Raw genomic sequence first — 144,179 nt, 5'->3', positions numbered from 1 at the left:
GAATGCATAGATAGAAGGCAAATAAGCGTTCTATGGCTTTATTTCGCTTAGTTGCTTACTCTTGAGTAGAAATGCATCTGCTCTCCAGAAATAAGCACCTTTGTAAAATGAGCCAAATTGAAGCAGAACACATTGTTGGAGTGTCAGAATGCATAGATAGAAGGCGAATATGCGTTCTATGGCTTTATTTCGCTTCGTTGCTTACTCTTGAGTAGAACTGCATGTTCACTCCAGAAATAATCACCTTTGTAAAATGAGCCAAATTGAAGCAGAACACATTGTTGGAGTGTCAGAATGCATAGAGAGAAGGCAAATATGCGTTCTATGACTTTATTTCGCTTAGTTGCTTACTCTTGAGTAGAACTGCATATTCACACCAGCAAATAAGCACCTTTGTAAAATGAGCCAAATTGAAGCAGAACACATTGTTGGAGTGTCAGAATGCATAGATAGAAGGCGAATATGCGTTCTATGGCTTTATTTCGCTTCGTTGCTTACTCTTGAGTAGAACTGCATGTTCACTCCAGAAATAATCACCTTTGTAAAATGAGCCAAATTGAAGCAGAACACATTGTTGGAGTGTCAGAATGCATAGATAGAAGGCAAATAAGCGTTCTATGGCTTTATTTCGCTTAGTTCCTTACTCTTGAGTAGAACTGCATATTCACTCCAGCAAATAAGCACCTTTGTAAAATGAGCCAAATTGAAGCAGAACACATTGTTGGAGTGTCAGAATGCATAGATGGAAGGCAAATAAACGTTCTATGGCTTTATTTCGATTAGTTGCTTACTCTTGAGTAGAAATGCATCTGCTCTCCAGAAATGCGCACCTTTGTAAAATGAGCCAAATTGAAGCAGAACACATTGTTGGCGTGTCAGAATGCATAGATAGAAGGCAAATAAGCATTCTATGGCTTTATTTCGCTGAGTTTCGTACTCTTGAGTAGAACTGCATATTCACTCCAGCAAAAAGCACCTTTGTAAAATGAGCCAAATTGAAGCAGAACACATTGTTGGAGTGTCAGAATGCATAGATAGAAGGCGAATATGCGTTCTATGGCTTTATTTCGTTTCGTCGCTTACTCTTGAGTAGAAATGCATGTTCACTCCTGCAATGAGCACCTTTGTAAAATGAGCCAAATTGAAGCAGAACACATTGTTGGAGTGTCAGAATGCATAGATAGAAGGCAAATAAGCGTTCTATGGCTTTATTTCGCTTAGTTGCTTACTCTTGAGTAGAAATGCATCTGCACTCCAGGAATAATCACCTTTGTAAAATGAGCCAAATTGAAGCAGAACACATTGTTGGAGTGTCAGAATGCATGGATAGAAGGCAAATAAGCGTTCTCTGGCTTTATTTCGCTTAGTTGCTTACTCTTGAGTAGAACTGCATATTCACTCCACCAATAAGCACCTTTGTAAAATGAGCCAAATTGAAGCAGAACACATTGTTGGAGTGTCAGAATGCATAGATAGAAGGCAAATAAGCGTTCTCTGGCTTTATTTCGCTTAGTTGCTTACTCTTGAGTAGAACTGCATATTCACTCCACCAATAAGCACCTTTGTAAAATGAGCCAAATTGAAGCAGAACACATTGTTGGAGTGTCAGAATGCATAGATAGAAGGCAAATAAGCGTTCTCTGGCTTTATTTCGCTTAGTTGCTTCCTCTTGAGTAGAAATGCATATTCACTCCAGAAATAATCACCTTTGTAAAATGAGCCAAATTGAAGCAGAACACATTGTTGGAGTGTCAGAATGCATAGATAGAAGGCGAATATGCGTTCTATGGCTTTATTTCGCTTCGTTGCTTACTCTTGAGTAGAACTGCATGTTCACTCCAGAAATAATCACCTTTGTAAAATGAGCCAAATTGAAGCAGAACACATTGTTGGAGTGTCAGAATGCAAAGAGAGAAGGCAAATATGCGTTCTATGACTTTATTTCGCTTAGTTGCTTACTCTTGAGTAGAACTGCATATTCACACCAGCAAATAAGCACCTTTGTAAAATGAGCCAAATTGAAGCAGAACACATTGTTGGAGTGTCAGAATGCATAGATAGAAGGCGAATATGCGTTCTATGGCTTTATTTCGCTTAGTTGCTTACTCTTGAGTAGAAATGCATCTGCACTCCAGGAATAATCACCTTTGTAAAATGAGCCAAATTGAAGCAGAACACATTATAGGAGTGTCAGAATGCATGGATAGAAGGCAAATAAGCGTTCTCTGGCTTTATTTCGCTTAGTTGCTTACTCTTGAGTAGAACTGCATATTCACTCCACCAATAAGCACCTTTGTAAAATGAGCCAAATTGAAGCAGAACACATTGTTGGAGTGTCAGAGTGCATAGATAGAAGGCAAATAAGCGTTCTCTGGCTTTATTTCGCTTAGTTGCTTACTCTTGAGTAGAACTGCATATTCACTCCACCAATAAGCACCTTTGTAAAATGAGCCAAATTGAAGCAGAACACATTGTTGGAGTGTCAGAATGCATAGATAGAAGGCAAATAAGCGTTCTCTGGCTTTATTTCGCTTAGTTGCTTCCTCTTGAGTAGAAATGCATATTCACTCCAGAAATAATCACCTTTGTAAAATGAGCCAAATTGAAGCAGAACACATTGTTGGAGTGTCAGAATGCATAGATAGAAGGCGAATATGCGTTCTATGGCTTTATTTCGCTTCGTTGCTTACTCTTGAGTAGAACTGCATGTTCACTCCAGAAATAATCACCTTTGTAAAATGAGCCAAATTGAAGCAGAACACATTGTTGGAGTGTCAGAATGCAAAGAGAGAAGGCAAATATGCGTTCTATGACTTTATTTCGCTTAGTTGCTTACTCTTGAGTAGAACTGCATATTCACACCAGCAAATAAGCACCTTTGTAAAATGAGCCAAATTGAAGCAGAACACATTGTTGGAGTGTCAGAATGCATAGATAGAAGGCGAATATGCGTTCTATGGCTTTATTTCGCTTCGTTGCTTACTCTTGAGTAGAACTGCATGTTCACTCCAGAAATAATCACCTTTGTAAAATGAGCCAAATTGAAGCAGAACACATTGTTGGAGTGTCAGAATGCATAGATAGAAGGCAAATAAGCGTTCTATGGCTTTATTTCGCTTAGTTCCTTACTCTTGAGTAGAACTGCATATTCACTCCAGCAAATAAGCACCTTTGTAAAATGAGCCAAATTGAAGCAGAACACATTGTTGGAGTGTCAGAATGCATAGATGGAAGGCAAATAAACGTTCTATGGCTTTATTTCGATTAGTTGCTTACTCTTGAGTAGAAATGCATCTGCTCTCCAGAAATGCGCACCTTTGTAAAATGAGCCAAATTGAAGCAGAACACATTGTTGGCGTGTCAGAATGCATAGATAGAAGGCAAATAAGCATTCTATGGCTTTATTTCGCTGAGTTTCTTACTCTTGAGTAGAACTGCATATTCACTCCAGCAAAAAGCACCTTTGTAAAATGAGCCAAATTGAAGCAGAACACATTGTTGGAGTGTCAGAATGCATAGATAGAAGGCGAATATGCGTTCTATGGCTTTATTTCGTTTCGTCGCTTACTCTTGAGTAGAAATGCATGTTCACTCCAGCAATAAGCACCTTTGTAAAATGAGCCAAATTGAAGCAGAACACATTGTTGGAGTGTCAGAATGCATAGATAGAAGGCAAATAAGCGTTCTATGGCTTTATTTCGCTTAGTTGCTTACTCTTGAGTAGAAATGCATATTCACTCCTGCAATGAGCACCTTTGTAAAATGAGCCAAATTGAAGCAGAACACATTGTTGGAGTGTCAGAATGCATAGATAGAAGGCAAATAAGCGTTCTATGGCTTTATTTCGCTTAGTTGCTTACTCTTTAGTAGAAATGCATCTGCACTCCAGGAATAATCACCTTTGTAAAATGAGCCAAATTGAAGCAGAACACATTGTTGGAGTGTCAGAATGCATGGATAGAAGGCAAATAAGCGTTCTCTGGCTTTATTTCGCTTAGTTGCTTACTCTTGAGTAGAACTGCATATTCACTCCACCAATAAGCACCTTTGTAAAATGAGCCAAATTGAAGCAGAACACATTGTTGGAGTGTCAGAATGCATAGATAGAAGGCAAATAAGCGTTCTCTGGCTTTATTTCGCTTAGTTGCTTACTCTTGAGTAGAACTGCATATTCACTCCACCAATAAGCACCTTTGTAAAATGAGCCAAATTGAAGCAGAACACATTGTTGGAGTGTCAGAATGCATAGATAGAAGGCAAATAAGCGTTCTCTGGCTTTATTTCGCTTAGTTGCTTCCTCTTGAGTAGAAATGCATATTCACTCCAGCAAATAAGCACCTTTGTAAAATGAGCCAAATTGAAGCAGAACACATTGTTGGAGTGTCAGAATGCATAGATGGAAGGCAAATAAGCGTTCTATGGCTTTATTTCGCTTAGTTGCTTACTCTTTAGTAGAAATGCATCTGCACTCCAGGAATAAGCACCTTTGTAAAATGAGCCAAATTGAAGCAGAACACATTGTTGGAGTGTCAGAATGCATAGATAGAAGGCAAATAAGCGTTCTATGGCTTTATTTCGCTGAGTTGCTTACTCTTGAGTAGAAATGCATATTCAATCCAGCAATGAGCACCTTTGTAAAATGAGCCAAATTGAAGCAGAACACATTGTTGGAGTGTCAGAATGCATAGATAGAAGGCAAATAAGCGTTCTATGGCTTTATTTCGCTGAGTTGCTTACTCTTGAGTAGAACTGCATATTCACTCCAGCAAAAAGCACCTTTGTAAAATGAGCCAAATTGAAGCAGAACACATTGTTGGAGTGTCAGAATGCATAGATAGAAGGCAAATAAGCGTTCTATGGCTTTATTTCGCTTAGTTGCTTACTCTTGAGTAGAAATGCATCTGCTCTCCAGAAATAAGCACCTTTGTAAAATGAGCCAAATTGAAGCAGAACACATTGTTGGAGTGTCAGAATGCATAGATAGAAGGCGAATATGCGTTCTATGGCTTTATTTCGCTTCGTTGCTTACTCTTGAGTAGAACTGCATATTCACTCCAGCAAATAAGCACCTTTGTAAAATGAGCCAAATTGAAGCAGAACACATTGTTGGAGTGTCAGAATGCATAGATAGAAGGCAAATAAGCGTTCTATGGCTTTATTTCGCTGACTTGCTTACTCTTGAGTAGAACTGCATATTCACTCCAGCAAAAAGCACCTTTGTAAAATGAGCCAAATTGAAGCAGAACACATTGTTGGAGTGTCAGAATGCATAGATAGAAGGCAAATAAGCGTTCTATGGCTTTATTTCGCTTAGTTGCTTACTCTTGAGTAGAAATGCATCTGCTCTCCAGAAATAAGCACCTTTGTAAAATGAGCCAAACTGAAGCAGAACACATTGTTGGAGTGTCAGAATGCATAGATAGAAGGCGAATATGCGTTCTATGGCTTTATTTCGCTTCGTTGCTTACTCTTGAGTAGAACTGCATGTTCACTCCAGAAATAATCACCTTTGTAAAATGAGCCAAATTGAAGCAGAACACATTGTTGGAGTGTCAGAATGCATAGAGAGAAGGCAAATATGCGTTCTATGACTTTATTTCGCTTAGTTGCTTACTCTTGAGTAGAAATGCATATTCACTCCAGCAATAAGCACCTTTGTAAAATGAGCCAATTTGAAGCAGAACACATTGTTGGAGTGTCAGAATGCATAGATAGAAGGCAAATAAGCGTTCTATGGCTTTATTTCGCTTAGTTGCTTACTCTTGAGTAGAAATGCATATTCAATCCAGCAATGAGAACCTTTGTAAAATGAGCCAAATTGAAGCAGAACACATTGTTGGAGTGTCAGAATGCATAGATAGAAGGCAAATAAGCGTTCTATGGCTTTATTTCGCTTAGTTGCTTACTCTTTAGTAGAAATGCATCTGCACTTCAGGAATAATCAGCTTTGTAAAATGAGCCAAATTGAAGCAGAACACATTGTTGGAGTGTCAGAATGCATGGATAGATGGCAAATAAGCGTTCTATGGCTTTATTTCGCTTAGTTGCTTACTCTTTAGTAGAAATGCATCTGCACTCCAGGAATAATCACCTTTGTAAAATGAGCCAAATTGAAGCAGAACACATTGTTGGAGTGTCAGAATGCATAGATAGAAGGCAAATAAGCGTTCTATGGCTTTATTTCGCTGACTTGCTTACTCTTGAGTAGAACTGCATATTCACTCCAGCAAAAAGCACCTTTGTAAAATGAGCCAAATTGAAGCAGAACACATTGTTGGAGTGTCAGAATGCATAGATAGAAGGCAAATAAGCGTTCTATGGCTTTATTTCGCTTAGTTGCTTACTCTTGAGTAGAAATGCATATTCAATCCAGCAATGAGAACCTTTGTAAAATGAGCCAAATTGAAGCAGAACACATTGTTGGAGTGTCAGAATGCATAGATAGAAGGCAAATAAGCGTTCTATGGCTTTATTTCGCTTAGTTGCTTACTCTTGAGTAGAACTGCATATTCACTCCAGCAAATAATCACCTTTGTAAAATGAGCCAAATTGAAGCAGAACACATTGTTGGAGTGTCAGAATGCATAGATAGAAGGCAAATAAGCGTTCTATGGCTTTATTTCGCTTAGTTGCTTACTCTTGAGTAGAAATGCATCTGCTCTCCAGAAATAAGCACCTTTGTAAAATGAGCCAAATTGAAGCAGAACACATTGTTGGAGTGTCAGAATGCATAGATAGAAGGCGAATATGCGTTCTATGGCTTTATTTCGCTTCGTTGCTTACTCTTGAGTAGAACTTCATGTTCACTCCAGAAATAATCACCTTTGTAAAATGAGCCAAATTGAAGCAGAACACATTGTTGGAGTGTCAGGATGCATAGAGAGAAGGCAAATATGCGTTCTATGACTTTATTTCGCTTAGTTGCTTACTCTTGAGTAGAAATGCATATTCACTCCAGCAAATAAGCACCTTTGTAAAATGAGCCAAATTGAAGCAGAACACATTGTTGGAGTGTCAGAATGCATAGAGAGAAGGCAAATATGCGTTCTATGACTTTATTTCGCTTAGTTGCTTACTCTTGAGTAGAAATGCATATTCACTCCAGCAATAAGCACCTTTGTAAAATGAGCCAATTTGAAGCAGAACACATTGTTGGAGTGTCAGAATGCATAGATAGAAGGCAAATAAGCGTTTTATGGCTTTATTTCGCTTAGTTGCTTACTCTTGAGTAGAAATGCATATTCAATCCAGCAATGAGAACCTTTGTAAAATGAGCCAAATTGATGCAGAACACATTGTTGGAGTGTCAGAATGCATAGATAGAAGGCAAATAAGCGTTCTATGGCTTTATTTCGCTTAGTTGCTTACTCTTGAGTAGAAATGCATCTGCTCTCCAGAAATACGCACCTTTGTAAAATGAGCCAAATTGAAGCAGAACACATTGTTGGAGTGTCAGAATGCATGGATAGAAGGCAAATAAGCGTTCTATGGCTTTATTTCGCTTAGTTGCTTACTCTTTAGTAGAAATGCATCTGCACTCCAGGAATAATCACCTTTGTAAAATGAGCCAAATTGAAGCAGAACACATTGTTGGAGTGTCAGAATGCATAGATAGAAGGCAAATAAGCGTTCTATGGCTTTATTTCGCTGACTTGCTTACTCTTGAGTAGAACTGCATATTCACTCCAGCAAAAAGCACCTTTGTAAAATGAGCCAAATTGAAGCAGAACACATTGTTGGAGTGTCAGAATGCATAGATAGAAGGCAAATAAGCGTTCTATGGCTTTATTTCGCTTAGTTGCTTACTCTTGAGTAGAAATGCATCTGCTCTCCAGAAATAAGCACCTTTGTAAAATGAGCCAAATTGAAGCAGAACACATTGTTGGAGTGTCAGAATGCATAGATAGAAGGCGAATATGCGTTCTATGGCTTTATTTCGCTTCGTTGCTTACTCTTGAGTAGAACTTCATGTTCACTCCAGAAATAATCACCTTTGTAAAATGAGCCAAATTGAAGCAGAACACATTGTTGGAGTGTCAGAATGCATAGAGAGAAGGCAAATATGCGTTCTATGACTTTATTTCGCTTAGTTGCTTACTCTTGAGTAGAAATGCATATTCACTCCAGCAAATAAGCACCTTTGTAAAATGAGCCAAATTGAAGCAGAACACATTGTTGGAGTGTCAGAATGCATAGAGAGAAGGCAAATATGCGTTCTATGACTTTATTTCGCTTAGTTGCTTACTCTTGAGTAGAAGTGCATATTCACTCCAGCAATAAGCACCTTTGTAAAATGAGCCAATTTGAAGCAGAACACATTGTTGGAGTGTCAGAATGCATAGATAGAAGGCAAATAAGCGTTCTATGGCTTTATTTCGCTTAGTTGCTTACTCTTGAGTAGAAATGCATATTCAATCCAGCAATGAGAACCTTTGTAAAATGAGCCAAATTGAAGCAGAACACATTGTTGGAGTGTCAGAATGCATAGATAGAAGGCAAATAAGCGTTCTATGGCTTTATTTCGCTTAGTTGCTTACTCTTTAGTAGAAATGCATCTGCACTTCAGGAATAATCACCTTTGTAAAATGAGCCAAATTGAAGCAGAACACATTGTTGGAGTGTCAGAATGCATGGATAGAAGGCAAATAAGCGTTCTATGGCTTTATTTCGCTTAGTTGCTTACTCTTTAGTAGAAATGCATCTGCACTCCAGGAATAATCACCTTTGTAAAATGAGCCAAATTGAAGGAGAACACATTGTTGGAGTGTCAGAATGCATAGATAGAAGGTAAATAAGCGTTCTATGGCTTTATTTCGCTGACTTGCTTACTCTTGAGTAGAACTGCATATTCACTCCAGCAAAAAGCACCTTTGTAAAATGAGCCAAATTGAAGCAGAACACATTGTTGGAGTGTCAGAATGCATAGATAGAAGGCAAATAAGCGTTCTATGGCTTTATTTCGCTTAGTTGCTTACTCTTGAGTAGAACTGCATTTTCACTCCAGCAATAAGCACCTTTTTTGAATGAACCAAATTGAAGCAGAACACATTGTTGGAGTGTCAGAATGCATAGATAGAAGGCAAATAAGTGTTCTATGGCTTTATTTCGCTGAGTTGCTTACTCTTGAGTAGAACTGCATATTCACTCCACCAATAAGCACCTTTGTAAAATGAGCCAAATTGAAGCATAACACATTGTTGGAGTGTCAGAATGCAAAGAGAGAAGGCAAATATGCGTTCTATGACTTTATTTCGCTTAGTTGCTTACTCTTGAGTAGAACTGCATATTCACTCCAGCAAATAAGCACCTTTGTAAAATGAGCCAAATTGAAGCAGAACACATTGTTGGAGTGTCAGAATGCATAGATAGAAGGCGAATATGCGTTCTATGGCTTTATTTCGCTTCGTTGCTTACTCTTGAGTAGAACTGCATGTTCACTCCAGAAATAATCACCTTTGTAAAATGAGCCAAATTGAAGCAGAACAAATTGTTGGAGTGTCAGAATGCATAGAGTGAAGGCAAATATGCGTTCTATGACTTTATTTCGCTTAGTTGCTTACTCTTGAGTAGAACTGCATATTCACTCCAGCAAATAATCACCTTTGTAAAATGAGCCAAATTGAAGCAGAACACATTGTTGGAGTGTCAGAATGCATAGATGGAAGGCAAATAAGCGTTCTATGGCTTTATTTCGATTAGTTGCTTACTCTTGAGTAGAAATGCATCTGCTCTCCAGAAATACGCACCTTTGTAAAATGAGCCAAATTGAAGCAGAACACATTGTTGGAGTGTCAGAATGCATAGATAGAAGGCAAATAAGCGTTCTATGGCTTTATTTCGCTGAGTTGCTTACTCTTGAGTAGAACTGCATATTCACTCCAGCAAAAAGCACCTTTGTAAAATGAGCCAAATTGAAGCAGAACACATTGTTGGAGTGTCAGAATGCATAGATAGAAGGCGAATATGCGTTCTATGGCTTTATTTCATTTCGTCGCTTACTCTTGAGTAGAAATGCATGTTCACTCCAGCAATAAGCACCTTTGTAAAATGAGCCAAATTGAAGCAGAACACATTGTTGGAGTGTCAGAATGCATAGATAGAAGGCAAATAAGCGTTCTATGGCTTTATTTCGCTTAGTTGCTTACTCTTGAGTAGAAATGCATATTCACTCCAGCAATGAGCACCTTTGTAAAATGAGCCAAATTGAAGCAGAACACATTGTTGGAGTGTCAGAATGCATAGATAGAAGGCAAATAAGCGTTCTATGGCTTTATTTCGCTTAGTTGCTTACTCTTTAGTAGAAATGCATCTGCACTCCAGGAATAATCACCTTTGTAAAATGAGCCAAATTGAAGCAGAACACATTGTTGGAGTGTCAGAATGCATAGATAGAAGGCAAATAAGCGTTCTATGGCTTTATTTCGCTGACTTGCTTACTCTTGAGTAGAACTGCAAATTCACTCCAGCAATGAGCACCTTTGTAAAATGAGCCAAATTGAAGCAGAACACATTGTTGGAGTGTCAGAATGCATAGATGGAAGGCAAATAAGCGTTCTATGACTTTATTTCGCTTAGTTGCTTACTCTTGAGTAGAACTGCATAATCACTCAAGCAAATAAGCACCTTTGTAAAATGAGCCAAATTGAAGCAGAACACATTGTTTGAGTGTCAGAATGCATAGATAGAAGGTAAATAAGCGTTCTATGGCTTTATTTCGCTGAGTTGCTTACACTTGAGTAGAACTGCATATTCACTCCAGCAATAAGCACCTTTGTAAAATGAGCCGAATTGAAGCAGAACACATTGTTGGAGTGACAGAATGCATAGATGGAAGGCAAATAAGCGTTCTATGGCTTTATTTCGATTAGTTGCTTACTCTTGAGTAGAAATGCATCTGCTCTCCAGCAATACGCACCTTTGTAAAATGAGCCAAATTGAAGCAGAACACATTGTTGGAGTGTCAGAATGCATAGATAGAAGGCAAATAAGCGTTCTATGGCTGTATTTTGCTGAGTTGCTTACTCTTGAGTAGAACTGCATATTCACTCCAGCAAAAAGCACCTTTGTAAAATGAGCCAAATTGAAGCAGAACACATTGTTGGAGTTTCAGAATGCATAGATAGAAGGCGAATATGCGTTCTATGGCTTTATTCCGTTTCGTCGCTTACTCTTGAGTAGAAATGCATGTTCACTCCAGAAATAATCACCTTTGTAAAATGAGCCAAAGTGAAGCAGAACACATTGTTGGAGTGTCCGAATGCATAGAGAGAAGGCAAATATGCGTTCTATGACTTTATTTCGCTTAGTTGCTTACTCTTGAGTAGAAATGCATCTGCTCTCCAGAAATACGCACCTTTGTAAAATGAGCCAAATTGAAGCAGAACACATTGTTGGAGTGTCAGAATGCATAGATAGAAGGCAAATAAGCGTTCTATGGCTTTATTTCGCTAAGTTGCTTACTCTTGAGTAGAAATGCATCTGCTCTCCAGAAATAAGCACCTTTGTAAAATGAGCCAAATTGAAGCAGAACACATTGTTGGAGTGTCAGAATGCATAGATAGAAGGCAAATAAGCGTTCTATGGCTTTATTTCGCTTCGTTGCTTACTCTTGAGTAGAACTGCATGTTCACTCCAGAAATAATCACCTTTGTAAAATGAGCCAAATTGAAGCACAACACATTGTTGGAGTGTCAGAATGCATAGAGAGAAGGCAAATATGCGTTCTATGACTTTATTTCGCTTAGTTGCTTACTCTTGAGTAGAACTGCATATTCACTCCAGCAAATAAGCACCTTTGTAAAATGAGCCAAATTGAAGCAGAACACATTGTTGGAGTGTCAGAATGCATAGATAGAAGGCAAATAAGCGTTCTATGGCTTTATTTCGCTTAGTTGCTTACTCTTGAGTAGAACTGCATATTCACTCCAGCAATAAGCACCTTTGTAAAATGAGCCAAATTGAAGCAGAACACATTGTTGGAGTGTCGGAATGCATAGATAGAAGGCGAATATGCGTTCTGTGGCTTTATTTCGCTTCGTTGCTTACTCTTGAGTAGAACTGCATGCTCACACCAGAAGTAATCACCTTCGTAAAATGAGCCAAATTGAAGCAGAACACATTGTTGGAGTGTCAGAATGCATAGAGAGAAGGCAAATATGCGTTCTATGACTTTATTTCCCCTAGTTGCTTACTCTTGAGTAGAACTGCATATTCACTCCAGCAAATAAGCACCTTTGTAAAATGAGCCAAATTGAAGCAGAACACATTGTTGGAGTGTCAGAATGCATAGATAGAAGGTAAATAAGCGTTCTATGGCTTTATTTCGCTGAGTTGCTTACACTTGAGTAGAACTGCATATTCACTCCAGCAATAAGCACCTTTGTAAAATGAGCCGAATTGAAGCAGAACACATTGTTGGAGTGTCAGAATGCATAGATGGAAGGCAAATAAGCGTTCTATGGCTTTATTTCGATTAGTTGCTTACTCCTGAGTAGAAATGCATCTGCTCTCCAGAAATACGCACCTTTGTAAAATGAGCCAAATTGAAGCAGAACACATTGTTGGAGTGTCAGAATGCATAGATAGAAGGCAAATAAGCGTTCTATGGCTTTATTTTGCTGAGTTGCTTACTCTTGAGTAGAACTGCATATTCACTCCAGCAAAAAGCACCTTTGTAAAATGAGCCAAATTGAAGCAGAACACATTGTTGGAGTGTCAGAATGCATAGATAGAAGGCGAATATGCGTTCTATGGCTTTATTTCGTTTCGTCGCTTACTCTTGAGTAGAAATGCATGTTCACTCCAGAAATAATCACCTTTGTAAAATGAGCCAAAGTGAAGCAGAACACATTGTTGGAGTGTCCGAATGCATAGAGAGAAGGCAAATATGCGTTCTATGACTTTATTTCGCTTAGTTGCTTACTCTTGAGTAGAAATGCATCTGCTCTCCAGAAATAAGCACCTTTGTAAAATGAGCCAAATTGAAGCAGAACACATTGTTGGAGTGTCAGAATGCATAGATAGAAGGCAAATAAGCGTTCTATGGCTTTATTTCGCTTAGTTGCTTACTCTTGAGTAGAAATGCATCTGCTCTCCAGAAATAAGCACCTTTGTAAAATGAGCCAAATTGAAGCAGAACACATTGTTGGAGTGTCAGAATGCATAGATAGAAGGCGAATATGCGTTCTATGGCTTTATTTCGCTTCGTTGCTTACTCTTGAGTAGAACTGCATGTTCACTCCAGAAATAATCACCTTTGTAAAATGAGCCAAATTGAAGCAGAACACATTGTTGGAGTGTCAGAATGCATAGAGAGAAGGCAAATATGCGTTCTATGACTTTATTTCGCTTAGTTGCTTACTCTTGAGTAGAACTGCATATTCACTCCAGCAAATAAGCACCTTTGTAAAATGAGCCAAATTGAAGCAGAACACATTGTTGGAGTGTCAGAATGCATAGATAGAAGGCGAATATGCGTTCTATGGCTTTATTTCGCTTCGTTGCTTACTCTTGAGTAGAACTGCATGTTCACTCCAGAAATAATCACCTTTGTAAAATGAGCCAAATTGAAGCAGAACAAATTGTTGGAGTGTCAGAATGCATAGAGTGAAGGCAAATATGCGTTCTATGACTTTATTTCGCTTAGTTGCTTACTCTTGAGTAGAACTGCATATTCACTCCAGCAAATAAGCACCTTTGTAAAATGAGCCAAATTGAAGCAGAACACATTGTTGGAGTGTCAGAATGCATAGATGGAAGGCAAATAAGCTTTCTATGGCTTTATTTCGATTAGTTGCTTACTCTTGAGTAGAAATGCATCTGCTCTCCAGAAATACGCACTTTTGTAAAATGAGCCAAATTGAAGCAGAACACAGTGTTGGAGTGTCAGAATGCATAGATAGAAGGCAAATAAGCGTTCTATGGATTTATTTCGCTTAGTTGCTTACTCTTGAGTAGAACTGCATATTCACTCCACCAATAAGCACCTTTGTAAAATGAGCCAAATTGAAGCAGAACACATTGTTGGAGTGTCAGAATGCATAGATAGAAGGCAAATAAGCGTTCTCTGTCTTTATTTCGCTGAGTTGCTTACTCTTGAGTAGAACTGCACATTCACTCCAGCAATAAGCACCTTCGTAAAATGAGCCAAATTGAAGCAGAACACATTGTTGGAGTGTCAGAATGCATAGATAGAAGGCAAATAAGCGTTCTATGGCTTTATTTCGCTTAGTTGCTTACTCTTGAGTAGAAATGCATCTGCTCTACAGAAATACGCACCTTTGTAAAATGAGCCAAATTGAAGCAGAACAGATTGTTGGAGTGTCAGAATGCATAGATAGAAGGCAAATAAGCGTTCTATGGCTTTATTTCGCTGACTTGCTTACTCTTGAGTAGAACTGCATATTCACTCCAGCAAAAAGCACCTTTGTAAAATGAGCCAAATTGAAGCAGAACACATTGTTGGAGTGTCAGAATGTATAGATAGAAGGCAAATAAGCGTTCTATGGCTTCATTTCGCTGAGTTGCTTACTCTTGAGTAGAAATGCATCTGCTCTCCAGAAATACGCACCTTTGTAAAATGAGCCAAATTGAAGCAGAACACATTGTTGGAGTGTCAGAATGCATAGATAGAAGGCAAATAAGCGTTCTATGGCTTTATTTCGCTTACTTGCTTACTCTTGAGTAGAACTGCATATTCACTCCAGCAAAAAGCACCTTTGTAAAATGAGCCAAATTGAAGCAGAACACATTGTTGGAGTGTCAGAATGCATAGATAGAAGGCAAATAAGCGTTCTATGGCTTTATTTCGCTTCGTTGCTTGCTCTTGAGTAGAACTGCATGTTCACTCCAGAAATAATCACCTTTGTAAAATGAGCCAAATTGAAGCAGAACACATTGTTGGAGTGTCAGAATGCATAGAGAGAAGGCAAATATGCGTTCTATGACTTTATTTCGCTTAGTTGCTTACTCTTGAGTAGAACTGCATAATCACTCCAGCAAATAAGCACCTTTGTAAAATGAGCCAAATTGAAGCAGAACACATTGTTGGAGTGTCAGAATGCATAGATGGAAGGCAAATAAGCGTTCTATGGCTTTATTTCGATTAGTTGCTTACTCTTGAGTAGAAATGCATCTGCTCTCCAGAAATACGGACCTTTGTAAAATGAGCCAAATTGAAGCAGAACACATTGTTGGAGTGTCAGAATGCATAGATAGAAGGCAAATAAGCGTTCTATGGCTTTATTTCGCTGAGTTGCTTACTCTTGAGTAGAACTGCATATTCACTCCAGTAAAAAGCACCTTTGTAAAATGAGCCAAATTGAAGCAGAACACATTGTTGGAGTGTCAGAATGCATAGATAGAAGGCGAATATGCGTTCTATGGCTTTATTTCGTTTCGTCGCTTACTCTTGAGTAGAAATGCATGTTCACTCCAGAAATAATCACCTCTGTAAAATGAGCCAAATTGAAGCAGAACACATTGTTGGAGTGTCCGAATGCATAGAGAGAAGGCAAATATGCGTTCTATGACTTTATTTCGCTTAGTTGCTTACTCTTGAGTAGAAATGCATCTGCTCTCCAGAAATACGCACCTTTGCAAAATGAGCCTAATTGAAGCAGAACACAATGTTGGAGTGTCAGAATACATAGATAGAAGGCAAATAAGCGTTCTATGGCTTTATTTCGCTGAGTTGCTTACTCTTGAGTAGAACTGCATATTCACTCCAGCAAAAAGCACCTTTGTAAAATGAGCCAAATTGAAGCAGAACACATTGTTGGAGTGTCAGAATGCATAGATGGAAGGCAAATAAGCATCCTATGGCTTTATTTCGCTTAGTTGCTTACTCTTGAGTAGAAATGCATCTGCTCTCCAGCAATCAGCTCCTTTGTAAAATGAGCCAAATTGAAGCAGAACACAGTGTTGGAGTGTCAGAATGCATAGATAGAAGGCAAATAAGCGTTCTATGGATTTTTTTCGCTTAGTTGCTTACTCTTGAGTAGAACTGCATATTCACTCCAGCAATAAGCACCTTTGTAAAATGAGCCAAATTGAAGCAGAACACATTGTTGGAGTGTCAGAATGCATAGATAGAAGGCGAATAAGCGTACTATGGCTTTATTTCGATTAGTTGCTTACTCTTGAGTAGAAATGCATCTGCTCTCCAGAAATAAGCACCTTTGTAAAATGAGCCAAATTGAAGCAGAACACATTGTTGGAGTGTCAGAATGCATAGATAGAAGGCGAATATGCGTTCTATGGCTTTATTTCGCTTCGTTGCTTACTCTTGAGTAGAACTGCATGTTCACTCCAGAAATAATCACCTTTGTAAAATGAGCCAAATTGAAGCAGAACACATTGTTGGAGTGTCAGAATGAATAGAGAGAAGGCAAATATGCGTTCTATGACTTTATTTCGCTTAGTTGCTTACTCTTGAGTAGAACTGCATATTCACTCCAGCAAATAAGCACCTTTGTAAAATGAGCCAAATTGAAGCAGAACACATGGTTGGAGTGTCTGAATGCATAGAGAGAAGGCAAATATGCGTTCTATGACTTTATTTCGCTTAGTTGCTTACTCTTGAGTAGAAATGCATCTGCTCTCCAGAAATACGCACCTTTGTAAAATGAGCCAAATTGAAGCAGAACACAATGTTGGAGTGTCAGAATACATAGATAGAAGGCAAATAAGCGTTCTATGGCTTTATTTCGCTGAGTTGCTTACTCTTGAGTAGAACTGCATATTCACTCCAGCAAAAAGCACCTTTGTAAAATGAGCCAAATTGAAGCAGAACACATTGTTGGAGTGTCAGAATGCATAGATGGAAGGCAAATAAGCGTCCTATGGCTTTATTTCGCTTAGTTGCTTACTCTTGAGTAGAAATGCATCTGCTCTCCAGCAATCAGCTCCTTTGTAAAATGAGCCAAATTGAAGCAGAACACAGTGTTGGAGTGTCAGAATGCATAGATAGAAGGCAAATAAGCGTTCTATGGATTTTTTTCGCTTAGTTGCTTACTCTTGAGTAGAACTGCATATTCACTCCAGCAATAAGCACCTTTGTAAAATGAGCCAAATTGAAGCAGAACACATTGTTGGAGTGTCCGAATGCATAGATAGAAGGCGAATATGCGTTCTATGGCTTTATTCCGCTTCGTTGCTTACTCTTGAGTAGAACTGCATGTTCACTCCAGAAATAATCACCTTTGTAAAATGAGCCAAATTGAAGCAGAACACATTGTTGGAGTGTCAGAATGCATAGAGAGAAGGCAAATATGCGTTCTATGACTTTATTTCGCTTAGTTGCTTACTCTTGAGTAGAACTGCATATTCACTCCAGCAAATAAGCACCTTTGTAAAATGAGCCAAATTGAAGCAGATCACATTGTTGGAGTGTCAGAATGCATAGATAGAAGGCAAATAAGCGTTCTATGGCTTTATTTCGCTGAGTTGCTTACACTTGAGTAGAACTGCATATTCAATCCAGGAATAAGCACCTTTGTAAAATGAGCCAAATTGAAGCAGAACACATTGTTGGAGTGTCAGAATGCATAGATGGAAGGCAAATAAGCGTTCTATGGATTTATTTCGATTAGATGCTTACTCTTGAGTAGAAATGCATCTGCTCTCCAGAAATACGCAGCTTTGTAAAATGAGCCAAATTGAAGCAGAACACATTGTTGGAGTGTCAGAATGCATAGATAGAAGGCGAATATGCGTTCTATGGCTTTATTTCGTTTCGTCGCTTACTCTTGAGTAGAAATGCATGTTCACTCCAGAAATAATCACCTTTGTAAAATGAGCCAAAGTGAAGCAGAACACATTGTTGGAGTGTCCGAATGCATAGAGAGAAGGCAAATATGCGTTCTATGACTTTATTTCGCTTAGTTGCTTACTCTTGAGTAGAAATGCATCTGCTCTCCAGAAATACGCACCTTTGTAAAATGAGCCAAATTGAAGCAGAACACATTGTTGGAGTGTCAGAATGCATAGATAGAAGGCAAATAAGCGTTCTATGGCTTTATTTCGCTAAGTTGCTTACTCTTGAGTAGAAATGCATCTGCTCTCCAGAAATAAGCACCTTTGTGAAATGAGCCAAATTGAAGCAGAACACATTGTTGGAGTGTCAGAATGCATAGATAGAAGGCGAATATGCGTTCTATGGCTTTATTTCGCTTCGTTGCTTACTCTTGAGTAGAACTGCATGTTCACTCCAGAAATAATCACCTTTGTAAAATGAGCCAAATTGAAGCACAACACATTGTTGGAGTGTCAGAATGCATAGAGAGAAGGCAAATATGCGTTCTATGACTTTATTTCGCTTAGTTGCTTACTCTTGAGTAGAACTGCATATTCACTCCAGCAAATAAGCACCTTTGTAAAATGAGCCAAATTGAAGCAGAACACATTGTTGGAGTGTCAGAATGCATAGATAGAAGGCAAATAAGCGTTCTATGGCTTTATTTCGCTTAGTTGCTTACTCTTGAGTAGAACTGCATATTCACTCCAGCAATAAGCACCTTTGTAAAATGAGCCAAATTGAAGCAGAACACATTGTTGGAGTGTCGGAATGCATAGATAGAAGGCGAATATGCGTTCTATGGCTTTATTTCGCTTCGTTGCTTACTCTTGAGTAGAACTGCATGCTCACTCCAGAAGTAATCACCTTCGTAAAATGAGCCAAATTGAAGCAGAACACATTGTTGGAGTGTCAGAATGCATAGAGAGAAGGCAAATATGCGTTCTATGACTTTATTTCCCCTAGTTGCTTACTCTTGAGTAGAACTGCATATTCACTCCAGCAAATAAGCACCTTTGTAAAATGAGCCAAATTGAAGCAGAACACATTGTTGGAGTGTCAGAATGCATAGATAGAAGGTAAATAAGCGTTCTATGGCTTTATTTCGCTGAGTTGCTTACTCTTGAGTAGAACTGCATATTCACTCCAGCAAAAAGCACCTTTGTAAAATGAGCCAAATTGAAGCAGAACACATTGTTGGAGTGTCAGAATGCATAGATAGAAGGCGAATATGCGTTCTATGGCTTTATTTCGTTTCGTCGCTTACTCTTGAGTAGAAATGCATGTTCACTCCAGAAATAATCACCTTTGTAAAATGAGCCAAAGTGAAGCAGAACACATTGTTGGAGTGTCCGAATGCATAGAGAGAAGGCAAATATGCGTTCTATGACTTTATTTCGCTTAGTTGCTTACTCTTGAGTAGAAATGCATCTGCTCTCCAGAAATAAGCACCTTTGTAAAATGAGCCAAATTGAAGCAGAACACATTGTTGGAGTGTCAGAATGCATAGATAGAAGGCGAATATGCGTTCTATGGCTTTATTTCGCTTCGTTGCTTACTCTTGAGTAGAACTGCATGTTCACTCCAGAAATAATCACCTTTGTAAAATGAGCCAAATTGAAGCAGAACACATTGTTGGAGTGTCAGAATGCATAGATAGAAGGCAAATATGCGTTCTATGACTTTATTTCGCTTAGTTGCTTACTCTTGAGTAGAACTGCATATTCACTCCAGCAAATAAGCACCTTTGTAAAATGAGCCAAATTGAAGCAAAACACATTGTTGGAGTGTCAGAATGCATAGATAGAAGGCGAATATGCGTTCTATGGCTTTATTTCGCTTCGTTGCTTACTCTTGAGTAGAACTGCATGTTCACTCCAGAAATAATCACCTTTGTAAAATGAGCCAAATTGAAGCAGAACAAATTGTTGGAGTGTCAGAATGCATAGAGTGAAGGCAAATATGCGTTCTATGACTTTATTTCGCTTAGTTGCTTACTCTTGAGTAGAACTGCATATTCACTCCAGCAAATAAGCACCTTTGTAAAATGAGCCAAATTGAAGCAGAACACATTGTTGGAGTGTCAGAATGCATAGATGGAAGGCAAATAAGCTTTCTATGGCTTTATTTCGATTAGTTGCTTACTCTTGAGTAGAAATGCATCTGCTCTCCAGAAATAAGCACCTTTGTAAAATGAGCCAAATTGAAGCAGAACACATTGTTGGAGTGTCAGAATGCATAGATAGAAGGCAAATAAGCGTTCTATGGCTTTATTTCGCTGACTTGCTTACTCTTGAGTAGAACTGCATATTCACTCCAGCAAAAAGCACCTTTGTAAAATGAGCCAAATTGAAGCAGAACACATTGTTGGAGTGTCAGAATGTATAGATAGAAGGCAAATAAGCGTTCTATGGCTTCATTTCGCTGAGTTGCTTACTCTTGAGTAGAAATGCATCTGCTCTCCAGAAATACGCACCTTTGTAAAATGAGCCAAATTGAAGCAGAACACATTGTTGGAGTGTCAGAATGCATAGATAGAAGGCAAATAAGCGTTCTATGGCTTTATTTCGCTTACTTGCTTACTCTTGAGTAGAACTGCATATTCACTCCAGCAAAAAGCACCTTTGTAAAATGAGCCAAATTGAAGCAGAACACATTGTTGGAGTGTCAGAATGCATAGATAGAAGGCAAATAAGCGTTCTATGGCTTTATTACGCTTCGTTGCTTACTCTTGAGTAGAACTGCATGTTCACTCCAGAAATAATCACCTTTGTAAAATGAGCCAAATTGAAGCAGAACACATTGTTGGAGTGTCAGAATGCATAGAGAGAAGGCAAATATGCGTTCTATGACTTTATTTCGCTTAGTTGCTTACACTTGAGTAGAACTGCATATTCACTCCAGCAAATAAGCACCTTTGTAAAATGAGCCAAATTGAAGCAGAACACATTGTTGGAGTGTCAGAATGCATAGATAGAAGGCGAATATGCGTTCTATGGCTTTATTTCGCTTCGTTGCTTACTCTTGAGTAGAACTGCATGTTCACTCCAGAAATAATCACCTTTGTAAAATGAGCCAAATTGAAGCAGAACAAATTGTTGGAGTGTCAGAATGCATAGAGTGAAGGCAAATATGCGTTCTATGACTTTATTTCGCTTAGTTGCTTACTCTTGAGTAGAACTGCATAATCACTCCAGCAAATAAGCACCTTTGTAAAATGAGCCAAATTGAAGCAGAACACATTGTTGGAGTGTCAGAATGCATAGATGGAAGGCAAATAAGCGTTCTATGGCTTTATTTCGATTAGTTGCTTACTCTTGAGTAGAAATGCATCTGCTCTCCAGAAATACGCACCTTTGTAAAATGAGCCAAATTGAAGCAGAACACATTGTTGGAGTGTCAGAATGCATAGATAGAAGGCAAATAAGCGTTCTATGGCTTTATTTCGCTGAGTTGCTTACTCTTGAGTAGAACTGCATATTCACTCCAGTAAAATGCACCTTTGTAAAATGAGCCAAATTGAAGCAGAACACATTGTTGGAGTGTCAGAATGCATAGATAGAAGGCGAATATGCGTTCTATGGCTTTATTTCGTTTCGTCGCTTACTCTTGAGTAGAAATGCATGTTCACTCCAGAAATAATCACCTTTGTAAAATGAGCCAAATTGAAGCAGAACACATTGTTGGAGTGTCCGAATGCATAGAGAGAAGGCAAATATGCGTTCTATGACTTTATTTCGCTTAGTTGCTTACTCTTGAGTAGAAATGCATCTGCTCTCCAGAAATACGCACCTTTGTAAAATGAGCCTAATTGAAGCAGAACACAATGTTGGAGTGTCAGAATACATAGATAGAAGGCAAATAAGCGTTCTATGGCTTTATTTCGCTGAGTTGCTTACTCTTGAGTAGAACTGCATATTCACTCCAGCAAAAAGCACCTTTGTAAAATGAGCCAAATTGAAGCAGAACACATTGTTGGAGTGTCAGAATGCATAGATGGAAGGCAAATAAGCGTCCTATGGCTTTATTTCGCTTAGTTGCTTACTCTTGAGTAGAAATGCATCTGCTCTCCAGCAATCAGCTCCTTTGTAAAATGAGCCAAATTGAAGCAGAACACAGTGTTGGAGTGTCAGAATGCATAGATAGAAGGCAAATAAGCGTTCTATGGATTTTTTTCGCTTAGTTGCTTACTCTTGAGTAGAACTGCATATTCACTCCAGCAATAAGCACCTTTGTAAAATGAGCCAAATTGAAGCAGAACACATTGTTGGAGTGTCAGAATGCATAGATAGAAGTCGAATAAGCGTACTATGGCTTTATTTCGATTAGTTGCTTACTCTTGAGTAGAAATGCATCTGCTCTCCAGAAATAAGGACCTTTGTAAAATGAGCCAAATTGAAGCAGAACACATGGTTGGAGTGTCCGAATGCATAGAGAGAAGGCATATATGCGTTCTATGACTTTATTGCGCTTAGTTCCTTACTCTTGAGTAGAAATGCATCTGCTCTCCAGAAATACGCACCTTTGTAAAATGAGCCAAAATGAAGCAGAACACAATGTTGGAGTGTCAGAATACATAGATAGAAGGCAAATAAGCGTTCTATGGCTTTATTTCGCTGAGTTGCTTACTCTTGAGTAGAACTGCATATTCACTCCAGCAAAAAGCACCTTTGTAAAATGAGCCAAATTGAAGCAGAACACATTGTTGGAGTGTCAGAATGCATAGATGGAAGGCAAATAAGCGTCCTATGGCTTTATTTCGCTTAGTTGCTTACTCTTGAGTAGAAATGCATCTGCTCTCCAGCAATCAGCTCCTTTGTAAAATGAGCCAAATTGAAGCAGAACACAGTGTTGGAGTGTCAGAATGCATAGATAGAAGGCAAATAAGCGTTCTATGGATTTTTTTCGCTTAGTTGCTTACTCTTGAGTAGAACTGCATATTCACTCCAGCAATAAGCACCTTTGTAAAATGAGCCAAATTGAAGCAGAACACATTGTTGGAGTGTCCGAATGCATAGATAGAAGGCGAATATGCGTTCTATGGCTTTATTCCGCTTCGTTGCTTACTCTTGAGTAGAACTGCATATTCACTCCAGCAAATAAGCACCTTTGTAAAATGAGCCAAATTGAAGCAGATCACATTGTTGGAGTGTCAGAATGCATAGATAGAAGGCAAATAAGCGTTCTATGGCTTTATTTCGCTGAGTTGCTTACACTTGAGTAGAACTGCATATTCAATCCAGGAATAAGCACCTTTGTAAAATGAGCCAAATTGAAGCAGAACACATTGTTGGAGTGTCAGAATGCATAGATGGAAGGCAAATAAGCGTTCTATGGATTTATTTCGATTAGATGCTTACTCTTGAGTAGAAATGCATCTGCTCTCCAGAAATACGCAGCTTTGTAAAATGAGCCAAATTGAAGCAGAACACATTGTTGGAGTGTCAGAATGCATAGATAGAAGGCGAATATGCGTTCTATGGCTTTATTTCGTTTCGTCGCTTACTCTTGAGTAGAAATGCATGTTCACTCCAGAAATAATCACCTTTGTAAAATGAGCCAAATTGAAGCAGAACACATTGTTGGAGTGTCAGAATGCATAGAGAGAAGGCAAATATGCGTTCTATGACTTTATTTCGCTTAGTTGCTTACTCTTGAGTAGAAATGCATCTGCTCTCCAGAAATACGCACCTTTGTAAAATGAGCCAAATTGAAGCAGAACACAGTGTTGGAGTGTCAGAATGCATAGATAGAAGGCAAATAAGCGTTCTATGGCTTTATTTCGCTGAGTTGCTTACTCTTGAGTAGAACTGCATATTCACTCCAGCAAAAAGCACCTTTGTAAAATGAGCCAAATTGAAGCAGAACACATTGTTGGAGTGTCAGAATGCTTAGATGGAAGGCAAATAAGCGTCCTATGGCTTTATTTCGCTTAGTTGCTTACTCTTGAGTAGAAATGCATCTGCTCTCCAGCAATCAGCTCCTTTGTAAAATGAGCCAAATTGAAGCAGAACACAGTGTTGGAGTGTCAGAATGCATAGATAGAAGGCAAATAAGCGTTCTATGGATTTTTTTCGATTAGTTGCTTACTCTTGAGTAGAAATGCATATTCACTCCAGCAATAAGCACCTTTGTAAAATGAGCCAAATTGAAGCAGAACACATTGTTGGAGTGTCAGAATGCATAGATAGAAGGCGAATAAGCGTACTATGGCTTTATTTCGATTAGTTGCTTACTCTTGAGTAGAAATGCATCTGCTCTCCAGAAATAAGCACCTTTGTAAAATGAGCCAAATTGAAGCAGAACACATGGTTGGAGTGTCCGAATGCATAGAGAGAAGGCAAATATGCGTTCTATGACTTTATTTCGCTTAGTTGCTTACTCTTGAGTAGAAATGCATCTGCTCTCCAGAAATACGCACCTTTGTAAAATGAGCCAAATTGAAGCAGAACACAATGTTGGAGTGTCAGAATACATAGATAGAAGGCAAATAAGCGTTCTATGGCTTTATTTCGCTGAGTTGCTTACTCTTGAGTAGAACTGCATATTCACTCCAGCAAAAAGCACCTTTGTAAAATGAGCCAAATTCAAGCAGAACACATTGTTGGAGTGTCAGAATGCATAGATGGAAGGCAAATAAGCGTCCTATGGCTTTATTTCGCTTAGTTGCTTACTCTTGAGTAGAAATGCATGTGCTCTCCAGCAATCAGCTCCTTTGTAAAATGAGCCAAATTGAAGCAGAACACAGTGTTGGAGTGTCAGAATGCATAGATAGAAGGCGAATATGCGTTCTATGGCTTTATTCCGCTTCGTTGCTTACTCTTGAGTAGAACTGCATATTCACTCCAGCAAATAAGCACCTTTGTAAAATGAGCCAAATTGAAGCAGATCACATTGTTGGAGTGTCAGAATGCATAGATAGAAGGCAAATAAGCGTTCTATGGCTTTATTTCGCTGAGTTGCTTACACTTGAGTAGAACTGCATATTCAATCCAGGAATAAGCACCTTTGTAAAATGAGCCAAATTGAAGCAGAACACATTGTTGGAGTGTCAGAATGCATAGATGGAAGGCAAATAAGCGTTCTATGGATTTATTTCGATTAGATGCTTACTCTTGAGTAGAAATGCATCTGCTCTCCAGAAATACGCAGCTTTGTAAAATGAGCCAAATTGAAGCAGAACACATTGTTGGAGTGTCAGAATGCATAGATAGAAGGCGAATATGCGTTCTATGGCTTTATTTCGTTTCGTCGCTTACTCTTGAGTAGAAATGCATGTTCACTCCAGAAATAATCACCTTTGTAAAATGAGCCAAATTGAAGCAGAACACATTGTTGGAGTGTCAGAATGCATAGAGAGAAGGCAAATATGCGTTCTATGACTTTATTTCGCTTAGTTGCTTACTCTTGAGTAGAAATGCATCTGCTCTCCAGAAATACGCACCTTTGTAAAATGAGCCAAATTGAAGCAGAACACAGTGTTGGAGTGTCAGAATGCATAGATAGAAGGCAAATAAGCGTTCTATGGATTTATTTCGCTTAGTTGCTTACTCTTGAGTAGAACTGCATATTCACTCCAGCAATAAGCACCTTTGTAAAATGAGCCAAATTGAAGCAGAACACATTGTTGGAGTGTCAGAATGCATAGATGGAAGGCAAATAAGCGTTCTATGGATTTATTTCGATTAGATGCTTACTCTTGAGTAGAACTGCATATTCACTCCAGCAATAAGCACCTTTGTAAAATGAGCCAAATTGAAGCAGAACACATTGTTGGAGTGTCAGAATGCATAGATAGAAGGCGAATATGCGTTCTATGACTTTATTTCGCTTAGTTGCTTACTCTTGAGTAGAAATGCATCTGCTCTCCAGAAATACGCACCTTTGTAAAATGAGCCTAATTGAAGCAGAACACAATGTTGGAGTGTCAGAATACATAGATAGAAGGCAAATAAGCGTTCTATGGCTTTATTTCGCTGAGTTGCTTACTCTTGAGTAGAACTGCATATTCACTCCAGCAAAAAGCACCTTTGTAAAATGAGCCAAATTGAAGCAGAACACATTGTTGGAGTGTCAGAATGCATAGATGGAAGGCAAATAAGCGTCCTATGGCTTTATTTCGCTTAGTTGCTTACTCTTGAGTAGAAATGCATCTGCTCTCCAGCAATCAGCTCCTTTGTAAAATGAGCCAAATTGAAGCAGAACACAGTGTTGGAGTGTCAGAATGCATAGATAGAAGGCAAATAAGCGTTCTATGGATTTTTTTCGATTAGTTGCTTACTCTTGAGTAGAAATGCATATTCACTCCAGCAATAAGCACCTTTGTAAAATGAGCCAAATTGAAGCAGAACACATTGTTGGAGTGTCAGAATGCATAGATAGAAGGCGAATAAGCGTACTATGGCTTTATTTCGATTAGTTGCTTACTCTTGAGTAGAAATGCATCTGCTCTCCAGAAATAATCACCTTTGTAAAATGAGCCAAATTGAAGCAGAACAAATTGTTGGAGTGTCAGAATGCATAGAGTGAAGGCAAATATGCGTTCTATGACTTTATTTTGCTTAGTTGCTTACTCTTGAGTAGAACTGCATATTCACTCCAGCAAATAAGCACCTTTGTAAAATGAGCCAAATTGAAGCAGAACACATTGTTGGAGTGTCAGAATGCATAGATGGAAGGCAAATAAGCTTTCTATGGCTTTATTTCGATTAGTTGCTTACTCTTGAGTAGAAATGCATCTGCTCTCCAGAAATACGCACCTTTGTAAAATGAGCCAAATTGAAGCAGAACACAGTGTTGGAGTGTCAGAATGCATAGATAGAAGGCAAATAAGCGTTCTCTGGCTTTATTTCGCTGAGTTGCTTACTCTTGAGTAGAACTGCACATTCACTCCAGCAATAAGCACCTTTGTAAAATGAGCCAAATTGAAGCAGAACACATTGTTGGAGTGTCAGAATGCATAGATAGAAGGCAAATAAGCGTTCTATGGCTTTATTTCGCTTAGTTGCTTACTCTTGAGTAGAAATGCATCTGCTCTACAGAAATACGCACCTTTGTAAAATGAGCCAAATTGAAGCAGAACACATTGTTGGAGTGTCAGAATGCATAGATAGAAGGCAAATAATCGTTCTATGGCTTTATTTCGCTGACTTGCTTACTCTTGAGTAGAACTGCATATTCACTCCAGCAAAAAGCACCTTTGTAAAATGAGCCAAATTGAAGCAGAACACATTGTTGGAGTGTCAGAATGTATAGATAGAAGGCAAATAAGCGTTCTATGGCTTCATTTCGCTGAGTTGCTTACTCTTGAGTAGAAATGCATCTGCTCTCCAGAAATACGCACCTTTGTAAAATGAGCCAAATTGAAGCAGAACACATTGTTGGAGTGTCAGAATGCATAGATAGAAGGCAAATAAGCGTTCTATGGCTTTATTTCGCTTACTTGCTTACTCTTGAGTAGAACTGCATATTCACTCCAGCAAAAAGCACCTTTGTAAAATGAGCCAAATTGAAGCAGAACACATTGTTGGAGTGTCAGAATGCATAGATAGAAGGCAAATAAGCGTTCTATGGCTTTATTTCGCTTCGTTGCTTACTCTTGAGTAGAACTGCATGTTCACTCCAGAAATAATCACCTTTGTAAAATGAGCCAAATTGAAGCAGAACACATTGTTGGAGTGTCAGAATGCATAGAGAGAAGGCAAATATGCGTTCTATGACTTTATTTCGCTTAGTTGCTTACTCTTGAGTAGAACTGCATATTCACTCCAGCAAATAAGCACCTTTGTAAAATGAGCCAAATTGAAGCAGAACACATTGTTGGAGTGTCAGAATGCATAGATAGAAGGCGAATATGCGTTCTATGGCTTTATTTCGCTTCGTTGCTTACTCTTGAGTAGAACTGCATGTTCACTCCAGAAATAATCACCTTTGTAAAATGAGCCAAATTGAAGCAGAACAAATTGTTGGAGTGTCAGAATGCATAGAGTGAAGGCAAATATGCGTTCTATGACTTTATTTCGCTTAGTTGCTTACTCTTGAGTAGAACTGCATAATCACTCCAGCAAATAAGCACCTTTGTAAAATGAGCCAAATTGAAGCAGAACACATTGTTGGAGTGTCAGAATGCATAGATGGAAGGCAAATAAGCGTTCTATGGCTTTATTTCGATTAGTTGCTTACTCTTGAGTAGAAATGCATCTGCTCTCCAGAAATACGCACCTTTGTAAAATGAGCCAAATTGAAGCAGAACACATTGTTGGAGTGTCAGAATGCATAGATAGAAGGCAAATAAGCGTTCTATGGCTTTATTTCGCTGAGTTGCTTACTCTTGAGTAGAACTGCATATTCACTCCAGTAAAATGCACCTTTGTAAAATGAGCCAAATTGAAGCAGAACACATTGTTGGAGTGTCAGAATGCATAGATAGAAGGCGAATATGCGTTCTATGGCTTTATTTCGTTTCGTCGCTTACTCTTGAGTAGAAATGCATGTTCACTCCAGAAATAATCACCTTTGTAAAATGAGCCAAATTGAAGCAGAACACATTGTTGGAGTGTCCGAATGCATAGAGAGAAGGCAAATATGCGTTCTATGACTTTATTTCGCTTAGTTGCTTACTCTTGAGTAGAAATGCATCTGCTCTCCAGAAATACGCACCTTTGTAAAATGAGCCTAATTGAAGCAGAACACAATGTTGGAGTGTCAGAATACATAGATAGAAGGCAAATAAGCGTTCTATGGCTTTATTTCGCTGAGTTGCTTACTCTTGAGTAGAACTGCATATTCACTCCAGCAAAAAGCACCTTTGTAAAATGAGCCAAATTGAAGCAGAACACATTGTTGGAGTGTCAGAATGCATAGATGGAAGGCAAATAAGTGTCCTATGGCTTTATTTCGCTTAGTTGCTTACTCTTGAGTAGAAATGCATCTGCTCTCCAGCAATCAGCTCCTTTGTAAAATGAGCCAAATTGAAGCAGAACACAGTGTTGGAGTGTCAGAATGCATAGATAGAAGGCAAATAAGCGTTCTATGGATTTTTTTCGCTTAGTTGCTTACTCTTGAGTAGAACTGCATATTCACTCCAGCAATAAGCACCTTTGTAAAATGAGCCAAATTGAAGCAGAACACATTGTTGGAGTGTCAGAATGCATAGATAGAAGGCGAATAAGCGTACTATGGCTTTATTTCGATTAGTTGCTTACTCTTGAGTAAAAATGCATCTGCTCTCCAGAAATAAGCACCTTTGTAAAATGAGCCAAATTGAAGCAGAACACATGGTTGGAGTGTCCGAATGCATAGAGAGAAGGCAAATATGCGTTCTATGACTTTATTTCGCTTAGTTGCTTACTCTTGAGTAGAAATGCATCTGCTCTCCAGAAATACGCACCTTTGTAAAATGAGCCAAATTGAAGCAGAACACAATGTTGGAGTGTCAGAATACATAGATAGAAGGCAAATAAGCGTTCTATGGCTTTATTTCGCTGAGTTGCTTACTCTTGAGTAGAACTGCATATTCACTCCAGCAAAAAGCACCTTTGTAAAATGAGCCAAATTGAAGCAGAACACATTGTTGGAGTGTCACAATGCATAGATGGAAGGCAAATAAGCGTCCTATGGCTTTATTTCGCTTAGTTGCTTACTCTTGAGTAGAAATGCATGTGCTCTCCAGCAATCAGCTCCTTTGTAAAATGAGCCAAATTGAAGCAGAACACAGTGTTGGAGTGTCAGAATGCATAGATAGAAGCCAAATAAGCGTTCTATGGATTTTTTTCGCTTAGTTGCTTACTCTTGAGTAGAACTGCATATTCACTCCAGCAATAAGCACCTTTGTAAAATGAGCCAAATTGAAGCAGAACACATTGTTGGAGTGTCCGAATGCATAGATAGAAGGCGAATATGCGTTCTATGGCTTTATTCCGCTTCGTTGCTTACTCTTGAGTAGAACTGCATATTCACTCCAGCAAATAAGCACCTTTGTAAAATGAGCCAAATTGAAGCACATCACATTGTTGGAGTGTCAGAATGCATAGATAGAAGGCAAATAAGCGTTCTATGGCTTTATTTCGCTGAGTTGCTTACACTTGAGTAGAACTGCATATTCAATCCAGGAATAAGCACCTTTGTAAAATGAGCCAAATTGAAGCAGAACACATTGTTGGAGTGTCAGAATGCATAGATGGAAGGCAAATAAGCGTTCTATGGATTTATTTCGATTAGATGCTTACTCTTGAGTAGAAATGCATCTGCTCTCCAGAAATACGCAGCTTTGTAAAATGAGCCAAATTGAAGCAGAACACATTGTTGGAGTGTCAGAATGCATAGATAGAAGGCGAATATGCGTTCTATGGCTTTATTTCGTTTCGTCGCTTACTCTTGAGTAGAAATGCATGTTCACTCCAGAAATAATCACCTTTGTAAAATGAGCCAAATTGAAGCAGAACACATTGTTGGAGTGTCAGAATGCATAGAGAGAAGGCAAATATGCGTTCTATGACTTTATTTCGCTTAGTTGCTTACTCTTGAGTAGAAATGCATCTGCTCTCCAGAAATACGCACCTTTGTAAAATGAGCCAAATTGAAGCAGAACACAGTGTTGGAGTGTCAGAATGCATAGATAGAAGGCAAATAAGCGTTCTATGGATTTATTTCGCTTAGTTGCTTACTCTTGAGTAGAACTGCATATTCACTCCAGCAATAAGCACCTTTGTAAAATGAGCCAAATTGAAGCAGAACACATTGTTGGAGTGTCAGAATGCATAGATGGAAGGCAAATAAGCGTTCTATGGATTTATTTCGATTAGATGCTTACTCTTGAGTAGAACTGCATATTCATTCCAGCAATAAGCACCTTTGTAAAATGAGCCAAATTGAAGCAGAACACATTGTTGAAGTGTCAGAATGCATAGATAGAAGGCGAATATGCGTTCTATGACTTTATTTCGCTTAGTTGCTTACTCTTGAGTAGAAATGCATCTGCTCTCCAGAAATACGCACCTTTGTAAAATGAGCCTAATTGAAGCAGAACACAATGTTGGAGTGTCAGAATACATAGATAGAAGGCAAATAAGCGTTCTATGGCTTTATTTCGCTGAGTTGCTTACTCTTGAGTAGAACTGCATATTCACTCCAGCAAAAAGCACCTTTGTAAAATGAGCCAAATTGAAGCAGAACACATTGTTGGAGTGTCAGAATGCATAGATGGAAGGCAAATAAGCGTCCTATGGCTTTATTTCGCTTAGTTGCTTACTCTTGAGTAGAAATGCATCTGCTCTCCAGCAATCAGCTCCTTTGTAAAATGAGCCAAATTGAAGCAGAACACAGTGTTGGAGTGTCAGAATGCATAGATAGAAGGCAAATAAGCGTTCTATGGATTTTTTTCGCTTAGTTGCTTACTCTTGAGTAGAACTGCATATTCACTCCAGCAATAAGCACCTTTGTAAAATGAGCCAAATTGAAGCAGAACACATTGTTGGAGTGTCAGAATGCATAGATAGAAGGCGAATAAGGGTACTATGGCTTTATTTCGATTAGTTGCTTACTCTTGAGTAGAAATGCATCTGCTCTCCAGAAATAAGCACCTTTGTAAAATGAGCCAAATTGAAGCAGAACACAATGTTGGAGTGTCAGAATAGATAGATAGAAGGCAAATAAGCGTTCTATGGCTTTATTTCGCTGAGTTGCTTACTCTTGAGTAGAACTGCATATTCACTCCAGCAAATAGCACCTTTGTAAAATGAGCCAAATTGAAGCAGAACACATTGTTGGAGTGTCAGAATGCATAGATGGAAGGCAAATAAGCGTCCTATGGCTTTATTTCGCTTAGTTGCTTACTCTTGAGTAGAAATGCATCTGCTCTCCAGCAATCAGCTCCTTTGTAAAATGAGCCAAATTGAAGCAGAACACAGTGTTGGAGTGTCAGAATGCATAGATAGAAGGCAAATAAGCGTTCTATGGATTTTTTTCGCTTAGTTGCTTACTCTTGAGTAGAACTGCATATTCACTCCAGAAATAATCACCTTTGTAAAATGAGCCAAATTGAAGCAGAACACATTGTTGGAGTGTCAGAATGCATAGAGAGAAGGCAAATATGCGTTCTATGACTTTATTTCGCTTAGTTGCTTACTCTTGAGTAGAACTGCATATTCACTCCAGCAAATAAGCACCTTTGTAAAATGAGCCAAATTGAAGCAAAACACATTGTTGGAGTGTCAGAATGCATAGATAGAAGGTAAATAAGCGTTCTATGGCTTGATTTCGCTGAGTTGCTTACACTTGAGTAGAACTGCATATTCAATCCAGCAATAAGCACCTTTGTAAAATGAGCCAAATTGAAGCAGAACACATTGTTGGAGTGTCAGAATGCATAGATGGAAGGCGAATAAGCGTACTATGGCTTTATTTCGATTAGTTGCTTACTCTTGAGTAAAAATGCATCTGCTCTCCAGAAATAAGCACCTTTGTAAAATGAGCCAAATTGAAGCAGAACACATGGTTGGAGTGTCCGAATGCATAGAGAGAAGGCAAATATGCGTTCTATGACTTTATTTCGCTTAGTTGCTTACTCTTGAGTAGAAATGCATCTGCTCTCCAGAAATACGCACCTTTGTAAAATGAGCCAAATTGAAGCAGAACACAATGTTGGAGTGTCAGAATACATAGATAGAAGGCAAATAAGCGTTCTATGGCTTTATTTCGCTGAGTTGCTTACTCTTGAGTAGAACTGCATATTCACTCCAGCAAAAAGCACCTTTGTAAAATGAGCCAAATTGAAGCAGAACACATTGTTGGAGTGTCAGAATGCATAGATGGAAGGCAAATAAGCGTCCTATGGCTTTATTTCGCTTAGTTGCTTACTCTTGAGTAGAAATGCATGTGCTCTCCAGCAATCAGCTCCTTTGTAAAATGAGCCAAATTGAAGCAGAACACAGTGTTGGAGTGTCAGAATGCATAGATAGAAGGCAAATAAGCGTTCTATGGATTTTTTTCGCTTAGTTGCTTACTCTTGAGTAGAACTGCATATTCACTCCAGCAATAAGCACCTTTGTAAAATGAGCCAAATTGAAGCAGAACACATTTTTGGAGTGTCCGAATGCATAGATAGAAGGCGAATATGCGTTCTATGGCTTTATTCCGCTTCGTTGCTTACTCTTGAGTAGAACTGCATATTCACTCCAGCAAATAAGCACCTTTGTAAAATGAGCCAAATTGAAGCACATCACATTGTTGGAGTGTCAGAATGCATAGATAGAAGGCAAATAAGCGTTCTATGGCTTTATTTCGCTGAGTTGCTTACACTTGAGTAGAACTGCATATTCAATCCAGGAATAAGCACCTTTGTAAAATGAGCCAAATTGAAGCAGAACACATTGTTGGAGTGTCAGAATGCATAGATGGAAGGCAAATAAGCGTTCTATGGATTTATTTCGATTAGATGCTTACTCTTGAGTAGAAATGCATCTGCTCTCCAGAAATACGCAGCTTTGTAAAATGAGCCAAATTGAAGCAGAACACATTGTTGGAGTGTCAGAATGCATAGATAGAAGGCGAATATGCGTTCTATGGCTTTATTTCGTTTCGTCGCTTACTCTTGAGTAGAAATGCATGTTCACTCCAGAAATAATCACCTTTGTAAAATGAGCCAAATTGAAGCAGAACACATTGTTGGAGTGTCAGAATGCATAGAGAGAAGGCAAATATGCGTTCTATGACTTTATTTCGCTTAGTTGCTTACTCTTGAGTAGAAATGCATCTGCTCTCCAGAAATACGCACCTTTGTAAAATGAGCCAAATTGAAGCAGAACACAGTGTTGGAGTGTCAGAATGCATAGATAGAAGGCAAATAAGCGTTCTATGGATTTATTTCGCTTAGTTGCTTACTCTTGAGTAGAACTGCATATTCACTCCAGCAATAAGCACCTTTGTAAAATGAGCCAAATTGAAGCAGAACACATTGTTGGAGTGTCAGAATGCATAGATGGAAGGCAAATAAGCGTTCTATGGATTTATTTCGATTAGATGCTTACTCTTGAGTAGAACTGCATATTCATTCCAGCAATAAGCACCTTTGTAAAATGAGCCAAATTGAAGCAGAACACATTGTTGGAGTGTCAGAATGCATAGATAGAAGGCGAATATGCGTTCTATGACTTTATTTCGCTTAGTTGCTTACTCTTGAGTAGAAATGCATCTGCTCTCCAGAAATACGCACCTTTGTAAAATGAGCCTAATTGAAGCAGAACACAATGTTGGAGTGTCAGAATGCATAGATAGAAGGCAAATAAGCGTTCTATGGATTTTTTTCGCTTAGTTGCTTACTCTTGAGTAGAACTGCATATTCACTCCAGCAATAAGCACCTTTGTAAAATGAGCCAAATTGAAGCAGAACACATTGTTGGAGTGTCAGAATGCATAGATAGAAGGCGAATAAGCGTACTATGGCTTTATTTCGATTAGTTGCTTACTCTTGAGTAGAAATGCATCTGCTCTCCAGAAATAAGGACCTTTGTAAAATGAGCCAAATTGAAGCAGAACACAATGTTGGAGTGTCAGAATAGATAGATAGAAGGCAAATAAGCGTTCTATGGCTTTATTTCGCTGAGTTGCTTACTCTTGAGTAGAACTGCATATTCACTCCAGCAAATAGCACCTTTGTAAAATGAGCCAAATTGAAGCAGAACACATTGTTGGAGTGTCAGAATGCATAAATGGAAGGCAAATAAGCGTCCTATGGCTTTATTTCGCTTAGTTGCTTACTCTTGAGTAGAAATGCATCTGCTCTCCAGCAATCAGCTCCTTTGTAAAATGAGCCAAATTGAAGCAGAACACAGTGTTGGAGTGTCAGAATGCATAGATAGAAGGCAAATAAGCGTTCTATGGATTTTTTTCGCTTAGTTGCTTACTCTTGAGTAGAACTGCATATTCACTCCAGAAATAATCACCTTTGTAAAATGAGCCAAATTGAAGCAGAACACATTGTTGGAGTGTCAGAATGCATAGAGAGAAGGCAAATATGCGTTCTATGACTTTATTTCGCTTAGTTGCTTACTCTTGAGTAGAACTGCATATTCACTCCAGCAAATAAGCACCTTTGTAAAATGAGCCAAATTGAAGCAGATCACATTGTTGGAGTGTCAGAATGCATAGATAGAAGGCAAATAAGCGTTCTATGGCTTTATTTCGCTGAGTTGCTTACACTTGAGTAGAACTGCATATTCAATCCAGGAATAAGCACCTTTGTAAAATGAGCCAAATTGAAGCAGAACACATTGTTGGAGTGTCAGAATGCATAGATGGAAGGCAAATAAGCGTTCTATGGATTTATTTCGATTAGATGCTTACTCTTGAGTAGAAATGCATCTGCTCTCCAGAAATACGCACCTTTGTAAAATGAGCCAAATTGAAGCAGAACACATTGTTGGAGTGTCAGAATGCATAGATAGAAGGTGAATATGCGTTCTATGGCTTTATTTCGTTTCGTCGCTTACTCTTGAGTAGAAATGCATGTTCACTCCAGAAATAATCACCTTTGTAAAATGAGCCAAATTGAAGCAGAACACATTGTTGGAGTGTCAGAATGCATAGAGAGAAGGCAAATATGCGTTCTATGACTTTATTTCGCTTAGTTGCTTACTCTTGAGTAGAAATGCATCTGCTCTCCAGAAATACGCACCTTTGTAAAATGAGCCAAATTGAAGCAGAACACAGTGTTGGAGTGTCAGAATGCATAGATAGAAGGCAAATAAGCGTTCTATGGATTTATTTCGCTTAGTTGCTTACTCTTGAGTAGAACTGCATATTCACTCCAGCAATAAGCACCTTTGTAAAATGAGCCAAATTGAAGCAGAACACATTGTTGGAGTGTCAGAATGCATAGATGGAAGGCAAATAAGCGTTCTATGGATTTATTTCGATTAGATGCTTACTCTTGAGTAGAAATGCATCTGCTCTCCAGAAATACGCACCTTTGTAAAATGAGCCAAATTGAAGCAGAACACATTGTTGGAGTGTCAGAATGCATAGATAGAAGGCAAATAAGCGTTCTATGGCTTTATTTCGCTGAGTTGCTTACTCTTGAGTAGAACTGCATATTCACTCCAGCAAAAAGCACCTTTGTAAAATGAGCCAAATTGAAGCAGAACACATTGTTGGAGTGTCAGAATGCATAGATAGAAGGCAAATAAGCGTTCTATGGCTTTATTTCGCTTAATTGCTTACTCTTGAGTAGAAATGCATCTGCTCTCCAGAAATACGCACCTTTGTAAAATGAGCCAAATTGAAGCAGAACACATTGTTGGAGTGTCAGAATGCATAGATAGAAGGCAAATAAGCGTTCTATGGCTTTATTTCGCTTAGTTGCTTACTCTTGAGTAGAACTGCATATTCACTCCAGCAATAAGCACCTTTGTAAAATGAGCCAAATTGAAGCCGAACACATTGTTGGAGTGTCAGAATGCATAGATAGAAGGCAAATATGCGTTCTATGGCTTTATTTCGCTTCGTTGCTTACTCTTGAGTAGAACTGCATGTTCACTCCAGAAATAATCACCTTTGTAAAATGAGCCAAATTGAAGCAGGACACATTGTTGGAGTGTCAGAATGCATAGAGAGAAGGCAAATATGCGTTCTATGACTTTATTTCGCTTAGTTGCTTACTCTTGAGTAGAACTGCATATTCACTCCAGCAAATACGCACCTTTGTAAAATGAGCCAAATTGAAGCAGAACACATTGTTGGAGTGTCAGAATGCTTAGATAGAAGGTAAATAAGCGTTCTATGGCTTGATTTCGCTGAGTTGCTTACACTTGAGTAGAACTGCATATTCAATCCAGCAATAAGCACCTTTGTAAAATGAGCCAAATTGAAGCAGAACACATTGTTGGAGTGTCAGAATGCATAGATAGAAGGCAAATAAGCGTTCTATGGCTTTATTTCGCTTAGTTGCTTACTCTTGAGTAGAAATGCATCTGCTCTCCAGAAATACGCACCTTTGTAAAATGAGCCAAATTGAAGCAGAACACATTGTTGGAGTGTCAGAATGCATAGATAGAAGGCAAATAAGCGTTCTATGGCTTTATTTCGCTTAGTTGCTTACTCTTGAGTAGAACTGCATATTCACTCCAGCAATAAGCACCTTTGTAAAATGAGCCAAATTGAAGCCGAACACATTGTTGGAGTGTCAGAATGCATAGATAGAAGGCAAATATGCGTTCTATGGCTTTATTTCGCTTCGTTGCTTACTCTTGAGTAGAACTGCATGTTCACTCCAGAAATAATCACCTTTGTAAAATGAGCCAAATTGAAGCAGGACACATTGTTGGAGTGTCAGAATGCATAGAGAGAAGGCAAATATGCGTTCTATGACTTTATTTCGCTTAGTTGCTTACTCTTGAGTAGAACTGCATATTCACTCCAGCAAATAAGCACCTTTGTAAAATGAGCCAAATTGAAGCAAAACACATTGTTGGAGTGTCAGAATGCATAGATAGAAGGTAAATAAGCGTTCTATGGCTTGATTTCGCTGAGTTGCTTACACTTGAGTAGAACTGCATATTCAATCCAGCAATAAGCACCTTTGTAAAATGAGCCAAATTGAAGCAGAACACATTGTTGGAGTGTCAGAATGCATAGATAGAAGGCAAATAAGCGTTCTATGGCTTTATTTCGCTTAGTTGCTTACTCTTGAGTAGAAATGCATCTGCTCTCCAGAAATACGCACCTTTGTAAAATGAGCCAAATTGAAGCAGAACACATTGTTGGAGTGTCAGAATGCATAGATAGAAGGCAAATAAGCGTTCTATGGCTTTATTTCGCTAAGTTGCTTACTCTTGAGTAGAAATGCATCTGCTCTCCAGAAATAAGCACCTTTGTAAAATGAGCCAAATTGAAGCAGAACACATTGTTCGAGTGTCAGAATGCATAGATAGAAGGCGAATATGCGTTCTATGGCTTTATTTCGCTTAGTTGCTTACTCTTGAGTAGAACTGCATAATCACTCCAGCAAATAAGCACCTTTGTAAAATGAGCCAAATTGAAGCAGAACACATTGTTAGAGTGTCAGAATGCATAGATAGAAGGCAAATAAGCGTTCTATGGCTTTATTTCGCTTAGTTGCTTGCTCTTGAGTAGAACTGCATATTCACTCCAGCAATAAGCACCTTTGTAAAATGAGCCAAATTGAAGCAGAACACATTGTTGGAGTGTCGGAATGCATAGATAGAAGGCGAATATGCGTTCTTTGGCTTTATTTCGCTTCGTTGCTTACTCTTGAGTAGGACTGCATGCTCACTCCAGAAGTAATCACCTTCGTAAAATGAGCCAAATTGAAGCAGAACACATTGTTGGAGTGTCAAAATGCATAGAGAGAAGGCAAATATGCGTTCTATGACTTTATTTCGCTTAGTTGCTTACTCTTGAGTAGAACTGCATATTCACTCAAGCAAATAAGCACCTTTGTAAAATGAGCCAAATTGAAGCAGAACACTTTGTTGGAGTGTCAGAATGCATAGATAGAAGGTAAATAAGCGTTCTATGGCTTTATTTCGCTGAGTTGCTTACACTTGAGTAGAACTGCATATTCACTCCAGCAATAAGCACCTTTGTAAAATGAGCCGAATTGAAGCAGAACACATTGTTGGAGTGACAGAATGCATAGATGGAAGGCAAATAAGCGTTCTATGGCTTTATTTCGATTAGTTGCTTACTCTTGAGTAGAAATGCATCTGCTCTCCAGAAATACGCACCTTTGTAAAATGAGCCAAATTGAAGCAGAACACATTGTTGGAGTGTCAGAATGCATAGATAGAAGGCAAATAAGCGTTCTATGGCTGTATTTTGCTGAGTTGCTTACTCTTGAGTAGAACTGCATATTCACTCCAGCAAAAAGCACCTTTGTAAAATGAGCCAAATTGAAGCAGAACACATTGTTGGAGTGTCAGAATGCATAGATAGAAGGCGAATATGCGTTCTATGGCTTTATTTCGTTTCGTCGCTTACTCTTGAGTAGAAATGCATGTTCACTCCAGAAATAATCACCTTTGTAAAATGAGCCAAAGTGAAGCAGAACACATTGTTGGAGTGTCCGAATGCATAGAGAGAAGGCAAATATGCGTTCTATGACTTTATTTCGCTTAGTTGCTTACTCTTGAGTAGAAATGCATCTGCTCTCCAGAAATACGCACCTTTGTAAAATGAGCCAAATTGAAGCAGAACACATTGTTGGAGTGTCAGAATGCATAGATAGAAGGCAAATAAGCGTTCTATGGCTTTATTTCGCTTAGTTGCTTACTCTTGAGTAGAAATGCAACTGCTCTCCAGAAATAATCACCTTTGTAAAATGAGCCAAATTGAAGCAGAACACATTGTTGGAGTGTCAGAATGCATAGAGAGAAGGCAAATATGCGTTCTATGACTTTATTTCGCTTAGTTGCTTACTCTTGACTAGAAATGCATTTGCTCTCCAGAAATGAGCACCTTTGTAAAATGAGCCAAATTGAAGCAGAACACATTGTTGGAGTGTCAAAATGCATAGATAGAAGGCAAATAAGCGTTCTATGGCTTTATTTCGCTTAGTTGCTTACTCTTGAGTAGAACTGCATATTCACTCCAGCAAATAAGCACCTTTGTAAAATGAGCCAAATTGAAGCAGAACACATTGTTGGAGTGTCAGAATGCATAGATAGAAGGCAAATAAGAGTTCTATGGCTTTATTTCGCTTAGTTGCTTACTCTTGAGTAGAACTGCATATTCACTCCAGCAATAAGCACCTTTGTAAAATGAGCCGAATTGAAGCAGAACACATTGTTGGAGTGTCGGAATGCATAGATAGAAGGCGAATATGCGTTCTATGGCTTTATTTCGCTTCGTTGCTTACTCTTGAGTAGAACTGCATGTTCACTCCAGAAATAATCACCTTTGTAAAATGAGCCAAATTGAAGCAGAACACATTGTTGGAGTGTCAGAATGCATAGAGAGAAGGCTAATATGCGTTCTATGACTTTATTTCGCTTAGTTGCTTACTCTTGAGTAGAACTGCATATTCACTCCAGCAAATAAGCACCTTTGTAAAATGAGCCAAATTGAAGCAGAACACATTGTTGGAGTATAAAACAATGTTGGATTTTGTTGGATATAAAAGGATGTCATATAGAGGAGGGAGAAAGGTTGTTTTCTGCTGCTCCAGAGAAGCGGACACGGAGCAACGGATTCAAACTACAAGAAAGAAAATTCCACCTAAACCTTAGGAAGAACTTCCTGACAGTAAGAGCTGTTCGGCAGTGGAATTTGCTGCCAAGGAGTGTGGTGGAGTCTCCTTCTTTGGAGGTCTTTAAGCAGAGGCTTGACAGCCATCTGTCAGGAATGCTTTGATGGTGTTTCCTGCTTGGCAGGGGGTTGGACTGGATGGCCCTTGTGGTCTCTTCCAACTCTATGATTCTATGATTCTATGAGTGTCAGAATGCATAGATAGAAGGCAAATAAGCGTTCTATGGCTTTATTTCGCAGAGTTGCTTACACTTGAGTAGAACTGCATATTCACTCCAGCAATAAGCACCTTTGTAAAATGAGCCAAATTGAAGCAGAACACATTGTTGGAGTGTCAGAATGCATAGATGGAAGGCAAATAAGCGTTCTATGGCTTTATTTCGATTAGTTGCTTACTCTTGAGTAGAAATGCATCTGCTCTCCAGAAATACGCACCTTTGTAAAATGAGCCGAATTGAAGCAGAACACATTGTTGGAGTGTCAGAATGCATAGATGGAAGGCAAATAAGCGTTCTATGGCTTTATTTCGATTAGTTGCTTACTCTTGAGTAGAAATGCATCTGCTCTCCAGAAATACGCACCTTTGTAAAATGAGCCAAATTGAAGCAGAACACATTGTTGGAGTGTCAGAATGCATAGTTAGAAGGCAAATAAGCGTTCTATGGCTTTATTTTGCTGAGTTGCTTACTCTTGAGTAGAACTGCATATTCACTCCAGCAAAAAGCACCTTTGTAAAATGAGCCAAATTGAAGCAGAACACATTGTTGGAGTGTCAGAATGCATAGATAGAAGGCGAATATGCGTTCTATGGCTTTATTTCGTTTCGTCGCTTACTCTTGAGTAGAAATGCATGTTCACTCCAGAAATAATCACCTTTGTAAAATGAGCCAAATTGAAGCAGAACACATTGTTGGAGTGTCAGAATGCATAGATAGAAGGCGAATATGCGTTCTATGGCTTTATTTCGCTTCGTTGCTTACTCTTGAGTAGAACTGCATGTTCACTCCAGAAATAATCACCTTTGTAAAATGAGCCAAATTGAAGCAGAACACATTGTTGGAGTGTCAGAATGCATAGATAGAAGGCAAAGAAGCGTTCTATGGCTTTATTTCGCTGAGTTGCTTACTCTTGAGTAGAACTGCATATTCACTCCAGCAAAAAGCACCTTTGTAAAATGAGCCAAATTGAAGCAGTACACATTCTTGGAGTGTCAGAATGCATAGATAGAAGGCAGATAAGCGTTCTATGGCTTTATTCCGCTTCGTTGCTTACTCTTGAGTAGAACAGCATGTTCACTCCAGAAATAATCACCTTTGAAAAATGAGCCAAATTGAAGCAGAACACATTGTTGGAGTGTCAGAATGCATAGAGAGAAGGCAAATATGCGTTCTATGACTTTATTTCGCTTAGTTGCTTACTCTTGAGTAGAACTGCATATTCACTCCAGCAAATAAGCACCTTTGTAAAATGAGCCAAATTGAAGCAGATCACATTGTTGGAGTGTCAGAATGCATAGATAGAAGGCAAATAAGCGTTCTATGGCTTTATTTCGCTGAGTTGCTTACACTTGAGTAGAACTGCATATTCAATCCAGCAATAAGCACCTTTGTAAAATGAGCCAAATTGAAGCAGAACACATTGTTGGAGTGTCAGAATGCATAGATGGAAGGCAAATAAGCGTTCTATGGATTTATTTCGATTAGATGCTTACTCTTGAGTAGAAATGCATCTGCTCTCCAGAAATATGCACCTTTGTAAAATTAGCCAAATTGAAGCAGAACACATTGTTGGAGTGTCAGAATGCATAGATAGAAGGCAAATAAGCGTTCTATGGCTTTATTTCGCTGAGTTGCTTACTCTTGAGTAGAACTGCATATTCACTCCAGCAAAAAGCACCTTTGTAAAATGAGCCAAATTGAAGCAGAACACATTGTTGGAGTGTCCGAATGCATAGAGAGAAGGCAAATATGCGTTCTATGACTTTATTTCGCTTAGTTGCTTACTCTTGAGTAGAAATGCATCTGCTCTCCAGAAATACGCACCTTTGTAAAATGAGCCAAATTGAAGCAGAACACATTGTTGGAGTGTCAGAATTCATAGATAGAAGGCAAATAAGCGTACTATGGCTTTATTTCGCTTAGTTGCTTACTCTTGAGTAGAAATGCATCTGCTCTCCAGAAATAAGCACCTTTGTAAAATGAGCCAAATTGAAGCAGAACACATTGTTGGAGTGTCAGAATGCATAGATAGAAGGCTAATATGCGTTCTATGGCTTTATTTCGCTTCGTTGCTTACTCTTGAGTAGAAATGCATCTGCTCTACAGAAATAATCACCTTTGTAAAATGAGCCAAATTGAAGCAGAACACATTGTTGGAGTGTCAGAATGCATAGAGAGAAGGCAAATATGCGTTCTATGACTTTATTTCGCTTAGTTGCTTACTCTTGAGTAGAACTGCATATTCACTCCAGCAAATAAGCACCTTTGTAAAATGAGCCAAATTGAAGCAGAACACATTGTTGGAGTGTCAGAATGCATAGATGGAAGGCAAATAAGCGTTCTATGGCTTTATTTCGATTAGTTGCTTACTCTTGAGTAGAAATGCATCTGCTCTCCAGAAATACGCACCTTTGTAAAATGAGCCAAATTGAAGCAGAACACATTGTTGGAGTGTCAGAATGCATAGATAGAAGGCAAATAAGCTTTCTATGGCTTTATTTCGCTGAGTTGCTTACTCTTGAGTAGAACTGCATATTCACTCCAGCAAAAAGCACCTTTGTAAAATGAGCCAAATTGAAGCAGAACACATTGTTGGAGTGTCAGAATGCATAGATAGAAGGCGAATATGCGTTCTATGGCTTTATTTCGTTTCGTCGCTTACTCTTGAGTAGATATGCATGTTTCCTCCAGAAATAATCACCTTTGTAAAATGAGCCAAATTAAAGCAGAACACATTGTTGGAGTGTCCGAATGCATAGAGAGAAGGCAAATATGCGTTCTATGACTTTATTTCGCTTAGTTGCTTACTCTTGAGTAGAAATGCATCTGCTCTCCAGAAATACGCACCTTTGTAAAATGAGCCAAATTGAAGCAGAACACATTGTTGGAGTGTCAGAATGCATAGATAGAAGGCAAATAAGCATTCTATGGCTTTATTTCGCTTAGTTGCTTACTCTTGAGTAGAAATGCAACTGCTCTCCAGAAATAAGCACCTTTGTAAAATGAACCAAATTGAAGCAGAACACATTGTTGGAGTGTCAGAATGCATAGAGAGAAGGCAAATATGCGTTCTATGACTTTATTTCGCTTAGTTGCTTACTCTTGACTAGAAATGCATCTGCTCTCCAGAAATGAGCACCTTTGTAAAATGAGCCAAATTGAAGCAGAACACATTGTTGGAGTGTCAAAATGCATAGATAGAAGGCAAATAAGCGTTCTATGGCTTTATTTCGCTGAGTTGCTTACACTTGAGTAGAACTGCATATTCACTCCAGCAAATAAGCACCTTTGTAAAATGAGCCAAATTGAAGCAGAACACATTGTTGGAGTGTCAGAATGCATAGATGGAAGGCAAATAAGCGTTCTATGGCTTTATTTCGCTTAGTTGCTTACTCTTGAGTAGAAATGCATCTGCTCTCCAGAAATAAGCACCTTTGTAAAATGAGCCAAATTGAAGCAGAACACATTGTTGGAGTGTCAGAATGCATAGATAGAAGGCGAATATGCGTTCTATGGCTTTATTTCGTTTCGTCGCTTACTCTTGAGTAGAAATGCATGTTCACTCCAGAAATAATCACCTTTGTAAAATGAGCCAAATTGAAGCAGAACACATTGTTGGAGTGTCAGAATGCATAGATAGAAGGCGAATATGCGTTCTATGGCTTTATTTCGCTTCGTTGCTTACTCTTGAGTAGAACTGCATATTCACTCCAGCAAATAAGCACCTTTGTAAAATGAGCCAAATTGAAGCAGAACACATTGTTGGAGTGTCAGAATGCATAGATAGAAGGCAAATAAGCGTTCTATGGCTTTATTTCGCTTAGTTGCTTACTCTTGAGTAGAACTGCATATTCACTCCAGCAATAAGCACCTTTGTAAAATGAGCCAAATTGAAGCAGAACACATTGTTGGAGTGTCAGAATGCATAGATGGAAGGCAAATAAGCGTTCTATGGCTTTATTTCGATTAGTTGCTTACTCTTGAGTAGAAATGCATCTGCTCTCCAGAAATACGCACCTTTGTAAAATGAGCCAAATTGAAGCAGAACACATTGTTGGAGTGTCAGAATGCATAGATAGAAGGCAAATAAGCGTTCTATGGCTTTATTTCGCTGAGTTGCTTACTCTTGAGTAGAACTGCATATTCACTCCAGCAAAAAGCACCTTTGTAAAATGAGCCAAATTGAAGCAGAACACATTGTTGGAGTTTCAGAATGCATAGATAGAAGGCGAATATGCGTTCTATGGCTTTATTTCGCTTCGTTGCTTACTCTTGAGTAGAACTGCATATTCACTCCAGCAAATAAGCACCTTTGTAAAATGAGCCAAATTGAAGCAGAACACATTGTTGGAGTGTCAGAATGCATAGATAGAAGGCAAATAAGCGTTCTATGGCTTTATTTCGCTTAGTTGCTTACTCTTGAGTAGAACTGCATATTCACTCCAGCAATAAGCACCTTTGTAAAATGAGCCAAATTGAAGCAGAACACATTGTTGGAGTGTCAGAATGCATAGATGGAAGGCAAATAAGCGTTCTATGGCTTTATTTCGATTAGTTGCTTACTCTTGAGTAGAAATGCATCTGCTCTCCAGAAATACGCACCTTTGTAAAATGAGCCAAATTGAAGCAGAACACATTGTTGGAGTGTCAGAATGAATAGATAGAAGGCAAATAAGCGTTCTATGGCTTTATTTCGCTGAGTTGCTTACTCTTGAGTAGAACTGCATATTCACTCCAGCAAAAAGCACCTTTGTAAAATGAGCCAAATTGAAGCAGAACACATTGTTGGAGTTTCAGAATGCATAGATAGAAGGCAAATAAGCGTTCTATGGCTTTATTTCGCTTAGTTGCTTACTCTTGAGTAGAACTGCATATTCACTCCAGCAATAAGCACCTTTGTAAAATGAGCCAAATTGAAGCAGAACACATTGTTGGAGTGTCAGAATGCATAGATAGAAGGCAAATAAGCGTTCTATGGCTTTATTTCGCTGAGTTGCTTACACTTGAGTAGAACTGCATATTCACTCCAGCAATAAGCACCTTTGTAAAATGAGCCAAATTGAAGCAGAACACATTGTTGGAGTGTCAGAATGCATAGATGGAAGGCAAATAAGCGTTCTATGGCTTTATTTCGCTGAGTTGCTTACTCTTGAGTAGAAATGCATCTGCTCTGCAGAAATACGCACCTTTGTAAAATGAGCCAAATTGAAGCAGAACACATTGTTGGAGTGTCAGAATGCATAGATAGAAGGCAAATAAGCGTTCTATGGCTTTATTTCGCTGAGTTGCTTACTCTTGAGTAGAACTGCATATTCACTCCAGCAAAAGCACCTTTGTAAAATGAGCCAAATTGAAGCAGAACACATTGTTGGAGTGTCAGAATGCATAGATAGAAGGCGAATATGCGTTCTATGGCTTTATTTCGCTTAGTTGCTTACTCTTGAGTAGAAATGCATCTGCTCTCCAGAAATACGCACCTTTGAAAAATGAGCCAAATTGAAGCAGAACACATTGTTGGAGTGTCAGAATGCATAGATAGAAGGCAAATAAGCATTCTATGGCTTTATTTCGCTGAGTTGCTTACTCTTGAGTAGAACTGCATATTCACTCCAGCAAAAAGCACCTTTGTAAAATGAGCCAAATTGAAGCAGAACACATTGCTGTAGTGTCAGAATGCATAGATAGAAGGCAAATAAGCGTTCTATGGCTTTATTTCGCTTAGTTGCTTACTCTTGAGTAGAACTGCATATTCACTCCAGCAATAAGCACCTTTGTAAAATGAGCCAAATTGAAGCAGAACACATTGTTGGAGTGTCAGAATGCATAGATGGAAGGCAAATAAGCGTTCTATGGCTTTATTTCGATTAGTTGCTTACTCTTGAGTAGAAATGCATCTGCTCTCCAGAAATACGCACCTTTGTAAAATGAGCCAAATTGAAGCAGAACACATTGTTGGAGTAAAATAAAAAAATTCCTTCAGTAGCACCTTAAAGACCAACTAAGTTTTTATTTTGGTATGAGCTTTCGTGTGCATGCACACTTCTTCTTTGGTATCTGAAGAAGTGTGCATGCACACGAAAGCTCATACCAAAATAAAAACTTAGTTGGTCTTTAAGGTGCTACTGAAGGAATTTTTTTATTTTACTTCGATCCAGACCAACACGGCTACCTACCTGTAACCAGAACATTGTTGGAGTGTCAGAATGCATAGATAGAAGGCAAATAAGCGTTCTATGGCTTTATTTCGCTGAGTTGCTTACTCTTGAGTAGAACTGCATATTCACTCCAGCAAAAAGCACCTTTGTAAAATGAGCCAAATTGAAGCAGAACACATTGTTGGAGTGTCAGAATGCATAGATAGAAGGCGAATATGCGTTCTATGGCTTTATTTCGCTTTGTTGCTTACTCTTGAGTAGAAATGCATATTCACTCCAGCAAATAAGCACCTTTGTAAAATGAGCCAAATTGAAGCAGAACACATTGTTGGAGTGTCAGAATGCATAGATGGAAGGCAAATAAGCGTTCTATGGCTTTATTTCGCTTAGTTGCTTACTCTTGAGTAGAAATGCATCTGCTCTCCAGAAATAAGCACCTTTGTAAAATGAGCCAAATTGAAGCAGAACACATTGTTGGAGTGTCAGAATGCATAGAGAGAAGGCGAATATGCGTTCTATGACTTTATTTCGCTTAGTTGCTTACTCTTGAGTAGAACTGCATATTCACTCCAGCAAATAAGCACCTTTGTAAAATGAGCCAAATTGAAGCAGAACACATTGTTGGAGTGTCAGAATGCATAGATGGAAGGCAAATAAGCGTTCTATGGCTTTATTTCGCTTAGTTGCTTACTCTTGAGTAGAAATGCATCTGCTCTCCAGAAATAAGCACCTTTGTAAAATGAGCCAAATTGAAGCAGAACACATTGTTGGAGTGTCAGAATGCATAGATAGAAGGCGAATATGCGTTCTATGGCTTTATTTCGCTTTGTTGCTTACTCTTGAGTAGAAATGCACGTTCACTCCAGCAATAAGCACCTTTGTAAAATGAGCCAAATTGAAGCAGAACACATTGTTGGAGTGTCAGAATGCATAGATGGAAGGCAAATAAGCGTTCTATGGCTTTATTTCGATTAGTTGCTTACTCTTGAGTAGAAATGCATCTGCTCTACAGAAATACGCACCTTTGTAAAATGAGCCAAATTGAAGCAGAACACATTGTTGGAGTGTCAGAATGCATAGATAGAAGGCAAATAAGCGTTCTATGGCTTTATTTCGCTGAGTTGCTTACTCTTGAGTAGAACTGCATATTCACTCCAGCAAAAAGCACCTTTGTAAAATGAGCCAAATTGAAGCAGAACACATTGTTGGAGTGTCAGAATGCATAGATAGAAGGCGAATATGCGTTCTATGGCTTTATTTCGTTTCGTCGCTTACTCTTGAGTAGAAATGCATGTTCACTCCAGAAATAATCACCTTTGTAAAATGAGCCAAATTGAAGCAGAACACATTGTTGGAGTGTCCGAATGCATAGAGAGAAGGCAAATATGCGTTCTATGACTTTATTTCGCTTAGTTGCTTACTCTTGAGTAGAAATGCATCTGCTCTCCAGAAATACGCACCTTTGTAAAATGAGCCAAATTGAAGCAGAACACATTGTTGGAGTGTCAGAATGCATAGATAGAAGGCGAATATGCGTTCTATGGCTTTATTTCGCTTCGTTGCTTACTCTTGAGTAGAACTGCATGGTCACTCCAGAAATAATCACCTTTGTAATATGAGCCAAATTGAAGCAGAACACATTGTTGGAGTGTCAGAATGCATAGAGAGAACGCAAATATGCGTTCTATGACTTTATTTCGCTTAGTTGCTTACTCTTGAGTAGAACTGCATATTCACTCCAGCAAATAAGCAGCTTTGTAAAATGAGCCAAATTGAAGCAGAACACATTGTTGGAGTGTCAGAATACTCTTGAGTAGAAATGCATCTGCTCTACAGAAATACGCACCTTTGTAAAATGAGCCAAATTGAAGCAGAACACATTGTTGGAGTGTCAGAATGCATAGATAGAAGGCAAATAAGCGTTCTATGGCTTTATTTCGCTGAGTTGCTTACTCTTGAGTAGAACTGCATATTCACTCCAGCAAAAAGCACCTTTGTAAAATGAGCCAAATTGAAGCAGAACACATTGTTGGAGTGTCAGAATGCATAGATAGAAGGCGAATATGCGTTCTATGGCTTTATTTCGTTTCGTTGCTTACTCTTGAGTAGAACTGCATATTCACTCCAGCAAATAAGCACCTTTGTAAAATGAGCCAAATTGAAGCAGAACACATTGTTGGAGTGTCCGAATGCATAGATGGAAGGCAAATAAGCGTTCTATGGCTTTATTTCGCTTAGTTGCTTACTCTTGAGTAGAAATGCATCTGCTCTCCAGAAATAAGCACCTTTGTAAAATGAGCCAAATTGAAGCAGAACACATTGTTGGAGTGTCAGAATGCATAGATAGAAGGCGAATATGCGTTCTATGGCTTTATTTCGCTTTGTTGCTTACTCTTGAGTAGAAATGCACGTTCACTCCAGAAATAATCACCTTTGTAAAATGAGCCAAATTGAAGCAGAACACATTGTTGGAGTGTCAGAATGCATAGAGAGAAGGCAAATATGCGTTCTATGACTTTATTTCGCTTAGTTGCTTACTCTTGAGTAGAACTGCATATTCACTCCAGCAAATAAGCAGCTTTGTAAAATAAGCCAAATTGAAGCAGAACACATTGTTGGAGTGTCAGAATGCATAGATGGAAGGCAAATAAGCGTTCTATGGCTTTATTTCGATTAGTTGATTACTCTTGAGTAGAACTGCATATTCACTCCAGCAATAAGCACCTTTGTAAAATGAGCCAAATTGAAGCAGAACACATTGTTGGAGTGTCGGAATGCATAGAGAGAAGGCGAATATGCGTTCTATGACTTTATTTCACTTAGTTGCTTACTCTTGAGTAGAACTGCATATTCACTCCAGCAAATAAGCACCTTTGTAAAATGAGCCAAATTGAAGCAGAACACATTGTTGGAGTGTCAGAATGCATAGATAGAAGGCGAATATGCGTTCTATGGCTTTATTTCGTTTCGTCGCTTACTCTTGTGTAGAAATGCATGTTCACTCCAGAAATAATCAGCTTTGTAAAATGAGCCAAATTGAAGCAGAACACATTGTTGGAGTGTCAGAATGCATAGATAGAAGGCAAATAAGCGTTCTATGACTTTATTTCGCTTAGTTGCTTACTCTTGAGTAGAAATGCATCTGCTCTCCAGAAATACGCACCTTTGTAAAATGAGCCAAATTGAAGCAGAACATATTGTTGGAGTGTCAGAATGCATAGATAGAAGGCAAATAACCGTTCTATGGCTTTATTTCGATTAGTTGCTTACTCTTGAGTAGAAATGCATCTGCTCTCCAGAAATACGCACCTTTGTAAAATGAGCCAAATTGAAGCAGAACACATTGTTGGAGTGTCAGAATGCATAGATAGAAGGCGAATATGTGTTCTATGGCTTTATTTCGTTTCGTCGCTTACTCTTGAGTAGAAATGCATGTTCACTCCAGAAATAATCACCTTTGTAAAATGAGCCAAATTGAAGCAGAACACATTGTTGGAGTGTCCGAATGCATAGAGAGAAGGCAAATATGCGTTCTATGACTTTATTTCGCTTAGTTGCTTACTCTTGAGTAGAAATGCAACTGCTCTCCAGAAATAGGCACCTTTGTAAAATGAGCCAAATTGAAGCAGAACACATTGTTGGAGTGTCAGAATGCATAGAGAGAAGGTAAATATCCGTTCTATGACTTTTTTTCGCTTAGTTGCTTACTCTTGACTAGAAATGCATCTGCTCTCCAGAAATGAGCACCTTTGTAAAATGAGCCAAATTGAAGCAGAACACATTGTTGGAGTGTCAAAATGCATAGATAGAAGGCAAATAAGCGTTCTATGGCTTTATTTCGCTTAGTTGCTTACTCTTGAGTAGAACTGCATATTCACTCCAGCAAATAAGCACCTTTGTAAAATGAGCCAAATTGAAGCAGAACACATTGTTGGAGTGTCAGAATGCATAGATAGAAGGCAAATAAGAGTTCTATGGCTTTATTTCGCTTAGTTGCTTACTCTTGAGTAGAACTGCATATTCACTCCAGCAATAAGCACCTTTGTAAAATGAGCCAAATTGAAGCAGAACACATTGTTGGAGTGTCGGAATGCATAGATAGAAGGCAAATAAGCGTTCTATGGCTTTATTTCGCTGAGTTGCTTACTCTTGAGTAGAACTGCATATTCACTCCAGCAAATAAGCACCTTTGTAAAATGAGCCAAATTGAAGCAGAACACATTGTTGGAGTGTCAGAATGCATAGATAGAAGGCAAATAAGCGTTCTATGGCTTTATTTCGATTAGTTGCTTACTCTTGAGTAGAAATGCATCTGCTCTCCAGAAATACGCACCTTTGTAAAATGAGCCAAATTGAAGCAGAACACATTGTTGGAGTGTCAGAATGCATAGATAGAAGGCGAATATGCGTTCTATGGCTTTATTTCGTTTCGTCGCTTACTCTTGAGTAGAAATGCATGTTCACTCCAGAAATAATCACCTTTGTAAAATGAGCCAAATTGAAGCAGAACACATTGTTGGAGTGTCCGAATGCATAGAGAGAAGGCAAATATGCGTTCTATGACTTTATTTCGCTTAGTTGCTTACTCTTGAGTAGAAATGCAACTGCTCTCCAGAAATAGGCACCTTTGTAAAATGAGCCAAATTGAAGCAGAACACATTGTTGGAGTGTCAGAATGCATAGAGAGAAGGTAAATATGCGTTCTATGACTTTATTTCGCTTAGTTGCTTACTCGTGACTAGAAATGCATCTGCTCTCCAGAAATAATCACCTTTGTAAAATGAGCCAAATTGAAGCAGAACACTATGTTGGAGTGTCAAAATGAATAGATAGAAGGCAAATAAGCGTTCTATGGCTTTATTTCGCTTAGTTGCTTACTCTTGAGTAGAAATGCATCTGCTCTCCAGAAATAAGCACCTTTGTAAAATGAGCCAAATTGAAGCAGAACACATTGTTGGAGTGTCAGAATGCATAGATAGAAGGCGAATATGCGTTCTATGGCTTTATTTCGCTTCGTTGCTTACTCTTGAGTAGAACTTCATGTTCACTCCAGAAATAATCACCTTTGTAAAATGAGCCAAATTGAAGCAGAACACATTGTTGGAGTGTCAGGATGCATAGAGAGAAGGCAAATATGCGTTCTATGACTTTATTTCGCTTAGTTGCTTACTCTTGAGTAGAAATGCATATTCACTCCAGCAAATAAGCACCTTTGTAAAATGAGCCAAATTGAAGCAGAACACATTGTTGGAGTGTCAGAATGCATAGAGAGAAGGCAAATATGCGTTCTATGACTTTATTTCGCTTAGTTGCTTACTCTTGAGTAGAAATGCATATTCACTCCAGCAATAAGCACCTTTGTAAAATGAGCCAATTTGAAGCAGAACACATTGTTGGAGTGTCAGAATGCATAGATAGAAGGCAAATAAGCGTTTTATGGCTTTATTTCGCTTAGTTGCTTACTCTTGAGTAGAAATGCATATTCAATCCAGCAATGAGAACCTTTGTAAAATGAGCCAAATTGATGCAGAACACATTGTTGGAGTGTCAGAATGCATAGATAGAAGGCAAATAAGCGTTCTATGGCTTTATTTCGCTTAGTTGCTTACTCTTGAGTAGAAATGCAACTGCTCTCCAGAAATAGGCACCTTTGTAAAATGAGCCAAATTGAAGCAGAACACATTGTTGGAGTGTCAGAATGCATAGAGAGAAGGTAAATATGCGTTCTATGACTTTATTTCGCTTAGTTGCTTACTCTTGACTAGAAATGCATCTGCTCTCCAGAAATGAGCACCTTTGTAAAATGAGCCAAATTGAAGCAGAACACATTGTTGGAGTGTCAAAATGCATAGATAGAAGGCAAATAAGCGTTCTATGGCTTTATTTCGCTTAGTTTCTTACTCTTGAGTAGAACTGCATATTCACTCCAGCAAATAAGCACCTTTGTAAAATGAGCCAAATTGAAGCAGAACACATTGTTGGAGTGTCGGAATGCATAGATAGAAGGCAAATAAGCGTTCTATGGCTTTATTTCGCTGAGTTGCTTACTCTTGAGTAGAACTGCATATTCACTCCAGCAAATAAGCACCTTTGTAAAATGAGCCAAATTGAAGCAGAACACATTGTTGGAGTGTCAGAATGCATAGATAGAAGGCAAATAAGAGTTCTATGGCTTTATTTCGCTTAGTTGCTTACTCTTGAGTAGAACTGCATATTCACTCCAGCAATAAGCACCTTTGTAAAATGAGCCAAATTGAAGCAGAACACATTGTTGGAGTGTCGGAATGCATAGATAGAAGGCGAATATGCGTTCTATGGCTTTATTTCGCTTCGTTGCTTACTCTTGAGTAGAACTGCATGTTCACTCCAGAAATAATCACCTTTGTAAAATGAGCCAAATTGAAGCAGAACACATTGTTGGAGTGTCAGAATGCATAGATAGAAGGCGAATATGCGTTCTATGGCTTAATTTCGTTTCGTCGCTTACTCTTGTGTAGAAATGCATGTTCACTCCAGAAATAATCACCTTTGTAAAATGAGCCAAATTGAAGCAGAACACATTGTTGGAGTGTCAGAATGCATAGATAGAAGGCAAATAAGCTGTCACAGTGGCCGGAGTGGACTACTTCAGAGTAACGACGCTACGCAGCTCTGCATTTTATTCTTTTATTGGTGCTGCGTATTTACAGTGCTCAAGTCATTGCTATTTACACGGAGCGATGTTGTCAGTCGGTTTCAGAACCTCCTAATGGCTTTTGGCGCGTCTTTCTCCAACACAAAAGCTTTGGCAGACCCATCCTCTTGCCCCTCCTCTTCCTGCGTAATTCTGGAGTTGGAGGGATGGGTCTTCCCCCCTTGCTTGCCCCTTCCTGTCCCACCTGGGACCCTGGCTCCTCTACCTTGCCTGAGCCTCGGACACGACTTCCTGCTTCCCCACTGGAATCGGAACTCTCCCTGCTTTCCCCTTTGCTCGGGGACGGGCTTGAACTCAGGAGGGGAGGGACTTCGCGATATCCCCTGTCCCTCACATCCACCCCCCTCCCAAGCTCTCCTTCACCCCTCCCCAGGCCCCCCCCATGTGTCGGTGACGACTGGAAGCCTAAGAACTCAGTGCTCTCCGAGCCCGTTGGTGTGAATACCTCCCCCCAGTCCTGCGAGCCCCCCCCTTCCGCCTGGGCGGACGGGAATCCCAAAAAGTCCGTGGCGTCAGAGCTGGTGGGGGTAAAAACGTTCTGCCAATCTGCTCCTTCCTCTGACTGGGTGGATCTCGGTGACACCCATACCTCATCCTCTGGTTCCTCAAACTCCGCTTCCCAGCGCCATGGTGAGCTGCTCTCCCGTGCCTCCTCCTCCTCCCCCTCCCTTTCCATGTGCCAGGGCTTGGGTCTGTGGGGAAAGAGGGCGTGAAATTCTTCCACCAAGAATTCCTCCTGTATCTGAGTGGCTGGGACCCATTCATTCTGGGACGGTGGAGCATCCTCCCATGCCATGAGGTACTCCAGTCCCCCCACCCCCCACCTTGAATCCAGGATGGCCGTGGCCTCATTGAGTTGCTCCCTGCCTTCCCTCTCCCCCCCTCCCTCGGGGGTTTGTTCGCTGTCTCGGAGCCTGCTGCTTTCCCTGTACGGCGACAGCAGCGATCTATGAAACACTGGATGCACCCTCATGTCCTCTGGCAGTGCCAGCCTGTATGCCACCGGGTTTACCTGTTGCGTGACCGTGAAGGGGCCCAGCCTTTTGGGTGCCAGCTTTTTGCACCTCCCTCTGGTGGGAAGGCCCTCCGAGGACAACCACACCTTGTCCCCCACCCTGATGACCTCCCCTTGTCGCCTGTGGCGATCTGCCCCCTTTTTGTACGCTTCCTTGGCCCTCTCCAAGTGTTCTCTGAGCTGCTGGTGCACCGTCTCCAGTTCCTCTGCCCAATCCTCAGCCTGTGGGCCCTCCTCCTCCTCCTCCTCCCTCTCCCTCTCTGGGAAAGATCTGAGGTCGCGCCCGTAATTGGCCTTAAAGGGCGACACCCCTGTGGAGACGTGCACTGCATTGTTGTAGGCAAATTCTGCTAGTGGCAAGCGATCCACCCAGTCCGTTTGCCGCTGGCTGACGTAGCATCTCAGGTACTGCTGCAGAATGGCGTTGACCCTCTCCGCTTGTCCGTTGGTCTGCGGGTGTCTAGCCGTCGACAAGCTGACCTCCACCTGCAGGAGGTTCATGAGCCGCCGCCAGAACCTGGAAACAAATTGGCGGCCACGATCCGAAATAACCCTTAAAGGTAATCCATGCAGTCTGAAAATGTGATCAACAAACAGTTTGGCTGTCTCTTCTGCCGAGACTGCCCTGGCACACGGTATAAAGTGACACATTTTGGACATAAGGTCCACCACCACCAACACTGCAGTCTTACCCCTGGACGAAGGCAGATCTGTGATGAAGTCCATGGACACCACTTCCCACGGCCTGTGTGGTGTGGCTAAGGGCTCCAGCAACCCTGGTGGCGCTGCTCTGACCACCTTCGCCCGCTGGCAGGTGGTACAGCCCCTTACATAGTCTCGAACATCTTCCCGCACCCCTGGCCACCAGAAGTGTCTCATGACTAGGTGAGCGGTTTTGTCCCTTCCAAAATGCCCCGCTGTAGGGTTGTCGTGCATCTGCTTGAGGACCGTACGTCGAAGCTGGGTGGTGGGTAGGTACAGCGCACCCTTGTAGAAAAGCAGCCCTCTGCGTTCTGCAAAGTCTTTTGCCTGCTCCCTCCCCCCTCTCAGTTCTCTGAAGATGCGGTTGGCAAATTCATCCGCTGCCGTCAGTGCTGTGAGTTCTGCCTCGCTCACCACAGCTGCTCCGCAGGACCATGCCGACGGGGGGAAAATGTGCCTTGGGGCTGGTGGCGCCTCCTCCTCCATGTACTCTGGCTTGCGGGAGAGGGCATCCGCCCTGACATTCTGCTCCCCCGGGATGTAGTGGATGGAGAAGTTGAAGTTCGAGAAGAACTCTGCCCACCGTATCTGCCGCTGGTTGAGCACCCTGGCAGTTCTCCAGAACTCCAGGTTCTTGTGGTCTGTGCACACCTGGATGGGGTGCTTCGCGCCCACCAGGAAGTGTCGCCAGTGCTGGAACGCAGCGTAGATCGCAAGAAGTTCCCTATCAAACACTGTGTAGTTGCGTTCAGGCTGTGTCAGCTTCCTGGAGAAGAAGGCACAGGGTCTCCACTCCCTGTTGGCGTCCAGTTGCAACAAAATTGCGCCCACAGCTTTTTCAGAAGCATCTGTCTCAATGCGTAGGGGCGCGTCCTGCACCACATGGAACAGGTTTTGGTCTGAGGCGAACACTCTCTTGAGGCTTTCGAACGCTGCTTGCGCCTCTGGTGTCCACTTGAACTTCTGCTTGCCTCTCAGGCAGTCCGTGATGGGAGCCGTAACGCGAGAGAAGTTCTTGATGAACTTCCTGTAGAAGTTAGCGAAGCCTAGTAGGCGTTGGGCATCTTTGCGCGTCCTGGGGCTGTGCCAGTCCAGGATGGCCTGCACCTTGTCCTTGTCCATCGCCAGCCCCTTGTCTGACAGCTTGTAGCCCAGGAAGTCCACCTCTTTGGTGTGAAACTTGCACTTCTCCAGCTTCACATACAGGTGGTTCTCCTTCAGGCGTTGCAACACCTCTCTGACATCTTTCACATGCTGCACTGGGTCATTCGAGTAGATAAGGATGTCATCTAGGAAGACCAAGCATTTCCTGAAGAGGAGGGACCCCAGGACGTGGTGCATGAAGGCCTGGAAGCATGCTGAGCCCCCTTGCAAACCGAAGGGCATCACCAGATATTCAAAAGAGCCCAGAGGCGTGAACATCGTGGTTTTCCATTCATCTCCTTCCCGGATCCTGATCAAGTTGTACGCCCCCCTTAGGTCCAGCTTGGTGAAAATCTTGCCCCTGCGTGCCGCTGTCAGGAGATCATCCACTCTGGGCATGGGGAAAGCCACGGGCTCTGTCACCGAATTCAGCCGTCTAAAGTCCACCACAAGACGGCGCTGTTGCGTGTCTTTCTTGTCCACCCAGAAGACCGGGCTGCCCCCTGCTGCCTTGCTTTCCCTTATGAACCCCCGCTTGAGGTTCTTGTCGATGAAAGCGCGCAGATCCTCCAGCTCCCGGTCTGACATGGCGTACAGCTTGGCTGGGGGTATCGTCGCCCCTGGCACCAGGTTGATCTGGCAGTCAAAAGGCCTGTGCGGGGGTAGGTGGTCGGACTCCGCTTCGCTGAAGACCTCCTGCAGGTCCCAGTACTGCTTGGGTATTGCCTCACCCCCTTTGATATGCATGGTGGCCACCGTGGCTATCGGAGGCCCCTCCCCTGGTTGGTGCTGCATGCAATGTTCCAGACAAAAGTCTGACCCAAACGTGATGCACCTCTGGTGCCAACTGATGGAGGGGTCGTGGCGCGCCAGCCAGCTCATGCCCAAGACGATGGGGGGGTCCGAGATGGTGGTGACGTTGAACGCCAGTGTCTCTGAGTGCCTTCCCACCGTCATTCTCATGGGGGGGGTTTGATGTGTGATGGCCCCTCCCAGCAGCTCCCTGCCGTCAATGGTTGCTACGTGCAGAGGAAAATCCAACTGCAAAAGCTGGATTTGGTGCTCTTCTGCAAAGCTTCTCGAGAAGAAGTTGGCGGACGCCCCACTGTCAATTAAGGCGAGGACCGTCAGGGGATAGCCATTTGGGAGCGTTAGCGTCACTTCTAGAACCACTCCTGCTCTGGGAGGGGTGGGCTGGCTCTGCACCTCTCTGTGCGGGTGGGCGGGCTGGGGCTGTTGTCTGCTGACTGTGCCTGGCTGCTGCCCCTTGTCTCCTGCAGCCAGGCTTTCCCGTTTCCCTGCTGTGGTGCTGCGTCAGTGGGGGAGGGCACCACCGTTCCCGCCTTTCCTTGCCACTCCCTGCGATGTGGGCAGTCTCTGACGAGATGCTGGGGTGAGTTGCAGAGAAAGCAATTCCCGCCCCTTCCCTCCTTGCGTCTTGGCGCCGCTGGGGTTTGAAAAGCCCGCGCGCGCGCGCTATCAATCTGCATGGGCTCCTGGTCCTGGCTGGCTCCAGGCGTGGCCTGAAAGGGTTGTTGAGGGAGTGGCTTCTCCTGCGACCGTGGGAACCAAGCCCGCTTTGCGCGCGTCGCTTGCTTGTCGTTCCACCGGGATTCCTGCCTCACCCCCACCGCCAGAGCTGCTTTGCTCAGCTGATCCATAGTACTGGGCTTTGGACCTCTCGAGAGTTCATCCTTCACCTCCTCGCTCAAACCCAAGTAAAACGCAGCTTGCATGGGAGGCGAATCCAAAACCCACCCCAGTCTGTGCACCAGCATGGTGAATTTCGCCCAATATGCGCGAACTGTCATATTTCCTTGGCGTAAATTATGCAGTTCCTCCTTAGTCTGGTCCAAATGACTATCGGACGAATACATCGTCCTCAAACCTTCTAGAAATTGTTGGACATTTTTCATGCAAGGATTCTTGGTTGCGATTAATGGTCTTAGCCCCTCCCTGGCTGCTCCGGTGAGATGTTCCACAATAAACGCTACTCTGTGCTCATCATCGGGGAACTCATTCTGGTGCAGCTCAAGAGCATACACGATCTCAGTCTCAAAGCCCTGAAACTCCTTCGGGTCTCCATTGAACTTGCTTACAAGGGTCCCTGCTCTCCTTCCTGGCAGCACTTGGACTTGGGGAGCCCCTCCCGCCTTGTTTTTCTCTGCATCCAGCTTGTTTTGGAGGTCTACCGCCACCGCCCTTAAATGCTGCTCTTTTTCCTGGAGCTCTCTCACCTGTTCCGCAAGTTGTAGCCGGTCGTCCTGGACCTTCTTAGTCTCCTCTTTAGCTGCCTTCAATTCTCCCTGCGCCTGCAGCGACAGCTGTTGCAGTTCTAGCTGGGCTTGCTCAGCGATCTGCCGCCACTTCTCCGCCTCGGACACGCTCATCCCGGCAACTCCGAAGTAGCCCAAAAATGATTAGGAGGTTGCTGTCACAGTGGCCGGAGTGGACTACTTCAGAGTAACGACGCTACGCAGCTCTGCATTTTATTCTTTTATTGGTGCTGCGTATTTACAGTGCTCAAGTCATTGCTATTTACACGGAGCGATGTTGTCAGTCGGTTTCAGAACCTCCTAATGGCTTTTGGCGCGTCTTTCTCCAACACAAAAGCTTTGGCAGACCCATCCTCTTGCCCCTCCTCTTCCTGCGTAATTCTGGAGTTGGAGGGATGGGTCTTCCCCCCTTGCTTGCCCCTTCCTGTCCCACCTGGGACCCTGGCTCCTCTACCTTGCCTGAGCCTCGGACACGACTTCCTGCTTCCCCACTGGAATCGGAACTCTCCCTGCTTTCCCCTTTGCTCGGGGACGGGCTTGAACTCAGGAGGGGAGGGACTTCGCGATATCCCCTGTCCCTCACATAAGCGTTCTATGACTTTATTTCGCTTAGTTGCTTACTCTTGAGTAGAAATGCATCTGCTCTCCAGAAATACGCACCTTTGTAAAATGAGCCAAATTGAAGCAGAACATATTGTTGGAGTGTCAGAATGCATAGATAGAAGGCAAATAAGCGTTCTATGGCTTTATTTCGATTAGTTGCTTACTCTTGAGTAGAAATGCATCTGCTCTCCAGAAATAAGCACCTTTGTAAAATGAGCCAAATTGAAGCAGAACACATTGTTGGAGTGTCGGAATGCATAGATAGAAGGCGAATATGCGTTCTATGGCTTTATTTCGCTTCGTTGCTTACTCTTGAGTAGAACTGCATGTTCACTCCAGAAATAATCACCTTTGTAAAATGAGCCAAATTGAAGCAGAACACATTGTTGGAGTGTCAGAATGCATAGATAGAAGGCGAATATGCGTTCTATGGCTTAATTTCGTTTCGTCGCTTACTCTTGTGTAGAAATGCATGTTCACTCCGGAAATAATCACCTTTGTAAAATGAGCCAAATTGAAGCAGAACACATTGTTGGAGTGTCAGAATGCATAGATAGAAGGCAAATAAGCGTTCTATGACTTTATTTCGCTTAGTTGCTTACTCTTGAGTAGAAATGCATCTGCTCTCCAGAAATACGCACCTTTGTAAAATGAGCCAAATTGAAGCAGAACATATTGTTGGAGTGTCAGAATGCATAGATAGAAGGCAAATAAGCGTTCTATGGCTTTATTTCGATTAGTTGCTTACTCTTGAGTAGAAATGCATCTGCTCTCCAGAAATACGCACCTTTGTAAAATGAGCCAAATTGAAGCAGAACACATTGTTGGAGTGTCGGAATGCATAGATAGAAGGCAAATAGGCGTACTATGGCTTTATTTCGCTTCGTTGCTTACTCTTGAGTAGAACTGCATGTTCACTCCAGAAATAATCACCTTTGTAAAATGAGCCAAATTGAAGCAGAACACATTGTTGGAGTGTCAGAATGCATAGATAGAAGGCAAATATGCGTTCTATGACTTTATTTCGCTTAGTTGCTTACTCTTGACTAGAAATGCATCTGCTCTCCAGAAATGAGCACCTTTGTAAAATGAGCCAAATTGAAGCAGAACACATTGTTGGAGTATCAAAATGCATAGATAGAAGCCAAATAAGCGTTCTATGGCTTTATTTCGCTTAGTTGCTTACTCTTGAGTAGAACTGCATATTCACTCCAGCAATAAGCACCTTTGTAAAATGAGCCAAATTGAAGCAGAACACATTGTTGGAGTGTCGGAATGCATAGATAGAAGGCGAATATGCGTTCTATGGCTTTATTTCGCTTCGTTGCTTACTCTTGAGTAGAACTGCATGTTCACTCCAGAAATAATCACCTTTGTAAAATGAGCCAAATTGAAGCAGAACACATTGTTGGAGTGTCAGAATGCATAGAGAGAAGGCTAATATGCGTTCTATGACTTTATTTCGCTTAGTTGCTTACTCTTGAGTAGAACTGCATATTCACTCCAGCAAATAAGCACCTTTGTAAAATGAGCCAAATTGAAGCAGAACACATTGTTGGAGTGTCAGAATGCATAGATAGAAGGCAAATAAGCGTTCTATGGCTTTATTTCGCTAAGTTGCTTACACTTGAGTAGAACTGCATATTCACTCCAGCAATAAGCACCTTTGTAAAATGAGCCAAATTGAAGCAGAACACATTGTTGGAGTGTCAGAATGCATAGATGGAAGGCAAATAAGCGTTCTATGGCTTTATTTCGCTTAGTTGCTTACTCTTGAGTAGAAATGCATCTGCTCTGCAGAAATAAGCACCTTTGTAAAATGAGCCAAATTGAAGCAGAACACATTGTTGGAGTGTCAGAATGCATAGAGAGAAGGCAAATATGCGTTCTATGACTTTATTTCGCTTAGTTGCTTACTCTTGAGTAGAACTGCATATTCACTCCAGCAAAAAGCACCTTTGTAAAATGAGCCAAATTGAAGCAGAACAAATTGTTGGAGTGTCGGAATGCATAGATAGAAGGCGAATATGCGTTCTATGGCTTTATTTCGCTTCGTTGCTTACTCTTGAGTAGAACTGCATATTCACTCCAGCAATTAGCACCTTTGTAAAATGAGCCAAATTGAAGCAGAACACATTGTTGGAGTGTCAGAATGCATAGAGAGAAGGCTAATATGCGTTCTATGGCTTTATTTCGCTTAGTTGCTTACTCTTGAGTAGAACTGCATATTCACTCCAGCAAATAAGCACCTTTGTAAAATGAGCCAAATTGAAGCAGAACACATTGTTGGAGTGTCAGAATGCATAGATAGAAGGCAAATAAGCGTTCTATGGCTTTATTTCGCTGAGTTGCTTACACTTGAGTAGAACTGCATATTCATACAGCAATAAGCACCTTTGTAAAATGAGCCAAATTGAAGCAGAACACATTGTTGGAGTGTCAGAATGCATAGATAGAAGGCGAATATGCGTTCTATGGCTTTATTTCGCTTCGTTGCTTACTCTTGAGTAGAACTGCATATTCACTCCAGCAAATAAGCACCTTTGTAAAATGAGCCAAATTGAAGCAGAACACATTGTTGGAGTGTCAGAATGCATAGATAGAAGGCAAATAAGCGTTCTATGGCTTTATTTCGCTGAGTTGCTTACACTTGAGTAGAACTGCATATTCATACAGCAATAAGCACCTTTGTAAAATGAGCCAAATTGAAGCAGAACACATTGTTGGAGTGTCAGAATGCATAGATAGAAGGCGAATATGCGTTCTATGGCTTTATTTCGCTTCGTTGCTTACTCTTGAGTAGAACTGCATGTTCACTCCAGAAATAATCACCTTTGTAAAATGAGCCAAATTGAAGCAGAACACATTGTTGGAGTGTCAGAATGCATAGAGAGAAGGCTAATATGCGTTCTATGACTTTATTTCGCTTAGTTGCTTACTCTTGAGTAGAACTGCATATTCACTCCAGCAAATAAGCACCTTTGTAAAATGAGCCAAATTGAAGCAGAACACATTGTTGGAGTGTCAGAATGCATAGATAGAAGGCAAATAAGCGTTCTATGGCTTTATTTCGCTAAGTTGCTTACACTTGAGTAGAACTGCATATTCACTCCAGCAATAAGCACCTTTGTAAAATGAGCCAAATTGAAGCAGAACACATTGTTGGAGTGTCAGAATGCATAGATGGAAGGCAAATAAGCGTTCTATGGCTTTATTTCGCTTAGTTGCTTACTCTTGAGTAGAAATGCATCTGCTCTGCAGAAATAAGCACCTTTGTAAAATGAGCCAAATTGAAGCAGAACACATTGTTGGAGTGTCAGAATGCATAGAGAGAAGGCAAATATGCGTTCTATGACTTTATTTCGCTTAGTTGCTTACTCTTGAGTAGAACTGCATATTCACTCCAGCAATTAGCACCTTTGTAAAATGAGCCAAATTGAAGCAGAACACATTGTTGGAGTGTCAGAATGCATAGATGGAAGGCGAATATGTGTTCTATGGCTTTATTTCGCTTCGTTGCTTACTCTTGAGTAGAACTGCATATTCACTCCAGCAATAAGCACCTTTGTAAAATGAGCCAAATTGAAGCAGAACACATTGTTGGAGTGTCAGAATGCATAGATGGAAGGCAAATAAGCGTTCTATGGCTTTATTTCGATTAGTTGCTTACTCTTGAGTAGAAATGCATCTGCTCTCCAGAAATAAGCACCTTTGTAAAATGAGCCAAATTGAAGCAGAACACATTGTTGGAGTGTCAGAATGCATAGAGAGAAGGCAAATATGCGTTCTATGACTTTATTTCGCTTAGTTGCTTACTCTTGACTAGAAATGCATCTGCTCTCCAGAAATGAGCACCTTTGTAAAATGAGCCAAATTGAAGCAGAACACATTGTTGGAGTATCAAAATGCATAGATAGAAGGCAAATAAGCGTTCTAAGGCTTTATTTCGCTTAGTTGCTTACTCTTGAGTAGAACTGCATATTCACTCCAGCAAATAAGCACCTTTGTAAAATGAGCCAAATTGAAGCAGAACACATTGTTGGAGTGTCAGAATGCATAGATAGAAGGCAAATAAGAGTTCTATGGCTTTATTTCGCTTAGTTGCTTACTCTTGAGTAGAACTGCATATTCACTCCAGCAATAAGCACCTTTGTAAAATGAGCCAAATTGAAGCAGAACACATTGTTGGAGTGTCGGAATGCATAGATAGAAGGCGAATATGCGTTCTATGGCTTTATTTCGCTTCGTTGCTTACTCTTGAGTAGAACTGCATGTTCACTTCAGAAATAATCACCTTTGTAAAATGAGCCAAATTGAAGCAGAACACATTGTTGGAGTGTCAGAATGCATAGATAGAAGGCAAATATGCGTTCTATGACTTTATTTCGCTTAGTTGCTTACTCTTGACTAGAAATGCATCTGCTCTCCAGAAATGAGCACCTTTGTAAAATGAGCCAAATTGAAGCAGAACACATTGTTGGAGTATCAAATTGCATAGATAGAAGGCAAATAAGCGTTCTATGGCTTTATTTCGCTTAGTTGCTTACTCTTGAGTAGAACTGCATATTCACTCCAGCAATAAGCACCTTTGTAAAATGAGCCAAATTGAAGCAGAACACATTGTTGGAGTGTCGGAATGCATAGATAGAAGGCGAATATGCGTTCTATGGCTTAATTTCGTTTCGTCGCTTACTCTTGTGTAGAAATGCATGTTCACTCCAGAAATAATCACCTTTGTAAAATGAGCCAAATTGAAGCAGAACACATTGTTGGAGTGTCAGAATGCATAGATAGAAGGCAAATAAGCGTTCTATGACTTTATTTCGCTTAGTTGCTTACTCTTGAGTAGAAATGCATCTGCTCTCCAGAAATACGCACCTTTGTAAAATGAGCCAAATTGAAGCAGAACATATTGTTGGAGTGTCAGAATGCATAGATAGAAGGCAAATAAGCGTTCTATGGCTTTATTTCGATTAGTTGCTTACTCTTGAGTAGAAATGCATCTGCTCTCCAGAAATAAGCACCTTTGTAAAATGAGCCAAATTGAAGCAGAACACATTGTTGGAGTGTCGGAATGCATAGATAGAAGGCGAATATGCGTTCTATGGCTTTATTTCGCTTCGTTGCTTACTCTTGAGTAGAACTGCATGTTCACTCCAGAAATAATCACCTTTGTAAAATGAGCCAAATTGAAGCAGAACACATTGTTGGAGTGTCAGAATGCATAGATAGAAGGCGAATATGCGTTCTATGGCTTAATTTCGTTTCGTCGCTTACTCTTGTGTAGAAATGCATGTTCACTCCAGAAATAATCACCTTTGTAAAATGAGCCAAATTGAAGCAGAACACATTGTTGGAGTGTCAGAATGCATAGATAGAAGGCAAATAAGCGTTCTATGACTTTATTTCGCTTAGTTGCTTACTCTTGAGTAGAAATGCATCTGCTCTCCAGAAATACGCACCTTTGTAAAATGAGCCAAATTGAAGCAGAACATATTGTTGGAGTGTCAGAATGCATAGATAGAAGGCAAATAAGCGTTCTATGGCTTTATTTCGATTAGTTGCTTACTCTTGAGTAGAAATGCATCTGCTCTCCAGAAATAAGCACCTTTGTAAAATGAGCCAAATTGAAGCAGAACACATTGTTGGAGTGTCGGAATGCATAGATAGAAGGCGAATATGCGTTCTATGGCTTTATTTCGCTTCGTTGCTTACTCTTGAGTAGAACTGCATGTTCACTCCAGAAATAATCACCTTTGTAAAATGAGCCAAATTGAAGCAGAACACATTGTTGGAGTGTCAGAATGCATAGATAGAAGGCGAATATGCGTTCTATGGCTTAATTTCGTTTCGTCGCTTACTCTTGTGTAGAAATGCATGTTCACTCCTGTGAGGGACAGGGGATATCGCGAAGTCCCTCCCCTCCTGAGTTCAAGCCCGTCCCCGAGCAAAGGGGAAAGCAGGGAGAGTTCCGATTCCAGTGGGGAAGCAGGAAGTCGTGTCCGAGGCTCAGGCAAGGTAGAGGAGCCAGGGTCCCAGGTGGGACAGGAAGGGGCAAGTAAGGGGGGAAGACCCATCCCCCCAACTCCAGAATTACGCAGGAAGAGGAGGGGCAAGAGGATGGGTCTGCCAAAGCTTTTGTGTTGGAGAAAGACGCGCCAAAAGCCATTAGGAGGTTCTGAAACCGACTGACAACATCGCTCCGTGTAAATAGCAATGACTTGAGCACTGTAAATATGCAGCACCAATAAAAGAATAAAATGCAGAGCTGCGTAGCGTCGTTACTCTGAAGTAGTCCACTCCGGCCACTGTGACAGCAACCTCCTAATCATTTTTGGGCTACTTTGGAGTTGCCGGGATGAGCGTGTCAGAGGCGGAGAAGTGGCGGCAGATCGCTGAGCAAGCCCAGCTAGAACTGCAACAGCTGTCGCTGCAGGCGCAGGGAGAATTGAAGGCAGCTAAAGAGGAGACTAAGAAGGTCCAGGACGACCGGCTACAACTTGCGGAACAGGTGAGAGAGCTCCAGGAAAAAGAGCAGCATTTAAGGGCGGTGGCGGTAGACCTCCAAAACAAGCTGGATGCAGAGAAAAACAAGGCGGGAGGGGCACCCCAAGTCCAAGTGCTGCCAGGAAGGAGAGCCGGGACCCTAGTAAGCAAGTTCAATGGAGACCCGAAGGAGTTTCAGGGCTTTGAGACTGAGATTGTGTATGCTCTTGAGCTGCACCACGATGAGTTCCCTGATGATGAGCACAGAGTAGCGTTTATTGTGGAGCACCTTACAGGGGCGGCCAGGGAGTGGCTAAGACCGTTAATTGCAACAAGGAATCCTTGCATGAAGAATGTCAAACTATTTCTAGAAGGTTTGAAAACGATGTATTCGTCCGATAGTCATATGGACCAGACTAAGGAGGAACTTCATAATTTACGCCAAGGAAATATGACAGTTCGCGCGTATTGGGCGAAATTCACCATGCTGGTGCACAGATTGGGGTGGGATCTGGAGTCTGCCCCAATGCAAGCGGCGTTTTACTTGGGGTTGCATGAGGAGGTGAAGGATGAGCTCTCGAGAGGTCCAAAGCCCAGTAATATGGATCAACTGAGCAAAGCGGCTCTGGCGGTGGGGGTGAGGCAGGAATCCAGATGGAGCGACAAGCAAGCAACGCGCGCAAAGCGGGCTTGGTTCCCACGGTCGCAGGAGAAGCCACTCCCTCAACAACCCTTTCAAGCCACGCCTGGGGCCAGTCAGGACCAGGAACCCATGCAGATTGATAGCGCGCGCGCGCGGGCTTTTCAAACCCCAGCGGCGCCAAGACGCAAGGAGGGAAGGGGTGGGAATTGCTTTCTCTGCAACTCCCCCCAGCATCTCGTCAGAGACTGCCCACATCGCAGGGAGTGGCAAGGAAAGGCGGGAACGGTTGTGCCCTCCCCCACTGACGCAGCACCACAGCAGGGAAACGGGAAAGCCTGGCTGCAGGAGACAAGGGGCGGCAGCCAGGCACAGTCAGCAGACAACAGCCCCAGCCCACCCACCCGCACAGAGAGGAGCAGAGCCAGCCCACCCCTCCCAGAGCAGGAGTGGTTCTAGAAGTGACGCTCACGCTCCCAAATGGCTATCCATTGACGGTCCTCGCCCTAATTGACAGTGGTGCCTCAGCCAACTTCTTCTCGAGAAACTTTGCAGAAGAGCACCAGATCCAGCTTCTGCAGCTGGATTTTCCTCTGCACGTGGCAACCATTGACGGCAGAGAGCTGCTGGGAGGGGCCATCACTCATCAAACCCCCCCCATGAGAATGACGGTTGGAAGGCACTCAGAGACACTGGCATTCAACGTCACCACCATCTCAGACCCCCCAATCGTTTTGGGCATGAGCTGGCTGGCGCGCCACGACCCCTCCATAAGTTGGCATCAGAGATGCATCACTTTTGGATCGGACTTTTGCCTGGAACATTGCATGCAGCACCAACCAGGGGAGGGGCCTCCGATAGCCACGGTGGCCACCATGCACGTCAAAGGGGGTGAGGCGATACCCAAACCATACTGGGACCTGCAGGAGGTCTTCAGTGAAGCGGAGTCCGACCACCTGCCCCCGCACAGGCCTTTTGACTGCCAGATCAACCTGGTGCCTGGGGCAACTATACCCCCAGCCAAGCTGTACGCCATGTCAGACCAGGAACTGGAGGATCTGCGCGCTTTTATCGACAAGAACCTCAAGCGGGGGTTCATCAGAGAAAGCAAGGCAGCAGGGGGCAGCCCGGTCTTCTGGGTGGACAAGAAAGACACGCAACAGCGCCGTCTTGTGGTGGATTTTAGACGGCTGAATTCGGTGACAGAGCCAGTGGCTTTCCCCATGCCCAGAGTGGATGATCTCCTGACAGCGGCACGCAGAGGCAAGATTTTCACCAAGCTAGACCTGAGGGGGGCGTACAACTTGATCAGGATCCGGGAAGGCGATGAGTGGAAAACCACGATGTTCACGCCTCTGGGCTCTTTTGAATATCTGGTGATGCCCTTCGGGTTGCAAGGGGGCTCAGCATGCTTCCAGGCCTTCATGCACCACGTCCTGGGGTCCCTACTCTTCAGGAAATGCTTGGTCTTTCTGGATGACATCCTTATTTACTCCAACGACCCAGTGCAGCACGTGAAGGACGTCAGGGAGGTGTTACAGCGCCTGAAGGAGAACCACCTGTATGTGAAGCTGGAGAAGTGCAAGTTTCACACCAAGGAGGTGGACTTCCTGGGCTACAAGCTGTCAGACAAGGGGCTGGCAATGGACAAGGACAAGGTGCAGACCATCCTGGACTGGCACAGCCCCAGGACGCGCAAAGATGCCCAACGCCTACTAGGCTTTGCCAACTTCTACAGGAAGTTCATCAAGAACTTCTCTCGAGTTACGGCTCCCATCACTGACTGCCTGAGAGGCAAGCAGAAGTTCAGGTGGACACCAGAGGCGCAAGCAGCGTTCGAAAGCCTCAAGAGGGTGTTCGCCTCAGACCAGAACCTGTTCCACGTGGTTCAGGACGCGCCCCTACGCATTGAAACAGATGCTTCTGATAAGGCTGTGGGCGCCATTTTGTTGCAACTGGACGCCAACAGAGAGTGGAGACCCTGTGCCTTCTTCTCCAGGAAGTTGACCCAGCCCGAGCGAAACTACACAGTGTTTGATCGGGAACTTCTTGCGATCCACGCGGCGTTCCAGCACTGGAGACACTTCCTGGTGGGCGCCAAGCACCCCATCCAGGTGTGCACAGACCACAAGAACCTGGAGTTCTGGAGAACTGCCAGGGTGCTCAACCAGCGGCAGATACGGTGGGCGGAGTTCTTCTCGAACTTCAACTTCTCCATACACTACATCCCAGGAGAGCAGAATGTCAGGGCGGATGCCCTCTCCCGCAAGCCAGAGTACATGGAGGAGGAGGCGCCACCAGCCCCAAGGCACATTTTCCCCCCGTCGGCATGGTCCTGCGGAGCAGCAGTGGTGAGCGAGGCAGAACTCACAGCACTGACGGCAGCGGATGAATTTGCCAACCGCATCTTCAGAGAACTGAGAGGGGGGAGGGAGCAGGCAAAAGACTTTGCAGAACGCAGAGGGCTGCTTTTCTACAAGGGTGCGCTGTACCTACCCACCACCCAGCTTCGACGTACGGTCCTCAAGCAGATGCACGACAACCCTACAGCGGGGCATTTTGGAAGGGACAAGACCACTCACCTAGTCATGAGACACTTCTGGTGGCCAGGGGTGAGGGAAGATGTTCGAGACTATGTAAGGGGCTGTACCACCTGCCAGCGGGCGAAGGTGGTCAGAGCAGCGCCACCAGGGTTGCTGGAGCCCTTAGCCACACCACACAGGCCGTGGGAAGTGGTGTCCATGGACTTCATCACAGATCTGCCTTCGTCCAGGGGTAAGACTGCAGTGTTGGTGGTGGTGGACCTCATGTCCAAAATGTGTCACTTTATACCGTGTGCCAGGGCAGTCTCGGCAGAAGAGACAGCCAAACTGTTTGTTGATCACATTTTCAGACTGCATGGATTACCTTTGAGGGTTATTTCGGATCGTGGCCGCCAATTTGTTTCCAGGTTCTGGCGGCGGCTCATGAACCTCCTGCAGGTGGAGGTCAGCTTGTCGACGGCTAGACACCCGCAGACCAACGGACAAGCGGAGAGGGTCAACGCCATTCTGCAGCAGTACCTGAGATGCTACGTCAGCCAGCGGCAAACGGACTGGGTGGATCGCTTGCCACTAGCAGAATTTGCCTACAACAATGCAGTGCACGTCTCCACAGGGGTGTCGCCCTTTAAGGCCAATTACGGGCGCGACCTCAGATCTTTCCCAGAGAGGGAGAGGGAGGAGGAGGAGGAGGGCCCACAGGCTGAGGATTGGGCAGAGGAACTGGAGACGGTGCACCAGCAGCTCAGAGAACACTTGGAGAGGGCCAAGGAAGCGTACAAAAAGGGGGCAGATCGCCACAGGCGACAAGGGGAGGTCATCAGGGTGGGGGACAAGGTGTGGTTGTCCTCGGAGGGCCTTCCCACCAGAGGGAGGTGCAAAAAGCTGGCACCCAAATGGCTGGGCCCCTTCACGGTCACGCAACAGGTCAACCCGGTGGCATACAGGCTGGCACTGCCAGAGGACATGAGGGTGCATCCAGTGTTTCATAGATCGCTGCTGTCGCCGTACAGGGAAAGCAGCAGGCTCAGAGACAGCGAACAAACCCCCGAGGGAGGGGGGGAGAGGGAAAGCAGGGAGCAACTCAATGAGGCCACGGCCATCCTGGATTCAAGGTGGGGGGTGGGGGGCCTGGAGTACCTCATGGCATGGGAGGATGCTCCACCGTCCCAGAATGAATGGGTTCCCGCCACTCAGATACAGGAGGAATTCTTGGTGGAAGAATTTCACGCCCTCTTTCCCCACAGACCCAAGCCCTGGCACATGGAAAGGGAGGGGGAGGAGGAGGAGGCACGGGAGAACAGCTCACCATGGCGCTGGGAAGCGGAGTTTGAGGAACCAGAGGATGAGGTATGGGTGTCGCCAAGATCCACCCAGTCAGAGGAAGGAGCAGATTGGCAAAACATTTTTACCCCCACCAGCTCTGACGCCACGGACTTTTTGGGATTCCCGTCCTCCCAGGCGGAAGGGGGGGGCTCGCAGGACTGGGGGGAGGTGTTCACACCAACGGGCTCGGAGAGCACCGAGTTTTTAGGCTTCCAGTCGTCACCGACACATGGGGGGGGCCTGGGGAGGGGTGAAGGAGAGCTTGGGAGGGGGGTGGATGTGAGGGACAGGGGATATCGCGAAGTCCCTCCCCTCCTGAGTTCAAGCCCGTCCCCGAGCAAAGGGGAAAGCAGGGAGAGTTCCGATTCCAGTGGGGAAGCAGGAAGTCGTGTCCGAGGCTCAGGCAAGGTAGAGGAGCCAGGGTCCCAGGTGGGACAGGAAGGGGCAAGTAAGGGGGGAAGACCCATCCCCCCAACTCCAGAATTACGCAGGAAGAGGAGGGGCAAGAGGATGGGTCTGCCAAAGCTTTTGTGTTGGAGAAAGACGCGCCAAAAGCCATTAGGAGGTTCTGAAACCGACTGACAACATCGCTCCGTGTAAATAGCAATGACTTGAGCACTGTAAATATGCAGCACCAATAAAAGAATAAAATGCAGAGCTGCGTAGCGTCGTTACTCTGAAGTAGTCCACTCCGGCCACTGTGACAACTCCGGAAATAATCACCTTTGTAAAATGAGCCAAATTGAAGCAGAACACATTGTTGGAGTGTCAGAATGCATAGATAGAAGGCAAATAAGCGTTCTATGACTTTATTTCGCTTAGTTGCTTACTCTTGAGTAGAAATGCATCTGCTCTCCAGAAATACGCACCTTTGTAAAATGAGCCAAATTGAAGCAGAACATATTGTTGGAGTGTCAGAATGCATAGATAGAAGGCAAATAAGCGTTCTATGGCTTTATTTCGATTAGTTGCTTACTCTTGAGTAGAAATGCATCTGCTCTCCAGAAATACGCACCTTTGTAAAATGAGCCAAATTGAAGCAGAACACATTGTTGGAGTGTCGGAATGCATAGATAGAAGGCAAATAGGCGTACTATGGCTTTATTTCGCTTCGTTGCTTACTCTTGAGTAGAACTGCATGTTCACTCCAGAAATAATCACCTTTGTAAAATGAGCCAAATTGAAGCAGAACACATTGTTGGAGTGTCAGAATGCATAGATAGAAGGCAAATATGCGTTCTATGACTTTATTTCGCTTAGTTGCTTACTCTTGACTAGAAATGCATCTGCTCTCCAGAAATGAGCACCTTTGTAAAATGAGCCAAATTGAAGCAGAACACATTGTTGGAGTATCAAAATGCATAGATAGAAGCCAAATAAGCGTTCTATGGCTTTATTTCGCTTAGTTGCTTACTCTTGAGTAGAACTGCATATTCACTCCAGCAATAAGCACCTTTGTAAAATGAGCCAAATTGAAGCAGAACACATTGTTGGAGTGTCGGAATGCATAGATAGAAGGCGAATATGCGTTCTATGGCTTTATTTCGCTTCGTTGCTTACTCTTGAGTAGAACTGCATGTTCACTCCAGAAATAATCACCTTTGTAAAATGAGCCAAATTGAAGCAGAACACATTGTTGGAGTGTCAGAATGCATAGAGAGAAGGCTAATATGCGTTCTATGGCTTTATTTCGCTTAGTTGCTTACTCTTGAGTAGAACTGCATATTCACTCCAGCAAATAAGCACCTTTGTAAAATGAGCCAAATTGAAGCAGAACACATTGTTGGAGTGTCAGAATGCATAGATAGAAGGCAAATAAGCGTTCTATGGCTTTATTTCGCTGAGTTGCTTACACTTGAGTAGAACTGCATATTCATACAGCAATAAGCACCTTTGTAAAATGAGCCAAATTGAAGCAGAACACATTGTTGGAGTGTCAGAATGCATAGATAGAAGGCGAATATGCGTTCTATGGCTTTATTTCGCTTCGTTGCTTACTCTTGAGTAGAACTGCATGTTCACTCCAGAAATAATCACCTTTGTAAAATGAGCCAAATTGAAGCAGAACACATTGTTGGAGTGTCAGAATGCATAGAGAGAAGGCTAATATGCGTTCTATGACTTTATTTCGCTTAGTTGCTTACTCTTGAGTAGAACTGCATATTCACTCCAGCAAATAAGCACCTTTGTAAAATGAGCCAAATTGAAGCAGAACACATTGTTGGAGTGTCAGAATGCATAGATAGAAGGCAAATAAGCGTTCTATGGCTTTATTTCGCTAAGTTGCTTACACTTGAGTAGAACTGCATATTCACTCCAGCAATAAGCACCTTTGTAAAATGAGCCAAATTGAAGCAGAACACATTGTTGGAGTGTCAGAATGCATAGATGGAAGGCAAATAAGCGTTCTATGGCTTTATTTCGCTTAGTTGCTTACTCTTGAGTAGAAATGCATCTGCTCTGCAGAAATAAGCACCTTTGTAAAATGAGCCAAATTGAAGCAGAACACATTGTTGGAGTGTCAGAATGCATAGAGAGAAGGCAAATATGCGTTCTATGACTTTATTTCGCTTAGTTGCTTACTCTTGAGTAGAACTGCATATTCACTCCAGCAAAAAGCACCTTTGTAAAATGAGCCAAATTGAAGCAGAACAAATTGTTGGAGTGTCGGAATGCATAGATAGAAGGCGAATATGCGTTCTATGGCTTTATTTCGCTTCGTTGCTTACTCTTGAGTAGAACTGCATATTCACTCCAGCAATTAGCACCTTTGTAAAATGAGCCAAATTGAAGCAGAACACATTGTTGGAGTGTCAGAATGCATAGAGAGAAGGCTAATATGCGTTCTATGGCTTTATTTCGCTTAGTTGCTTACTCTTGAGTAGAACTGCATATTCACTCCAGCAAATAAGCACCTTTGTAAAATGAGCCAAATTGAAGCAGAACACATTGTTGGAGTGTCAGAATGCATAGATAGAAGGCAAATAAGCGTTCTATGGCTTTATTTCGCTGAGTTGCTTACACTTGAGTAGAACTGCATATTCATACAGCAATAAGCACCTTTGTAAAATGAGCCAAATTGAAGCAGAACACATTGTTGGAGTGTCAGAATGCATAGATAGAAGGCGAATATGCGTTCTATGGCTTTATTTCGCTTCGTTGCTTACTCTTGAGTAGAACTGCATGTTCACTCCAGAAATAATCACCTTTGTAAAATGAGCCAAATTGAAGCAGAACACATTGTTGGAGTGTCAGAATGCATAGAGAGAAGGCTAATATGCGTTCTATGACTTTATTTCGCTTAGTTGCTTACTCTTGAGTAGAACTGCATATTCACTCCAGCAAATAAGCACCTTTGTAAAATGAGCCAAATTGAAGCAGAACACATTGTTGGAGTGTCAGAATGCATAGATAGAAGGCAAATAAGCGTTCTATGGCTTTATTTCGCTAAGTTGCTTACACTTGAGTAGAACTGCATATTCACTCCAGCAATAAGCACCTTTGTAAAATGAGCCAAATTGAAGCAGAACACATTGTTGGAGTGTCAGAATGCATAGATGGAAGGCAAATAAGCGTTCTATGGCTTTATTTCGCTTAGTTGCTTACTCTTGAGTAGAAATGCATCTGCTCTGCAGAAATAAGCACCTTTGTAAAATGAGCCAAATTGAAGCAGAACACATTGTTGGAGTGTCAGAATGCATAGAGAGAAGGCAAATATGCGTTCTATGACTTTATTTCGCTTAGTTGCTTACTCTTGAGTAGAACTGCATATTCACTCCAGCAATTAGCACCTTTGTAAAATGAGCCAAATTGAAGCAGAACACATTGTTGGAGTGTCAGAATGCATAGATGGAAGGCGAATATGTGTTCTATGGCTTTATTTCGCTTCGTTGCTTACTCTTGAGTAGAACTGCATATTCACTCCAGCAATAAGCACCTTTGTAAAATGAGCCAAATTGAAGCAGAACACATTGTTGGAGTGTCAGAATGCATAGATGGAAGGCAAATAAGCGTTCTATGGCTTTATTTCGATTAGTTGCTTACTCTTGAGTAGAACTGCATCTGCTCTCCAGAAATAAGCACCTTTGTAAAATGAGCCAAATTGAAGCAGAACACATTGTTGGAGTGTCAGAATGCATAGAGAGAAGGCAAATATGCGTTCTATGACTTTATTTCGCTTAGTTGCTTACTCTTGACTAGAAATGCATCTGCTCTCCAGAAATGAGCACCTTTGTAAAATGAGCCAAATTGAAGCAGAACACATTGTTGGAGTATCAAAATGCATAGATAGAAGGCAAATAAGCGTTCTAAGGCTTTATTTCGCTTAGTTGCTTACTCTTGAGTAGAACTGCATATTCACTCCAGCAAATAAGCACCTTTGTAAAATGAGCCAAATTGAAGCAGAACACATTGTTGGAGTGTCAGAATGCATAGATAGAAGGCAAATAAGAGTTCTATGGCTTTATTTCGCTTAGTTGCTTACTCTTGAGTAGAACTGCATATTCACTCCAGCAATAAGCACCTTTGTAAAATGAGCCAAATTGAAGCAGAACACATTGTTGGAGTGTCGGAATGCATAGATAGAAGGCGAATATGCGTTCTATGGCTTTATTTCGCTTCGTTGCTTACTCTTGAGTAGAACTGCATGTTCACTTCAGAAATAATCACCTTTGTAAAATGAGCCAAATTGAAGCAGAACACATTGTTGGAGTGTCAGAATGCATAGATAGAAGGCAAATATGCGTTCTATGACTTTATTTCGCTTAGTTGCTTACTCTTGACTAGAAATGCATCTGCTCTCCAGAAATGAGCACCTTTGTAAAATGAGCCAAATTGAAGCAGAACACATTGTTGGAGTATCAAATTGCATAGATAGAAGGCAAATAAGCGTTCTATGGCTTTATTTCGCTTAGTTGCTTACTCTTGAGTAGAACTGCATATTCACTCCAGCAATAAGCACCTTTGTAAAATGAGCCAAATTGAAGCAGAACACATTGTTGGAGTGTCGGAATGCATAGATAGAAGGCGAATATGCGTTCTATGGCTTTATTTCGCTTCGTTGCTTACTCTTGAGTAGAACTGCATGTTCACTCCAGAAATAATCACCTTTGTAAAATGAGCCAAATTGAAGCAGAACACATTGTTGGAGTGTCAGAATGCATAGAGAGAAGGCTAATATGCGTTCTATGACTTTATTCCGCTTAGTTGCTTACTCTTCAGTAGAACTGCATATTCACTCCAGCAAATAAGCACCTTTGTAAAATGAGCCAAATTGAAGCAGAACACATTGTTGGAGTGTCAGAATGCATAGATAGAAGGCAAATAAGCGTTCTATGGCTTTATTTCGCTGAGTTGCTTACACTTGAGTAGAACTGCATATTCACTCCAGCAATAAGCACCTTTGTAAAATGAGCCAAATTGAAGCAGAACACATTGTTGGAGTGTCAGAATGCATAGATAGAAGGCGAATATGCGTTCTATGGCTTTATTTCGTTTCGTCGCTTACTCTTGAGTAGAAATGCATGTTCACTCCATAAATAAGCACCTTTGTAAAATGAGCCAAATTGAAGCAGAACACATTGTTGGAGTGTCAGAATGCATAGATAGAAGGCAAATAAGCGTTCTATGGCTTTATTTCGCTTAGTTGCTTACTCTTGAGTAGAAATGCATCTGCTCTCCAGAAATAAGCACCTTTGTAAAATGAGCCAAATTGAAGCAGAACACATTGTTGGAGTGTCAGAATGCATAGATAGAAGGCGAATATGCGTTCTATGGCTTTATTTCGCTTCGTTGCTTACTCTTGAGTAGAACTGCATGTTCACTCCAGAAATAATCACCTTTGTAAAATGAGCCAAATTGAAGCAGAACACATTGTTGGAGTGTCAGAATGCATAGAGAGAAGGCAAATATGCGTTCTATGACTTTATTTCGCTTAGTTGCTTACTCTTTAGTAGAAATGCATCTGCACTCCAGAAATAAGCACCTTTGTAAAATGAGCCAAATTGAAGCAGAACACATTGTCGGAGTGTCAGAATGTATAGATAGAAGGCAAATAAGCGTTCTATGGCTGTATTTCGCTTTGTTGCTTACTCTTGAGTAGAAATGCATCTGCACTCCAGAAATAAGAACCTTTGTAAAATGAGCCAAATTGAAGCAGAACACATTGTTGGAGTGTCAGAATGCATAGGTGTGAATATGCAGTTCTACTCAAGAGTAAGCAACTCAGCGAAATAAAGCCAGAGAACGCTTATTTGCCTTCTATCCATGCATTCTGACACTCCAACAATGTGTTCTGCTTCAATTTGGCTCATTTTACAAAGGTTCTTATTTCTGGAGTGCAGATGCAGTTCTACTCAAGAGTAAGCAACTCAGCGAAATAAATCCAGAGAACGCTTATTTGCCTTCTATCTATGCATTCTGACACTCCAACAATGTGTTCTGCTTCAATTTGGCTCATTTTACAAAGGTGCTCATTTGCTGGAGTGAATATGCAGTTCTACTCAAGAGTAAGCAACTAAGCGAAATAAAGTCATAGAATGCTTATTTGCCTACTATCTATGCATTCTGACACTCCGACCATGTGTTCTGCTTCAATTTGGCTCATTTTACAAAGGTGCTCATTGCTGGAGTGAATATGCCGTTCTACTCAAGAGTAAGCAACTTAGCGAAATAAAGCCATAGTACGCATATTCGCCTTCTATCTGTGCATTCTGACACTCCAACAATGTGTTCTGCTTCAATTTGGCTCATTTTACAAAGGTGCACATTTGCAGGAGTGAATATGCAGTTCTACTCAAGAGTAAGCAACAAAGCGAAATACAGCCATAGAACGCTTATTTGCCTTCTATCTATGCATTCTGACACTCCAACAATGTGTTCTGCTTCAATTTGGCTCATTTTACAAAGGTGCTTATTTCTGAAGTGCAGATGCATTTCTACTCAAGTGTAAGCAACAAAGCGAAATACAGCCATAGAACGCTTATTTGCCTTCTATCTATGCATTCTGACACTCCAACAATGTGTTCTGCTTCAATTTGGCTCATTTTACAAAGGTGATTATTGCTGGAGTGAATATGCATTTCTACTCAAGAGTAAGCAACTAAGCGAAATAAAGCCATAGAACGCTTATTTGCCTTCTATCTATGCATTCCGACACTCCGACAATGTGTTCTGCTTCAATTTGGCTCATTTTACAAAGGTTCTTATTCCTGGAGTGCAGATGCATTTCTACTCAAGAGTAAGCAACAAAGCGAAATACAGCCATAGAACGCTTATTTGCCTTCTATCTATACATTCTGACACTCCAACAATGTGTTCTGCTTCAATTTGGCTCATTTTACAAAGGTGCTTTTTGCTGGAGTGAATATGCAGTTCTACTCAAGAGTAAGCAACTCAGCGAAATAAAGCCATAGAACGCTTATTTGCCTTCCATCTATGCATTCTGACACTCCAGCCAAATAAAGCCATAGAACGCTTATTTGCCTTCCATCTATGCATTCTGACACTCCAGCAATGTGTTCTGCTTCAATTTGGCTCATTTTACAAAGGTGCTTATTTCTGGAGTGCAGATGCATTTCTACTCAAGAGTAAGCAACTAAGCGAAATATAGCCAAAGAACGCTTATTTGCCTTCCATCTATGCATTCTGACACTCCAACAATGTGTTCTGCTTCAATTTGGCTCATTTTACAAAGGTGCTTATTTCTGGAAAGCAGATGCAGTTCTACTCAAGAGTAAGCAACTCAGCGAAATAAAGCCATAGAACGCTTATATGCCTTCTATCTATGCATTCTGACACTCCAACAATGTGTTCTGCTTCAATTTGGCTCATTTTACAAAGGTGCACATTTGCTGGAGTGAATATGCAGTTCTACTCAAGAGTAAGCAACTAAGCGAAATAAAGTCATAGAATGCTTATTTGCCTTCTATCTATGCATTCTGACACTCCAACAATGTGTTCTGCTTCAATTTGGCTCATTTTACAAAGGTGCTTATTGCTGGAGTGCAGATGCATTTCTACTAAAGAGAAAGCAACTAAGCGAAATAAAGCCATAGAACGCTTATTTGCCTTCTATCTCTGCATTCTGACACTCCAACAATGTGTTCTGCTTCAATTTGGCTCATTTTACAAAGGTGCTTATTTCTGAAGTGCAGATGCATTTCTACTCAAGTGTAAGCAACAAAGCGAAATACAGCCATAGAACGCTTATTTGCCTTCTATCTATACATTCTGACACTCCAACAATGTGTTCTGCTTCAATTTGGCTCATTTTACAAAGGTGCTTTTTGCTGGAGTGAATATGCAGTTCTACTCAAGAGTAAGCAACTCAGCGAAATAAAGCCATAGAACGCATATTTGCCTTCTCTCTATGTATTCTGACACTCCAACAATGTGTTCTGCTTCAATTTGGCTCATTTTACAAAGGTGATTATTTCTGGAGTGAATATGCAGTTCTACTCAAGAGTAAGCAACTCAGCGAAATAAAGCCATAGAACGCTTATTTGCCTTCTATCTATGCTTTCCGACACTCCAACTATGTGTTCTGCTTCAATTTGGCTCATTTTACAAAGGTGCTTATTGCTGGAAAGCAGATGCATTTCTACTCAAGAGTAAGCAACTCAGCGAAATAAAGCCATAGAACGCTTATTTGCCTTCTATCTATGCATTCTGACACTCCAACAATGTGTTCTGCTTCAATTTGGTTCATTTTACAAAGGTGCGTATTTCTGGAGAGCAGATGCATTTCTACTCAAGAGTAAGCAACTAATCGAAATAAAGCCATAGAACGCTTATTTGCCTTCCATCTATGCATTCTGACACTCCAACAATGTGTTCTGCTTCAATTTGGCTCATGTTACAAAGGTGCTTTTTGCTGGTGTGAATATGCAGTTCTACTCAAGAGTAAGCAACTCAGCGAAATAAAGCCAGAGAACGCTTATTTGCCTTCTATCCATGCATTCTGACACTCCAACAATGTGTTCTGCTTCAATTTGGCTCATTTTACAAAGGTTCTTATTTCTGGAGTGCAGATGCAGTTCTACTCAAGAGTAAGCAACTCAGCGAAATAAATCCAGAGAACGCTTATTTGCCTTCTATCTATGCATTCTGACACTCCAACAATGTGTTCTGCTTCAATTTGGTTCATTTTACAAAGGTGCTTATTGCTGGAGTGAATATGCAGTTCTACTCAAGAGTAAGCAACTAAGCGAAATAAAGCCATAGAACGCTTATTTGCCTACTATCTATGCATTCTGACACTCCGACCATGTGTTCTGCTTCAATTTGGCTCATTTTACAAAGGTGCTTATTGCTGGAGTGAATATGCCGTTCTACTCAAGAGTAAGCAACTTAGCGAAATAAAGCCATAGTACGCTTATTTGCCTTCTATCTATGCATTCTGACACTCCAACAATGTGTTCTGCTTCAATTTGGTTCATTTTACAAAGGAGCTTATTGCTGGAGAGCAGATGCATTTCTACTCAAGAGTAAGCAACTAAGCGAAATAAAGCCATAGTACGCTTATTTGCCTTCTATCTATGCATTCTGAAACTCCAACAATGTGTTCTGCTTCAATTTGGCTCATTTTACAAAGGTGATTATTTCTGGAGTGAACATGCAGTTCTACTCAAGAGTAAGCAACTAAGCGAAATAAAGCCATAGTACGCCTATTTGCCTCCTATCTATGCATTCTGACACTCCAACAATGTGTTCTGCTTCAATTTGGCTCATTTTACAAAGGTGATTATTTCTGGAGTGAACATGCAGTTCTACTCAAGTGTAAGCAACAAAGCGAAATACAGCCATAGAACGCTTATTTGCCTTCTATCTATGCATTCTGACACTCCAACAATGTGTTCTGCTTCAATTTGGCTCATTTTACAAACGTGCTTATTGCTGGAGTGCAGATGCATTTCTACTAAAGAGAAAGCAACTAAGCGAAATAAAGCCATAGAACGCTTATTTGCCTTCTATCTCTGCATTCTGACACTCCAACAATGTGTTCTGCTTCAATTTGGCTCATTTTACAAAGGTGCTTATTTCTGAAGTGCAGATGCATTTCTACTCAAGTGTAAGCAACAAAGCGAAATACAGCCATAGAACGCTTATTTGCCTTCTATCTATACATTCTGACACTCCAACAATGTGTTCTGCTTCAATTTGGCTCATTTTACAAAGGTGCTTTTTGCTGGAGTGAATATGCAGTTCTACTCAAGAGTAAGCAACTCAGCGAAATAAAGCCATAGAACGCATATTTGCCTTCTCTCTATGTATTCTGACACTCCAACAATGTGTTCTGCTTCAATTTGGCTCATTTTACAAAGGTGATTATTTCTGGAGTGAATATGCAGTTCTACTCAAGAGTAAGCAACTCAGCGAAATAAAGCCATAGAACGCTTATTTGCCTTCTATCTATGCTTTCCGACACTCCAACTATGTGTTCTGCTTCAATTTGGCTCATTTTACAAAGGTGCTTATTGCTGGAAAGCAGATGCATTTCTACTCAAGAGTAAGCAACTCAGCGAAATAAAGCCATAGAACGCTTATTTGCCTTCTATCTATGCATTCTGACACTCCAACAATGTGTTCTGCTTCAATTTGGTTCATTTTACAAAGGTGCGTATTTCTGGAGAGCAGATGCATTTCTACTCAAGAGTAAGCAACTAATCGAAATAAAGCCATAGAACGCTTATTTGCCTTCCATCTATGCATTCTGACACTCCAACAATGTGTTCTGCTTCAATTTGGCTCATGTTACAAAGGTGCTTTTTGCTGGTGTGAATATGCAGTTCTACTCAAGAGTAAGCAACTCAGCGAAATAAAGCCAGAGAACGCTTATTTGCCTTCTATCCATGCATTCTGACACTCCAACAATGTGTTCTGCTTCAATTTGGCTCATTTTACAAAGGTTCTTATTTCTGGAGTGCAGATGCAGTTCTACTCAAGAGTAAGCAACTCAGCGAAATAAATCCAGAGAACGCTTATTTGCCTTCTATCTATGCATTCTGACACTCCAACAATGTGTTCTGCTTCAATTTGGTTCATTTTACAAAGGTGCTTATTGCTGGAGTGAATATGCAGTTCTACTCAAGAGTAAGCAACTAAGCGAAATAAAGCCATAGAACGCTTATTTGCCTACTATCTATGCATTCTGACACTCCGACCATGTGTTCTGCTTCAATTTGGCTCATTTTACAAAGGTGCTTATTGCTGGAGTGAATATGCCGTTCTACTCAAGAGTAAGCAACTTAGCGAAATAAAGCCATAGTACGCTTATTTGCCTTCTATCTATGCATTCTGACACTCCAACAATGTGTTCTGCTTCAATTTGGTTCATTTTACAAAGGAGCTTATTGCTGGAGAGCAGATGCATTTCTACTCAAGAGTAAGCAACTAAGCGAAATAAAGCCATAGTACGCTTATTTGCCTTCTATCTATGCATTCTGAAACTCCAACAATGTGTTCTGCTTCAATTTGGCTCATTTTACAAAGGTGATTATTTCTGGAGTGAACATGCAGTTCTACTCAAGAGTAAGCAACTAAGCGAAATAAAGCCATAGTACGCCTATTTGCCTCCTATCTATGCATTCTGACACTCCAACAATGTGTTCTGCTTCAATTTGGCTCATTTTACAAAGGTGATTATTTCTGGAGTGAACATGCAGTTCTACTCAAGTGTAAGCAACAAAGCGAAATACAGCCATAGAACGCTTATTTGCCTTCTATCTATGCATTCTGACACTCCAACAATGTGTTCTGCTTCAATTTGGCTCATTTTACAAAGGTGCTTATTGCTGGAGTGCAGATGCATTTCTACTAAAGAGTAAGCAACTAAGCGAAATAAAGCCATAGAACGCTTATTTGCCTTCTATCTATGCATTCTGACACTCCAACAATGTGTTCTGCTTCAATTTGGCTCATTTTACAAAGGTGCTTATTTCTGAAGTGCAGATGCAGTTCTACTCAAGTGTAAGCAACAAAGCGAAATACAGCCATAGAACGCTTATTTGCCTTCTATCTATACATTCTGACACTCCAACAATGTGTTCTGCTTCAATTTGGCTCATTTTACAAAGGTGCTTTTTGCTGGAGTGAATATGCAGTTCTACTCAAGAGTAAGCAACTCAGCGAAATAAAGCCATAGAACGCATATTTGCCTTCTCTCTATGTATTCTGACACTCCAACAATGTGTTCTGCTTCAATTTGGCTCATTTTACAAAGGTGATTATTTCTGGAGTGAATATGCAGTTCTACTCAAGAGTAAGCAACTCAGCGAAATAAAGCCATAGAACGCTTATTTGCCTTCTATCTATGCTTTCCGACACTCCAACTATGTGTTCTGCTTCAATTTGGCTCATTTTACAAAGGTGCTTATTGCTGGAAAGCAGATGCATTTCTACTCAAGAGTAAGCAACTCCGCGAAATAAAGCCATAGAACGCATATTTGCCTTCTCTCTATGTATTCTGACACTCCAACAATGTGTTCTGCTTCAATTTGGCTCATTTTACAAAGGTGCTTTTTGCTGGTGTGAATATGCAGTTCTACTCAAGAGTAAGCAACTCAGCGAAATAAAGCCAGAGAACGCTTATTTGCCTTCTATCCATGCATTCTGACACTCCAACAATGTGTTCTGCTTCAATTTGGCTCATTTTACAAAGGTGCTTATTTCTGGAGTGCAGATGCAGTTCTACTCAAGAGTAAGCAACTCAGCGAAATAAATCCAGAGAACGCTTATTTGCCTTCTATCTATGCATTCTGACACTCCAACAATGTGTTGTGCTTCAATTTGGTTCATTTTACAAAGGTGCTTATTGCTGGAGTGAATATGCAGTTCTACTCAAGAGTAAGCAACTAAGCGAAATAAAGCCATAGAACGCTTATTTGCCTTCTATCTATGCATTCTGACACTCCGACCATGTGTTCTGCTTCAATTTGGCTCATTTTACAAAGGTGCTTATTGCTGGAGTGAATATGCCGTTCTACTCAAGAGTAAGCAACTTAGCGAAATAAAGCCATAGTACGCTTATTTGCCTTCTATCTATGCATTCTGACACTCCAACAATGTGTTCTGCTTCAATTTGGTTCATTTTACAAAGGAGCTTATTGCTGGAGAGCAGATGCATTTCTACTCAAGAGTAAGCAACTAAGCGAAATAAAGCCATAGTACGCTTATTTGCCTTCTATCTATGCATTCTGACACTCCAACAATGTGTTCTGCTTCAATTTGGCTCATTTTACAAAGGTGATTATTTCTGGAGTGAACATGCAGTTCTACTCAAGAGTAAGCAACTAAGCGAAATAAAGCCATAGTACGCCTATTTGCCTCCTATCTATGCATTCTGACACTCCAACAATGTGTTCTGCTTCAATTTGGCTCATTTTACAAAGGTGATTATTTCTGGAGTGAATATGCCGTTCTACTCAAGAGTAAGCAACTTAGCGAAATAAAGCCATAGTACGCTTATTTGCCTTCTATCTATGCATTCTGACACTCCAACAATGTGTTCTGCTTCAATTTGGTTCATTTTACAAAGGATCTTATTGCTGGAGAGCAGATGCATTTCTACTCAAGAGTAAGCAACTAAGCGAAATAAAGCCATAGTACGCTTATTTGCCTTCTATCTATGCATTCTGACACTCCAACAATGTGTTCTGCTTCAATTTGGCTCATTTTACAAAGGTGATTATTTCTGGAGTGAACATGCAGTTCTACTCAAGAGTAAGCAACTAAGCGAAATAAAGCCATAGTACGCCTATTTGCCTCCTATCTATGCATTCTGACACTCCAACAATGTGTTCTGCTTCAATTTGGCTCATTTTACAAAGGTGATTATTTCTGGAGTGAACATGCAGTTCTACTCAAGTGTAAGCAACAAAGCGAAATACAGCCATAGAACGCTTATTTGCCTTCTATCTATGCATTCTGACACTCCAACAATGTGTTCTGCTTCAATTTGGCTCATTTTACAAAGGTGCTTATTGCTGGAGTGCAGATGCATTTCTACTAAAGAGTAAGCAACTAAGCGAAATACAGCCATAGAACGCTTATTTGCCTTCTATCTATACATTCTGACACTCCAACAATGTGTTCTGCTTCAATTTGGCTCATTTTACAAAGGTGCTTTTTGCTGGAGTGAATATGCAGTTCTACTCAAGAGTAAGCAACTCAGCGAAATAAAGCCATAGAACGCTTATTTGCCTTCTATCTATGCTTTCCGACACTCCAACTATGTGTTCTGCTTCAATTTGGCTCATTTTACAAAGGTGCTTATTGCTGGAAAGCAGATGCATTTCTACTCAAGAGTAAGCAACTCAGCGAAATAAAGCCATAGAACGCTTATTTGCCTTCTATCTATGCATTCTGACACTCCAACTATGTGTTCTGCTTCAATTTGGCTCATTTTACAAAGGTGCTTATTGCTGGAAAGCAGATGCATTTCTACTCAAGAGTAAGCAACTCAGCGAAATAAAGCCATAGAACGCTTATTTGCCTTCTATCTATGCATTCTGACACTCCAACAATGTGTTCTGCTTCAATTTGGTTCATTTTACAAAGGTGCGTATTTCTGGAGAGCAGATGCATTTCTACTCAAGAATAAGCAAATAATCGAAATAAAGCCATAGAACGCTTATTTGCCTTCCATCTATGCATTCTGACACTCCAACAATGTGTTCTGCTTCAATTTGGCTCATGTTACAAAGGTGCTTTTTGCTGGTGTGAATATGCAGTTCTACTCAAGAGTAAGCAACTCAGCGAAATAAAGCCAGAGAAGGCTTATTTGCCTTCTATCCATGCATTCTGACACTCCAACAATGTGTTCTGATTCAATTTGGCTCATTTTACAAAGGTGCTTATTTCTGGAGTGCAGATGCAGTTCTACTCAAGAGTAAGCAACTCAGCGAAATAAATCCAGAGAACGCTTATTTGCCTTCTATCTATGCATTCTGACACTCCAACAATGTGTTCTGCTTCAATTTGGTTCATTTTACAAAGGTGCTTATTGCTGGAGTGAATATGCCGTTCTACTCAAGAGTAAGCAACTTAGCGAAATAAAGCCATAGTACGCTTATTTGCCTTCTATCTATGCATTCTGACACTCCAACAATGTGTTCTGCTTCAATTTGGTTCATTTTACAAAGGAGCTTATTGCTGGAGAGCAGATGCATTTCTACTCAAGAGTAAGCAACTAAGCGAAATAAAGCCATAGTACGCTTATTTGCCTTCTATCTATGCATTCTGACACTCCAACAATGTGTTCTGCTTCAATTTGGCTCATTTTACAAAGGTGATTATTTCTGGAGTGAACATGCAGTTCTACTCAAGAGTAAGCAACTAAGCGAAATAAAGCCATAGTACGCCTATTTGCCTCCTATCTATGCATTCTGACACTCCAACAATGTGTTCTGCTTCAATTTGGCTCATTTTACAAAGGTGATTATTTCTGGAGTGAATATGCCGTTCTACTCAAGAGTAAGCAACTTAGCGAAATAAAGCCATAGTACGCTTATTTGCCTTCTATCTATGCATTCTGACACTCCAACAATGTGTTCTGCTTCAATTTGGTTCATTTTACAAAGGAGCTTATTGCTGGAGAGCAGATGCATTTCTACTCAAGAGTAAGCAACTAAGCGAAATAAAGCCATAGTACGCTTATTTGCCTTCTATCTATGCATTCTGACACTCCAACAATGTGTTCTGCTTCAATTTGGCTCATTTTACAAAGGTGATTATTTCTGGAGTGAACATGAAGTTCTACTCAAGAGTAAGCAACTAAGCGAAATAAAGCCATAGTACGCCTATTTGCCTCCTATCTATGCATTCTGACACTCCAACAATGTGTTCTGCTTCAATTTGGCTCATTTTACAAAGGTGATTATTTCTGGAGTGAACATGCAGTTCTACTCAAGTGTAAGCAACAAAGCGAAATACAGCCATAGAACGCTTATTTGCCTTCTATCTATGCATTCTGACACTCCAACAATGTGTTCTGCTTCAATTTGGCTCATTTTACAAAGGTGCTTATTGCTGGAGTGCAGATGCATTTCTACTAAAGAGTAAGCAACTAAGCGAAATACAGCCATAGAACGCTTATTTGCCTTCTATCTATACATTCTGACACTCCAACAATGTGTTCTGCTTCAATTTGGCTCATTTTACAAAGGTGCTTTTTGCTGGAGTGAATATGCAGTTCTACTCAAGAGTAAGCAACTCAGCGAAATAAAGCCATAGAACGCTTATTTGCCTTCTATCTATGCTTTCCGACACTCCAACTATGTGTTCTGCTTCAATTTGGCTCATTTTACAAAGGTGCTTATTGCTGGAAAGCAGATGCATTTCTACTCAAGAGTAAGCAACTCAGCGAAATAAAGCCATAGAACGCTTATTTGCCTTCTATCTATGCATTCTGACACTCCAACTATGTGTTCTGCTTCAATTTGGCTCATTTTACAAAGGTGCTTATTGCTGGAAAGCAGATGCATTTCTACTCAAGAGTAAGCAACTCAGCGAAATAAAGCCATAGAACGCTTATTTGCCTTCTATCTATGCATTCTGACACTCCAACAATGTGTTCTGCTTCAATTTGGTTCATTTTACAAAGGTGCGTATTTCTGGAGAGCAGATGCATTTCTACTCAAGAATAAGCAAATAATCGAAATAAAGCCATAGAACGCTTATTTGCCTTCCATCTATGCATTCTGACACTCCAACAATGTGTTCTGCTTCAATTTGGCTCATGTTACAAAGGTGCTTTTTGCTGGTGTGAATATGCAGTTCTACTCAAGAGTAAGCAACTCAGCGAAATAAAGCCAGAGAAGGCTTATTTGCCTTCTATCCATGCATTCTGACACTCCAACAATGTGTTCTGATTCAATTTGGCTCATTTTACAAAGGTGCTTATTTCTGGAGTGCAGATGCAGTTCTACTCAAGAGTAAGCAACTCAGCGAAATAAATCCAGAGAACGCTTATTTGCCTTCTATCTATGCATTCTGACACTCCAACAATGTGTTCTGCTTCAATTTGGCTCATTTTACAAAGGTGATTATTTCTGGAGTGAACATGCAGTTCTACTCAAGAGTAAGCAACTAAGCGAAATAAAGCCATAGTACGCCTATTTGCCTCCTATCTATGCATTCTGACACTCCAACAATGTGTTCTGCTTCAATTTGGCTCATTTTACAAAGGTGATTATTTCTGGAGTGAATATGCCGTTCTACTCAAGAGTAAGCAACTTAGCGAAATAAAGCCATAGTACGCTTATTTGCCTTCTATCTATGCATTCTGACACTCCAACAATGTGTTCTGCTTCAATTTGGTTCATTTTACAAAGGAGCTTATTGCTGGAGAGCAGATGCATTTCTACTCAAGAGTAAGCAACTAAGCGAAATAAAGCCATAGTACGCTTATTTGCCTTCTATCTATGCATTCTGACACTCCAACAATGTGTTCTGCTTCAATTTGGCTCATTTTACAAAGGTGATTATTTCTGGAGTGAACATGCAGTTCTACTCAAGAGTAAGCAACTAAGCGAAATAAAGCCATAGTACGCCTATTTGCCTCCTATCTATGCATTCTGACACTCCAACAATGTGTTCTGCTTCAATTTGGCTCATTTTACAAAGGTGATTATTTCTGGAGTGAACATGCAGTTCTACTCAAGTGTAAGCAACAAAGCGAAATACAGCCATAGAACGCTTATTTGCCTTCTATCTATACATTCTGACACTCCAACAATGTGTTCTGCTTCAATTTGGCTCATTTTACAAAGGTGCTTTTTGCTGGAGTGAATATGCAGTTCTACTCAAGAGTAAGCAACTCAGCGAAATAAAGCCATAGAACGCTTATTTGCCTTCTATCTATGCTTTCCGACACTCCAACTATGTGTTCTGCTTCAATTTGGCTCATTTTACAAAGGTGCTTATTGCTGGAAAGCAGATGCATTTCTACTCAAGAGTAAGCAACTCAGCGAAATAAAGCCATAGAACGCTTATTTGCCTTCTATCTATGCATTCTGACACTCCAACTATGTGTTCTGCTTCAATTTGGCTCATTTTACAAAGGTGCGTATTTCTGGAGAGCAGATGCATTTCTACTCAAGAATAAGCAAATAATCGAAATAAAGCCATAGAACGCTTATTTGCCTTCCATCTATGCATTCTGACACTCCAACAATGTGTTCTGCTTCAATTTGGCTCATGTTACAAAGGTGCTTTTTGCTGGTGTGAATATGCAGTTCTACTCAAGAGTAAGCAACTCAGCGAAATAAAGCCAGAGAACGCTTATTTGCCTTCTATCCATGCATTCTGACACTCCAACAATGTGTTCTGATTCAATTTGGCTCATTTTACAAAGGTGCTTATTTCTGGAGTGCAGATGCAGTTCTACTCAAGAGTAAGCAACTCAGCGAAATAAATCCAGAGAACGCTTATTTGCCTTCTATCTATGCATTCTGACACTCCAACAATGTGTTCTGCTTCAATTTGGTTCATTTTACAAAGGTGCTTATTGCTGGAGTGAATATGCAGTTATACTCAAGAGTAAACAACTAAGCGAAATAAAGCCATAGAACGCTTATTTGCCTTCTATCTATGCATTCTGACACTCCAACAATGTGTTCTGCTTCAATTTGGCTCATTTTACAAAGGTGATTATTTCTGGAGTGAACATGCAGTTCTACTCAAGTGTAAGCAACAAAGCGAAATACAGCCATAGAACGCTTATTTGCCTTCTATCTATGCATTCTGACACTCCAACAATGTGTTCTGCTTCAATTTGGCTCATTTTACAAAGGTGCTTATTGCTGGAGTGCAGATGCATTTCTACTAAAGAGTAAGCAACTAAGCGAAATACAGCCATAGAACGCTTATTTGCCTTCTATCTATACATTCTGACACTCCAACAATGTGTTCTGCTTCAATTTGGCTCATTTTACAAAGGTGCTTTTTGCTGGAGTGAATATGCAGTTCTACTCAAGAGTAAGCAACTCAGCGAAATAAAGCCATAGAACGCTTATTTGCCTTCTATCTATGCTTTCCGACACTCCAACTATGTGTTCTGCTTCAATTTGGCTCATTTTACAAAGGTGCTTATTGCTGGAAAGCAGATGCATTTCTACTCAAGAGTAAGCAACTCAGCGAAATAAAGCCATAGAACGCTTATTTGCCTTCTATCTATGCATTCTGACACTCCAACTATGTGTTCTGCTTCAATTTGGCTCATTTTACAAAGGTGCTTATTGCTGGAAAGCAGATGCATTTCTACTCAAGAGTAAGCAACTCAGCGAAATAAAGCCATAGAACGCTTATTTGCCTTCTATCTATGCATTCTGACACTCCAACAATGTGTTCTGCTTCAATTTGGTTCATTTTACAAAGGTGCGTATTTCTGGAGAGCAGATGCATTTCTACTCAAGAATAAGCAAATAATCGAAATAAAGCCATAGAACGCTTATTTGCCTTCCATCTATGCATTCTGACACTCCAACAATGTGTTCTGCTTCAATTTGGCTCATGTTACAAAGGTGCTTTTTGCTGGTGTGAATATGCAGTTCTACTCAAGAGTAAGCAACTCAGCGAAATAAAGCCAGAGAAGGCTTATTTGCCTTCTATCCATGCATTCTGACACTCCAACAATGTGTTCTGATTCAATTTGGCTCATTTTACAAAGGTGCTTATTTCTGGAGTGCAGATGCAGTTCTACTCAAGAGTAAGCAACTCAGCGAAATAAATCCAGAGAACGCTTATTTGCCTTCTATCTATGCATTCTGACACTCCAACAATGTGTTCTGCTTCAATTTGGTTCATTTTACAAAGGTGCTTATTGCTGGAGTGAATATGCCGTTCTACTCAAGAGTAAGCAACTTAGCGAAATAAAGCCATAGTACGCTTATTTGCCTTCTATCTATGCATTCTGACACTCCAACAATGTGTTCTGCTTCAATTTGGTTCATTTTACAAAGGAGCTTATTGCTGGAGAGCAGATGCATTTCTACTCAAGAGTAAGCAACTAAGCGAAATAAAGCCATAGTACGCTTATTTGCCTTCTATCTATGCATTCTGACACTCCAACAATGTGTTCTGCTTCAATTTGGCTCATTTTACAAAGGTGATTATTTCTGGAGTGAACATGCAGTTCTACTCAAGAGTAAGCAACTAAGCGAAATAAAGCCATAGTACGCCTATTTGCCTCCTATCTATGCATTCTGACACTCCAACAATGTGTTCTGCTTCAATTTGGCTCATTTTACAAAGGTGATTATTTCTGGAGTGAATATGCCGTTCTACTCAAGAGTAAGCAACTTAGCGAAATAAAGCCATAGTACGCTTATTTGCCTTCTATCTATGCATTCTGACACTCCAACAATGTGTTCTGCTTCAATTTGGTTCATTTTACAAAGGAGCTTATTGCTGGAGAGCAGATGCATTTCTACTCAAGAGTAAGCAACTAAGCGAAATAAAGCCATAGTACGCTTATTTGCCTTCTATCTATGCATTCTGACACTCCAACAATGTGTTCTGCTTCAATTTGGCTCATTTTACAAAGGTGATTATTTCTGGAGTGAACATGAAGTTCTACTCAAGAGTAAGCAACTAAGCGAAATAAAGCCATAGTACGCCTATTTGCCTCCTATCTATGCATTCTGACACTCCAACAATGTGTTCTGCTTCAATTTGGCTCATTTTACAAAGGTGATTATTTCTGGAGTGAACATGCAGTTCTACTCAAGTGTAAGCAACAAAGCGAAATACAGCCATAGAACGCTTATTTGCCTTCTATCTATGCATTCTGACACTCCAACAATGTGTTCTGCTTCAATTTGGCTCATTTTACAAAGGTGCTTATTGCTGGAGTGCAGATGCATTTCTACTAAAGAGTAAGCAACTAAGCGAAATACAGCCATAGAACGCTTATTTGCCTTCTATCTATACATTCTGACACTCCAACAATGTGTTCTGCTTCAATTTGGCTCATTTTACAAAGGTGCTTTTTGCTGGAGTGAATATGCAGTTCTACTCAAGAGTAAGCAACTCAGCGAAATAAAGCCATAGAACGCTTATTTGCCTTCTATCTATGCTTTCCGACACTCCAACTATGTGTTCTGCTTCAATTTGGCTCATTTTACAAAGGTGCTTATTGCTGGAAAGCAGATGCATTTCTACTCAAGAGTAAGCAACTCAGCGAAATAAAGCCATAGAACGCTTATTTGCCTTCTATCTATGCATTCTGACACTCCAACTATGTGTTCTGCTTCAATTTGGCTCATTTTACAAAGGTGCTTATTGCTGGAAAGCAGATGCATTTCTACTCAAGAGTAAGCAACTCAGCGAAATAAAGCCATAGAACGCTTATTTGCCTTCTATCTATGCATTCTGACACTCCAACAATGTGTTCTGCTTCAATTTGGTTCATTTTACAAAGGTGCGTATTTCTGGAGAGCAGATGCATTTCTACTCAAGAATAAGCAAATAATCGAAATAAAGCCATAGAACGCTTATTTGCCTTCCATCTATGCATTCTGACACTCCAACAATGTGTTCTGCTTCAATTTGGCTCATGTTACAAAGGTGCTTTTTGCTGGTGTGAATATGCAGTTCTACTCAAGAGTAAGCAACTCAGCGAAATAAAGCCAGAGAAGGCTTATTTGCCTTCTATCCATGCATTCTGACACTCCAACAATGTGTTCTGATTCAATTTGGCTCATTTTACAAAGGTGCTTATTTCTGGAGTGCAGATGCAGTTCTACTCAAGAGTAAGCAACTCAGCGAAATAAATCCAGAGAACGCTTATTTGCCTTCTATCTATGCATTCTGACACTCCAACAATGTGTTCTGCTTCAATTTGGCTCATTTTACAAAGGTGATTATTTCTGGAGTGAACATGCAGTTCTACTCAAGAGTAAGCAACTAAGCGAAATAAAGCCATAGTACGCCTATTTGCCTCCTATCTATGCATTCTGACACTCCAACAATGTGTTCTGCTTCAATTTGGCTCATTTTACAAAGGTGATTATTTCTGGAGTGAATATGCCGTTCTACTCAAGAGTAAGCAACTTAGCGAAATAAAGCCATAGTACGCTTATTTGCCTTCTATCTATGCATTCTGACACTCCAACAATGTGTTCTGCTTCAATTTGGTTCATTTTACAAAGGAGCTTATTGCTGGAGAGCAGATGCATTTCTACTCAAGAGTAAGCAACTAAGCGAAATAAAGCCATAGTACGCTTATTTGCCTTCTATCTATGCATTCTGACACTCCAACAATGTGTTCTGCTTCAATTTGGCTCATTTTACAAAGGTGATTATTTCTGGAGTGAACATGCAGTTCTACTCAAGAGTAAGCAACTAAGCGAAATAAAGCCATAGTACGCCTATTTGCCTCCTATCTATGCATTCTGACACTCCAACAATGTGTTCTGCTTCAATTTGGCTCATTTTACAAAGGTGATTATTTCTGGAGTGAACATGCAGTTCTACTCAAGTGTAAGCAACAAAGCGAAATACAGCCATAGAACGCTTATTTGCCTTCTATCTATACATTCTGACACTCCAACAATGTGTTCTGCTTCAATTTGGCTCATTTTACAAAGGTGCTTTTTGCTGGAGTGAATATGCAGTTCTACTCAAGAGTAAGCAACTCAGCGAAATAAAGCCATAGAACGCTTATTTGCCTTCTATCTATGCTTTCCGACACTCCAACTATGTGTTCTGCTTCAATTTGGCTCATTTTACAAAGGTGCTTATTGCTGGAAAGCAGATGCATTTCTACTCAAGAGTAAGCAACTCAGCGAAATAAAGCCATAGAACGCTTATTTGCCTTCTATCTATGCATTCTGACACTCCAACTATGTGTTCTGCTTCAATTTGGCTCATTTTACAAAGGTGCGTATTTCTGGAGAGCAGATGCATTTCTACTCAAGAATAAGCAAATAATCGAAATAAAGCCATAGAACGCTTATTTGCCTTCCATCTATGCATTCTGACACTCCAACAATGTGTTCTGCTTCAATTTGGCTCATGTTACAAAGGTGCTTTTTGCTGGTGTGAATATGCAGTTCTACTCAAGAGTAAGCAACTCAGCGAAATAAAGCCAGAGAACGCTTATTTGCCTTCTATCCATGCATTCTGACACTCCAACAATGTGTTCTGATTCAATTTGGCTCATTTTACAAAGGTGCTTATTTCTGGAGTGCAGATGCAGTTCTACTCAAGAGTAAGCAACTCAGCGAAATAAATCCAGAGAACGCTTATTTGCCTTCTATCTATGCATTCTGACACTCCAACAATGTGTTCTGCTTCAATTTGGTTCATTTTACAAAGGTGCTTATTGCTGGAGTGAATATGCAGTTATACTCAAGAGTAAACAACTAAGCGAAATAAAGCCATAGAACGCTTATTTGCCTTCTATCTATGCATTCTGACACTCCAACAATGTGTTCTGATTCAATTTGGCTCATTTTACAAAGGTGCTTATTTCTGGAGTGCAGATGCAGTTCTACTCAAGAGTAAGCAACTTAGCGAAATAAAGCCATAGTACGCTTATTTGCCTTCTATCTATGCATTCTGACACTCCAACAATGTGTTCTGCTTCAATTTGGTTCATTTTACAAAGGAGCTTATTGCTGGAGAGCAGATGCATTTCTACTCAAGAGTAAGCAACTAAGCGAAATAAAGCCATAGTACGCTTATTTGCCTTCTATCTATGCATTCTGACACTCCAACAATGTGTTCTGCTTCAATTTGGCTCATTTTACAAAGGTGATTATTTCTGGAGTGAGCATGCAGTTCTACTCAAGAGTAAGCAACTAAGCGAAATAAAGCCATAGTACGCCTATTTGCCTCCTATCTATGCATTCTGACACTCCAACAATGTGTTCTGCTTCAATTTGGCTCATTTTACAAAGGTGCTTATTTCTGGAGAGCAGATGCATTTCTACTCAAGAGTAAGCAACTAAGCGAAATAAAGCCATAGAACGCTTGTTTGCCTTCTATCTATGCATTTCGACACTCCAACGTTGTGTTCTGCTTCAATTTGGCTCATTTTACATAGGTGCTTATGTCTGGAGAGCAGATGCATTTCTACTCAAGAGTAAGCAACTAAGCGAAATAAAGCCATAGAACGCTTATTTGCCTTCTATCTATGCATTCTGACACTCCAACAATGTGTTCTGCTTCAATTTGGTTCATTTTACAAAGGTGCTTATTTCTGGAGTGCAGATGCATTTCTACTCAAGAGTAAGCAACTAAGCGAAATATAGCCAAAGAACGCTTATTTGCCTTCCATCTATGCATTCTGACACTCCAACAATGTGTTCTGCTTCAATTTGGCTCATGTTACAAAGGTGCTTTTTGCTGGTGTGAATATGCAGTTCTACTCAAGAGTAAGCAACACAGCGAAATAAAGCCAGAGAACGCTTATTTGCCTTCTATCCATGCATTCTGACACTCCAACAATGTGTTCTGCTTCAATTTGGCTCATTTTACAAAGGTGCTTATTGCTGGAGAGCAGATGCAGTTCTACTCAAGAGTAAGCAACTAAGCGAAATAAAGCCATAGTACGCTTATTTGCCTTCTATCTATGCATTCTGACACTCCAACAATGTGTTCTGCTTCAATTTGGCTCATTTTACAAAGGTGATTATTTCTGGAGTGAACATGCAGTTCTACTCAAGAGTAAGCAACTAAGCGAAATAAAGCCATAGTACGCCTATTTGCCTCCTATCTATGCATTCTGACACTCCAACAATGTGTTCTGCTTCAATTTGGTTCATTTTACAAAGGAGCTTATTGCTGGAGAGCAGATGCATTTCTACTCAAGAGTAAGCAACTAAGCGAAATAAAGCCATAGTACGCTTATTTGCCTTCTATCTATGCATTCTGACACTCAAACAATGTGTTATGCTTCAATCTGGCTCATTTTACAAAGGTGCTTATTGCTGGAGTGAACATGCAGTTCTACTCAAGAGTAAGCAACGAAACGAAATAAAGCCATAGAACGCTTATGTGCCTTCTATCTATGCATTCTGACACTCCAACAATGTGTTCTGCTTCAATTTGGCTCATTTTACAAAGGTGCTTATTGCTGGAGTGAATATGCAGGTCTACTCAAGAGTAAGCAACTAAGCGAAATAAAGCCATAGAACACTTATTTGCCTACTATCTATGCATTTTGACACTCCAACAATGTGTTCTGCTTCAATTTGGCTCATTTTACAAAGGTGCTCATTTCTGGAGAGCAGATGCATTTCTAGTCAAGAGTAAGCAACTAAGCGAAATAAAGTCAAATAAAGTTCGCATCTTTGCCTTCTCTCTATGCATTCTGACACTCCAACAATGTGTTCTGCTTCAATTTGGCTCATTTTACAAAGGTGATTATTTCTGGAGTGAACATGCAGTTCTACTCAAGAGTAAGCAACGAAACGAAATAAAGCCATAGAACGCATATTCGCCTTCTATCTATGCATTCTGACACTCCAACAATGTGTTCTGTTTCAATTTGGCTCATTTTACAAAGCTGCTTATTGCTGGAGTGAACATGCAGTTCTACTCAAGAGTAAGCAACTCAGCGAAATAAAGCCATAGAACGCTTATTTGCCTTCTATCTATGCATTCCGACACTCCAACAATGTGTTCTGCTTCAATTTGGCTCATTTTACAAAGGTGTTTATTGCTGGAAAGCAGATGCATTTCTACTCAAGAGTAAGCAAGTCAGCGAAATAAAGCCATAGAACGCTTATTTGCCTTCTATCTATGCATTCTGACACTCCAACAATGTGATCTGCTTTAATTTGGCTCATTTTACAAAGGTGCTCATTTCTGGAGTGAACATGCAGTTCTACTCAAGAGTAAGCAACTAAGCGAAATAAAGCCATAGAACGCTTATTTGCCTTCTATCTATGCATTTTGACACTCCAACAATGTGTTCTGCTTCAATTTGGCTCATTTTACAAAGGTGCTCATTTCTGGAGAGCAGATGCATTTCTAGTCAAGAGTAAGCAACTAAGCGAAATAAAGTCAAATAAAGTTCGCATATTTGCCTTCTCTCTATGCATTCTGACACTCCAACAATGTGTTCTGCTTCAATTTGGCTCATTTTACAAAGGTGATTATTTCTGGAGTGAACATGCAGTTCTACTCAAGAGTAAGCAACGAAACGAAATAAAGCCATAGAACGCATATTCGCCTTCTATCTATGCATTCTGACACTCCAACAATGTGTTCTGCTTCAATTTGGTTCATTTTACAAAGGTGCTTATTGCTGGAGTGAATATGCAGTTCTACTCAAGAGTAAGCAACTCAGCGAAATAAAGCCATAGTATGCTTATTTGCCTTCTATCTATGCATTCTGACACTCCAACAATGTGTTCTGCTTCAATTTGGTTCATTTTACAAAAGAGCTGATTGCTGGAGAGCAGATGCATTTCTACTCAAGAGTAAGCAACTAAGCGAAATAAAGCCATAGTACGCCTATTTGCCTTCTATCTATGCATTCTGACACTCCAACAATGTGTTCTGCTTCAATTTGGCTCATTTTACAAAGGTGCTTTTTGCTGGAGTGAACATGCAGTTCTACTCAAGAGTAAGCAACTCAGCGAAATAAAGCCATAGAACGCATATTTGCCTTCTCTCTATGTATTCTGACACTCCAACAATGTGTTCTGCTTCAATTTGGCTCATTTTACAAAGGTGATTATTTCTGGAGTGAATATGCAGTTCTACTCAAGAGTAAGCAACTCAGCGAAATAAAGCCATAGAACGCTTATTTGCCTTCTATCTATGCTTTCCGACACTCCAACTATGTGTTCTGCTTCAATTTGGCTCATTTTACAAAGGTGCTTATTGCTGGAAAGCAGATGCATTTCTACTCAAGAGTAAGCAACTCAGCGAAATAAAGCCATAGAACGCTTATTTGCCTTCTATCTATGCATTCTGACACTCCAACAATGTGTTCTGCTTCAATTTGGTTCATTTTACAAAGGTGCGTATTTCTGGAGAGCAGATGCATTTCTACTCAAGAGTAAGCAACTAATCGAAATAAAGCCATAGAACGCTTATTTGCCTTCCATCTATGCATTCTGACACTCCAACAATGTGTTCTGCTTCAATTTGGCTCATGTTACAAAGGTGCTTTTTGCTGGTGTGAATATGCAGTTCTACTCAAGAGTAAGCAACTCAGCGAAATAAAGCCAGAGAACGCTTATTTGCCTTCTATCCATGCATTCTGACACTCCAACAATGTGTTCTGCTTCAATTTGGCTCATTTTACAAAGGTGCTTATTTCTGGAGTGCAGATGCAGTTCTACTCAAGAGTAAGCAACTCAGCGAAATAAATCCAGAGAACGCTTATTTGCCTTCTATCTATGCATTCTGACACTCCAACAATGTGTTCTGCTTCAATTTGGTTCATTTTACAAAGGTGCTTATTGCTGGAGTGAATATGCAGTTATACTCAAGAGTAAACAACTAAGCGAAATAAAGCCATAGAACGCTTATTTGCCTTCTATCTATGCATTCTGACACTCCGACCATGTGTTCTGCTTCAATTTGGCTCATTTTACAAAGGTGCTTATTGCTGGAGTGAATATGCCGTTCTACTCAAGAGTAAGCAACTTAGCGAAATAAAGCCATAGTACGCTTATTTGCCTTCTATCTATGCATTCTGACACTCCAACAATGTGTTCTGCTTCAATTTGGTTCATTTTACAAAGGAGCTTATTGCTGGAGAGCAGATGCATTTCTACTCAAGAGTAAGCAACTAAGCGAAATAAAGCCATAGTACGCTTATTTGCCTTCTATCTATGCATTCTGACACTCCAACAATGTGTTCTGCTTCAATTTGGCTCATTTTACAAAGGTGATTATTTCTGGAGTGAACATGCAGTTCTACTCAAGAGTAAGCAACTAAGCGAAATAAAGCCATAGAACGCTTGTTTGCCTTCTATCTATGCATTTCGACACTCCAACGTTGTGTTCTGCTTCAATTTGGCTCATTTTACAGAGGTGCTTATGTCTGGAGAGCAGATGCATTTCTACTCAAGAGTAAGCAACTAAGCGAAATAAAGCCATAGAACGCTTATTTGCCTTCTATCTATGCATTCTGACACTCCAACAATGTGTTCTGCTTCAATTTGGTTCATTTTACAAAGGTGCTTATTTCTGGAGTGCAGATGCATTTCTACTCAAGAGTAAGCAACTAAGCGAAATATAGCCAAAGAACGCTTATTTGCCTTCCATCTATGCATTCTGACACTCCAACAATGTGTTCTGCTTCAATTTGGCTCATGTTACAAAGGTGCTTTTTGCTGGTGTGAATATGCAGTTCTACTCAAGAGTAAGCAACACAGCGAAATAAAGCCAGAGAACGCTTATTTGCCTTCTATCCATGCATTCTGACACTCCAACAATGTGTTCTGCTTCAATTTGGCTCATTTTACAAAGGTGCTTATTGCTGGAGAGCAGATGCAGTTCTACTCAAGAGTAAGCAACTAAGCGAAATAAAGCCATAGTACGCTTATTTGCCTTCTATCTATGCATTCTGACACTCCAACAATGTGTTCTGCTTCAATTTGGCTCATTTTACAAAGGTGATTATTTCTGGAGTGAACATGCAGTTCTACTCAAGAGTAAGCAACTAAGCGAAATAAAGCCATAGTACGCCTATTTGCCTCCTATCTATGCATTCTGACACTCCAACAATGTGTTCTGCTTCAATTTGGTTCATTTTACAAAGGAGCTTATTGCTGGAGAGCAGATGCATTTCTACTCAAGAGTAAGCAACTAAGCGAAATAAAGCCATAGTACGCTTATTTGCCTTCTATCTATGCATTCTGACACTCAAACAATGTGTTATGCTTCAATCTGGCTCATTTTACAAAGGTGCTTATTGCTGGAGTGAACATGCAGTTCTACTCAAGAGTAAGCAACGAAACGAAATAAAGCCATAGAACGCTTATGTGCCTTCTATCTATGCATTCTGACACTCCAACAATGTGTTCTGCTTCAATTTGGCTCATTTTACAAAGGTGCTTATTGCTGGAGTGAATATGCAGGTCTACTCAATAGTAAGCAACTAAGCGAAATAAAGCCATAGAACACTTATTTGCCTTCTATCTATGCATTTTGACACTCCAACAATGTGTTCTGCTTCAATTTGGCTCATTTTACAAAGGTGCTCATTTCTGGAGAGCAGATGCATTTCTAGTCAAGAGTAAGCAACTAAGCGAAATAAAGTCAAATAAAGTTCGCATATTTGCCTTCTCTCTATGCATTCTGACACTCCAACAATGTGTTCTGCTTCAATTTGGCTCATTTTACAAAGGTGATTATTTCTGGAGTGAACATGCAGTTCTACTCAAGAGTAAGCAACGAAACGAAATAAAGCCATAGAACGCATATTCGCCTTCTATCTATGCATTCTGACACTCCAACAATGTGTTCTGCTTCAATTTGGTTCATTTTACAAAGGTGCTTATTGCTGGAGTGAATATGCAGTTCTACTCAAGAGTAAGCAACTCAGCGAAATAAAGCCATAGTATGCTTATTTGCCTTCTATCTATGCATTCTGACACTCCAACAATGTGTTCTGCTTCAATTTGGTTCATTTTACAAAAGAGCTGATTGCTGGAGAGCAGATGCATTTCTACTCAAGAGTAAGCAACTAAGCGAAATAAAGCCATAGTACGCCTATTTGCCTTCTATCTATGCATTCTGACACTCCAACAATGTGTTCTGCTTCAATTTGGCTCATTTTACAAAGGTGCTTTTTGCTGGAGTGAACATGCAGTTCTACTCAAGAGTAAGCAACTCAGCGAAATAAAGCCATAGAACGCATATTTGCCTTCTCTCTATGTATTCTGACACTCCAACAATGTGTTCTGCTTCAATTTGGCTCATTTTACAAAGGTGATTATTTCTGGAGTGAATATGCAGTTCTACTCAAGAGTAAGCAACTCAGCGAAATAAAGCCATAGAACGCTTATTTGCCTTCTATCTATGCTTTCCGACACTCCAACTATGTGTTCTGCTTCAATTTGGCTCATTTTACAAAGGTGCTTATTGCTGGAAAGCAGATGCATTTCTACTCAAGAGTAAGCAACTCAGCGAAATAAAGCCATAGAACGCTTATTTGCCTTCTATCTATGCATTCTGACACTCCAACAATGTGTTCTGCTTCAATTTGGTTCATTTTACAAAGGTGCGTATTTCTGGAGAGCAGATGCATTTCTACTCAAGAGTAAGCAACTAATCGAAATAAAGCCATAGAACGCTTATTTGCCTTCCATCTATGCATTCTGACACTCCAACAATGTGTTCTGCTTCAATTTGGCTCATGTTACAAAGGTGCTTTTTGCTGGTGTGAATATGCAGTTCTACTCAAGAGTAAGCAACTCAGCGAAATAAAGCCAGAGAACGCTTATTTGCCTTCTATCCATGCATTCTGACACTCCAACAATGTGTTCTGCTTCAATTTGGCTCATTTTACAAAGGTGCTTATTTCTGGAGTGCAGATGCAGTTCTACTCAAGAGTAAGCAACTCAGCGAAATAAATCCAGAGAACGCTTATTTGCCTTCTATCTATGCATTCTGACACTCCAACAATGTGTTCTGCTTCAATTTGGTTCATTTTACAAAGGTGCTTATTGCTGGAGTGAATATGCAGTTATACTCAAGAGTAAACAACTAAGCGAAATAAAGCCATAGAACGCTTATTTGCCTTCTATCTATGCATTCTGACACTCCGACCATGTGTTCTGCTTCAATTTGGCTCATTTTACAAAGGTGCTTATTGCTGGAGTGAATATGCCGTTCTACTCAAGAGTAAGCAACTTAGCGAAATAAAGCCATAGTACGCTTATTTGCCTTCTATCTATGCATTCTGACACTCCAACAATGTGTTCTGCTTCAATTTGGTTCATTTTACAAAGGAGCTTATTGCTGGAGAGCAGATGCATTTCTACTCAAGAGTAAGCAACTAAGCGAAATAAAGCCATAGTACGCTTATTTGCCTTCTATCTATGCATTCTGACACTCCAACAATGTGTTCTGCTTCAATTTGGCTCATTTTACAAAGGTGCGTATTTCTGGAGAGCAGATGCATTCCTACTCAAGAGTAAGCAACTAAGCGAAATAAAGCCATAGAACGCTTGTTTGCCTTCTATCTATGCATTTCGACACTCCAACGTTGTGTTCTGCTTCAATTTGGCTCATTTTACAGAGGTGCTTATGTCTGGAGAGCAGATGCATTTCTACTCAAGAGTAAGCAACTAAGCGAAATAAAGCCATAGAACGCTTATTTGCCTTCTATCTATGCATTCTGACACTCCAACAATGTGTTCTGCTTCAATTTGGTTCATTTTACAAAGGTGCTTATTTCTGGAGTGCAGATGCATTTCTACTCAAGAGTAAGCAACTAAGCGAAATATAGCCAAAGAACGCTTATTTGCCTTCCATCTATGCATTCTGACACTCCAACAATGTGTTCTGCTTCAATTTGGCTCATGTTACAAAGGTGCTTTTTGCTGGTGTGAATATGCAGTTCTACTCAAGAGTAAGCAACACAGCGAAATAAAGCCAGAGAACGCTTATTTGCCTTCTATCCATGCATTCTGACACTCCAACAATGTGTTCTGCTTCAATTTGGCTCATTTTACAAAGGTGCTTATTGCTGGAGAGCAGATGCAGTTCTACTCAAGAGTAAGCAACTAAGCGAAATAAAGCCATAGTATGCTTATTTGCCTTCTATCTATGCATTCTGACACTCCAACAATGTGTTCTGCTTCAATTTGGCTCATTTTACAAAGGTGATTATTTCTGGAGTGAACATGCAGTTCTACTCAAGAGTAAGCAACTAAGCGAAATAAAGCCATAGTACGCCTATTTGCCTCCTATCTATGCATTCTGACACTCCAACAATGTGTTCTGCTTCAATTTGGTTCATTTTACAAAGGAGCTTATTGCTGGAGAGCAGATGCATTTCTACTCAAGAGTAAGCAACTAAGCGAAATAAAGCCATAGTACGCTTATTTGCCTTCTATCTATGCATTCTGACACTCAAACAATGTGTTATGCTTCAATCTGGCTCATTTTACAAAGGTGCTTATTGCTGGAGTGAACATGCAGTTCTACTCAAGAGTAAGCAACGAAACGAAATAAAGCCATAGAACGCTTATGTGCCTTCTATCTATGCATTCTGACACTCCAACAATGTGTTCTGCTTCAATTTGGCTCATTTTACAAAGGTGCTTATTGCTGGAGTGAATATGCAGGTCTACTCAATAGTAAGCAACTAAGCGAAATAAAGCCATAGAACACTTATTTGCCTTCTATCTATGCATTTTGACACTCCAACAATGTGTTCTGCTTCAATTTGGCTCATTTTACAAAGGTGCTCATTTCTGGAGAGCAGATGCATTTCTAGTCAAGAGTAAGCAACTAAGCGAAATAAAGTCAAATAAAGTTCGCATCTTTGCCTTCTCTCTATGCATTCTGACACTCCAACAATGTGTTCTGCTTCAATTTGGCTCATTTTACAAAGGTGATTATTTCTGGAGTGAACATGCAGTTCTACTCAAGAGTAAGCAACGAAACGAAATAAAGCCATAGAACGCATATTCGCCTTCTATCTATGCATTCTGACACTCCAACAATGTGTTCTTTTTCAATTTGGCTCATTTTACAAAGCTGCTTATTGCTGGAGTGAACATGCAGTTCTACTCAAGAGTAAGCAACTCAGCGAAATAAAGCCATAGAACGCTTTTTTGCCTTCTATCTATGCATTCCGACACTCCAACAATGTGTTCTGCTTCAATTTGGCTCATTTTACAAAGGTGTTTATTGCTGGAAAGCAGATGCATTTCTACTCAAGAGTAAGCAAGTCAGGGAAATAAAGCCATAGAACGCTTATTTGCCTTCTATCTATGCATTCTGACACTCCAACAATGTGATCTGCTTTAATTTGGCTCATTTTACAAAGGTGCTCATTTCTGGAGTGAACATGCAGTTCTACTCAAGAGTAAGCAACTAAGCGAAATAAAGCCATAGAACGCTTATTTGCCTTCTATCTATGCATTTTGACACTCCAACAATGTGTTCTGCTTCAATTTGGCTCATTTTACAAAGGTGCTCATTTCTGGAGAGCAGATGCATTTCTAGTCAAGAGTAAGCAACTAAGCGAAATAAAGTCAAATAAAGTTCGCATATTTGCCTTCTCTCTATGCATTCTGACACTCCAACAATGTGTTCTGCTTCAATTTGGTTCATTTTACAAAGGTGCTTATTGCTGGAGTGAATATGCAGTTCTACTCAAGAGTAAGCAACTCAGCGAAATAAAGCCATAGTATGCTTATTTGCCTTCTATCTATGCATTCTGACACTCCAACAATGTGTTCTGCTTCAATTTGGTTCATTTTACAAAAGAGCTGATTGCTGGAGAGCAGATGCATTTCTACTCAAGAGTAAGCAACTAAGCGAAATAAAGCCATAGTACGCCTATTTGCCTTCTATCTATGCATTCTGACACTCCAACAATGTGTTCTGCTTCAATTTGGCTCATTTTACAAAGGTGCTTTTTGCTGGAGTGAACATGCAGTTCTACTCAAGAGTAAGCAACTCAGCGAAATAAAGCCATAGAACGCATATTTGCCTTCTCTCTATGTATTCTGACACTCCAACAATGTGTTCTGCTTCAATTTGGCTCATTTTACAAAGGTGATTATTTCTGGAGTGAATATGCAGTTCTACTCAAGAGTAAGCAACTCAGCGAAATAAAGCCATAGAACGCTTATTTGCCTTCTATCTATGCTTTCCGACACTCCAACTATGTGTTCTGCTTCAATTTGGCTCATTTTACAAAGGTGCTTATTGCTGGAAAGCAGATGCATTTCTACTCAAGAGTAAGCAACTCAGCGAAATAAAGCCATAGAACGCTTATTTGCCTTCTATCTATGCATTCTGACACTCCAACAATGTGTTCTGCTTCAATTTGGTTCATTTTACAAAGGTGCGTATTTCTGGAGAGCAGATGCATTTCTACTCAAGAGTAAGCAACTAATCGAAATAAAGCCATAGAACGCTTATTTGCCTTCCATCTATGCATTCTGACACTCCAACAATGTGTTCTGCTTCAATTTGGCTCATGTTACAAAGGTGCTTTTTGCTGGTGTGAATATGCAGTTCTACTCAAGAGTAAGCAACTCAGCGAAATAAAGCCAAAGAACGCTTATTTGCCTTCTATCCATGCATTCTGACACTCCAACAATGTGTTCTGCTTCAATTTGGCTCATTTTACAAAGGTGCTTATTTCTGGAGTGCAGATGCAGTTCTACTCAAGAGTAAGCAACTCAGCGAAATAAATCCAGAGAACGCTTATTTGCCTTCTATCTATGCATTCTGACACTCCGACCATGTGTTCTGCTTCAATTTGGCTCATTTTACAAAGGTGATTATTTCTGGAGTGAACATGCAGTTCTACTCAAGAGTAAGCAACTAAGCGAAATAAAGCCATAGTACGCCTATTTGCCTCCTATCTATGCATTCTGACACTCCAACAATGTGTTCTGCTTCAATTTGGTTCATTTTACAAAGGAGCTTATTGCTGGAGAGCAGATGCATTTCTACTCAAGAGTAAGCAACTAAGCGAAATAAAGCCATAGTACGCTTATTTGCCTTCTATCTATGCATTCTGACACTCAAACAATGTGTTATGCTTCAATCTGGCTCATTTTACAAAGGTGCTTATTGCTGGAGTGAACATGCAGTTCTACTCAAGAGTAAGCAACGAAACGAAATAAAGCCATAGAACGCTTATGTGCCTTCTATCTATGCATTCTGACACTCCAACAATGTGTTCTGCTTCAATTTGGCTCATTTTACAAAGGTGCTTATTGCTGGAGTGAATATGCAGGTCTACTCAATAGTAAGCAACTAAGCGAAATAAAGCCATAGAACACTTATTTGCCTTCTATCTATGCATTTTGACACTCCAACAATGTGTTCTGCTTCAATTTGGCTCATTTTACAAAGGTGCTCATTTCTGGAGAGCAGATGCATTTCTAGTCAAGAGTAAGCAACTAAGCGAAATAAAGTCAAATAAAGTTCGCATCTTTGCCTTCTCTCTATGCATTCTGACACTCCAACAATGTGTTCTGCTTCAATTTGGCTCATTTTACAAAGGTGATTATTTCTGGAGTGAACATGCAGTTCTACTCAAGAGTAAGCAACAAAACGAAATAAAGCCATAGAACGCATATTCGCCTTCTATCTATGCATTCTGACACTCCAACAATGTGTTCTGTTTCAATTTGGCTCATTTTACAAAGCTGCTTATTGCTGGAGTGAACATGCAGTTCTACTCAAGAGTAAGCAACTCAGCGAAATAAAGCCATAGAACGCTTATTTGCCTTCTATCTATGCATTCCGACACTCCAACAATGTGTTCTGCTTCAATTTGGCTCATTTTACAAAGGTGTTTATTGCTGGAAAGCAGATGCATTTCTACTCAAGAGTAAGCAAGTCAGCGAAATAAAGCCATAGAACGCTTATTTGCCTTCTATCTATGCATTCTGACACTCCAACAATGTGATCTGCTTTAATTTGGCTCATTTTACAAAGGTGCTCATTTCTGGAGTGAACATGCAGTTCTACTCAAGAGTAAGCAACTAAGCGAAATAAAGCCATAGAACGCTTATTTGCCTTCTATCTATGCATTTTGACACTCCAACAATGTGTTCTGCTTCAATTTGGCTCATTTTACAAAGGTGCTCATTTCTGGAGAGCAGATGCATTTCTAGTCAAGAGTAAGCAACTAAGCGAAATAAAGTCAAATAAAGTTCGCATATTTGCCTTCTCTCTATGCATTCTGACACTCCAACAATGTGTTCTGCTTCAATTTGGCTCATTTTACAAAGGTGATTATTTCTGGAGTGAACATGCAGTTCTACTCAAGAGTAAGCAACGAAACGAAATAAAGCCATAGAACGCATATTCGCCTTCTATCTATGCATTCTGACACTCCAACAATGTGTTCTGCTTCAATTTGGTTCATTTTACAAAGGTGCTTATTGCTGGAGTGAATATGCAGTTCTACTCAAGAGTAAGCAACTCAGCGAAATAAAGCCATAGTATGCTTATTTGCCTTCTATCTATGCATTCTGACACTCCAACAATGTGTTCTGCTTCAATTTGGTTCATTTTACAAAAGAGCTGATTGCTGGAGAGCAGATGCATTTCTACTCAAGAGTAAGCAACTAAGCGAAATAAAGCCATAGTACGCCTATTTGCCTTCTATCTATGCATTCTGACACTCCAACAATGTGTTCTGCTTCAATTTGGCTCATTTTACAAAGGTGCTTTTTGCTGGAGTGAACATGCAGTTCTACTCAAGAGTAAGCAACTCAGCGAAATAAAGCCATAGAACGCATATTTGCCTTCTCTCTATGTATTCTGACACTCCAACAATGTGTTCTGCTTCAATTTGGCTCATTTTACAAAGGTGATTATTTCTGGAGTGAATATGCAGTTCTACTCAAGAGTAAGCAACTCAGCGAAATAAAGCCATAGAACGCTTATTTGCCTTCTATCTATGCTTTCCGACACTCCAACTATGTGTTCTGCTTCAATTTGGCTCATTTTACAAAGGTGCTTATTGCTGGAAAGCAGATGCATTTCTACTCAAGAGTAAGCAACTCAGCGAAATAAAGCCATAGAACGCTTATTTGCCTTCTATCTATGCATTCTGACACTCCAACAATGTGTTCTGCTTCAATTTGGTTCATTTTACAAAGGTGCGTATTTCTGGAGAGCAGATGCATTTCTACTCAAGAGTAAGCAACTAATCGAAATAAAGCCATAGAACGCTTATTTGCCTTCCATCTATGCATTCTGACACTCCAACAATGTGTTCTGCTTCAATTTGGCTCATGTTACAAAGGTGCTTTTTGCTGGTGTGAATATGCAGTTCTACTCAAGAGTAAGCAACTCAGCGAAATAAAGCCAGAGAACGCTTATTTGCCTTCTATCCATGCATTCTGACACTCCAACAATGTGTTCTGCTTCAATTTGGCTCATTTTACAAAGGTGCTTATTTCTGGAGTGCAGATGCAGTTCTACTCAAGAGTAAGCAACTCAGCGAAATAAATCCAGAGAACGCTTATTTGCCTTCTATCTATGCATTCTGACACTCCAACAATGTGTTCTGCTTCAATTTGGTTCATTTTACAAAGGTGCTTATTGCTGGAGTGAATATGCAGTTATACTCAAGAGTAAACAACTAAGCGAAATAAAGCCATAGAACGCTTATTTGCCTTCTATCTATGCATTCTGACACTCCGACCATGTGTTCTGCTTCAATTTGGCTCATTTTACAAAGGTGCTTATTGCTGGAGTGAATATGCCGTTCTACTCAAGAGTAAGCAACTTAGCGAAATAAAGCCATAGTACGCTTATTTGCCTTCTATCTATGCATTCTGACACTCCAACAATGTGTTCTGCTTCAATTTGGTTCATTTTACAAAGGAGCTTATTGCTGGAGAGCAGATGCATTTCTACTCAAGAGTAAGCAACTAAGCGAAATAAAGCCATAGTACGCTTATTTGCCTTCTATCTATGCATTCTGACACTCCAACAATGTGTTCTGCTTCAATTTGGCTCATTTTACAAAGGTGATTATTTCTGGAGTGAACATGCAGTTCTACTCAAGAGTAAGCAACTAAGCGAAATAAAGCCATAGTACGCCTATTTGCCTCCTATCTATGCATTCTGACACTCCAACAATGTGTTCTGCTTCAATTTGGCTCATTTTACAAAGGTGCTTATTTCTGGAGAGCAGATGCATTTCTACTCAAGAGTAAGCAACTAAGCGAAATAAAGCCATAGAACGCTTGTTTGCCTTCTATCTATGCATTTCGACACTCCAACGTTGTGTTCTGCTTCAATTTGGCTCATTTTACAGAGGTGCTTATGTCTGGAGAGCAGATGCATTTCTACTCAAGAGTAAGCAACTAAGCGAAATAAAGCCATAGAACGCTTATTTGCCTTCTATCTATGCATTCTGACACTCCAACAATGTGTTCTGCTTCAATTTGGTTCATTTTACAAAGGTGCTTATTTCTGGAGTGCAGATGCATTTCTACTCAAGAGTAAGCAACTAAGCGAAATATAGCCAAAGAACGCTTATTTGCCTTCCATCTATGCATTCTGACACTCCAACAATGTGTTCTGCTTCAATTTGGCTCATGTTACAAAGGTGCTTTTTGCTGGTGTGAATATGCAGTTCTACTCAAGAGTAAGCAACTCAGCGAAATAAAGCCAGAGAACGCTTTTTTGCCTTCTATCCAAGCATTCTGACACTCCAACAATGTGTTCTGCTTCAATTTGGCTCATTTTACAAAGGTGCTTATTTCTGGAGTGCAGATGCAGTTCTACTCAAGAGTAAGCAACTCAGCGAAATAAATCCAGAGAACGCTTATTTGCCTTCTATCTATGCATTCTGACACTCCAACAATGTGTTCTGCTTCAATTTGGTTCATTTTACAAAGGAGCTTATTGCTGGAGAGCAGATGCATTTCTACTCAAGAGTAAGCAACTAAGCGAAATAAAGCCATAGTACGCTTATTTGCCTTCTATCTATGCATTCTGACACTCCAACAATGTGTTCTGCTTCAATTTGGCTCATTTTACAAAGGTGATTATTTCTGGAGTGAACATGCAGTTCTACTCAAGAGTAAGCAACTAAGCGAAATAAAGCCATAGTACGCCTATTTGCCTCCTATCTATGCATTCTGACACTCCAACAATGTGTTCTGCTTCAATTTGGCTCATTTTACAAAGGTGCTTATTTCTGGAGAGCAGATGCATTTCTACTCAAGAGTAAGCAACTAAGCGAAATAAAGCCATAGAACGCTTGTTTGCCTTCTATCTATGCATTTCGACACTCCAACGTTGTGTTCTGCTTCAATTTGGCTCATTTTACAGAGGTGCTTATGTCTGGAGAGCAGATGCATTTCTACTCAAGAGTAAGCAACTAAGCGAAATAAAGCCATAGAACGCTTATTTGCCTTCTATCTATGCATTCTGACACTCCAACAATGTGTTCTGCTTCAATTTGGTTTATTTTACAAAGGTGCTTATTGCTGGAGTGAATATGCAGTTCTACTCAAGAGTAAGCAACTAAGCGAAATAAAGCCATAGTACGCTTATTTGCCTTCTATCTATGCATTCTGACACTCCAACAATGTGTTCTGCTTCAATTTGGCTCATTTTACAAAGGTGCTTATTGCTGGAGTGAACATGCAGTTCTATTCAAGAGTAAGCAACTAAGCGAAATAAAGCCATAGAACGCTTATTTGCCTTCTATCTATACATTCTGACACTCCATCAATGTGTTCTGCTTCAATTTGGCTCATTTTACAAAGGTGCTTTTTGCTGGAGTGAATTTGCAGTTCTACTCAAGAGTAAGCAACTCAGCGAAATAAAGCCATAGAACGCTTATTTGCATTCTATCTATGCATTCTGACACTCCAACAATGTGTTCTGCTTCAATTTGGCTCATGTTACAAAGGTGCTCATTTCTGGAGAGCAGATGCATTTCTACTCAAGAGTAAGCAACTAAGCGAAATAAAGCCATAGAACGCTTATTTGCCTTCTATCTATGCATTCTGACACTCCAACAATGTGTTCTGCTTCAATTTGGTTCATTTTACAAAGGTGCTTATTGCTGAAGTGAATATGCAGTTCTACTCAAGAGTAAGCAACTAAGCGAAATAAAGCCATAGAATGCTTATTTGCCTTCTATCTATGCATTCTGACACTCCAACAATGTGTTCTGCTTCAATTTGGTTCATTTTACAAAGGAGCTTATTGCTGGAGAGCAGATGCATTTCTACTCAAGAGTAAGCAACTAAGCGAAATAAAGCCATAGTACGCTTATTTGCCTTCTATCTATGCATTCTGACACTCAAACAATGTGTTATGCTTCAATCTGGCTCATTTTACAAAGGTGCTTATTGCTGGAGTGAACATGCAGTTCTACTCAAGAGTAAGCAACGAAACGAAATAAAGCCATAGAACGCTTATGTGCCTTCTATCCCTGCATTCTGACACTCCAACAATGTGTTCTGCTTCAATTTGGCTCATTTTACAAAGGTTCTTATTTCTGGAGTGCAGATGCAGTTCTACTCAAGAGTAAGCAACTCAGCGAAATAAATCCATAGAACGCTTATTTGCCTTCTATCTATGCATTCTGACACTCCGACCATGTGTTCTGCTTCAATTTGGCTCATTTTACAAAGGTGCTTATTGCTGGAGTGAATATGCCGTTCTACTCAAGAGTAAGCAACTTAGCGAAATAAAGCCATAGTACGCTTATTTGCCTTCTATCTATGCATTCTGACACTCCAACAATGTGTTCTGCTTCAATTTGGTTCATTTTACAAAGGAGCTTATTGCTGGAGAGCAGATGCATTTCTACTCAAGAGTAAGCAACTAAGCGAAATAAAGCCATAGTACGCTTATTTGCCTTCTATCTATGCATTCTGACACTCCAACAATGTGTTCTGCTTCAATTTGGCTCATTTTACAAAGGTGATTATTTCTGGAGTGAACATGCAGTTCTACCCAAGAGTAAGCAACTAAGCGAAATAAAGCCATAGTACGCCTATTTGCCTCCTATCTATGCATTCTGACACTCCAACAATGTGTTCTGCTTCAATTTGGCTCATTTTACAAAGGTGCTTATTTCTGGAGAGCAGATGCATTTCTACTCAAGAGTAAGCAACTAAGCGAAATAAAGCCATAGAACGCTTATTTGCCTTCTATCTATGCATTTTGACACTCCAACAATGTGTTCTGCTTCAATTTGGCTCATTTTACAAAGGTGCTCATTTCTGGAGAGCAGATGCATTTCTAGTCAAGAGTAAGCAACTAAGCGAAATAAAGTCAAATAAAGTTCGCATATTTGCCTTCTCTCTATGCATTCTGACACTCCAACAATGTGTTCTGCTTCAATTTGGCTCATTTTACAAAGGTGATTATTTCTGGAGTGAACATGCAGTTCTACTCAAGAGTAAGCAACGAAACGAAATAAAGCCATAGAACGCATATTCGCCTTCTATCTATGCATTCTGAAACTCCAACAATGTGTTCTGCTTCAATTTGGTTCATTTTACAAAGGAGCTTATTGCTGGAGAGCAGATGCATTTCTACTCAAGAGTAAGCAACTAAGCGAAATAAAGCCATAGTACGCCTATTTGCCTTCTATCTATGCATTCTGACACTCCAACAATGTGTTCTGCTTCAATTTGGCTCATTTTACAAAGGTGCTTTTTGCTGGAGTGAACATGCAGTTCTACTCAAGAGTAAGCAACTCAGCGAAATAAAGCCATAGAACGCATATTTGCCTTCTCTCTATGTATTCTGACACTCCAACAATGTGTTCTGCTTCAATTTGGCTCATTTTACAAAGGTGATTATTTCTGGAGTGAATATGCAGTTCTACTCAAGAGTAAGCAACTCAGCGAAATAAAGCCATAGAACGCTTATTTGCCTTCTATCTATGCTTTCCGACACTCCAACTATGTGTTCTGCTTCAATTTGGCTCATTTTACAAAGGTGCTTATTGCTGGAAAGCAGATGCATTTCTACTCAAGAGTAAGCAACTCAGCGAAATAAAGCCATAGAACGCTTATTTGCCTTCTATCTATGCATTCTGACACTCCAACAATGTGTTCTGCTTCAATTTGGTTCATTTTACAAAGGTGCGTATTTCTGGAGAGCAGATGCATTTCTACTCAAGAGTAAGCAACTAATCGAAATAAAGCCATAGAACGCTTATTTGCCTTCCATCTATGCATTCTGACACTCCAACAATGTGTTCTGCTTCAATTTGGCTCATGTTACAAAGGTGCTTTTTGCTGGTGTGAATATGCAGTTCTACTCAAGAGTAAGCAACTCAGCGAAATAAAGCCAGAGAACGCTTATTTGCCTTCTATCCATGCATTCTGACACTCCAACAATGTGTTCTGCTTCAATTTGGCTCATTTTACAAAGGTGCTTATTTCTGGAGTGCAGATGCAGTTCTACTCAAGAGTAAGCAACTCAGCGAAATAAATCCAGAGAACGCTTATTTGCCTTCTATCTATGCATTCTGACACTCCAACAATGTGTTCTGCTTCAATTTGGTTCATTTTACAAAGGTGCTTATTGCTGGAGTGAATATGCAGTTATACTCAAGAGTAAACAACTAAGCGAAATAAAGCCATAGAACGCTTATTTGCCTTCTATCTATGCATTCTGACACTCCGACCATGTGTTCTGCTTCAATTTGGCTCATTTTACAAAGGTGCTTATTGCTGGAGTGAATATGCCGTTCTACTCAAGAGTAAGCAACTTAGCGAAATAAAGCCATAGTACGCTTATTTGCCTTCTATCTATGCATTCTGAGACTCCAACAATGTGTTCTGCTTCAATTTGGTTCATTTTACAAAGGAGCTTATTGCTGGAGAGCAGATGCATTTCTACTCAAGAGTAAGCAACTAAGCGAAATAAAGCCATAGTACGCTTATTTGCCTTCTATCTATGCATTCTGACACTCCAACAATGTGTTCTGCTTCAATTTGGCTCATTTTACAAAGGTGATTATTTCTGGAGTGAACATGCAGTTCTACTCAAGAGTAAGCAACTAAGCGAAATAAAGCCATAGTACGCCTATTTGCCTCCTATCTATGCATTCTGACACTCCAACAATGTGTTCTGCTTCAATTTGGCTCATTTTACAAAGGTGCTTATTTCTGGAGAGCAGATGCATTTCTACTCAAGAGTAAGCAACTAAGCGAAATAAAGCCATAGAACGCTTGTTTGCCTTCTATCTATGCATTTCGACACTCCAACGTTGTGTTCTGCTTCAATTTGGCTCATTTTACAGAGGTGCTTATGTCTGGAGAGCAGATGCATTTCTACTCAAGAGTAAGCAACTAAGCGAAATAAAGCCATAGAACGCTTATTTGCCTTCTATCTATGCATTCTGACACTCCAACAATGTGTTCTGCTTCAATTTGGTTTATTTTACAAAGGTGCTTATTGCTGGAGTGAATATGCAGTTCTACTCAAGAGTAAGCAACTAAGCGAAATAAAGCCATAGTACGCTTATTTGCCTTCTATCTATGCATTCTGACACTCCAACAATGTGTTCTGCTTCAATTTGGCTCATTTTACAAAGGTGCTTATTGCTGGAGTGAACATGCAGTTCTATTCAAGAGTAAGCAACTAAGCGAAATAAAGCCATAGAACGCTTATTTGCCTTCTATCTATACATTCTGACACTCCATCAATGTGTTCTGCTTCAATTTGGCTCATTTTACAAAGGTGCTTTTTGCTGGAGTGAATTTGCAGTTCTACTCAAGAGTAAGCAACTCAGCGAAATAAAGCCATAGAACGCTTATTTGCATTCTATCTATGCATTCTGACACTCCAACAATGTGTTCTGCTTCAATTTGGCTCATGTTACAAAGGTGCTCATTTCTGGAGAGCAGATGCATTTCTACTCAAGAGTAAGCAACTAAGCGAAATAAAGCCATAGAACGCTTATTTGCCTTCTATCTATGCATTCTGACACTCCAACAATGTGTTCTGCTTCAATTTGGTTCATTTTACAAAGGTGCTTATTGCTGAAGTGAATATGCAGTTCTACTCAAGAGTAAGCAACTAAGCGAAATAAAGCCATAGAATGCTTATTTGCCTTCTATCTATGCATTCTGACACTCCAACAATGTGTTCTGCTTCAATTTGGTTCATTTTACAAAGGAGCTTATTGCTGGAGAGCAGATGCATTTCTACTCAAGAGTAAGCAACTAAGCGAAATAAAGCCATAGTACGCTTATTTGCCTTCTATCTATGCATTCTGACACTCAAACAATGTGTTATGCTTCAATCTGGCTCATTTTACAAAGGTGCTTATTGCTGGAGTGAACATGCAGTTCTACTCAAGAGTAAGCAACGAAACGAAATAAAGCCATAGAACGCTTATGTGCCTTCTATCTATGCATTCTGACACTCCAACAATGTGTTCTGCTTCAATTTGGCTCATTTTACAAAGGTGCTTTTTGCTGGAGTGAACATGCAGTTCTACTCAAGAGTAAGCAACTCAGCGAAATAAAGCCATAGAACGCATATTTGCCTTCTCTCTATGTATTCTGACACTCCAACAATGTGTTCTGCTTCAATTTGGCTCATTTTACAAAGGTGATTATTTCTGGAGTGAATATGCAGTTCTACTCAAGAGTAAGCAACTCAGCGAAATAAAGCCATAGAACGCTTATTTGCCTGCTATCTATGCTTTCCGACACTCCAACTATGTGTTCTGCTTCAATTTGGCTCATTTTACAAAGGTGCTTATTGCTGGAAAGCAGATGCATTTCTACTCAAGAGTAAGCAACTCAGCGAAATAAAGCCATAGAACGCTTATTTGCCTTCTATCTATGCATTCTGACACTCCAACAATGTGTTCTGCTTCAATTTGGTTCATTTTACAAAGGTGCGTATTTCTGGAGAGCAGATGCATTTCTACTCAAGAGTAAGCAACTAATCGAAATAAAGCCATAGAACGCTTATTTGCCTTCCATCTATGCATTCTGACACTCCAACAATGTGTTCTGCTTCAATTTGGCTCATGTTACAAAGGTGCTTTTTGCTGGTGTGAATATGCAGTTCTACTCAAGAGTAAGCAACTCAGCGAAATAAAGCCAGAGAACGCTTATTTGCCTTCTATCCATGCATTCTGACACTCCAACAATGTGTTCTGCTTCAATTTGGCTCATTTTACAAAGGTGCTTATTTCTGGAGTGCAGATGCAGTTCTACTCAAGAGTAAGCAACTCAGCGAAATAAATCCAGAGAACGCTTATTTGCCTTCTATCTATGCATTCTGACACTCCAACAATGTGTTCTGCTTCAATTTGGTTCATTTTACAAAGGTGCTTATTGCTGGAGTGAATATGCAGTTATACTCAAGAGTAAACAACTAAGCGAAATAAAGCCATAGAACGCTTATTTGCCTCCTATCTATGCATTCTGACACTCCGACCATGTGTTCTGCTTCAATTTGGCTCATTTTACAAAGGTGCTTATTGCTGGAGTGAATATGCCGTTCTACTCAAGAGTAAGCAACTTAGCGAAATAAAGCCATAGTACGCTTATTTGCCTTCTATCTATGCATTCTGAGACTCCAACAATGTGTTCTGCTTCAATTTGGTTCATTTTACAAAGGAGCTTATTGCTGGAGAGCAGATGCATTTCTACTCAAGAGTAAGCAACTAAGCGAAATAAAGCCATAGTACGCTTATTTGCCTTCTATCTATGCATTCTGACACTCCAACAATGTGTTCTGCTTCAATTTGGCTCATTTTACAAAGGTGATTATTTCTGGAGTGAACATGCAGTTCTACTCAAGAGTAAGCAACTAAGCGAAATAAAGCCATAGTACGCCTATTTGCCTCCTATCTATGCATTCTGACACTCCAACAATGTGTTCTGCTTCAATTTGGCTCATTTTACAAAGGTGCTTATTTCTGGAGAGCAGATGCATTTCTACTCAAGAGTAAGCAACTAAGCGAAATAAAGCCATAGAACGCTTGTTTGCCTTCTATCTATGCATTCTGACACTCCAACAATGTGTTCTGCTTCAATTTGGCTCATGTTACAAAGGTGCTTTTTGCTGGTGTGAATATGCAGTTCTACTCAAGAGTAAGCAACTCAGCGAAATAAAGCCAGAGAACGCTTATTTGCCTTCTATCCATGCATTCTGACACTCCAACAATGTGTTCTGCTTCAATTTGGCTCATTTTACAAAGGTGCTTATTTCTGGAGTGCAGATGCAGTTCTACTCAAGAGTAAGCAACTCAGCGAAATAAATCCAGAGAACGCTTATTTGCCTTCTATCTATGCATTCTGACACTCCAACAATGTGTTCTGCTTCAATTTGGTTCATTTTACAAAGGTGCTTATTGCTGGAGTGAATATGCAGTTATACTCAAGAGTAAACAACTAAGCGAAATAAAGCCATAGAACGCTTATTTGCCTTCTATCTATGCATTCTGACACTCCGACCATGTGTTCTGCTTCAATTTGGCTCATTTTACAAAGGTGCTTATTGCTGGAGTGAATATGCCGTTCTACTCAAGAGTAAGCAACTTAGCGAAATAAAGCCATAGTACGCTTATTTGCCTTCTATCTATGCATTCTGAGACTCCAACAATGTGTTCTGCTTCAATTTGGTTCATTTTACAAAGGAGCTTATTGCTGGAGAGCAGATGCATTTCTACTCAAGAGTAAGCAACTAAGCGAAATAAAGCCATAGTACGCTTATTTGCCTTCTATCTATGCATTCTGACACTCCAACAATGTGTTCTGCTTCAATTTGGCTCATTTTACAAAGGTGATTATTTCTGGAGTGAACATGCAGTTCTACTCAAGAGTAAGCAACTAAGCGAAATAAAGCCATAGTACGCCTATTTGCCTCCTATCTATGCATTCTGACACTCCAACAATGTGTTCTGCTTCAATTTGGCTCATTTTACAAAGGTGCTTATTTCTGGAGAGCAGATGCATTTCTACTCAAGAGTAAGCAACTAAGCGAAATAAAGCCATAGAACGCTTGTTTGCCTTCTATCTATGCATTTCGACACTCCAACGTTGTGTTCTGCTTCAATTTGGCTCATTTTACAGAGGTGCTTATGTCTGGAGAGCAGATGCATTTCTACTCAAGAGTAAGCAACTAAGCGAAATAAAGCCATAGAACGCTTATTTGCCTTCTATCTATGCATTCTGACACTCCAACAATGTGTTCTGCTTCAATTTGGTTTATTTTACAAAGGTGCTTATTGCTGGAGTGAATATGCAGTTCTACTCAAGAGTAAGCAACTAAGCGAAATAAAGCCATAGTACGCTTATTTGCCTTCTATCTATGCATTCTGACACTCCAACAATGTGTTCTGCTTCAATTTGGCTCATTTTACAAAGGTGCTTATTGCTGGAGTGAACATGCAGTTCTATTCAAGAGTAAGCAACTAAGCGAAATAAAGCCATAGAACGCTTATTTGCCTTCTATCTATACATTCTGACACTCCATCAATGTGTTCTGCTTCAATTTGGCTCATTTTACAAAGGTGCTTTTTGCTGGAGTGAATTTGCAGTTCTACTCAAGAGTAAGCAACTCAGCGAAATAAAGCCATAGAACGCTTATTTGCATTCTATCTATGCATTCTGACACTCCAACAATGTGTTCTGCTTCAATTTGGCTCATGTTACAAAGGTGCTCATTTCTGGAGAGCAGATGCATTTCTACTCAAGAGTAAGCAACTAAGCGAAATAAAGCCATAGAACGCTTATTTGCCTTCTATCTATGCATTCTGACACTCCAACAATGTGTTCTGCTTCAATTTGGTTCATTTTACAAAGGTGCTTATTGCTGAAGTGAATATGCAGTTCTACTCAAGAGTAAGCAACTAAGCGAAATAAAGCCATAGAATGCTTATTTGCCTTCTATCTATGCATTCTGACACTCCAACAATGTGTTCTGCTTCAATTTGGTTCATTTTACAAAGGAGCTTATTGCTGGAGAGCAGATGCATTTCTACTCAAGAGTAAGCAACTAAGCGAAATAAAGCCATAGTACGCTTATTTGCCTTCTATCTATGCATTCTGACACTCAAACAATGTGTTATGCTTCAATCTGGCTCATTTTACAAAGGTGCTTATTGCTGGAGTGAACATGCAGTTCTACTCAAGAGTAAGCAACGAAACGAAATAAAGCCATAGAACGCTTATGTGCCTTCTATCTATGCATTCTGACACTCCAACAATGTGTTCTGCTTCAATTTGGCTCATTTTACAAAGGTGCTTTTTGCTGGAGTGAACATGCAGTTCTACTCAAGAGTAAGCAACTCAGCGAAATAAAGCCATAGAACGCATATTTGCCTTCTCTCTATGTATTCTGACACTCCAACAATGTGTTCTGCTTCAATTTGGCTCATTTTACAAAGGTGATTATTTCTGGAGTGAATATGCAGTTCTACTCAAGAGTAAGCAACTCAGCGAAATAAAGCCATAGAACGCTTATTTGCCTGCTATCTATGCTTTCCGACACTCCAACTATGTGTTCTGCTTCAATTTGGCTCATTTTACAAAGGTGCTTATTGCTGGAAAGCAGATGCATTTCTACTCAAGAGTAAGCAACTCAGCGAAATAAAGCCATAGAACGCTTATTTGCCTTCTATCTATGCATTCTGACACTCCAACAATGTGTTCTGCTTCAATTTGGTTCATTTTACAAAGGTGCGTATTTCTGGAGAGCAGATGCATTTCTACTCAAGAGTAAGCAACTAATCGAAATAAAGCCATAGAACGCTTATTTGCCTTCCATCTATGCATTCTGACACTCCAACAATGTGTTCTGCTTCAATTTGGCTCATGTTACAAAGGTGCTTTTTGCTGGTGTGAATATGCAGTTCTACTCAAGAGTAAGCAACTCAGCGAAATAAAGCCAGAGAACGCTTATTTGCCTTCTATCCATGCATTCTGACACTCCAACAATGTGTTCTGCTTCAATTTGGCTCATTTTACAAAGGTGCTTATTTCTGGAGTGCAGATGCAGTTCTACTCAAGAGTAAGCAACTCAGCGAAATAAATCCAGAGAACGCTTATTTGCCTTCTATCTATGCATTCTGACACTCCAACAATGTGTTCTGCTTCAATTTGGTTCATTTTACAAAGGTGCTTATTGCTGGAGTGAATATGCAGTTATACTCAAGAGTAAACAACTAAGCGAAATAAAGCCATAGAACGCTTATTTGCCTTCTATCTATGCATTCTGACACTCCGACCATGTGTTCTGCTTCAATTTGGCTCATTTTACAAAGGTGCTTATTGCTGGAGTGAATATGCCGTTCTACTCAAGAGTAAGCAACTTAGCGAAATAAAGCCATAGTACGCTTATTTGCCTTCTATCTATGCATTCTGAGACTCCAACAATGTGTTCTGCTTCAATTTGGTTCATTTTACAAAGGAGCTTATTGCTGGAGAGCAGATGCATTTCTACTCAAGAGTAAGCAACTAAGCGAAATAAAGCCATAGTACGCTTATTTGCCTTCTATCTATGCATTCTGACACTCCAACAATGTGTTCTGCTTCAATTTGGCTCATTTTACAAAGGTGATTATTTCTGGAGTGAACATGCAGTTCTACTCAAGAGTAAGCAACTAAGCGAAATAAAGCCATAGTACGCCTATTTGCCTCCTATCTATGCATTCTGACACTCCAACAATGTGTTCTGCTTCAATTTGGCTCATTTTACAAAGGTGCTTATTTCTGGAGAGCAGATGCATTTCTACTCAAGAGTAAGCAACTAAGCGAAATAAAGCCATAGAACGCTTGTTTGCCTTCTATCTATGCATTTCGACACTCCAACGTTGTGTTCTGCTTCAATTTGGCTCATTTTACAGAGGTGCTTATGTCTGGAGAGCAGATGCATTTCTACTCAAGAGTAAGCAACTAAGCGAAATAAAGCCATAGAACGCTTATTTGCATTCTATCTATGCATTCTGACACTCCAACAATGTGTTCTGCTTCAATTTGGCTCATGTTACAAAGGTGCTCATTTCTGGAGAGCAGATGCATTTCTACTCAAGAGTAAGCAACTAAGCGAAATAAAGCCATAGAACGCTTGTTTGCCTTCTATCTATGCATTTCGACACTCCAACGTTGTGTTCTGCTTCAATTTGGCTCATTTTACAGAGGTGCTTATGTCTGGAGAGCAGATGCATTTCTACTCAAGAGTAAGCAACTAAGCGAAATAAAGCCATAGAACGCTTATTTGCCTTCTATCTATGCATTCTGACACTCCAACAATGTGTTCTGCTTCAATTTGGTTTATTTTACAAAGGTGCTTATTGCTGGAGTGAATATGCAGTTCTACTCAAGAGTAAGCAACTAAGCGAAATAAAGCCATAGTACGCTTATTTGCCTTCTATCTATGCATTCTGACACTCCAACAATGTGTTCTGCTTCAATTTGGCTCATTTTACAAAGGTGCTTATTGCTGGAGTGAACATGCAGTTCTATTCAAGAGTAAGCAACTAAGCGAAATAAAGCCATAGAACGCTTATTTGCCTTCTATCTATACATTCTGACACTCCATCAATGTGTTCTGCTTCAATTTGGCTCATTTTACAAAGGTGCTTTTTGCTGGAGTGAATTTGCAGTTCTACTCAAGAGTAAGCAACTCAGCGAAATAAAGCCATAGAACGCTTATTTGCATTCTATCTATGCATTCTGACACTCCAACAATGTGTTCTGCTTCAATTTGGCTCATGTTACAAAGGTGCTCATTTCTGGAGAGCAGATGCATTTCTACTCAAGAGTAAGCAACTAAGCGAAATAAAGCCATAGAACGCTTATTTGCCTTCTATCTATGCATTCTGACACTCCAACAATGTGTTCTGCTTCAATTTGGTTCATTTTACAAAGGTGCTTATTGCTGAAGTGAATATGCAGTTCTACTCAAGAGTAAGCAACTAAGCGAAATAAAGCCATAGAATGCTTATTTGCCTTCTATCTATGCATTCTGACACTCCAACAATGTGTTCTGCTTCAATTTGGTTCATTTTACAAAGGAGCTTATTGCTGGAGAGCAGATGCATTTCTACTCAAGAGTAAGCAACTAAGCGAAATAAAGCCATAGTACGCTTATTTGCCTTCTATCTATGCATTCTGACACTCAAACAATGTGTTATGCTTCAATCTGGCTCATTTTACAAAGGTGCTTATTGCTGGAGTGAACATGCAGTTCTACTCAAGAGTAAGCAACGAAACGAAATAAAGCCATAGAACGCTTATGTGCCTTCTATCTATGCATTCTGACACTCCAACAATGTGTTCTGCTCCAATTTGGCTCATTTTACAAAGGTGCTTTTTGCTGGAGTGAACATGCAGTTCTACTCAAGAGTAAGCAACTCAGCGAAATAAAGCCATAGAACGCATATTTGCCTTCTCTCTATGTATTCTGACACTCCAACAATGTGTTCTGCTTCAATTTGGCTCATTTTACAAAGGTGATTATTTCTGGAGTGAATATGCAGTTCTACTCAAGAGTAAGCAACTCAGCGAAATAAAGCCATAGAACGCTTATTTGCCTTCTATCTATGCTTTCCGACACTCCAACTATGTGTTCTGCTTCAATTTGGCTCATTTTACAAAGGTGCTTATTGCTGGAAAGCAGATGCATTTCTACTCAAGAGTAAGCAACTCAGCGAAATAAAGCCATAGAACGCTTATTTGCCTTCTATCTATGCATTCTGACACTCCAACAATGTGTTCTGCTTCAATTTGGTTCATTTTACAAAGGTGCGTATTTCTGGAGAGCAGATGCATTTCTACTCAAGAGTAAGCAACTAATCGAAATAAAGCCATAGAACGCTTATTTGCCTTCCATCTATGCATTCTGACACTCCAACAATGTGTTCTGCTTCAATTTGGCTCATGTTACAAAGGTGCTTTTTGCTGGTGTGAATATGCAGTTCTACTCAAGAGTAAGCAACTCAGCGAAATAAAGCCAGAGAACGCTTATTTGCCTTCTATCCATGCATTCTGACACTCCAACAATGTGTTCTGCTTCAATTTGGCTCATTTTACAAAGGTGCTTATTTCTGGAGTGCAGATGCAGTTATACTCAAGAGTAAACAACTAAGCGAAATAAAGCCATAGAACGCTTATTTGCCTTCTATCTATGCATTCTGACACTCCGACCATGTGTTCTGCTTCAATTTGGCTCATTTTACAAAGGTGCTTATTGCTGGAGTGAATATGCCGTTCTACTCAAGAGTAAGCAACTTAGCGAAATAAAGCCATAGTACGCTTATTTGCCTTCTATCTATGCATTCTGAGACTCCAACAATGTGTTCTGCTTCAATTTGGTTCATTTTACAAAGGAGCTTATTGCTGGAGAGCAGATGCATTTCTACTCAAGAGTAAGCAACTAAGCGAAATAAAGCCATAGTACGCTTATTTGCCTTCTATCTATGCATTCTGACACTCCAACAATGTGTTCTGCTTCAATTTGGCTCATTTTACAAAGGTGATTATTTCTGGAGTGAACATGAAGTTCTACTCAAGAGTAAGCAACGAAGCGAAATAAAGCCATAGTACGCCTATTTGCCTCCTATCTATGCATTCTGACACTCCAACAATGTGTTCTGCTTCAATTTGGCTCATTTTACAAAGGTGCTTATTTCTGGAGAGCAGATGCATTTCTACTCAAGAGTAAGCAACTAAGCGAAATAAAGCCATAGAACGCTTGTTTGCCTTCTATCTATGCATTTCGACACTCCAACGTTGTGTTCTGCTTCAATTTGGCTCATTTTACAGAGGTGCTTATGTCTGGAGAGCAGATGCATTTCTACTCAAGAGTAAGCAACTAAGCGAAATAAAGCCATAGAACGCTTATTTGCCTTCTATCTATGCATTCTGACACTCCAACAATGTGTTCTGCTTCAATTTGGTTTATTTTACAAAGGTGCTTATTGCTGGAGTGAATATGCAGTTCTACTCAAGAGTAAGCAACTAAGCGAAATAAAGCCATAGTACGCTTATTTGCCTTCTATCTATGCATTCTGACACTCCAACAATGTGTTCTGCTTCAATTTGGCTCATTTTACAAAGGTGCTTATTGCTGGAGTGAACATGCAGTTCTATTCAAGAGTAAGCAACTAAGCGAAATAAAGCCATAGAACGCTTATTTGCCTTCTATCTATACATTCTGACACTCCATCAATGTGTTCTGCTTCAATTTGGCTCATTTTACAAAGGTGCTTTTTGCTGGAGTGAATTTGCAGTTCTACTCAAGAGTAAGCAACTCAGCGAAATAAAGCCATAGAACGCTTATTTGCATTCTATCTATGCATTCTGACACTCCAACAATGTGTTCTGCTTCAATTTGGCTCATGTTACAAAGGTGCTCATTTCTGGAGAGCAGATGCATTTCTACTCAAGAGTAAGCAACTAAGCGAAATAAAGCCATAGAACGCTTATTTGCCTTCTATCTATGCATTCTGACACTCCAACAATGTGTTCTGCTTCAATTTGGTTCATTTTACAAAGGTGCTTATTGCTGAAGTGAATATGCAGTTCTACTCAAGAGTAAGCAACTAAGCGAAATAAAGCCATAGAATGCTTATTTGCCTTCTATCTATGCATTCTGACACTCCAACAATGTGTTCTGCTTCAATTTGGTTCATTTTACAAAGGAGCTTATTGCTGGAGAGCAGATGCATTTCTACTCAAGAGTAAGCAACTAAGCGAAATAAAGCCATAGTACGCTTATTTGCCTTCTATCTATGCATTCTGACACTCAAACAATGTGTTATGCTTCAATCTGGCTCATTTTACAAAGGTGCTTATTGCTGGAGTGAACATGCAGTTCTACTCAAGAGTAAGCAACGAAACGAAATAAAGCCATAGAACGCTTATGTGCCTTCTATCCCTGCATTCTGACACTCCAACAATGTGTTCTGCTTCAATTTGGCTCATTTTACAAAGGTGCTTATTGCTGGAGTGAATATGCCGTTCTACTCAAGAGTAAGCAACTTAGCGAAATAAAGCCATAGTACGCTTATTTGCCTTCTATCTATGCATTCTGACACTCCAACAATGTGTTCTGCTTCAATTTGGTTCATTTTACAAAGGAGCTTATTGCTGGAGAGCAGATGCATTTCTACTCAAGAGTAAGCAACTAAGCGAAATAAAGCCATAGTACGCTTATTTGCCTTCTATCTATGCATTCTGACACTCCAACAATGTGTTCTGCTTCAATTTGGCTCATTTTACAAAGGTGATTATTTCTGGAGTGAACATGCAGTTCTACCCAAGAGTAAGCAACTAAGCGAAATAAAGCCATAGTACGCCTATTTGCCTCCTATCTATGCATTCTGACACTCCAACAATGTGTTCTGCTTCAATTTGGCTCATTTTACAAAGGTGCTTATTTCTGGAGAGCAGATGCATTTCTACTCAAGAGTAAGCAACTAAGCGAAATAAAGCCATAGAACGCTTATTTGCCTTCTATCTATGCATTTTGACACTCCAACAATGTGTTCTGCTTCAATTTGGCTCATTTTACAAAGGTGCTCATTTCTGGAGAGCAGATGCATTTCTAGTCAAGAGTAAGCAACTAAGCGAAATAAAGTCAAATAAAGTTCGCATATTTGCCTTCTCTCTATGCATTCTGACACTCCAACAATGTGTTCTGCTTCAATTTGGCTCATTTTACAAAGGTGATTATTTCTGGAGTGAACATGCAGTTCTACTCAAGAGTAAGCAACGAAACGAAATAAAGCCATAGAACGCATATTCGCCTTCTATCTATGCATTCTGAAACTCCAACAATGTGTTCTGCTTCAATTTGGTTCATTTTACAAAGGAGCTTATTGCTGGAGAGCAGATGCATTTCTACTCAAGAGTAAGCAACTAAGCGAAATAAAGCCATAGTACGCCTATTTGCCTTCTATCTATGCATTCTGACACTCCAACAATGTGTTCTGCTTCAATTTGGCTCATTTTACAAAGGTGATTATTTCTGGAGTGAACATGCAGTTCTACTCAAGAGTAAGCAACTAAGCGAAATAAAGCCATAGTACGCCTATTTGCCTCCTATCTATGCATTCTGACACTCCAACAATGTGTTCTGCTTCAATTTGGCTCATTTTACAAAGGTGCTTATTTCTGGAGAGCAGATGCATTTCTACTCAAGAGTAAGCAACTAAGCAAAATAAAGCCATAGAACGCTTGTTTGCCTTCTATCTATGCATTTCGACACTCCAACGTTGTGTTCTGCTTCAATTTGGCTCATTTTACAGAGGTGCTTATGTCTGGAGAGCAGATGCATTTCTACTCAAGAGTAAGCAACTAAGCGAAATAAAGCCATAGAACGCTTATTTGCCTTCTATCTATGCATTCTGACACTCCAACAATGTGTTCTGCTTCAATTTGGTTTATTTTACAAAGGTGCTTATTGCTGGAGTGAATATGCAGTTCTACTCAAGAGTAAGCAACTAAGCGAAATAAAGCCATAGTACGCTTATTTGCCTTCTATCTATGCATTCTGACACTCCAACAATGTGTTCTGCTTCAATTTGGCTCATTTTACAAAGGTGCTTATTGCTGGAGTGAACATGCAGTTCTATTCAAGAGTAAGCAACTAAGCGAAATAAAGCCATAGAACGCTTATTTGCCTTCTATCTATACATTCTGACACTCCATCAATGTGTTCTGCTTCAATTTGGCTCATTTTACAAAGGTGCTTTTTGCTGGAGTGAATTTGCAGTTCTACTCAAGAGTAAGCAACTCAGCGAAATAAAGCCATAGAACGCTTATTTGCATTCTATCTATGCATTCTGACACTCCAACAATGTGTTCTGCTTCAATTTGGCTCATGTTACAAAGGTGCTCATTTCTGGAGAGCAGATGCATTTCTACTCAAGAGTAAGCAACTAAGCGAAATAAAGCCATAGAACGCTTATTTGCCTTCTATCTATGCATTCTGACACTCCAACAATGTGTTCTGCTTCAATTTGGTTCATTTTACAAAGGTGCTTATTGCTGAAGTGAATATGCAGTTCTACTCAAGAGTAAGCAACTAAGCGAAATAAAGCCATAGAATGCTTATTTGCCTTCTATCTATGCATTCTGACACTCCAACAATGTGTTCTGCTTCAATTTGGTTCATTTTACAAAGGAGCTTATTGCTGGAGAGCAGATGCATTTCTACTCAAGAGTAAGCAACTAAGCGAAATAAAGCCATAGTACGCTTATTTGCCTTCTATCTATGCATTCTGACACTCAAACAATGTGTTATGCTTCAATCTGGCTCATTTTACAAAGGTGCTTATTGCTGGAGTGAACATGCAGTTCTACTCAAGAGTAAGCAACGAAACGAAATAAAGCCATAGAACGCTTATGTGCCTTCTATCTATGCATTCTGACACTCCAACAATGTGTTCTGCTTCAATTTGGCTCATTTTACAAAGGTGCTTTTTGCTGGAGTGAACATGCAGTTCTACTCAAGAGTAAGCAACTCAGCGAAATAAAGCCATAGAACGCATATTTGCCTTCTCTCTATGTATTCTGACACTCCAACAATGTGTTCTGCTTCAATTTGGCTCATTTTACAAAGGTGATTATTTCTGGAGTGAATATGCAGTTCTACTCAAGAGTAAGCAACTCAGCGAAATAAAGCCATAGAACGCTTATTTGCCTGCTATCTATGCTTTCCGACACTCCAACTATGTGTTCTGCTTCAATTTGGCTCATTTTACAAAGGTGCTTATTGCTGGAAAGCAGATGCATTTCTACTCAAGAGTAAGCAACTCAGCGAAATAAAGCCATAGAACGCTTATTTGCCTTCTATCTATGCATTCTGACACTCCAACAATGTGTTCTGCTTCAATTTGGTTCATTTTACAAAGGTGCGTATTTCTGGAGAGCAGATGCATTTCTACTCAAGAGTAAGCAACTAATCGAAATAAAGCCATAGAACGCTTATTTGCCTTCCATCTATGCATTCTGACACTCCAACAATGTGTTCTGCTTCAATTTGGCTCATGTTACAAAGGTGCTTTTTGCTGGTGTGAATATGCAGTTCTACTCAAGAGTAAGCAACTCAGCGAAATAAAGCCAGAGAACGCTTATTTGCCTTCTATCCATGCATTCTGACACTCCAACAATGTGTTCTGCTTCAATTTGGCTCATTTTACAAAGGTGCTTATTTCTGGAGTGCAGATGCAGTTCTACTCAAGAGTAAGCAACTCAGCGAAATAAATCCAGAGAACGCTTATTTGCCTTCTATCTATGCATTCTGACACTCCAACAATGTGTTCTGCTTCAATTTGGTTCATTTTACAAAGGTGCTTATTGCTGGAGTGAATATGCAGTTATACTCAAGAGTAAACAACTAAGCGAAATAAAGCCATAGAACGCTTATTTGCCTTCTATCTATGCATTCTGACACTCCGACCATGTGTTCTGCTTCAATTTGGCTCATTTTACAAAGGTGCTTATTGCTGGAGTGAATATGCCGTTCTACTCAAGAGTAAGCAACTTAGCGAAATAAAGCCATAGTACGCTTATTTGCCTTCTATCTATGCATTCTGAGACTCCAACAATGTGTTCTGCTTCAATTTGGTTCATTTTACAAAGGAGCTTATTGCTGGAGAGCAGATGCATTTCTACTCAAGAGTAAGCAACTAAGCGAAATAAAGCCATAGTACGCTTATTTGCCTTCTATCTATGCATTCTGACACTCCAACAATGTGTTCTGCTTCAATTTGGCTCATTTTACAAAGGTGATTATTTCTGGAGTGAACATGCAGTTCTACTCAAGAGTAAGCAACTAAGCGAAATAAAGCCATAGTACGCCTATTTGCCTCCTATCTATGCATTCTGACACTCCAACAATGTGTTCTGCTTCAATTTGGCTCATTTTACAAAGGTGCTTATTTCTGGAGAGCAGATGCATTTCTACTCAAGAGTAAGCAACTAAGCGAAATAAAGCCATAGAACGCTTGTTTGCCTTCTATCTATGCATTTCGACACTCCAACGTTGTGTTCTGCTTCAATTTGGCTCATTTTACAGAGGTGCTTATGTCTGGAGAGCAGATGCATTTCTACTCAAGAGTAAGCAACTAAGCGAAATAAAGCCATAGAACGCTTATTTGCCTTCTATCTATGCATTCTGACACTCCAACAATGTGTTCTGCTTCAATTTGGTTTATTTTACAAAGGTGCTTATTGCTGGAGTGAATATGCAGTTCTACTCAAGAGTAAGCAACTAAGCGAAATAAAGCCATAGTACGCTTATTTGCCTTCTATCTATGCATTCTGACACTCCAACAATGTGTTCTGCTTCAATTTGGCTCATTTTACAAAGGTGCTTATTGCTGGAGTGAACATGCAGTTCTATTCAAGAGTAAGCAACTAAGCGAAATAAAGCCATAGAACGCTTATTTGCCTTCTATCTATACATTCTGACACTCCATCAATGTGTTCTGCTTCAATTTGGCTCATTTTACAAAGGTGCTTTTTGCTGGAGTGAATTTGCAGTTCTACTCAAGAGTAAGCAACTCAGCGAAATAAAGCCATAGAACGCTTATTTGCATTCTATCTATGCATTCTGACACTCCAACAATGTGTTCTGCTTCAATTTGGCTCATGTTACAAAGGTGCTCATTTCTGGAGAGCAGATGCATTTCTACTCAAGAGTAAGCAACTAAGCGAAATAAAGCCATAGAACGCTTATTTGCCTTCTATCTATGCATTCTGACACTCCAACAATGTGTTCTGCTTCAATTTGGTTCATTTTACAAAGGTGCTTATTGCTGAAGTGAATATGCAGTTCTACTCAAGAGTAAGCAACTAAGCGAAATAAAGCCATAGAATGCTTATTTGCCTTCTATCTATGCATTCTGACACTCCAACAATGTGTTCTGCTTCAATTTGGTTCATTTTACAAAGGAGCTTATTGCTGGAGAGCAGATGCATTTCTACTCAAGAGTAAGCAACTAAGCGAAATAAAGCCATAGTACGCTTATTTGCCTTCTATCTATGCATTCTGACACTCAAACAATGTGTTATGCTTCAATCTGGCTCATTTTACAAAGGTGCTTATTGCTGGAGTGAACATGCAGTTCTACTCAAGAGTAAGCAACGAAACGAAATAAAGCCATAGAACGCTTATGTGCCTTCTATCTATGCATTCTGACACTCCAACAATGTGTTCTGCTTCAATTTGGCTCATTTTACAAAGGTGCTTTTTGCTGGAGTGAACATGCAGTTCTACTCAAGAGTAAGCAACTCAGCGAAATAAAGCCATAGAACGCATATTTGCCTTCTCTCTATGTATTCTGACACTCCAACAATGTGTTCTGCTTCAATTTGGCTCATTTTACAAAGGTGATTATTTCTGGAGTGAATATGCAGTTCTACTCAAGAGTAAGCAACTCAGCGAAATAAAGCCATAGAACGCTTATTTGCCTTCTATCTATGCTTTCCGACACTCCAACTATGTGTTCTGCTTCAATTTGGCTCATTTTACAAAGGTGCTTATTGCTGGAAAGCAGATGCATTTCTACTCAAGAGTAAGCAACTCAGCGAAATAAAGCCATAGAACGCTTATTTGCCTTCTATCTATGCATTCTGACACTCCAACAATGTGTTCTGCTTCAATTTGGTTCATTTTACAAAGGTGCGTATTTCTGGAGAGCAGATGCATTTCTACTCAAGAGTAAGCAACTAATCGAAATAAAGCCATAGAACGCTTATTTGCCTTCCATCTATGCATTCTGACACTCCAACAATGTGTTCTGCTTCAATTTGGCTCATGTTACAAAGGTGCTTTTTGCTGGTGTGAATATGCAGTTCTACTCAAGAGTAAGCAACTCAGCGAAATAAAGCCAGAGAACGCTTATTTGCCTTCTATCCATGCATTCTGACACTCCAACAATGTGTTCTGCTTCAATTTGGCTCATTTTACAAAGGTGCTTATTTCTGGAGTGCAGATGCAGTTATACTCAAGAGTAAACAACTAAGCGAAATAAAGCCATAGAACGCTTATTTGCCTTCTATCTATGCATTCTGACACTCCGACCATGTGTTCTGCTTCAATTTGGCTCATTTTACAAAGGTGCTTATTGCTGGAGTGAATATGCCGTTCTACTCAAGAGTAAGCAACTTAGCGAAATAAAGCCATAGTACGCTTATTTGCCTTCTATCTATGCATTCTGAGACTCCAACAATGTGTTCTGCTTCAATTTGGTTCATTTTACAAAGGAGCTTATTGCTGGAGAGCAGATGCATTTCTACTCAAGAGTAAGCAACTAAGCGAAATAAAGCCATAGTACGCTTATTTGCCTTCTATCTATGCATTCTGACACTCCAACAATGTGTTCTGCTTCAATTTGGCTCATTTTACAAAGGTGATTATTTCTGGAGTGAACATGAAGTTCTACTCAAGAGTAAGCAACGAAGCGAAATAAAGCCATAGTACGCCTATTTGCCTCCTATCTATGCATTCTGACACTCCAACAATGTGTTCTGCTTCAATTTGGCTCATTTTACAAAGGTGCTTATTTCTGGAGAGCAGATGCATTTCTACTCAAGAGTAAGCAACTAAGCGAAATAAAGCCATAGAACGCTTGTTTGCCTTCTATCTATGCATTTCGACACTCCAACGTTGTGTTCTGCTTCAATTTGGCTCATTTTACAGAGGTGCTTATGTCTGGAGAGCAGATGCATTTCTACTCAAGAGTAAGCAACTAAGCGAAATAAAGCCATAGAACGCTTATTTGCCTTCTATCTATGCATTCTGACACTCCAACAATGTGTTCTGCTTCAATTTGGTTTATTTTACAAAGGTGCTTATTGCTGGAGTGAATATGCAGTTCTACTCAAGAGTAAGCAACTAAGCGAAATAAAGCCATAGTACGCTTATTTGCCTTCTATCTATGCATTCTGACACTCCAACAATGTGTTCTGCTTCAATTTGGCTCATTTTACAAAGGTGCTTATTGCTGGAGTGAACATGCAGTTCTATTCAAGAGTAAGCAACTAAGCGAAATAAAGCCATAGAACGCTTATTTGCCTTCTATCTATACATTCTGACACTCCATCAATGTGTTCTGCTTCAATTTGGCTCATTTTACAAAGGTGCTTTTTGCTGGAGTGAATTTGCAGTTCTACTCAAGAGTAAGCAACTCAGCGAAATAAAGCCATAGAACGCTTATTTGCATTCTATCTATGCATTCTGACACTCCAACAATGTGTTCTGCTTCAATTTGGCTCATGTTACAAAGGTGCTCATTTCTGGAGAGCAGATGCATTTCTACTCAAGAGTAAGCAACTAAGCGAAATAAAGCCATAGAACGCTTATTTGCCTTCTATCTATGCATTCTGACACTCCAACAATGTGTTCTGCTTCAATTTGGTTCATTTTACAAAGGTGCTTATTGCTGAAGTGAATATGCAGTTCTACTCAAGAGTAAGCAACTAAGCGAAATAAAGCCATAGAATGCTTATTTGCCTTCTATCTATGCATTCTGACACTCCAACAATGTGTTCTGCTTCAATTTGGTTCATTTTACAAAGGAGCTTATTGCTGGAGAGCAGATGCATTTCTACTCAAGAGTAAGCAACTAAGCGAAATAAAGCCATAGTACGCTTATTTGCCTTCTATCTATGCATTCTGACACTCAAACAATGTGTTATGCTTCAATCTGGCTCATTTTACAAAGGTGCTTATTGCTGGAGTGAACATGCAGTTCTACTCAAGAGTAAGCAACGAAACGAAATAAAGCCATAGAACGCTTATGTGCCTTCTATCCCTGCATTCTGACACTCCAACAATGTGTTCTGCTTCAATTTGGCTCATTTTACAAAGGTGCTTATTGCTGGAGTGAATATGCCGTTCTACTCAAGAGTAAGCAACTTAGCGAAATAAAGCCATAGTACGCTTATTTGCCTTCTATCTATGCATTCTGACACTCCAACAATGTGTTCTGCTTCAATTTGGTTCATTTTACAAAGGAGCTTATTGCTGGAGAGCAGATGCATTTCTACTCAAGAGTAAGCAACTAAGCGAAATAAAGCCATAGTACGCTTATTTGCCTTCTATCTATGCATTCTGACACTCCAACAATGTGTTCTGCTTCAATTTGGCTCATTTTACAAAGGTGATTATTTCTGGAGTGAACATGCAGTTCTACCCAAGAGTAAGCAACTAAGCGAAATAAAGCCATAGTACGCCTATTTGCCTCCTATCTATGCATTCTGACACTCCAACAATGTGTTCTGCTTCAATTTGGCTCATTTTACAAAGGTGCTTATTTCTGGAGAGCAGATGCATTTCTACTCAAGAGTAAGCAACTAAGCGAAATAAAGCCATAGAACGCTTATTTGCCTTCTATCTATGCATTTTGACACTCCAACAATGTGTTCTGCTTCAATTTGGCTCATTTTACAAAGGTGCTCATTTCTGGAGAGCAGATGCATTTCTAGTCAAGAGTAAGCAACTAAGCGAAATAAAGTCAAATAAAGTTCGCATATTTGCCTTCTCTCTATGCATTCTGACACTCCAACAATGTGTTCTGCTTCAATTTGGCTCATTTTACAAAGGTGATTATTTCTGGAGTGAACATGCAGTTCTACTCAAGAGTAAGCAACGAAACGAAATAAAGCCATAGAACGCATATTCGCCTTCTATCTATGCATTCTGAAACTCCAACAATGTGTTCTGCTTCAATTTGGTTCATTTTACAAAGGAGCTTATTGCTGGAGAGCAGATGCATTTCTACTCAAGAGTAAGCAACTAAGCGAAATAAAGCCATAGTACGCCTATTTGCCTTCTATCTATGCATTCTGACACTCCAACAATGTGTTCTGCTTCAATTTGGTTCATTTTACAAAGGAGCTTATTGCTGGAGAGCAGATGCATTTCTACTCAAGAGTAAGCAACTAAGCGAAATAAAGCCATAGTACGCTTATTTGCCTTCTATCTATGCATTCTGACACTCCAACAATGTGTTCTGCTTCAATTTGGCTCATTTTACAAAGGTGATTATTTCTGGAGTGAACATGCAGTTCTACTCAAGAGTAAGCAACTAAGCGAAATAAAGCCATAGTACGCCTATTTGCCTCCTATCTATGCATTCTGACACTCCAACAATGTGTTCTGCTTCAATTTGGCTCATTTTACAAAGGTGCTTATTTCTGGAGAGCAGATGCATTTCTACTCAAGAGTAAGCAACTAAGCGAAATAAAGCCATAGAACGCTTGTTTGCCTTCTATCTATGCATTTCGACACTCCAACGTTGTGTTCTGCTTCAATTTGGCTCATTTTACAGAGGTGCTTATGTCTGGAGAGCAGATGCATTTCTACTCAAGAGTAAGCAACTAAGCGAAATAAAGCCATAGAACGCTTATTTGCCTTCTATCTATGCATTCTGACACTCCAACAATGTGTTCTGCTTCAATTTGGTTCATTTTACAAAGGTGCTTATTTCTGGAGTGCAGATGCATTTCTACTCAAGAGTAAGCAACTAAGCGAAATATAGCCAAAGAACGCTTATTTGCCTTCCATCTATGCATTCTGACACTCCAACAATGTGTTCTGCTTCAATTTGGCTCATGTTACAAAGGTGCTTTTTGCTGGTGTGAATATGCAGTTCTACTCAAGAGTAAGCAACTCAGCGAAATAAAGCCAGAGAACGCTTTTTTGCCTTCTATCCAAGCATTCTGACACTCCAACAATGTGTTCTGCTTCAATTTGGCTCATTTTACAAAGGTGCTTATTTCTGGAGTGCAGATGCAGTTCTACTCAAGAGTAAGCAACTCAGCGAAATAAATCCAGAGAACGCTTATTTGCCTTCTATCTATGCATTCTGACACTCCAACAATGTGTTCTGCTTCAATTTGGTTCATTTTACAAAGGAGCTTATTGCTGGAGAGCAGATGCATTTCTACTCAAGAGTAAGCAACTAAGCGAAATAAAGCCATAGTACGCTTATTTGCCTTCTATCTATGCATTCTGACACTCCAACAATGTGTTCTGCTTCAATTTGGCTCATTTTACAAAGGTGATTATTTCTGGAGTGAACATGCAGTTCTACTCAAGAGTAAGCAACTAAGCGAAATAAAGCCATAGTACGCCTATTTGCCTCCTATCTATGCATTCTGACACTCCAACAATGTGTTCTGCTTCAATTTGGCTCATTTTACAAAGGTGCTTATTTCTGGAGAGCAGATGCATTTCTACTCAAGACTAAGCAACTAAGCGAAATAAAGCCATAGAACGCTTGTTTGCCTTCTATCTATGCATTTCGACACTCCAACGTTGTGTTCTGCTTCAATTTGGCTCATTTTACAGAGGTGCTTATGTCTGGAGAGCAGATGCATTTCTACTCAAGAGTAAGCAACTAAGCGAAATAAAGCCATAGAACGCTTATTTGCCTTCTATCTATGCATTCTGACACTCCAACAATGTGTTCTGCTTCAATTTGGTTTATTTTACAAAGGTGCTTATTGCTGGAGTGAATATGCAGTTCTACTCAAGAGTAAGCAACTAAGCGAAATAAAGCCATAGTACGCTTATTTGCCTTCTATCTATGCATTCTGACACTCCAACAATGTGTTCTGCTTCAATTTGGCTCATTTTACAAAGGTGCTTATTGCTGGAGTGAACATGCAGTTCTATTCAAGAGTAAGCAACTAAGCGAAATAAAGCCATAGAACGCTTATTTGCCTTCTATCTATACATTCTGACACTCCATCAATGTGTTCTGCTTCAATTTGGCTCATTTTACAAAGGTGCTTTTTGCTGGAGTGAATTTGCAGTTCTACTCAAGAGTAAGCAACTCAGCGAAATAAAGCCATAGAACGCTTATTTGCATTCTATCTATGCATTCTGACACTCCAACAATGTGTTCTGCTTCAATTTGGCTCATGTTACAAAGGTGCTCATTTCTGGAGAGCAGATGCATTTCTACTCAAGAGTAAGCAACTAAGCGAAATAAAGCCATAGAACGCTTATTTGCCTTCTATCTATGCATTCTGACACTCCAACAATGTGTTCTGCCACAATTTGGTTCATTTTACAAAGGTGCTTATTGCTGAAGTGAATATGCAGTTCTACTCAAGAGTAAGCAACTAAGCGAAATAAAGCCATAGAATGCTTATTTGCCTTCTATCTATGCATTCTGACACTCCAACAATGTGTTCTGCTTCAATTTGGTTCATTTTACAAAGGAGCTTATTGCTGGAGAGCAGATGCATTTCTACTCAAGAGTAAGCAACTAAGCGAAATAAAGCCATAGTACGCTTATTTGCCTTCTATCTATGCATTCTGACACTCAAACAATGTGTTATGCTTCAATCTGGCTCATTTTACAAAGGTGCTTATTGCTGGAGTGAACATGCAGTTCTACTCAAGAGTAAGCAACGAAACGAAATAAAGCCATAGAACGCTTATGTGCCTTCTATCCCTGCATTCTGACACTCCAACAATGTGTTCTGCTTCAATTTGGCTCATTTTACAAAGGTTCTTATTTCTGGAGTGCAGATGCAGTTCTACTCAAGAGTAAGCAACTCAGCGAAATAAATCCATAGAACGCTTATTTGCCTTCTATCTATGCATTCTGACACTCCGACCATGTGTTCTGCTTCAATTTGGCTCATTTTACAAAGGTGCTTATTGCTGCATTGAATATGCCGTTCTACTCAAGAGTAAGCAACTTAGCGAAATAAAGCCATAGAACACTTATTTGCCTTCTATCTATGCATTCTGACACTCCAACAATGTGTTCTGCTTCAATTTGGTTCATTTTACAAAGGAGCTTATTGCTGGAGAGCAGATGCATTTCTACTCAAGAGTAAGCAACTAAGCGAAATAAAGCCATAGTACGCTTATTTGCCTTCTATCTATGCATTCTGACACTCCAACAATGTGTTCTGCTTCAATTTGGCTCATTTTACAAAGGTGATTATTTCTGGAGTGAACATGCAGTTCTACTCAAGAGTAAGCAACGAAACGAAATAAAGCCATAGTACGCCTATTTGCCTCCTATCTATGCATTCTGACACTCCAACAATGTGTTCTGCTTCAATTTGGCTCATTTTACAAAGGTGCTTATTTCTGGAGAGCAGATGCATTTCTACTCAAGAGTAAGCAACTAAGCGAAATAAAGCCATAGAACGCTTATTTGCCTTCTATCTATGCATTTTGACACTCCAACAATGTGTTCTGCTTCAATTTGGCTCATTTTACAAAGGTGCTCATTTCTGGAGAGCAGATGCATTTCTAGTCAAGAGTAAGCAACTAAGCGAAATAAAGTCAAATAAAGTTCGCATATTTGCCTTCTCTCTATGCATTCTGACACTCCAACAATGTGTTCTGCTTCAATTTGGCTCATTTTACAAAGGTGATTATTTCTGGAGTGAACATGCAGTTCTACTCAAGAGTAAGCAACGAAACGAAATAAAGCCATAGAACGCATATTCGCCTTCTATCTATGCATTCTGAAACTCCAACAATGTGTTCTGCTTCAATTTGGTTCATTTTACAAAGGAGCTTATTGCTGGAGAGCAGATGCATTTCTACTCAAGAGTAAGCAACTAAGCGAAATAAAGCCATAGTACGCTTATTTGCCTTCTATCTATGCATTCTGACACTCAAACAATGTGTTATGCTTCAATCTGGCTCATTTTACAAAGGTGCTTATTGCTGGAGTGAACATGCAGTTCTACTCAAGAGTAAGCAACGAAACGAAATAAAGCCATAGAACGCTTATGTGCCTTCTATCTATGCATTCTGACACTCCAACAATGTGTTCTGCTTCAATTTGGCTCATTTTACAAAGGTGCTTATTGCTGGAGTGAATATGCAGGTCTACTCAAGAGTAAGCAACTAAGCGAAATAAAGCCATAGAACGCTTATTTGCCTTCTATCTATGCATTTTGACACTCCAACAATGTGTTCTGCTTCAATTTGGCTCATTTTACAAAGGTGCTCATTTCTGGAGAGCAGATGCATTTCTAGTCAAGAGTAAGCAACTAAGCGAAATAAAGTCAAATAAAGTTCGCATCTTTGCCTTCTCTCTATGCATTCTGACACTCCAACAATGTGTTCTGCTTCAATTTGGCTCATTTTACAAAGGTGATTATTTCTGGAGTGAACATGCAGTTCTACTCAAGAGTAAGCAACGAAACGAAATAAAGCCATAGAACGCATATTCGCCTTCTATCTATGCATTCTGACACTCCAACAATGTGTTCTGTTTCAATTTGGCTCATTTTACAAAGCTGCTTATTGCTGGAGTGAACATGCAGTTCTACTCAAGAGTAAGCAACTCAGCGAAATAAAGCCATAGAACGCTTATTTGCCTTCTATCTATGCATTCCGACACTCCAACAATGTGTTCTGCTTCAATTTGGCTCATTTTACAAAGGTGTTTATTGCTGGAAAGCAGATGCATTTCTACTCAAGAGTAAGCAAGTCAGCAAAATAAAGCCATAGAACGCTTATTTGCCTTCTATCTATGCATTCTGACACTCCAACAATGTGTTCTGCTTTAATTTGGCTCATTTTACAAAGGTGCTCATTTCTGGAGTGAACATGCAGTTCTACTCAAGAGTAAGCAACTAAGCAAAATAAAGCCATAGAACGCTTATTTGCCTTCTATCTATGCATTCTGACACTCCCACATTGTGTTCTGCTTCAATTTGGCTCATTTTACAAAGGTGCTCATTTCTGGAGAGCAGATGCATTTCTACTCAAGAGTAAGCAACTAAGCGAAATAAAGCCATAGAACGCTTATTTGCCTTCTATCTATGCATTTTGACACTCCAACAATGTGTTCTGCTTCAATTTGGCTCATTTTACAAAGGTGCTCATTTCTGGAGAGCAGATGCATTTCTAGTCAAGAGTAAGCAACTAAGCGAAATAAAGTCAAATAAAGTTCGCATATTTGCCTTCTCTCTATGCATTCTGACACTCCAACAATGTGTTCTGTTTCAATTTGGCTCATTTTACAAAGGTGATTATTTCTGGAGTGAACATGCAGTTCTACTCAAGAGTAAGCAACGAAACGAAATAAAGCCATAGAACGCATATTCGCCTTCTATCTATGCATTCTGACACTCCAACAATGTGTTCTGCTTCAATTTGGTTCATTTTACAAAGGTGCTTATTGCTGGAGTGAATATGCAGTTCTACTCAAGAGTAAGCAACTCAGCGAAATAAAGCCATAGTATGCTTATTTGCCTTCTATCTATGCATTCTGACACTCCGACAATGTGTTCTGCTTCAATTTTGTTCATTTTACAAAAGAGCTGATTGCTGGAGAGCAGATGCATTTCTACTCAAGAGTAAGCAACTAAGCGAAATAAAGCCATAGTACGCCTATTTGCCTTCTATCTATGCATTCTGACACTCCAACAATGTGTTCTGCTTCAATTTGGCTCATTTTACGAAGGTGCTTTTTGCTGGAGTGAACATGCAGTTCTACTCAAGAGTAAGCAACTCAGCGAAATAAAGCCATAGAACGCATATTTGCCTTCTCTCTATGTATTCTGACACTCCAACAATGTGTTCTGCTTCAATTTGGCTCATTTTACAAAGGTGCTTATTGCTGGAGTGAATATGCAGTTCTACTCAAGAGTAAGCAACTCAGCGAAATAAAGCCATAGTATGCTTATTTGCCTTCTATCTATGCATTCTGACACTCCAACAATGTGTTCTGCTTCAATTTGGTTCATTTTACAAAAGAGCTGATTGCTGGAGAGCAGATGCATTTCTACTCAAGAGTAAGCAACTAAGCGAAATAAAGCCATAGTACGCCTATTTGCCTTCTATCTATGCATTCTGACACTCCAACAATGTGTTCTGCTTCAATTTGGCTCATTTTACAAAGGTGCTTTTTGCTGGAGTGAACATGCAGTTCTACTCAAGAGTAAGCAACTCAGCGAAATAGAGCCATAGAACGCATATTTGCCTTCTCTCTATGTATTCTGACACTCCAACAATGTGTTCTGCTTCAATTTGGCTCATTTTACAAAGGTGATTATTTCTGGAGTGAATATGCAGTTCTACTCAAGAGTAAGCAACTCAGCGAAATAAAGCCATAGAACGCTTATTTGCCTTCTATCTATGCTTTCCGACACTCCAACTATGTGTTCTGCTTCAATTTGGCTCATTTTACAAAGGTGCTTATTGCTGGAAAGCAGATGCATTTCTACTCAAGAGTAAGCAACTCAGCGAAATAAAGCCATAGAACGCTTATTTGCCTTCTATCTATGCATTCTGACACTCCAACAATGTGTTCTGCTTCAATTTGGTTCATTTTACAAAGGTGCGTATTTCTGGAGAGCAGATGCATTTCTACTCAAGAGTAAGCAACTAATCAAAATAAAGCCATAGAACGCTTATTTGCCTTCCATCTATGCATTCTGACACTCCAACAATGTGTTCTGCTTCAATTTGGCTCATGTTACAAAGGTGCTTTTTGCTGGTGTGAATATGCAGTTCTACTCAAGAGTAAGCAACTCAGCGAAATAAAGCCAGAGAACGCTTATTTGCCTTCTATCCATGCATTCTGACACTCCAAGAATGTGTTCTGCTTCAATTTGGCTCATTTTACAAAGGTGCTTATTTCTGGAGTGCAGATGCAGTTCTACTCAAGAGTAAGCAACTCAGCGAAATAAATCCAGAGAACGCTTATTTGCCTTCTATCTATGCATTCTGACACTCCAACAATGTGTTCTGCTTCAATTTGGTTCATTTTACAAAGGTGCTTATTGCTGGAGTGAATATGCAGTTATACTCAAGAGTAAACAACTAAGCGAAATAAAGCCATAGAACGCTTATTTGCCTTCTATCTATGCATTCTGACACTCCGACCATGTTTTCTGCTTCAATTTGGCTCATTTTACAAAGGTGCTTATTGCTGGAGTGAATATGCCGTTCTACTCAAGAGTAAGCAACTTAGCGAAATAAAGCCATAGTACGCTTATTTGCCTTCTATCTATGCATTCTGACACTCCAACAATGTTTTCTGCTTCAATTTGGCTCATTTTACAAAGGTGATTATTTCTGGAGTGAACATGCAGTTCTACTCAAGAGTAAGCAACTAAGCGAAATAAAGCCATAGTACGCCTATTTGCCTCCTATCTATGCATTCTGACACTCCAACAATGTGTTCTGCTTCAATTTGGCTCATTTTACAAAGGTGCTTATTTCTGGAGAGCAGATGCATTTCTACTCAAGAGTAAGCAACTAAGCGAAATAAAGCCATAGAACGCTTGTTTGCCTTCTATCTATGCATTTCGACACTCCAACGTTGTGTTCTGCTTCAATTTGGCTCATTTTACAGAGGTGCTTATGTCTGGAGAGCAGATGCATTTCTACTCAAGAGTAAGCAACTAAGCGAAATAAAGCCATAGAACGCTTATTTGCCTTCTATCTATGCATTCTGACACTCCAACAATGTGTTCTGCTTCAATTTGGTTCATTTTACAAAGGTGCTTATTTCTGGAGTGCAGATGCATTTCTACTCAAGAGTAAGCAACTAAGCGAAATATAGCCAAAGAACGTTTATTTGCCTTCCATCTATGCATTCTGACACTCCAACAATGTGTTCTGCTTCAATTTGGCTCATGTTACAAAGGTGCTTTTTGCTGGTGTGAATATGCAGTTCTACTCAAGAGTAAGCAACTCAGCGAAATAAAGCCAGAGAACGCTTATTTGCCTTCTATCCAAGCATTCTGACACTCCAACAATGTGTTCTGCTTCAATTTGGCTCATTTTACAAAGGTGCTTATTTCTGGAGTGCAGATGCAGTTCTACTCAAGAGTAAGCAACTCAGCGAAATAAATCCAGAGAACGCTTATTTGCCTTCTATCTATGCATTCTGACACTCCAACAATGTGTTCTGCTTCAATTTGGTTCATTTTACAAAGGAGCTTATTGCTGGAGAACAGATGCATTTCTACTCAAGAGTAAGCAACTAAGCGAAATAAAGCCATAGTACGCTTATTTGCCTTCTATCTATGCATTCTGACACTCCAACAATGTGTTCTGCTTCAATTTGGCTCATTTTACAAAGGTGATTATTTCTGGAGTGAACATGCAGTTCTACTCAAGAGTAAGCAACTAAGCGAAATAAAGCCATAGTACGCCTATTTGCCTCCTATCTATGCATTCTGACACTCCAACAATGTGTTCTGCTTCAATTTGGCTCATTTTACAAAGGTGCTTATTTCTGGAGAGCAGATGCATTTCTACTCAAGAGTAAGCAACTAAGCGAAATAAAGCCATAGAACGCTTGTTTGCCTTCTATCTATGCATTTCGACACTCCAACGTTGTGTTCTGCTTCAATTTGGCTCATTTTACAGAGGTGCTTATGTCTGGAGAGCAGATGCATTTCTACTCAAGAGTAAGCAACTAAGCGAAATAAAGCCATAGAACGCTTATTTGCCTTCTATCTATGCATTCTGACACTCCAACAATGTGTTCTGCTTCAATTTGGTTTATTTTACAAAGGTGCTTATTGCTGGAGTGAATATGCAGTTCTACTCAAGAGTAAGCAACTAAGCGAAATAAAGCCATAGTACGCTTATTTGCCTTCTATCTATGCATTCTGACACTCCAACAATGTGTTCTGCTTCAATTTGGCTCATTTTACAAAGGTGCTTATTGCTGGAGTGAACATGCAGTTCTATTCAAGAGTAAGCAACTAAGCGAAATAAAGCCATAGAACGCTTATTTGCCTTCTATCTATACATTCTGACACTCCAACAATGTGTTCTGCTTCAATTTGGCTCATTTTACAAAGGTGCTTTTTGCTGGAGTGAATTTGCAGTTCTACTCAAGAGTAAGCAACTCAGCGAAATAAAGCCATAGAACGCTTATTTGCATTCTATCTATGCATTCTGACACTCCAACAATGTGTTCTGCTTCAATTTGGCTCATGTTACAAAGGTGCTCATTTCTGGAGAGCAGATGCATTTCTACTCAAGAGTAAGCAACTAAGCGAAATAAAGCCATAGAACGCTTATTTGCCTTCTATCTATGCATTCTGACACTCCAACAATGTGTTCTGCTTCAATTTGGTTCATTTTACAAAGGTGCTTATTGCTGAAGTGAATATGCAGTTCTACTCAAGAGTAAGCAACTAAGCGAAATAAAGCCATAGAATGCTTATTTGCCTTCTATCTATGCATTCTGACACTCCAACAATGTGTTCTGCTTCAATTTGGTTCATTTTACAAAGGAGCTTATTGCTGGAGAGCAGATGCATTTCTACTCAAGAGTAAGCAACTAAGCGAAATAAAGCCATAGTACGCTTATTTGCCTTCTATCTATGCATTCTGACACTCAAACAATGTGTTATGCTTCAATCTGGCTCATTTTACAAAGGTGCTTATTGCTGGAGTGAACATGCAGTTCTACTCAAGAGTAAGCAACGAAACGAAATAAAGCCATAGAACGCTTATGTGCCTTCTATCTATGCATTCTGACACTCCAACAATGTGTTCTGCTTCAATTTGGCTCATTTTACAAAGGTGCTTATTGCTGGAGTGAATATGCAGTTCTACTCAAGAGTAAGCAACTAAGCGAAATAAAGCCATAGAACGCTTATTTGCCTTCTATCTATGCATTTTGACACTCCAACAATGTGTTCTGCTTCAATTTGGCTCATTTTACAAAGGTGCTCATTTCTGGAGAGCAGATGCATTTCTAGTCAAGAGTAAGCAACTAAGCGAAATAAAGTCAAATAAAGTTCGCATCTTTGCCTTCTCTCTATGCATTCTGACACTCCAACAATGTGTTCTGCTTCAATTTGGCTCATTTTACAAAGGTGATTATTTCTGGAGTGAACATGCAGTTCTACTCAAGAGTAAGCAACGAAATGAAATAAAGCCATAGAACGCATATTCGCCTTCTATCTATGCATTCTGACACTCCAACAATGTGTTCTGTTTCAATTTGGCTCATTTTACAAAGCTGCTTATTGCTGGAGCGAACATGCAGTTCTACTCAAGAGTAAGCAACTCAGCGAAATAAAGCCATAGAACGCTTATTTGCCTTCTATCTATGCATTCCGACACTCCAACAATGTGTTCTGCTTCAATTTGGCTCATTTTACAAAGGTGCTTATTGCTGGAAAGCAGATGCATTTCTACTCAAGAGTAAGCAAGTCAGCGAAATAAAGCCATAGAACGCTTATTTGCCTTCCATCTATGCATTCTGACACTCCAACAATGTGTTCTGCTTTAATTTGGCTCATTTTACAAAGGTGCTCATTTCTGGAGTGAACATGCAGTTCTACTCAAGAGTAAGCAACTAAGCGAAATAAAGCCATAGAACGCTTATTTGCCTTCTATCTATGCATTCTGACACTCCCACATTGTGTTCTGCTTCAATTTGGCTCATGTTACAAAGGTGCTTATTGCTGGAGTGAATATGCATTTCTACTCAAGAGTAAGCAACTAAGCGAAATAAAGCCATAGAACGCTTATTTGCCTTCTATCTATGCATTTTGACACTCCAACAATGTGTTCTGCTTCAATTTGGCTCATTTTACAAAGGTGCTCATTTCTGGAGAGCAGATGCATTTCTAGTCAAGAGTAAGCAACTAAGCGAAATAAAGTCAAATAAAGTTCGCATATTTGCCTTCTCTCTATGCATTCTGACACTCCAACAATGTGTTCTGCTTCAATTTGGCTCATGTTACAAAGGTGCTCATTTCTGGAGAGCAGATGCATTTCTACTCAAGAGTAAGCAACTAAGCGAAATAAAGCCATAGAACGCTTATTTGCCTTCTATCTATGCATTCTGACACTCCAACAATGTGTTCTGCTTCAATTTGGTTCATTTTACAAAGGTGATTATTTCTGGAGTGAACATGCAGTTCTACTCAAGAGTAAGCAACTAAGCGAAATAAAGCCATAGAATGCTTATTTGCCTTCTATCTATGCATTCTGACACTCCAACAATGTGTTCTGCTTCAATTTGGTTCATTTTACAAAGGAGCTTATTGCTGGAGAGCAGATGCATTTCTACTCAAGAGTAAGCAACTAAGCGAAATAAAGCCATAGTACGCTTATTTGCCTTCTATCTATGCATTCTGACACTCAAACAATGTGTTATGCTTCAATCTGGCTCATTTTACAAAGGTGCTTATTGCTGGAGTGAACATGCAGTTCTACTCAAGAGTAAGCAACGAAACGAAATAAAGCCATAGAACGCTTATTTGCATTCTATCTATGCATTCTGACACTCCAACAATGTGTTCTGCTTCAATTTGGTTCATTTTACAAAGGTGCTTATTGCTGAAGTGAATATGCAGTTCTACTCAAGAGTAAGCAACTAAGCGAAATAAAGCCATAGAATGCTTATTTGCCTTCTATCTATGCATTCTGACACTCCAACAATGTGTTCTACTTCAATTTGGTTCATTTTACAAAGGAGCTTATTGCTGGAGAGCAGATGCATTTCTACTCAAGAGTAAGCAACTAAGCGAAATAAAGCCATAGTACGCTTATTTGCCTTCTATCTATGCATTCTGACACTCAAACAATGTGTTATGCTTCAATCTGGCTCATTTTACAAAGGTGCTTATTGCTGGAGTGAACATGCAGTTCTACTCAAGAGTAAGCAACGAAACGAAATAAAGCCATAGAACGCTTATGTGCCTTCTATCTATGCATTCTGACACTCCAACAATGTGTTCTGCTTCAATTTGGCTCATTTTACA

The sequence above is a fragment of the Zootoca vivipara genome, chromosome W, assembly GCF_963506605.1.
Source record: "Zootoca vivipara chromosome W, rZooViv1.1, whole genome shotgun sequence".
NCBI classification, from domain to species: Eukaryota; Metazoa; Chordata; class Lepidosauria; order Squamata; family Lacertidae; genus Zootoca; species Zootoca vivipara.
Note: the sequence above shows the minus strand (reverse complement) of the source record.